Here is a 140,350-nt window from a genome sequence, read left to right on the forward strand (position 1 = left end):
AAGTGAACACTTCCTATGCACTGAATTTTGGGTTGTAGATGGCCACCCAGTTTCTGGTCCTGGAACTTAGCCTGCATCACTTGGAGGAATGGATGCTGGGGCTGGGACTGGTGAGAGGCAGATAGAAAAGTCAACTGATTGCATTTCAGGTGCAAGATTGACTTCTAAATACCAAGAGCTGATTCCCATTTCCTTTCTCCCACTGCTACTCGCCTCCAGTGTGCTTTACCTCCTGCTGCCATGCACATGGTCTACCACAGAAGCGTGGGTTGTATTTTTTTCTAATTTGACTAAGAGCATATTTCCCAATCTAAATCCTTAATGAAGACAAAAGGCCTGTATTGCAGGGCAGGAAGATACTAGCACAAAACATATTATTAGCAGGGAAGATGCATTCTCCTTATGTCCATGTTTTTGAATGACTTAATTGAGGAAGAGAGATATCTTCTGATAATAGCTTTTTGCACAGGGCAACAATGAGGGTGGAACGGTAGAGATGCTGCAATGTCAGCTTTCTTGGAAAGCTTTGTTAAGCCATTATTGAAATGATTGTAACCAGTTCTGTTACAGATCCAGAGTGCTTTGAAACACTAGTCCTTTGCATAGCAATGTCTTAAGGGAGAAAGCAAATGGTGCAGAGGCTCTGCACAGTTAATTTTTGATCAATCTCCCATAAAGTATTTTACAAGATACAGCAGAAGGAAATACTCAAATATTATCTGGATGTTGTTCACATACACTTACTAGGAAGTGGACAAGGCTGCATGTACCTTTTAACGTCATTGCCTCTTCTAATCTAGCCCTTTCTAACAAAACAGCCAAGTATTCTCCTAAAGATTGTAACTTGCCTCATTTCTGTCTTGCCCTCTCTCCTGAAGCTCTCCAGATTGAACTGCCTCATTTCTCCTGCTTACACAGGTGATTCTTAAATTACTTGACCAAAAGGTTTCAGGCAGCTGGAAAAGTGTAAACAGAGTGCCTGCTTTTAAAAAAACAGGGAAGGATGAGGGGAGTAGGGCCTGCAAATTGTGGTCCTTTCAACATAACATAAATTTCTAGAGAAACATAAAAATGAGTAAAATGTTTATAAATGCTTAGAGGAGACAGGAAAACAAATTATGATCTACAGAGATGTATAAAGAACAAATGTGTCAAATCAACGTAATTTCCTGCTAAGATGAAGCCTTACAGAAAGGAAAGAAATACTGGATGTCGTATTTTGCTTTTGACGCTGTTCCACGTGACATTGTGAAGAGTCTCAGAAAACAGTCATGACACGATGGACGTAAAACTAGACGTAAAACCATGTTTGGAGCATTTATCCAAGAGTCACTATCAAAATAAAAGAAGTTATCAAGTATGGCATGTATAGGGCTCTCTTTGGCACTGCCTAGTACTTTCATTTGCAATTTTACTGATGAAATACAGGGGTTGCTTGTTGGCTTTACAGATTAGTTCATACTGAGGGGGGATGCAGTCATGCCGGGGGCTGGGTTAGAGATGAAAATCAGTGAGTGATGCCCTGTCATTCTGCAGCAGACTTTAAAAAAATCCAACAATTTACAGCTTTTATTGGAAGATATGTGTCTTTTTAGTCAGCGTATTAGTTAAGAATTGTGAAAAGTTTAACAAAAATGGCAGGAAAACACATGTGACTCTAAGGATGAAGCATTTCAAGTATTATGTGCTGTCATTTGGTAATAGAACTGTATTTAATGAAATTTTTGTAGAATTATTTCTTCATTTATTATTCAATCATGTCTTTTTATTCCTTTTTTTTTAACATTGGAGCAAGTTCAGTAAACCTTACAAAGTTCCTTACACTGTCCTTAGAGCAGCAAAACTCTGGCTTAAAGTCAATGGAGTTTTTGTCCCAGCAGGGGTGTCTACATGTGGTTGACTGTGATTTGTTCTCTGCAGAATTGCATTTCAGGGCTGTGCGCTAGATTAAGGCAAGGCGTAATAGTTAAAGCTGGACAGGTTGGCATCTATGTATTTGGTATTCATGGCACTTGTCCAGATCTGTGAGCTTGCTCTTTAGATGAATGTTGTCATCAGATAACTATAATGAGGCTGTTCGTACTGTAGTTTTGGAATCAGTGCAGTATAAAAGTCTTCAGTCTGCTGAGAGCTAGAAATTTGGCTGATCTTCAGCTTACAGTGTATAAACACATTCCTCTTCTTTTTTTTTTTCTTTTTATTTTTCCCACTTTTCTTTCTCCTCTCTTCCTTCCCCTCAAGGACATAGACTTTGGCTATATTTTTCATAACTGCGTGAAGCTAGAAATCTTAACGGATGCCTGTGCCGCCGCCGCCGCCACCACCACCTCCTCCTCCACCACCTCCACCACCTTCTGGAGGGCCCCCTCCACCACCACCTCTGGTAAGATTGACTTTTCATCTCTATTAGCAAAAGCTTAGCTATAGTAGCCAGCTCAGAGCTCCCAGAATTTTGTCGTGGATATTCATAGCAAATGTCTGAGGCAGATGCTTGTTTTGCTGGCTTTTGTTCTTCTATTCATTAGACCTGTGGTCTCCAAAGTGGGATGTGTGAGATGATCCATTGGGGTGCAGGAAGAAAATATTAGAACTTTGGTCATACATGCGTATTATTTATAAATAAATACACATATATTGGGGTATATGCTCAAAAATTGTTTTACTGCTAGGGGTGCAGGATCAAAAAGTTTGGAGATCATTGCATTAGAGTGCATGTGCTGAGAATTTAACATTTGTGAATACTTCTCCAGCCACAGGGAACTCATTTTTGTATTGGTAATGTGCAGGTTGTAAGTGTTAATTTCTTCATCCTCTTTCTTACAGCTTCTATTAAGACTCACAGTGTTCAGTGGTAGGTGTTGCTCTTTCTAGCACATGCCGTCCTCCTGGTGATACAGTACAATATGCTTTTATACATGTGCAGGAACAACTACCGCTTGTAACAGATCATTACTCTGCGTGTCATGAAGTAGAACATGTGCCCTGCCAGCATGTTTGCAATAAGAGGAGGATGCTCTGAGTGGAGTTTCAGGGTATTGCATTTTCATACCTTCACAATCAATTATTGTATCTATGGTAAAATGTGTGTAAGTCACTCCTTGTATTCTGCAATCATTTGTTCATAGCCTGTTTCTGCATTGAAATTCTTAGGCTGTTTTTGAAATAGTGAAACCCGGCATGGTTGTGTTAAAGACACAAAATCTCTCCTGACTTTTTTTTTCCCTTATGTTTTTCTGTCACTGCTGTAATTATTTGCAGTGTATGTTAGTCACTGTAGCAAAGCAGTACATGGTACTTCAAGTGTACTTCAAATTATTATTTTATTTTTTTTAAGAACTTTATTTCTCCCTTGCATTCTCTGGCATCTCTGCCTGTTTTGTCCCCATGAAGGTCGGTTAATTTTGTTTGCTGATGTTCTTATATTATCTTCTTCCAGGAGGAGGTTTCCTTGCATGTTTCTCTCTGCTACTTTGTAGGCTGAACCATTTTGTAAAACTCCATGAATTGTGGAGCTGAAGAAGAGGAAGACAAAGACTGCATTAAATCAGCAGTGTTTTATTCCTTTTATCATTCTGTTTTAACTTTGGGCACCATGAGCAGTGTTTTCAATTAACAGCTCTTCTGGGTTGGTACACAACCTATAGTTAGATACTGAAATTAGTAGGCTGAATTTTGTAAGCAACTTAATGCCCGCAGCTGCAATTAAAGTCAACAGAAGCTGCAAGTGTTCTTATCCTAACAAATTTAGCTCAGTAAATATCCAGAGACATTTTTAGACTTCGCTAACATATACCACTTGTAAATGACTTGAGAAAGCTAAGAGTACCTGTAAGGACCAGTATGAACATGTTTGGGGTTTTGTTTCCCCTCCTTTTCTGATGACTAGAACCTCTACTAGGATGGGGTTTTGATGCAAGAAGGCTTATACTGTATTTCCATATTTTAGTTAGATCATTCTATTTCAAATGTGATCTTCTGCACATAAGACATACAGAATTTAGGGTCAGTTTTACCATGGTGATATGATACAAACTGAACGTATTTCTAATTAATGCCTGATATTAAAGCTTTTCTGATTAATGCCTGATATTAAAGCTTTTCTAATTAATGCCTAATATTAAAGCTTTCCATTGACACTGAAAAGAACACATGAACCAACATAAAGAATTAGTAAAATGATGTGACAGAACATTTTTTTTTTTTGTAACAGCAAATGGATTTTTCCCTATCAAAACTGAATCAGAGAGGGCTAACTTTGAGAGGATCTGTAGTCTGCCTGGTGAGTTCAGCAAAAGCGCAGTGTAAGAGTCAGGTCTCCAGTTGGTGCCAAGTTGCAGACTAAAATCTTATAATGGGAAATCCATGAAAACTCACTATAGACCCTATTTTCTTTTACTACAAAGCTATTTTCTAGAACCTGATGTGTCTTTTACAGCTGCTAAACTGCCCAGCTGTTGTTACAGCTGCTAAATCTACAGTTGGAGGATGGAAGAAGAAAAATTCTAACAGGCATGTAGGTTTAAGGAAAACCTTCTAAACAAGTAAGTTTTATTTGGCCAACACCTGGAAACATTCCAAAGTAAACAGCACTGTGATTTTTATTATATTGATATAATTAAACCAGAGTAACATTTACATGTTAGCAATTAAAAGTTAGGTTTTAGTTTTGTTATCGATATGCAGGCAATCCACTAGTTTAACTTAACTGATTTATGTTAAAAGAGAAATGTCTGTGCGTAGGTTAAGGTTTTGCAGATATTGGACTTGTAGATATTCTGTAAGTATTTGTACTGAATTTTGCTCACAGAAGTTGTTGCAAGGCAATACTAAAGTGATTTGGAGATGGTATTTAAGACATGCTAGGAGCCACCTGTGCCCAACAGCTGAAAAGCTACTGGCTGTTAGAGCGTACCTAGAAGAAAACAAAGTGGATTTTTCAGGGGGGAATGGTAGGTTATCTGCAATAGCAGATGTAGGTGGCTGAGTCAAAATGTAAATAGAGCTAATTGGATTAATTGAGCATGGCTTCAAATGCCTGCCTTCTGGGGGTCTAGATAAAGATGAGAGGGATGAGTAGGCAGAATAAAACTGTGCCCCAATATATTTCCTGGCACTGGCTTACAGAATTCAGATCTTTTTCTCTTTCCCTTTTCCCTTCCACCCTAATAAAGGAAACTTAGCAAGGAGGTATTAGGATGTTTGTCGTAAAGCTCTTTTAATTTTATAGGCATATGTGCATCACATAGAGTGTGGTTTTTAATAGGTTTTTGTTGTTGGTGTTTTTTTTTTTTTTGGGGGGGGGGGTGTTTTGGTTTTTTTTAAGATTTCTGCTCCTGAAAAAATCTTTTTATTCCCCCTCTATTTCTTTTGCCTCTTTTGCCATTTAGTTTGGTATATGAGGCATTCTGGTTAGTTTTGGCTGTCATATTTCCAGGAGTAAATACCACCACTGAGAGTGATTAAAAATTTCTCAGCTTAATCTTCCAAGAGAGGATCAAGAGAGAATTTTGTTTTGATAAACCACGTTCACTTTTTACATGCAGTGGAGGCTGCTCACTGCTGTGCAGCCTTTGTCTGTACATTTGAATTCCTAATGTTATGATTGGTTGTAACCTATTAAAATGTTAATATTGAAGGAAGTGTGGATGTGTTGCAGCCCTGTGGGTTGTGCCTTATTCAGAGAAGATATTTGTTTAATGATTCATATGTTTTTGGAGTTTAAGAAAATACTTCTGTTCTCTTTAGAATTGTTATTACTAAAGTCTTAGCATAGAAATTAACCCCAAAAAATAATAATGGATCAAACGATTAAAGCCAGTAAAGTTGCACCAGGAGTTTATTTGCCTTATTGGCATACTGAAAACTAGGAGAGCAGGAGAAGAAAGGAATATGCTTGCTTTGGTGAGAGAAATGTGAAACTTGGAATGATGCTGAATGCTAGACTGGTGTGTAGATTAATCTTAATGATTGATGAATTCTTATTTAGCTAAAAAAGAAAATAAATAGAATTTCTGGTGTAGATAAACATATGTATGTGTTTACCAAGTTTGCTATTCTGACTGTATCTTCTGGTTTTGTAATAAAAGCTCAGAAGAGCAATTCCTTATGGTATAACACTGTGATAAATGCATAATTTACATAGAGGTAGGATTTCCAATGTGAAGGAAAACATCAGCTGGTAGTTTTCCTTGGGGGGGATGTTTTTTTCCCTTCCTTCATGCAGTTGTTGGAGTGCAAACCTTGTTGAGCTGTTTCCTTCAACCTTCCCAAGAAATTCAAAGAGCTACAGTGCATATCTGAAGTTGTGTAGGAGTTGGTTTTGCTCCTGTGACATTTAGCACTACTGTTCTTTGGAAAGAGAAAAAGCAATGCATGTAAAACAGCTTGGCTGAAGATACTGATGATTTATGGTAATTTGATTTGGTCTTACTAAATATAATATGAGAGAATGTGCACATGTAAGTGTGTGTGTGCATGCTTGCTAATTATTTATTGTAAAAATTAAGGTAATTCCTCAAGTTTTCATTCAGACCCCTAGACATGCAAGCCTAACACTGAAAGAATGGAATCATGCATAGTGCCAATTACAAAATATGTAGGAATGTGTTTATTAAAATTTCATGCGAGCTGTGAGTAAGATGATATTTAGAACTTTGTCATGAAGTCCCTAGGTCAGAGACACTAAATCATAATATTGCTGCTAGGTAAAACATACTGGAGCAAGAGAAAGTGCAAGCTTGGTAATCTGGTTGATGACTGGCCATCATACAGGCTGTGCTAAGGGCTGGGCAAGGTGCAGCTGAAATTTTTGAGAATTCTTTGTTCCAGCCAAAGTAAAGGAACTGATTTATAGTGTTTTAATAATGTATCACATCTCACACCAGTCTGCTTTCATAAAGAAGTGAGGGGCAATTATGTAGAAAAAAATGCTGTGTCTTTGTGTGGTTTATTTGACTTAATTTTCAGATAGTGGAAAATGTGGAATTGCATAGCTAGGGCATCTCGAACTGTTGCTGCTTTAGCCTTCTACTCTTGTAGCCAACGAATACAGGAGCTATGAAAGGTGGTGAAGATGTAAAGCAAACATAAATACTGTGTTGGCATTGCTCTGTGTGTTTCATCTGGACTTGAGATCTCTTAGGTCACCACTTCTAACGTATTTAGGTGGTGAGTTCTGTTTTGCGGGTTTCTTCATAATGTTGTGTGTTGTACATGTTGTCTGAATGGAAAGCATTTAATTTTTGTTCTTACTCTTGCTGTTTGTTTTTCATCTGTATAATTTTCCATATGAAAGTATGGAGATTGCAGTGTGTTGCAGAGGTACCAGCTGTAAATGATCAAGCCCAGGTACTAGAAGCAGCCTAGCATTGCCCTGAAAAAATCAGTGCTCCATCTGTAGTGTATGCAGTGTCTACATATTAAATTCCATCTGTCAATTAATATTACACTTGTAGACTTTTAATTAAAAGAGAACTCACAATTATAGCAATACTTGAGTTGGACTTCTCTGCGTGGCTGGTAGGTGACATTGCAAGAAATGTTAGTTTCTCACTATTCTCCTATCTTGGGCTGACCATAATTTTGCATGGATGCTAAAAGGCTTTTCAGAAAAATCAGTAGCTTCTTCACAGGTAACTGGGTAGGAGAAGTGACATAGCATTCTTTGAATAGAGTAAGATTAAATTGTGATATGTGTAGGTTGTCACATGTTGAATATTTTGTTATCACTACTCATAGTAGCCCTTGTCATTCTGGGGACCCTGCTATGGTAGACAGAGAGAATAAACATCAGCTCCCACGGCAGTATTTTCAGGCTTGTGCTGATTGACATTTTCATTGCAATGCCAGGGCCTCAGGTTTTCTTGTTTGTGTAAGAATTTTCACTTCTGTTTTAGTTGATGCAGAGGAAATATTGGGAATTTGAATCCCAAAAATTGAGAAATCAGAAGGTGAAGTTCAAAATAATTTTTTGAAGCCAGTCTCAGGGTATTTTTGGTATCTGACTTGTGATCTTTCTGAACTGCTAGGAAACGATTTTGGAGTAGTTTTGATTTTATACCGCCCCCATTTTGGTGGCTTCTGTTACTGCGTATTTTCTTTTCATGAAGGAACAACTAGAATTTATGTTTAAAATGTGGGTGTCAGTAAGTTAAATACCCACAGAAAAGCTAAATGGCTCAGCAGGTATAAATCATCATATTGATTCTGTTGCATTTTTGCATTCAGGTACAAAAATTTAGCAACCCACACTGGAAAACTTTAAGTACACCCTTGTTAATAAGCCCACTGCTCGTTTGTAGCAGGAGCAATTGAACCTTTAAGTATACAAGATTTACATTGTCTGATGGAGTGGTGCTAACATAAAATGAAGAGGGTTTTATTGGGTGCAGTGGCATTGATTGCTGGTGGTGTTCGAAATGAGCATTGGAATACAGATGTGGAAGAGAATAACTCCTGTTATGCTATTTTTTTTTTTTATCTTTTGTTCCCTGTCATTGTGTCTACTGGTACACTTCAAGCAGGTAGTTGCTAGTGCAGAGCAGGCACCGGGCTCTGCTAACACTGAAAAGCCTCGTTATTTGGGACAAATGCCAGGACTAGGCGGAGGCTAAAATGCCAGGAAGAGATTTGTAACTTTTGCACAGTACTTCCCTTGCTAGAAGTTGAGGAACGAGGCTGATGTAGACACAGTCTATCTAAGTACACAGATTGTTCGATGACCTTTTCAACCCTGCAGGTTCAGAATGCAGAACTTTGTGTGATGGAGGCTGAGATCATGGTTAATCATTATTGTGCTGGGTGTAGGTGGAATCGTGAAACGCTGGTCCTGTCATTTTCTCGAAACAATGACTTCATTAGCTGCCAGGAAGCTGTTTGGCAGGTCCCCTTATGTGGGTTCCCTCAGAAAAAATGTTGGCTGGAGGTGACCCCACGCATGGGAAGCGTTTGAAGCTCAGCTTGCTAGAAGGCTGAGAGATTGCCGTGTTTACCCAGGTAGACCAAGTGCCAAGAATTAATTAGTTTTGTCCTATGCTACACAGCAGAAACACAAGAAGCGGCTCTGATCTTGCGATTGACTGTGCAGGCGGGGTCTTGCACCATGGCAAGGTTTCCCATAATTAAAAAGCTTTAAGTTAGAGGTCGGGCCTCTATTGTGAATAGATGAACAAAACTCACAGATACCAGATCTTGCAAGCTTCTTTATAAACGAACATTTAAAATAAAAAAGTCATGTGCTTTGTTATTGAGCCTTACTGGATTTTTCCTTAAGCTGGAAGGGGGGGATTGTTTTGATTATTTTCTTTTGCATTTGACAGTGCATTAGTGAAACCACACCTGATGCATATTTAAAGTAAATGCAAGAAGAATGACAATGTTTTTCTCTATTGTACTTCTGTTTGTGACTTGCTGCAAACTGGGTTTATTTTATTATTTTAATAAGCTCCTGGTTTTTGTTGCAATTGGCACATTCCCAAGGGAACACTTTAGCTGCCGGTTTGAGAATTCTTTGTAAAAGCAATGCTTTTGCCTGCTGGGCAAACGGCTTCTGCTGCAAATACAAAATTGAGAATTCTTGGCATAATTCTAATCTAGTAATAGTGGATTGATCTTGGGAAAACAAGTTCCTCTGGCGTCTCAGATTTCGTGTTGGGCTACAAATGCGTAGATGACTTTTATAATCCTATGCTACATCAAAGAAGACATACTGGCTAGCTTACTCTGAGATTTCTGGTCATCTTCCATTGTTGCAAAACAACCTCATTCTTTTAATAAAAAATTATGACAATGTAGTTTGTTAGAATGTTCTGGCATCTTATTGTCAATATTTTTTTTTCTGTCAGTTTTGTTTTTGAAAAGGATGCAGTCTTTTAAGAGTTGAATTCATTTAAATACATTAATCCGGATGCTTACAGCGATCTCCTTGTAAAACACTTGCAGTCAGCAGCTTGTGGTTAGGTGGAAGGATGTTATGGAGTAAGTTGCTCGCAAGCAGGTGTCCCCTGTTCTTAGTCCAGTCTTTTTCATCAGCAGTGTTCCCAGAAGGGTGTTTTGTCAGGATGTTGCTCCTTATGGCCCCTAACTCTGTGTCTGTGCCCTTCAAGACTGTTGTGAGCACCAGTCCTGTGCTTGGCTTTCCTTCAAGGGAACAGGAGCTTTATGGCTGGTTGGGGACCTAGTCATCATCTCTCCCTCTGTGCTCTCCTACTTGGAGAGCCTTGCTATGCCATATGGGCGGTGAGAACACTCATCATCCTTCCTCAGATGATTTACCAACTCCAAACAAGCTGTGTTTTCTTCTTGATATTCTTAGCCATCTCTGGCTTGACGCACGTACAGCGTTACACAGCTAGCTTCACCTTTATTGTTCTCTTTCCTAAACAATCCATATTTGTCTACACCAGAATTCCAGTTATTGTTAATATACAAATAATATTTGGCTTTTTTTGTTATATTTCTAGTTGTTTGGCTCTTCCTTGATGCTTTGTATGTCCTTGAATTAAGGTTTAGATGTTTCAGTTGTCTCTCGCTGTTGATGCACAGTTTCTTCGGCCAGACTTGGCCCTGTCACATCACTGACTGCATTGCCTACGCAGCTATTGCTGGTTTTGCCCTGTCTGCTGTTCTAAACGCTGGTTTTAATTGTCCATTGCCATGTTTGTAGACTTTTGCATTTCTTAGTTTAAGTTTGATCTCTGAATCATGCCAGATTGGATGCCAGAGAAGGCCACGACTGGCCCAGGAACTCTTGTTTTCATGAACGTGTGTCTCTGTGGTCAAGCATCCCTTATCTTAGTGCTTTCTGTTCATCTTTCTTTATCTTGCTCCAACATCTTTCCCCTTCCTTAAAAGCCAAACCTGAGGTGTTCCATGCTGCGTTGGTGAAGATCCCTTGCCTCAGCCCACGTCTGTGCAGGTTTGGCTGAGCATAGCAGAGGGTTTGTTAAGAGCTGTCCTCAAACTCTTCTTTTACTAAAATATAGGCTGCATATGCCTTCTCCCAGTATCTGTGCTTGATCTCTACATTGAATCCTATTTTTTTGTCTAGGGGGAAGAATTGGTCATGGGAGAGAGGAAGGGTGATTGGCACCAGATTCACAGAAATAAATGAAATTGTCAGCAAAAGAGAGAGTTCTCTTTCTGCCCATAACAAAATACTGCATGTCAAATTGATTGATTTTTAATTTTGTCAGTGTGTGTCTCACCAAGTAGATAGTTAGGGATAAGCTAAAAGTATTTTGGCTTCTTTTTTGGTTTTGTTTTTTTATCTAGTTCAGATAAACAAATAAATTTTCTACACAGCTGTATTTTCAATACTTCCTATAAAAAGTGACCAGGAAAGAGAATCTACTGTGATGATACAATCCATTACATATTAGGAGTATAAATACTCCATACTGCAAGTTCTCTGAAATGAAAGAGAATGTAGTGCCTTTGGATGGAATTGTGCTTTATTTTATCTTACTTATGGCTCCTACCTATTATAGAGCTGGAATAGTGGAACCTCTTCTCCCAATTAGCTGATGGGTTTATTCTGAAACAAAGGTCCGTGAGTGCCTGGCTACTGGATTGTCCAGATGGCTGGAGGTACATTTTTGCTGCAACTGTCACGTTTATGAAGATCTACGCTACCGTGAAGTATTTTGAAAATTCAGTAAAGAGCATATTTAAAAATCAGAGTAAATATAACCCTTTTGTGGGACAGTGTATGCATCCACTGTGACCTGAACTACCTGCCTGGAGTCCAGAGGATTTCCCCTTTTCTGTGTGCAGGGGTGCTCTTTAAAATCTGAAAGATAATAATTAGTACTTCCCTATAATTAGTACTACTATGAACTTGTTCAAATGCCTGGTGCCTTCTGCATTTACATCATTTCAGTATCTGAGCACGTATCCCTCTTAAATATTTTTAAGTATCATAGGAGCCCAGAGGGTAGGTTGATGTTCCCATCCGTCTTGCAAGATGTAAAGTCATTTTTTGTAAGGTGATGCAAGTATCGCAGCAGTAATGTACCCAGAAATGGACCTCATTGCCATGGATTTCAATCCAGTTTCTTTAAAGAAGTCTCTCTGATCTTAATTTGTTTGATACAACCTAGTTTAGGGTGTTAAGATTGTGATTATTCAGGGCCAAACCTTGCGTGGTCCATATATACAGTGGAAGCAGAGTTGTTCTGCCTAACAAAATGATTCACTTTCACAGAACTCAAAACTGAAAGAAACTGTTACGTACCACTGGCTACCTCCCCACTGCAAGGTGTATTGCATGTCAGCAAGTACCTCTGTGCGGGGCCCAGTGACTTGTGCTTCACAAAAAGCGCTTCTGCCAGAGAGGATCCAGCCATGATCTGAAAACCAAGAAATTGATAATCTGCTGCGGTCCACAGCCCTTTGCTGCAGAATGGTTACTCTGGCTGCTTCTGTACTTGCTGCTTTCTAATTGGAGCTTGTCTGGCTGTGTCTTACATTAATTCACCAAATGTCTGTCTCTGCTGGATTAACAGACCCTGAGTCCTCACCATCATTTCCCTGTAAAGGTTTGTGTGTTGTGCAGGCAGACCACCCCTCAGACAGGCTTCAGGGCCGACAGACCAGACTGAGCTGCTAAAATCTGAACTGTTTCCTCCAGCTTTTTGAATACCATGTTGGCTCTTTCCTGTGCATCTCCAGTGTTTCAACATAATTTTAAAGATCTGGAGACCAGAACTGAACTTGTAATTCCGTTTTTGCTCACATTATTTTTCTGAAAGGAAAAAATATATCAGGGGAGTGTGCTATCCCTCCGTGCCATGGCACTGTGCTAGGAGGTCAGGCACACTTACTTGCTCATGCACACTCACTGCTGGAGCCCACTGACAGGTTCAGGCTTGTGACACTCTGGATGCAGTCTTTCATTTCAGAGGTATGGCCAGAACTTTTCATGGAGTAATTTTCAGTTTTACATTTGTATATTGTGTATTTATTTTTTCCCAGTGGTGGAAGAGTGCTATGTTTTGATTTGTTCTTTTCAAACGGCCTCAAGTTGAAGTGATTTGGATCTCTATGTATAATCATGCCGTCCTCATTATTGATTTCTCTGCCAGTCTAAGCTATCACCTGCAAATTTTGAAATGTTTATTTCCATCATTGATGATTTACACTCTGGAATACCACTTAATTACTGTGATTTAATGATATCTTCCTGTTAGCAGGTACTTTGGAGACCTGTCAGGTAGCCCAAACATTGATCCTATACCTTACTGAATGACATAGCTGAGGGTGTAATTTAGGACACTGAAGACAAAAGTAGTGGAGTTCAGTGAGATGAGTAGATCTCTTATGTTCAGGCAATTTACATGTGTGGTTTGTTCCGTTCTGTTTCCAAGTAGGTATTGAATGTGCCATTCTTTATGTCTGAAAGAGTAGCAGAATAACCTAATGGTTACTATGGTAATGAGAGCCCACCGTTCCCTTACTGATTCATGTAAATAAAGTATGGAATTTAATTTCACTCTGTGTTACCTGAGGCAGCTCTAGCATCTGATAAAACAAATGATCTTCACATTCTTCTCTGCTTCCCTTCTGATTTTCATTGAAAGATTGAGATGTTTCTCTTTTTGTAAATAAATGAGGCTGTGCTGCAGATGGGGAGGTAGAAAGCATTCTTTGTCTCGCAGCTGTTTTTCCTCTGTGACTCAAAATGTATTTGTCTTCCTGTTTAAATGCTTCGATTTCATGTGGTCGGGATTGAAGATTTGACACCCATAAGAGTTCCTGGGTTTGTTTTTCTCTTGATCCACAACTTACACATTCAGTATCTGTTGAGCTATGTATCGCAGGCATAGCATGAGTGTGAATGCCAGGTTAATTTTTTAATCAAAGGAAGGTTCCTTTCTGATGTGTATCAAAAAGCAATATGTTAAAAACACAAATTTGCAAATGCAGGATGCCAGTAGATAAGCGGGTGGGATACTTACCTTGTGAAATGATTCTTGACAAGAATTGTCACCAGCCTTGGGAGTGCAGGCAGCAAACAAGAAATCCGAAGGAGCTCTGACAGCTGTGCAACCAGGCAACACTACACCCCAGACCATCTTGACGTTGTAATGGAAAAAGAGAATCCGTATCAAGCTACTCAGCAGCTAATCAATCACCCGAGTCTGCCAGGCTGGGCATGGAAGATTGTATCTCTTACGTACATGAGGAGAAAGAAGAAGCAGCTGGGGCGTGGGATGGGGTCGTGCTTGAAGTAAGGGCATTTATCGTAAGAGAAAGGCAGCTTGTTACGCTGCGTTACGGGCCTGAAGAATAGTGTTCCTGCTTTTTTATGCTACAAATTGTGAACAAATTAGTATCTTTGCCATGTTAAAGTGATATCAAGTCATGGGTCACTTGGAAAGATAAGTTGCCATAAGTAGGGTATTTTAGCCTAATAGCTATTTGGATATCAAGACTTTATATTCCAATAGCCTACCTGCTCAGAGTAGATCAGGGAGATGAAGTGGACAGCTGGCATAATATACGGACACTTGAACCCAGAAATGAAAACACAGCTGCTGGATCTAATTTTAAACATAGGTCTTGATCAGATCCCTCTAGATCCTGGTTGTCCTGCTACAGTGAAGTCCTTAGTGGGAGTAGAGAGGCGTGAAGTTCAAGATACTGATAAAAAGCTTTTGTGAGAAGGGGAGTCACCCTTGTTCCAGTGATGGTATTTCCATTTTTCACAGTAAGTATTGTCAACTTACAGAAAATGTGTGTGGAAATAGTTTCTGGCTGGTACGTGTTCTAACACTGCTTACACAGGCAGCTTTTCTGGGTTGTCTTAATGGACAGTGGGACTCGCTGTCCTGAAAGCACAAGGGCAGGCAGCGCTGTTTCAAATTAGGAAACCATGTAACAAAGTGGATTTTTTCTAATATGTTTAAATAATATATGGTTAGAGTATCAATCACAAGATTGTAATTCTGAGTTTTTACATCAGGTGTCAGGAATGCAGCTGGCATTAGTGGCAATCTGGAGTGCCATCTAGTGGGGCTCTGCAAATATAAATTGTTTTGGTTTATTTTTTAGCAAGTACAAAAATAACCACAAGTAATATTGTACCAGTATAATTCTTCATTTAGGATTAGCAAGTTAGACATTTTATTAATTCAGCAACTGGTTAAGTATTTTCAAGTTTCTGTTTTGCTTTCAGAATGCTATTACCAAGTTGGGTTTTCTGTTTTAAAGTGAGACAATATTATTCTGTTTTATTGTGACTATGATGCTTTAGCATCAAGGGCTGTGGAAGGGCTGTGGAAGCACTTCTGGTATTTGTTCTCTTTAGGAAGTTAGCTAACCTACGGGAATTTGCAGTAGCTGCGGACACATGCAGCATATTGCTCCTCTGATGTGAAGATTCCTCTCTGTTAGACCACTCTGTTAACCACATAATAGGTTTAGAAATAACAGCTTTGCTCATTTATATATGCTTCAGGAAAGCAAAATGTCCAAACTTTTTGAAGATTTTTATTTTTTTGTAATAACAGGAAACTTGATGAAATAAAAATAAAGAATAAAAATATTTTATTGTTTTATTACAAAACTTTAAACTACAACCTGACTTTACATTTATGGACCTTGATTAGGCTAGAAAAGTTACTAAAATATAATTGTATTCTTCTAAAGACAGTCTACTTAAACTGGTGTAAATCTCCAATACAGAAACAGTCTAAATTAGCTAATGATCACATTCAAATATAAGTGCAATATGCAATTAGCTGTCTTTTTTTCCTAAGGCACAGTGGGTAAAACAGAAGTATGTTTATTCTAAGGTGGCATATAAAATCTTTGTTGTAAAGCATTGTAAATAGAATGAAAAGAGCTAACAAGAGAGGCAGGCAGAGCTGGAGTTGCGGGCCAGAGACCATAAATGGCCAAGCAAGAGGTCACGTTTCATTTAAGCATGTCCCCTAATTTCCTTTCAACAGTATTAGCACAGCTAGTGTTAGATTCATGTTCTATTCAAACTTTCAGGTTTCCTGCCTCCTATACAACTGAATGCTGTTCTTGTTGGTTTAACTCAAAGGCTTTGAATTGACAGGTGCCAAGGGTGGTTTATTTCGGATCTTCTATCCCATGTTTGCTTATGTGTCCTTTATAAGCATGTATTTTTGTTTGTACCTCCCATCTAATGCTCTTATTGTCAACAGGCAAGTTCAGAGGTACCAAAATTGCGAAAGGAAGACCAAAAGGCACGAAATGCACTCTTAGCTGACATCCAGCAGGGAACTCGCCTAAGAAAAGTGACTCAAATCAATGACCGTAGTGCACCACAGCTTGAAAGTAAGTATGTGCTCCTGAGTAAGGTCCCTGGGTGAGCTTTGCTGAAGCCTCGCTTGTGGAGGTCAGCTGGACAGTTTTCAAACTGAAGGGCAGGTTTGAAGGTCGGCAAAGTTCTGTATCTTCATATGGCTTTAGGATGCGGAGAGGGGACGCTTTCTAAACTTGCATCCTGCTCTGAGATCAACAACTACTAACGCTTAATAATAAGTCCATAACTGGCTATCAATCACCTTAACAGGCATTCCTTGTCCAGAAAAACCCCATGAATGATTAAATCCGTGAGTTTCTCAATAAAATAATTGTTTAAGCGGGAATTGTTCGCTCTGGCAAAAGAATTGTTCTTCGCTAGATAAAAAGAACAAAAAATGCCAAAAAATTCTGGAAGCATGAATTTAATGTCATCTAACACAACTTCTTGCTGATGTCATAATTGGTATGAAATTAAAAAGCACCAGAGGGTGCTGTGCTCCAAGATATGGGTGAGAGAGTAATGGCAGTTTACTGTATTAACAGTAACTTTCCTTGCTGAGCCTGCCTAAAGAGGGAAAAGTCTGGTCTTGACTATGTGTGTTGGTGCTAAGTCTTAGCAGTGTGAGGGCAAGGATGAGTGACTTACTGATATATCGTGCGTTTTTTTGTGATTTTTTTTTTTTTAATTTTTTTTTTTAACAGAACCCAAAGGAGCTAACAGAGATGGCGTTAATCCAGCCATTAACAAAGGCGGCTCTCAGCAGCCTCTGGGAGGCTTATTTGCTGGTGGCTTTCCTGTTCTCAGACCAGCAGGCCAGAGGGACATGCCGGGTAAGGGCTTCATTTGAATGAAACAATAGCTGGGGGGAACTGCGATTTGGGACAAAAGTACTTTGGGGTTAGCTTTAGTGATTGATTTTTATTATGAACCCTTAATTCATCTTGTGACCATGGAAGGCTCAATTAATGTGCTTGAAATCATCTAGATATCAGGTGCCTTATTCCTTAAAATGTCAATAATAAGCTATCTCTACACTGGGTAAGAAAGAGATTGAATACATTGTACAGTTTTAATGGGGATTGTTTACATTAGTTTAATGAAAACTTTTAATTGTGCATCGAATAGAGTACTGAAATCTGAGCTTATCAACTTCAGCACAAATGGCAAAGCCGTCACATTTCCTTCCCTCCATTTATGTGTATTTCTATGGTATTGCAGGTTTGTGTGTTACTTTAAAGATTTATATTTAAGATTCCTGTGCTCTGGTTTTTATAACGTACAACTTTGATCCAGCAAGGTAATTTATTGACCTGAAAAATAAGGCACTTGTCACTTCACCAAGACAGGGAGAAAAGGCATGTGTGCGAGCCCTACTGCTGCTTTTGCCTCAAGAAGTGCCAGCATCAATGACCTCAAGCACCGTTAGGCAGCTGGTGCCTGCTCAGGCAGCACACAGCAAAGTAGGCATTTGCAGGGAAAGACAGAACTTGGCTCTACCTGCAGATTTGTTTTTCTCCTGGAAGGCAAGCCCAAGATGTGCAGCACTGCTTGTGACTGGGCTTCCTCACATAGCTTCAGCTGCAGTAGCTACTTTGAGTTGCTCTTAAAACTATGACCATGCCTATAAGACTATATGAATACAGAGATTATTTTTTTTGCATCTTGCTTTGTGAAATCCTTGACCTTTACTCAGGAAAATACATTTTGTAAAGTCAACTGTCTTTGGGCATTTGCTGTTGAAAAGGAAACACTTGCCCCTGTGCCTTCCAGAAAGCCTTTGAGGCCGTACATTTAAGAATTTGGCTTTTATCCATGGGATTGAGATTTATGTAAAGTTTGTGTGAATGTTTTAATCTTAAGCAAGTACTTAACTTCAAGGACGCAAGTTGATGCGTGTCAATCTACAATGCGTGTTCTTTGAGGGCTTTTCACTCAGACTTATGATTCCTCCAAGCGGACCGCTCATCCATGTTCAGTGGGCTGTACTAGGCAGACAAAGCTGATATGAAGGACCCCAGGCCTCTGCAGAAAAGCACCTTCTCCTTAACCTATTTCATTTTGCAGAAACTGAGGAACAGGGAGGGGAACAGGAGGTCGTCAAATAACTAAGCAGAGTCCCTGGTGCCCACTGGAATACATCATCTCCCAAGCCCCGTTACACCAGGGGCAACCTGTTGGATACGAGATATTTTGGTAGCATTAGTTTAATTGCTCAGAGTAACCACTGGGGAGGGGAAGATGAAGAGCTTGCTCTTTGCACTGTTTCGTCTGAGTGGGAACAAAATCTTGATGTGTAACATGCGATGTTTTTCAGCTGGAAGGCCTGGGCAGCTTCCCGGAATCCGAGCAGCGGCTCCCAAGCCCTCCGCCCCAGTGAACAGCAGTGCTGCAAAGGCGAGCAGTAACCCCTCGAATCCCGCCGAAGGCCCACGGGCGGCTGTCCCACCGGAGCCTCCCAGCACCTCCCGAGCCGCAGTCAGCCCCGGGCGGCCCAGCCTGCCCGCCCCCCCTCCACCGCCTCCTGCTTCCAGCAAACCCTCCCTCACTTTCCCTCCTCCTCCCCCTCTCCCCCCTCCAGCCGAGCGCCCCCCCAAGAGCGTGTCCCCCAACGCTGCTCCTCCACCCGCGCTCCCTACTCCTCAAGCTGACAAACCCACTAAGTTTCAAGCAGGTGCTTCACACCCACCCCCTCCTCCTCCTCTTCCCCCTCCCCTGCCCCTCCTGCCCCCCTGCGGGTTTCCCGGCAGGACAACCGATTTGTCTGCTGCTGCTTCCTCTCCATCTGAAGGAAGGGATTGTCCACCTCCCACACCGCCCCCCCCACCTCCTCCTCCACCACCACACATGCACCCCCTGACCTCAAACAGGCTCTCCTTTCCACCCTCCCCAGCCTTCAGCAGTGCTCTCAGCAGTGCTGACGTGCCCCCTCCGCTGCCCCCCAAGTCTCCCCACCTGCTGTCACAGTTCCACAAGCCAAGCAGTATTCAGTCGCTGCCACTTCCTCCCACCCCTGGCCTCCCTCAGCCCGCAGCGGTGGCAGAGACCAGGAAGAAGAGACTTGGCCGAGGCTCAGGTGAGAGTGGCATTGGAAGAAGGGAAGCTTTTTTCTCACTTTGGCTAGTGGGGGAAATTGCACTGGTGGCTGGAGAGCTTGGAGGGGTGGGGATGAAGAGCACACATAGCAGCAGGGTGAGGTCCCTTGCCTGGGAGGAATACCTGTAGGTTGCACGGCGTGTAATAAGCATGCGAAACATCAGGTTTTTCTTAGCGCTGGGCAGGCACACTATATAGTTTAATCTGTGATTCTTGGGAGCAACATGCTGATCAGTGAAAGCAACATCTTAGGACTGCTGAGCTTCATCTTGCTTTTGTGTTGGCACTGGTGTGTCTCGAGCAATGACTGAGCTCAGGAGCGGTCTCCTAACAGTCTCAGGTAGGGCAGCAGAGTCTACGCCACCGTGTCTGCCAGATTTGCAGCTGCTCGAGTGCCAGCCTGCTCGTGACATCCCTCTGCTGCTGTACCTGTGCAGTCTGCAGCAATATTGGCAATGGCTGGGAAACGTTACAAGACAGAATAAAACAGATGGGGCAGCTACAGCCATAGATGAGCAAAGGCAAATACAGATGCAGCCCCCTCCTTTTCAACAAAAAGGAGCAGCCAGTGCCTCCTGTGATCAAGGTGGTAGGGCCAAAGGTTTCTCTGCCTACTTGGGAAGTGGGGATATTAGCCAGTGTTTCCTTGAGCAGATGGTAGAAGGAACTTTTATCAGACTTCTCTGAGACAATGAAGATTAAAAAAATGAGCCTAGATCTGTGTGGGTTTGAGTAATGGAGACAGCTACTTAATAAGGAACCTCTGAAGAAAATGTTCTGTACCCTGTATTTCAGCAACCACATGCCAAGAGAAAGATTACTGGTTCCCTTAGACAGCCTTTCCCATGGCTGTCAAAGTACAGCAGATCAGGTGCTTTGTGATGGTGATTAACGCTGCTCAGGAACTGTCTGATGAACTATTATTTTATCAAGATGCCTGTTTCTCATGGTGGTTCAACTTTCGAGGTTTCCATAAAATTAGACTGCCTTTCTCTTGGTTATCTAGGGGGAGAAGCAGTTTTGAGAGGCTGCTAACTTGGAGTCCTCGGGCTCCCTCCCCCTTACACAATTCCTGCAGTAGGTCTGCCCAGAAGATGTAAACTTTGAAGGCTCTTGCCACTCCTCAGTGAAATGCACCAGAATAACGGCAATTCCACTGCATAGCTGCCAAAGTGTCAGGAAATTATCTTCTTTTAGAGATACCATCTAGTGTGGTTGTTGGTTTGGTTTTTTTTTGTTGTTGTTGTTTGTTTTTTGTTTCTTTTCCTGAAAGAAACTGCTTGTTCTTGTGAAAGTGGAAGGATAGTCTCCCCCTCCAGACTGGGACAAAACCATACTTCAGAATGTCAGACTTTCCCTAGAACTAGAAATAGCAAGCCCTAGCCAACTCCAGCAGTAACTTCAATTTAATACTTAATGCTGTAAATCTACGGTCAGGCTTGACAAACAGCAGCTCTGAAGTACCCTGCAATAGCTGGGTAAGTTTGCCCCAAATACTGCATTCCTTCTATGCTCCCTCCATGTTTGTGCAAAGCTTACTGTCAGGTTTGTTAAGTCATGATGATGACTGCTGCTTCTTTTTAAGGAACAGGTGCTGGGAAGCTAGTCACTCCTCCACAGCCACCAGCAAGATCACCAACAACTGAACTTACAAGCAAGTCTGGAGTCTCAGCCTGGGCTACAGCTTATGACCCCTACCCAGCACTTAAAAATGGAAATATGCACATCATTGGTAATATAATCTAAATTAGATCTCTTAGCCTTAGTTAATGATTTTAGTACAAAAGCCTGTGTGTGTCTCAGACTTCAGAAACTCATTTGAGACTTTCGCATGGCAATAACAGGGTAGTATAACTAAATGCATTAGAAACATTTTTGTACCACTTTATACAACGAGAGAAAATTCAGGCTTTTTCACAAAGGTTTTGAATCATCCAGTAGGCAAGAAAAGCATGCGCTACCTGCAAAATTATTTAAGATTGTGAAAAGTTGCTGTAGTGTTCTTGTATTACTGTTCTTAAAACCAGTTCATGGACATTTAGTAGTTTCAATCCTATAGAGCAAAGACTGCTACGAATTATTTCTGTGGTCTGATGAATTAGCTATTCATTCTTGCTTATAGCTAGATGGCTTGAAAACAACCTGGGAATACGTCTATTACCACAATATCATCAACACAGAAAACTGGAATGGCAGCCAGAAGCTTAACTTCAGTTAGTACCAGGCAGTGTTTGCAATTAAGCCAGGAAACTTGGATGGCTCACAGAAGTACTCATCAAGATTGTTTATGGAGTGAGCCACTATCAATTCCAGGGCAAAATGAATCAGCATTTTTAATTGAAATTACTTGTGGCAATTTTTTATTCTTTTTTTTTAAGTATCTCTCTAACAGTGACTAATGTTTATTTCCCTGAAACTTCCCAGATGACTTTGAATCTAAATTTACTTTCCATTCTGTGGAAGACTTCCCCCCACCTGATGAATTCAAGCCATTTCAGAAAATATATCCCAGCAAGATAGCTAGAGGTAAGTGTGTAAACATGAGAAGGTCTGATTATTATCCAATAGTATTAAACACAAGGTGTGAAAATAAAGAACAGAAACCAGCATTAACGTGAAGAACTGGGCTGCTAGCATAGGCACAGAGAGGAATGGGATTTGTTACAGTGGTAACAGGGACCAAAGATACAATAAAAAGCACTTAATTACTGTAAAGTCTTAGTAGCAAAAAGTAAAATTATGTGGCTTGACATGCAGTATGTATTCTTTACATTGTTGAGTTTGCAGAGCCCTTGAAGTTAAAAACAGTGATGTCACCTAAACAGACTTAGGCAGCTACAGAGTTGTTTTTTCTGTTCATGAACTTGTTAAATCACAAAAGACTTGATCCATGTCTTCTATCATGTGTTTTCATTTAAATCCTATGCATGGTGTTTTACACACCTGAATAACAAAGGGACTTAAACCTGAACCTTGTCAGGAAAGCAATGAATGACTGAACCTTACTCCCCCCCCCCACCCCCTTAACTTACAAACTTGGTTTCGGGTCACTATTGTAGAAGTTCACCTATCCAGCTTTGAAAACTGGTAGTTGAAGGTGCCAAAAGATCTCATGCCCATATTCTGCTTTTTATAAAACCCAGTCTTTTCTGTATTATTAGATCAACTATTTATCTCCCACTTTTCATTAATTTTTTTTTGTTTGTTTCCATGTCAAGGTACTTTGCATGACTTTTCATAGCAGCCTCAGTCAGTCTAAATCGTCTGCTGTATGATCTGATCAAAGACTTTTTACTGAAGGGCTATAGAGCATGAGCTATATATATATATCTCTCTATATATATCTCTATCAGTTCAAGGGTAGGAGATAAATGCAGCATCCCTGCTGTAGAACTGCATCCAAAATACATATCCAAAAAACGTATCTATCTATCTGCTCTGATTAAACCTGTCCTATCTATTTACAGATCCCTCTAAAAATCCTCCATTAAGAACACATGTGAGATGAGAACAGTCTTCTGATGGTCTCTGGATTGGTATTAAAAAAAGTACAACATCAAGATAATACATAAAACAGAAGGGGTCCCATTTACAGCAATAGAGATTATATTTGAATTGCAAGTGCTGCAATGTTAACATTTCTATAAACTGGAAAAGCACTGTAAATGGTATTTTTTTTGAACTGGCCCACATACTACAGGAACATTAGTACATGCTTTTAAATCATTGTATATAGGTGGCTATTTTTTAAGCAAAGCAGCATAAAATTTCAATTCTTTGTAGCGCTGAAACAATTCTCATTCTTATCATGCTGACACATTACCTCAGAATCCTTTTTGCATTACATGCTCGTAGTGAATTTTTCCCCTTCCATAATACTTAAAAATTATTTTGGAAATTCTCCAGTTATTATTCAGATATTTTTTCAATGAACTATCAGGAACTAATGTGCTACCTTTTACTCTCTTTGTATGTTTCTTCACTTCTTATATTCTGCCTATCCTCAGATGGCAGCAGAATGTCACTTCCATGAACAGACAGGCCCACAATCTTTTTCTCATCAAACATGAAGAGGAAAGAGATAACAAGGAGCTGTGGCTGCTGTTGAGCCTACCTCTTATTGATTACAGATCCTTATAGGATAGTGTCTGAAGAAGCCCAGCTGGGTAGGGTGGTCATGGACTTGACAAAGACAACATAACACTTCCAAACTGGAGGAAAAGAAAGTTGTTCTACTGTAAGCAAAAAAAAAAAAAAAAAGTGTGTGTGAATGCACATGCCATGCAGCATGTATGTAAGGGCATGTGTCCTGTCTTTTCTTGCTGGCAAAGTGGTTATTTACCATTTGTGTGACAGACTGTCTTGACCCAGCAATTACGAGGCCTTTGGATGAGAGGTCCAACACCTGCATTTTAAACAGGCAACTAGAGCTGTGGTTGCTCCCTTGAATAGAGATAGTTGTTTGAAAAAAGTAACAACTGAGCAGCAGACAAGACTTGAGCTTCTGCTTTTAATATGCAGCCTTGGGTAAGGTCTTTGGATCACAGATGTTCAGATCTGGTCATAAGATGTCTATTTCCAGCAAGAATTACCCTTATTTTTGTGCATTTCACTGCATTAAGAGGAGTGTTGCCAGCATGTTGAGGGATGTGATCCTTCCCTGCTACTCAGCACTGGTGAAGCCACACCTGGAGTACCACATCCAGTTCTGGGCTCCCCAGTACAGAGGAGACATGGACATACTGGACAGAGTCCAGTGAAAGGCCACAAAGATGATGAAGGGACTGGAGCATCTCTTATGAGGAAAGGCTGAGAGAGCTAGGACTGTTCAGCCTAGATAAGGGAAGGCTCAGAGGGGATCTCATCGATATGTATAAACAACTGAAGGGAGGGTATAAAGATGGAGCCAGGCTCTTTTCAGTGGTAGCTGCTGACAGGACCAGTGGCAGTGGGCACAAACTGAAACACAGGAGGCTCTGTCTGAACATCAGGAGACACTTTTTGACTGTGCGGGTGACTGAGCACTGGCACAGGCTGAATCTGAGCCAGCAGTGTGCCCAGGTGGCCAAGGGCATCCTGGCTTGTATGAGAAATAGTGTGGCCAGCAGGACTAAGGAAGCGATCGTCCCCCTGTACTCAGCATTGGTGAGGCCACACCTCAAATAACAGTCAGTTTTGGGCCCCTCACTACAAGAAAGACACTGAGGTGGTGAAGGGTCTGGAGCACAAGTCCTATGAGGAGCAGCTGAGGGAACTGGGGTTGTTTAGTCTGGAGAGGCTCAGGGGAGACCTTACTGCTCTCTACAGCTGCCTGAAAGGAGGTTGTAGCAAGGGGGGTGTCAGTCTCTTTTCCCAAGTAACAAGTGATAGGATGAGAGAAAACAGCCTCAAGTTGTGCCAGGGGAGGTTTAGATTGGATATTGGGAAAAATTCCTTCACCAAAAGGGTTGTCAAGCATTGGAACAGACTGCCCAGGGAAGTGGTTGATTGACCATCCCTGGAGGTATTTAAAAGATGTGTAGATGTGGCACTTAAGAACATGGTTTAGTGGTGGACTTGGCAGTATTAGGTTTATGGTTGGACCTGATGGTCTTAAAGGTCTTTTTCAATCTAAATGATTCTATGATTCACCAGCTTGAAAAAGGGCATTGCTGTTCCAGGGTGAGCCTGGTGCTAACAGCCAGGCTATTTACAGTTATGGCATTAATTTATATAATTGCCATAAATTCCCCTCAGCTGCAGCTGTAATAACATTGTAGATCACAGGTGAAGATCCTTCCCCATAGCCATGCCTTTGAACAAAACTATTTGTAAAAGACAGGTAACTGCATCTTTACATATCTCTGCTTTTCTCTTAGTTCTTGCAACAGCTCAGTTATGCCGTAACTCCTACTCCCACACGCATGCGTGCTCATGGTGTGGAGATAGTATAAGGGTAAGAAGCTCTTCACCTGTAGGACTCCAAGAAAGCATCATTTGTCTTTTTCTAGCCTATTATGATACCTTGCTGTACATCATGTCAAAAGAAAAAAAATTAGTGATGCTTTGACCAATACTTACAGTCATTATTATAGTTACTTGATAAATATGCATGAATATAGTAATAAGCAGGGGTCAGCATATATGCTGCTTCTCAAACAACTGGAAAAGTTTAATACTGCTTTGAAGAATATTTTGTTATAGTACTATTAAAGGTGACTTATTGTTGGTTCTCATTTGTTCTGGAACTTGTGTACTGCTCTGTAATAAGTACCTTCATAAGGACTTTAAAACTACTTAATGATAGACTACCTGCCAGATGGTATCTAAAGAGGAAAAAATTGCACTCCTGTTTTTATTATGATTTGGGGTATTTTAGAAGCAAAAAACATCTTTCAGGGATTAAATTAGAAAGCCTGTGCATACTTGCAAGTGTTGGTGAAATGTTATTTCCATACATACTAGATTGTTGTACAAGTATTTTTTTTAAATGCACTATACAGCTGAAGCAAAAGCAATGTACTATTAGAAAATTACTACCTGAATCACTGTGCTCAAAACAATTTATTAGTTCTGTCATATAAGCAGTTCCAAATAAGGACATAAAAATTCCCACAAGATAATTGCAAATGTTGGTTTCTTCTTTCTTAAGAAACAGGCAAATAAGATATATTATGTTTTTAGCAGGGACACCCCCCTCTTTCATCTTGCCTCCCTCCCAACTCTCATAGAGATCCGAGTTGTGCAAAAGAGCCGTGTCAAGTGGTACATCCTAATTTCGGCCCTCTGGATAGGGCAATCATTTTATCCCTGTTCTCCCCTTGTTCACAAATATCCAGCTACTTCTATCAGGATGCAAAGTGCTCAGCAAGCAACAGCTTATAGAAGCAGCTTTGAAGTTCAACGTGGTATGTGTTAAGTGTACTCTGATTAGGAGTATTTTCATTCAAAGTACCCTTTCATTCCAAAAGTGGATTTCAATTTGAGGTGTTGCTGCCTTCTAAGGAGCTTTTATTTCCTCAGTACAAAAGTCCATGGTTCTTCACTATCCCCTTCCCTGAACAGCGAAGGATTTTAACTCCATGTGCTAACTTCCACTTATTAAAAACATGGACTTCCTGTCTGTCCCTCCTGTTAAAAAAACCCCAACTATCCTTGTATGACACAGGAAGCAGTGTTTACTGGTTTAATTCTTAAAGTGTTTGCCTATCTCACTTCTACAAGAAGAAAATACATGAAAAGCAGGTCTGTAAGTCTGTTAAGGAAGGGAAACATGCTGCAGAACTGCACTTAATATAAGGAAGCATAGGACAGCCTTTTCTAAGCCTAACCAGTTGGATTGCCACACCCACCAGTATCTCACTGGCACTTAATGGATTCATCAGCCATATACATTCACCACAGAGATTACTAGGAACTGTTCAGCAGTACAAAGGCAGAAAGATAGAGAATAGTCAGGTATTGATCAATGTCCAGCATCTATTCCCTCAAAAAAATTCCAAATTTGTAGCTTGTATATAAATACGACACCTTATTAATTGCATCTTAAGAGCCAAGAGGTTATGTGTAGATGTCTTAGGCATCCAGGCTGGCTATGTGGTTTAGTACGCAGTACTGGAGCAGCAGCCAGGTGCATTACAAACACACAAGCATCCCTAAGTTGGGTGCGGATGAAGGCAAAACGTAACCTGAGGGACCTAATTCTGGTCATTTGTACAGGCATGATGTCAGATGCTGAGTTACTGTATGCCAATATAAGGCCAGTACAGTAAGGTCAAGAACCAGGACTTACCTTCCTGCCCCCTCAAAACTAGGATTTCCACTACCTTCTTTGTATGAATTATCATGAAGAGAAAAATGCAAGTGAGCTTTGCTGCAAGCCTAGTCCTGAGCCATAGAGGAAAAAACAGATTGCCTTTAATGACAATATGGCAGTTATCCTGATGAAGTTAATCTTTGCTTTAATTGGTTGCCCAACATACATTTTTTAACATTCTGTACTAAATTAGCCAGCATGCACACAGTAATTGGACCAGTCAGTGACTTTCTCCTTTCACTATATACATACACAAACAGGAACACCACAAGATTGGACAAAGGAAAGCAATTTGTTAATCAGATACAGCTAGCGAGTAATATTTTTTCCTCTAGAAATGTTTTTCCTGCAAATTCACAAGTGTGAAGACTTTCTTTCAAGGCTTGAAGAACTTTGCAAGTCTTCCAGTGAAAAGGCTAACAATAGCCACTGTAGCTGAAACGAGATAAAATTTGTTTTAAATCCATTCCAAGCAAGAGCAAAATAGAAAAAAAACTGCTTGCAATGTAATGTAGGGGAAAGGGACTTTGGAGACAATTCGAGCAGATGCACTGAGGTTGAAAGGTGGCTTTGGACCTGATTCTGAACACCCTTAGATTGGTGTAAAAGAGAAGGAGGAGGATCAGAATCAGATTCAATATTTCTCATTCACTGATACCTGGTACCAGAAACTCAGTATCCAAAGAATTAAAGTGTTTGCTTACTTTATTTGAAGAACTTTAGTTCTGTGTCAACACAGTCATAGAAAAGATCCACTACTTCAGCAGGATCCAGAACCTCTGTACGAGTAAGGATATCTTCCATTGCTTCTAAGCCTTGTTTTTCAAGGTCTAACATAATCCTCATCAGTTTCTGGCCTTTATCCTAAAGGCATGAAACAACCAAACTCAATTAACCAGCAAACAGCCTCATTAAAGCATTTTAGTGCTCTCTTCTGTTACGGAGATCTTTTCAAGTATTTTGAAAAAAAAGAAAGCCTTTCTAAGTACAAACTACTTCTGTTAATAGTTTTTTGGAACAGCGCTGGACACTTCATGCATTAAGAAAAATAACACAGTACGAGCTGCTAAGTTTAAAAGCAGAGAAGGAAAACGGAGTGAAAGATGGATAGAGGAAAATGGTATAAGGTTTGTACACATGAGAAAGAGGTAAAGCAACTTCTTATGCCTGTATACCTGCTAACAGAACTACATGAGAAGACTTGAAGCCCCGAGGATTGTACAGAACATGGTATGTACACATGTATCCCTCAGATCATCACCTGTAAGATGATGATGTGATCTGAAACCATGTGTAATATAACAGCATTAAGACTCCAGACCTCACAGAAGGCTTTGTGTCTCATTCTGACTCACTGCTCTTCATGTTTCTGGGTAGGAAATTCACTCCCGAAGAAGCTGTCATTTTGTTTTATCCAGATATTATTTAAAGTATCCTATAATTATTTTTTTTTAATGGAGAAGTGCTGCTTGTTTTGCTTGCAGCTTTCAAAATTGAATTCCAGAAGCAAAGACATTTTGAATGAGTGATGGTTCTGCACTTTCCAGGATTTATATCAGCATTTGTGCAGAAAGCAGAGCACCTAAGCTAAGGTTTAGGCTCTCGGGCAGTTTTTACAGCATGAAGCCTGACTAAAACTACATTTCCTTTTCTACAACAAGTTCTATTGTCACACCATGGTCCTTTTTAATAGGGAAGAGTTCACAAGATGCTAACATGCCTCTTTTAGGTCTTCCCTAAATCAGCATCTCGTGTAACACTATGGGAGCCAGCTGTACTTGAGTCAATATTACCACATAGGCCACAGATTTTAAATTAAGCCATTCCAAGGGATTAAAAACCACATCTAGTCAAAACTGCGTTTAAATAACATTTGTATTAGCAAAGGTTACCATGGTTTCCTTAATCACTAATAGATAAATCTGAATGCTGTTACAATCTTAGCAAGACTGACCTACCCAAATACGCACAGAGGAAAACTGCAGAAAAGCAAGTCCTCTGTGGAAGTTCAATATAACTATGTGGGTCTTCCACAAATTGCCTGCAATACCAATACCAGCATGACTGGCATGCCCTGCTGATCTCTCCCTCTGTTTTAGTTCCTTATAACCAGTTATCCAGTTTACTGCTGTAATTGTAATTGCAATTGCAAACAGTTATTTAACTACTTGCACTATGACAGCAAAAGTTGTATCTCAATCAGTTGGAAAAGCTATACAGAATAATCCCCCTTCTGCCTTTACTTATTCCAAAATTTATTCCCGTAAGAAATCTGCAATGCTTTAGGTTTTTACACTGGAAGGTTATCAGCTCTCAGGTACTTGTTGCATGGCATTGGAAAACGTCCTTTCTTCCTGCACGGCATTTTCTGTTAATTCTTACAAAATTAGTAGAAATGCAATAAATTGAGACTTGCAAAAATGTCACGTGCAAATTATTCCTTGAAGAAAAAAACCCTCAAACTATGCAGTTTTTAATCCAGCATATAATTTAAATTACAACATTCCTGCCATCATCCTATCATATAATTCTGATAATTCTGTTGCACTAGCATCCAGTGTTCAATACTATATACACAATGGGGATTGAACAAGCTAATTAGCTTGTCAGTTTGACTTTTCACTTTGTAAAAGTAATGGAGCAGAGCAACACACTCAGGATAACAAAAAAAACCTATGCAGAATAGTTGCCCTTCAGAGGGCGTCATTATTCAAGCTAAACTTGCAAGGATTCTAAGAATATTCAGAAAATGCCTTTTTTTTTTTTTTTTTTGCTGATAGCATGGAGAAATGTTTAGCCAAAACAGGCAGCATCCTTGTTTTTCAGTGAGTGACTCTGAAGTAAATTACGGAGTTAGAAATCTACATTTACTTCTTGAATTCCAGGTCCCACAGCTCTTACCTGATCATTCTCAAGGAGAGATCGGGCCCATTCATGTGCCTTGTACAATTCATGCCTGCGATCAGGTTTCTCCTGGAATCGAGGTATCTTTTTAGCAGGATCATCATTGCCAAAAGAAGGAGACTGTACTTTTGGTACTAATTTTACATCATCAACAAAAATAAAGGGTTTAAATATGGACCTGAAAGAAATGAGAATTACTGCTTGCAGTAATAAGAGATTTTTTTATATGTTATTCAAATGTTTACCAGGCTATTTTAAAACAACAGATACAGAACAGCATAGGTAATTCATCTACACGAGGCACGGACTAGGTTAGAGAGCTGGTACGGGTCACAAGCAAAATAAATCTTTGTGCTTTAAAAGAATTGGGTTTACCAATTACTGTAAAACTTTATTACCCCTTTTTACATATAGGCTTCTTTGGTCTCCTTCATGCCTGTTCCACCACTTCTTTAGAAATGCAGCACTGTATTTTCCTCTCCAAGTTTTTTTTAACAAATTTCAGCATTCAGCCTCACATCAGTTTTTCTCCTCCTCACACTGCCAACTCTCCTCCTCCCAGATTTAATTTCCATTAAAATCACAGAGACACACTTGTGTGGAGCAGGGAAGATTACATACCTTGCTCAACATAAGAGGATTTGGCATATAACCAGCAGCACTTGAAATTTTTATGTCAAGGGCAGGGGGGGAAAAGACATAGCTACCAGTATTGTGACACTTCTCAAACTTGAACACTGAATTTGGATCTATACTCCAGAGAGAGACAGACAACAAAACCCCAGCAATCCAGGATCTTAACTCCTGAGACTCTGAGAGGACGTATTGGTAAGTGCATGGACAAACTGTCTTCCTTCCCTTTAGATACACAACAAAACAGAACCCTGCATTCTGCAGTAAAGAAGCTGCCAGAAGTGCAAGACTTCTGCAAAACATGATTAATAACCACTGCCTGCATACAGTCAGCAGGTTCATTGCTGCAACCCTTTCCATCACTGTCACGAAGCCTTGCTGACTAAGAGTTTATGTGACTCACTAGCTGCACTTAAAATAACACTTTTTAATACATTAGAGTGTAAAATAAAGCAAGAAAGGCCTCTAACCAAGTTTTTTTTAGAGCTAGACTCTCCACCTTTAAAAAGGACAGAAATCTCACCAAAACAATTTGAAGCCTTGCTCCTTTTTACCTCAAAGGATTTGTATCAAGTCAAAGAAAAGTTTTGGTAAGAAAGCTCAAACTTCATACTTCACCCTGAAGGTTTGTGTCGGATAATGGAAGGTGGGTGGAAAGTCCCTTTGGCAGGGATAACTTCTGTAGCCCTTGGTAGAACCTAATGCTTACTACCACTCCTCTAACAGGAATGACGTTCAAGGGCACCATCATCTTCTCCCCATAACCTCTTTACCTCAATGCAAGTGGCAGATCTCCTGAATAACTGCAAGTGGTTTAGTTTAATTTCTGTGAATCCCAGGTGGATTCTGTTTAAAACACAAGATAATTCATTAGTTCTTTGATGATCTGGCCCACGAGTTCCCTTATCTCCTCTGCTTCTTTCAACTAGAAAAGGCATAATTTAAACCCTCCAATAAAAAACGTACTTGGGATACCTGGGAGTTGCAGATGTTTTGCTCTGTTAACATTCTGATGTTATACAAGGCTACCTATAGTACATACACCCTCTTTGCTAGTTAGACACTGCATTTGTTTCAGTTTTGCACCCACCTGTTCAAGAGAAGTGACTAAAATGGTCCACAACCTCATACTCTCAACAAGAACCCACTGGAAAGCAACTACGCCATAGTAGTTGTTCCTGGCTCCTCCCTAAACTGCATTTCCTCTAGAAGCTCTGCATGTAGGCAGAGTTCCAGATCCAGCCTTTTAGCCCAGTGGTGTCCACTTAGAATTGCAGCAAGACACAGCTCAGTAACACAGGACTGTCAGATTGCACACCAACTACTGATTGCACTTCTGGCTAGAACATGCTCTTGAAGCATGTTCCAGTTTGGGTAGCAGGGTTTGTTCAGTATCTTTCAACCCATCATCTGCTCTGCACGCAGGGAACCCCAGTGCTGTGGCTTACCTTGAAGGGTCTGGTGTGCCAGTGAAGTAATGAACACAGGGAAAACTAGGGTCCTGAGGCAGAACAGACACTATGCTAGCTGTAGTAAGGAAAGATTCAGAGTCCACACAGACACCACTACCCTTGTCACGCAGGACATCAATCATAGCTTGTGCAGAAACATCACCTATATGAAGGGGGGAAAAAAATTCCTGAGTGGTCAACAGCTTGGACCCCAGGGAAGTAATTTAGCCTGAATGGGCTTTGGCCTAATATGACCAGTGACACTCGACATGAGCATGTCACAAATCCCAGTTAATAGTTTCTATTTAAACAATGTAAACCCAGAATGAACTTGCCTAGCTAGTAAAAGAGAACAGTAAGAAACATTACTTAGGCAATACAGCTGCTAGATAGGGAGAAATGTCATTAAATGGTATTTTTTCAGGAAGAAGGCCATCATGTCTGTAATATTGCTTTAGCAATCACTGTGAACTGACTACTTACGTAAAACACCCATTTTCCTCTAAGAAGCTACCTCTACCCAAGTTCAGGCAGAATGAGAGCACCCTGATGTCCCACTTCTCATCTATTTCCATTAGCTCTCAGTCAAAAATTTGAAATTTCATATCACATTCACAGGGTCTTACAGCAGCAGACCTAGACACTGAGATTCTTCTCCAAACTACTATCTACAAGAATCCCCTGTTCTCATTCTATTTCCTGCCTGTATCTTATCACAGCTTTCTCCGCACGGCACTTCCATGTTTTCTTGCATTACCCCCTTGGCAGGAAGGGCTTCTTCCCCAGCAACTTCTCAAACCCTGCACTGACTCACCCTTGCATGCACGGGTGCCTCAATCCACCAGGAGACATGGAATGACCCAGCAGTCTGCAGGATTTGCAGCCATAGCCATCTGCCTGTAGGGGCCCTCAGGCTTTTCAGTGCTATAATCCAGGTTTATTAAGACCTTCCATCCATGGTCATTCAGAGTTACTGTATCTGCCTCAGACACAAACCATGCTCCATGCAATTCTATAGGCCTAGCAGGAACTCTGCATTGCAATAAATATTTCACCTCTACACTCCTCTTGACATTTGTCAACATGTGAAAATGCTAACAACGCAGTAAACTCACATCTGTAGTAAAGGGCTTTTTATAAAAAGATAATTTGTACTATTTTTCAAACATGAGAGAGCAGATGTGTCAGCCATGCACTGCTGTGTAATGAGTAAATTTTGGTCTGGAAATACACCCTTCCTTGGACTGAAGGCAATTGGCACATTGTCTGTTCTGGTAACTTTGTTCTGCTGGACAATGAAAAACGGACTTCAGTTTGCAACTGACTAGCATTGCTCTTCCTTAAACTATGATCTTAATTCCTTCCCCAAAAGCCTAAGCAAACCTCCTAAAATGTAGAACCTATTGAGCTCAAAATTTCATACGCAAGGACTTTTTTTTTAAATACTATAGTTTTAGTATTAGGTACGGCCACTATAATTACACCAAAGCACAAATGTAGTGCCACATCAGAACAACAATGAAGAAAGTTATTTTATAATTGCAATACTGTTTTAAAACCTTAAACTTTAGGGGGACATTAAGGGCTTCATCCTAGAATTGTGGCAAGTTTAGGGACAATCTTCAGTTCTGGTCTTCCTTTCCACATGGTTTATATGTAGAGGTATTCTCCTCAGTCACATGTAGTTCTGGACAGAATGCCTGCAAGGAGGCAGTAGTGACTAAAAATCCCGCTGCACACACAGGACGATGGTTCAACACTTACCACCTTGTTTTTCTAGGCTCTCCCTGCCAGAACAGCAGGCTAAATGGTCATCAGCAAGAGAGAACACTTCAGAAAAATTGAAGTCTGAGTCTCCGTTCCACCAGCCTTGACTTCTCACATAACTCCTTAGTTCAGGATGCTCAGCATCAATTTTTGTAGTTAATGAAAGCTGATTGCAAATGCATTTCACCCCCTCTGTACAGAAAGCCACATAGTAAAAGAGAGCGTTAATACAGTTTTTCCGGGAGAAGCTGGAAGAACAATGTCATTTCAGTGAGGAAACAAATTAAACCATTGGTTAGGATGTACATTTGGCATGACTGCCTAACTACACATGCACAGAATCATCAGTCACTGCAGGCTGCACAGCTCAATCCTCTGTGCCCTACTTAGGTATTCACACCGCCTTGTGATTAATAGTGCTATTTAGTCAGAATACCAGTTTCACAATCCGTACCTCATACATTCCGACCATGAAGTAATAGTGGTCTCCAAATGCCAAAGGCACCTGCCTAATCTTTTCTCCAATGGTGTATTCCACTGCCACAACAAGGCTTGACGTCTGACTTGATTTCAAAATCTATTTCAGCAAAGCTGCATTTAGTTTAATGAATCTTCTTTGCCCCTCAAAACTGAAATTTAATTTGGAAAAACCTTTTTAAAAGCTTACCAATTGCTTTAAGCTTCCCAGATGAAAAACAATTTTATTGAAGCAGTAAGACAGGTTTAAATTAAACTTCATTTTTTATGTTAAATTTTAACATGGCATGAAGTAAAAAGTGTAAGTAACCTTCAAAGAATAGTACAGGGTTTTTTAATTTGCTTTTCTCAAAAATACCGCAGTGCTTATATCCACGTATCTACAGCATGACTAACAGTGGCTGCTGCAGATACTCCTCAGAGAGAATAAAGCAAATGCATTGGAAGCCAGGGGAAGAGCTGATAAAGTAAATCTGTAATCTAAAATAAAACCAGATTCTAGAATTGGGCATAAGCTTTTTCTTAGAAGAAACCAAAGCAGTATTTGTGAAAGTTATTAATACTGCCTTCCACAAAAGTAAGCTTGCTTTTGTAATGCCTTGCGCATGCAATTTGAATGAGTAGCAGCTTATACTAGGAAGTTCTATACATCAGTCTGCAAAAAAAGTCACTGTCATTCAGTTCTGACTTATACTAGGTCACTGACAGTTTGTTCTTATTCACACTTTCAAACAGCACACCTTTCAGGGAATTTTCTTGACTTGAGTGATAGGAATATTTGTGTTCGTATCAAGCTAGGCAAGCCACTCCTTAAGAGCTCTTTAAGTATTACATTTAGTAACTCCTGTAAAACAGTATTTCATGGTTTTGATCCCCCTCAAAAAATGGAAATTTATCAAGCAAATCAATTTTTCCACTCAGACTGAAGAACAATAATAGGAAGGATTTTGAAGAGTTTATCCTTAAAATACTGTCAAAGATTCACTATAAGCTTTACAGACTGCAGCAGTAATATTAGAAACTCTGAGGACAGAGGAAAAAACATGCCTTCACACTGGGGAATGACACATTTTCCCTGTTTTAGCAGCATTTGTGCATTCATTTGAAAGCTTAAAAGGCACACTTATGGTTGCAAAAAAGAACCCACTGAACAAAGTATGAAATACAGAGTTCTTACATAGCCAGAAGCCTTTCCTCCTGGCAGCCTTGACAGGCTGCAGTAGGTGGAAACTACACTATCTGCAGCTCACAGGGACCTCCTGAAGAGAAATGTGCTGGTAAAAATCAGAACAAAGCTGCAGTATCATTTCAAAAAGCTACAAGCAGCAGATGAAGGCAACAGTTTATTTGCTGGGAAGGAGGACATGAAGGTTATGTATTGCTGATGCAGGTAAAAGGCTAAGTAAAAAACACTGTTCTTCAAGTATCAGCCAGGTAGGTCAACAGAAGAAAGCAGGCTGTCACTACATAATCCTAGGAACCTCAGGAGCCAGCTGCTTTCCAGAATTTGGATTTTATCAGGACAGCATTATCGATCTTCCCTGCTTTATGTTTGGTATCTCTTTGTACTAGAAGACTTCCTCCATCTTGTAGGTATCCTTAAAATGCAAGCTTTGCTTGGGCAAACACCATCCCTGCTAAGGTAAGCTGATTCATATTTGATGGCATGAACTGACAATAAGCCATCACACAACATTACACAGCCTGTTGTTATTTCTTTGCTTTGATATTTTCAACAAAGTTAAACCTCCTTCCTCCCCATATCTGCTATCTCCTACCTTTCAGTGAAGAGGAAATGAAAAGAGAATTGAATGCATCTGTCATAGCTAAAAGCATGGATGATAAAAATCCTCTTAAATTATCTGGATTTTTAATTCATTCAAATGTGAGTAAGTTTTAAAATGCCCTAATATTACAAAAATAAAAATCCCTTCAAAACTAAAAACAACAACTGAGAATAAATTAAATATATGCCTTAGACAATCACATTATATTAAGGCAGCACATATTTGCCAACAAAGTTTTAAGTAAGTTCAGCCACTAACTAGAAGTTAGTTTGGCAGCTCTGGCTTCACACATACAGAAAAAGAAACCATCTACAAGTTTAAAGAGCAGAAAAGTATTGTTTTGCAATATCAGATAAGAAACGGGGATATGAGGGGACTACATCTATTGCAGTAAAGTAACCAGCAGCAGCCTCTTCCATTTACCACCTAACACAAGCCCTTCTCTCAAAGCTATCAATGTTTATCCTTCCATCTTAGTATTTTAGATTTGTAGGTAACAATTTGGGCATGAACTCCACTGAAAAGACACTTGACACATTCCAAACGGTAAATAAATCTGGGAAAATACAACACTTAACAAAGATAAACATTTAAGCATGATGATTATTACATAGCTTATGTACACAGGCAACAATCTCCAGCTTCACAGAAAATGCTGAATTACATCAGCCAATGCAAATCAACATTTTAAAAAAGTAAGAGTAGTACAAATATAGAAGAAGGTTAAAATCAATGATTTAATCAAACACTTGCATAAACTAGTCACTTGTTTAAACTCAGTGACTTTAAGACCAATTCTTCCAAGACAATTCTTTACAGCTATTTATAATAAGAGAGGTTTGCTGTGAGTGATAAACTGACCTGTGATTTTTTCTGCTGCCCAGTACTTTCCAGAAGTCTCCAGTATCCAGGCTTCATTTCTATCCACAATCAAAAATGCACTTTGGAAAGTATGGCATGAGCTCCCATCTTCATAATAATTTCCACCTTGTCCATGCTCTTCCAACAGAGCAACTATTACATCCAATGCTTCTTTAGCTGTTGCACCTCTTTCTAGGCCAAGTCTACAAGAAAAGGGTAAAACAAGAGATTCAGACAGACATGTACCAGTGAGGTCTCCACAAGTTATTAATTTTGAACATCAGCACTTGATCTAGTTTTAAAATACTGAAGTGTCAGATATGCCTAGTGTAAGAATTCTTGCTTTAGTGAGTTACTAGAATTACAGGGTAAGATATTAAATTATTTATTTTATTTCAAGTCTTTATTTTCTACACAGGTTCTTTATTCTAAAGGCTACCATAGCTGGTTTTTATTTTTTTTTTTAAAAAGAGTCCAATTACCAACTAATGGCCTCAACCGGACTGTAAACACGCAATGCTCTATTTATCCCCCCATCAGGCAGAATAAATTTGAAGGACAATTTGCAAATGCCTTTTAAAGTTACAGCTGTATGCAAGTTTACTTTTCTGTACAGAAGAGTGGGAAATTGCAAATTAATGTTACCAGAGATCAAAAAAGGGAAGAAGTATACAGTACTTCAATCTCTCTACAACCTCTCTTTCCCAATGCTCCAACATTTAATTGGCTATGGAAGCTAGATGTATGTTATCCTTTGATACATATTGTACACTGTAGACAGAAGCATTTGTGCACAGTCATACTTCAGTGTTCCTGCAGAGGCTTAACGTTTAACAATTAAACACCAGGTACAGCTTTTGTCTGCACTAAGAGTAACCATATGTCTAAAAACATGATTTTAAAAGAAAGTTTGAGCAAAGCAAGGGTATTTTAGGGAAAAGTAAACTGAGGCACAGGAATAGGATTTACAAAGCTATGGGGAATGACTGCATCCTACCTTGAATAAATGGGATGAAATAATCCCTTGAGATAATTTACAGCCCTAACCAAATCAACAACAAAAGCAGCAACCAGAAGAGTCCAAATCACACCTGCAAACGATTCCACTGGTTCCAAAACGCAATTACTGGTAATGATGAAATGCAGTATTTCAAACAACAGCATACCCACACCTCCATCCTTTGGGAGAGCTACTTGGATCAGTCCAAAATTTCTCTCTGTTGGTTATGTCACCTTAATATATCCCTCTGTGTTTATCTTTCTCTAATAGTTCTATGGACAAAGCCATTTTGACTGATGGATAGTTCCAAGAAATTCACCTTTTTAAATTTAAGTACTTTACTAGCTCTTTCCATTTCCCTGGAAAACACCTGACAAGAAAACACTATTCTGTTTCTTTCCTAAAAACTACAGTATACAAATCAGGTCCTGATAATTTGAATACAAATTTGTTGATCTAAATACTTTTCAACCTGATCTCTGCACTGGGCCTGCTTTGTTAAATAGTTGGCCACTATTAGCCTTGGTTTAGGTTGAATTATCGAAAGCAGTGTTTTTGTCTCTCTCAGCAGCATCTATTTATCACTTAGTGACACAGAAAAGCCAACTTGAATTTTAGATCCTAACTTACAGTGACAATTTGTCCCCCATCATCTTCTTACTTTGCATTTATAGTCTTTCCCTCTCGTCTTGTTTTTCTTAATAGCTGAAACTTGTTTTGCATTGTTGTCTCCATTTTTAGTCCCTATGCATTTATGTTATTCCTTCATCATTTTCATCACTGGTACAATCACTTTTTCAGAGCAATACAGAGATGCCAGTCTTAGCACATACCATAGACATCATCTAAAAGCCAGTCCAAAAGCATGTCTTACTTATTCCCTAAGAACCACTCCCAGAGCTGTTACTGCTACATGTAAATGAATGGGCTGGCTACTACCTTGAGACCATATAGTCTCTAGATTCAGTGATTATCCACTCCCTTCTCCCCAGTTTATGACCATTAGGTTATGATTAGATCAAAACCTGCCAAGAGACACAACATTACACTAAAACTTCTAAGATTGTCTCCCTGAAATTCTTCTCCTGAGATGGATACAGTCCAGTTTTCTCTGTCAAAACTACTGCAGAGATTCAGGCTGAAGAAATATCTTCTAGATCATTGCTTTGCAAATGTCTCCAATATTACATTTACTTCCATTTAACAAAGGCCTAGGCTCTGCTTTTGTTTGGATGCTCCTATCAGTCAGTCACAAGAGGCAGCAAAAACCAAAGAAAACAACCACACAGCTCATCTCCTCAAAACTGTAAGTCTTGCCAGTTATCTTGGCATCAACGTCCTGGGCAACTGCAGCATAACCCTCCCACTAACACATTTCAGAGTTCCCTTCAAGGAAAGCTGGAAAAAAGTTTTAAGTAATTTCACCCCCAGATGAGAGCTTGAGTCATTTAGTACAATCCACTGCCTCAGTACCTCCAATATGCTATCACAGCATATTATAACCCTGTCAAAACAACATTATCTTAAGCTTTTCAACTTCACATATCAGTTACAGATGCAGACTTTCCAAATGAAGTAACTAACATACACGATGATGACATTCTACTTTATTCAGTTTTGATGTCTCCAAGGAAATAAATTAGTAAACAAATTAATAACCATTTTAAAGAGCATTCGTGACTCCCTTGTATCTCTGTGTGCCTCTGAAAAAGTGATTGCACCAGCGATGAAAAGAATGAAAAAATAATACAAACACATAGGGATTAAAAATTAAGACAACAATGCAAAAATAAGGGTGTATTTTACAGGTTTGTTCATACATACCTTTTGTATGATAATGTTGTCCTGTTCTAACTGCATCAGCATAAGCAAAACACTACACCATCTTTTATATGAATGTACTCCCCTAAGTAAACAGGTGCTTTATAGAGGCAACTGTGTCTCAAAAAAGGGAAAAAAAAAAAACCAAACCAAAACCCACCAAAAACCCTGCAGCCATACTGGAAGAATATCTGAAGAAAATCCTGATAAGCTAACCAATGCAGCAATACTTGTGCAGCTTTCAAAGACCAGCCTTTGAATAAAACCCTAGAACAGAAAAGAAGCACTTCTTAGGAATTTGTGCTGGAACCTGTTTTCTCTCAATTCTTCTGCCTGTTGCAACTAGGTTCATGCTCTACATTTAGATAAACTGGGATGGAGTCAAGCCTGCGTGGAGTAGGACCAACTTCTATCCCTCAAGCCAATCACACAAACTTTATTCATTTCTTAAGAATCATTCGTATGTTCTGACATGCTGTGATACACTATCTGTACCAATCTGTAGATATTTGTCTTAATCCTCAGATACAGCAGTATACTAGGTAACACGCTGTTTTCAGTCATTAAGCCAGCAGTCAATTACTAAACAAGCTAAGAACTTTGTGAAATACACCTTTACTGATGTCCATCGTGGTCTTTATTGAAACAAATGCTTTGTCTATGAGGTTGCAGGATGAATTTTCAACTTGCTATTTCAACAACAAAACATGCTGACTTCAGAATTATACTACCCTGCTGAAAGACACCTCTGGCCTGTTTAATGCCATGTGTTCTCACAACACCCACCTATAGCCTTTGCCCATGTTGGCATTTTAAACCCTAACTGAAAAGTGACAATTCCAGATGAGTTCAAAGAGAGAGGAAGTCTCCTCTACAGAAAAAGAATAATCACTTTAAGAGAACATAGAAGTAAACTCTTTGGGGAGCCTGAGCATTCAAGGAAAACTTAATTCTACCACCTGGATGACATTCCTGGGTTGACAACTCTTACACCTGCTCTGAAGAACATGTTTGGAGTACAAAGCTTTTAGTTTCTTTTGCAAGCAGCTAGTCATACATACACACACAGAATGTCAGTCTTCATCCTTCAGCTAAGATCTGACACAGATGCAGAAGTCCAACACATACATAGGTGTGAGAAAAGTTTGGCCAGCAGAGACGTGCATTTCTTAATTAGGTTTAAAACTCCTCAGTTTATTTTTATTCCAATAAATCCTGAGCGATAGAATCCGTTTGTTCTGCAGATGGGTAAAAAGAGGCAGAGCTGGTGCCAGCTGCTTCATTGCAGCCTATGTGATTGATTTTGTACTTGATGGCTCTCTATACTATGAGGTGATCCAAAACAGACAAGCTTAATGCAACTGGCCAAGTCTTCAGAGTAAGAGAAAGAATCACTTTGGCTGGAACAAGAGGCAGATGGTAGTCTGCAACACATCTCTAGTTCTCCTTGCCTGAAGCACTCTCTACCTTCGAGCTATGGACAGCTTCTTCTGCAGGTAAGAAGAGAGGGTGGGTAATATCTACAGGTGATGACCACTGGTAGTTTATGACCAGTTTCTCCTTATTTTGATATCTCCTGATTTGCCAGTGTGGGTAAATCAGTATTTTGAGACTGCAATAACTGTGACCAAAATAAGCAGAACTCTGCATCTAAACCAATGGTTTGTTGAAGTTTCAAAGGAAGGTAGTAGGAGGGAAAAAATAAAGGTGGAGCTTGGAAAGTTACCTGATACCTCCCTCTTCTTGACAAAAGCTTGTCCTACCTTTTCTTAAAAGAGCTCTCCCAGTCTGTTCAGTCTCCCTTAATACAAGGCTGGATATGAGGAAAAAATTCCTTACTGAGAGAGTGGTGAAGCATAGGAACAGGCTGCCCAGGGAGGTGGTGGAGTCACCATCACTGGAGGTGTTCAAGAAACGTGTGGACCTGGCATTGTGGGACATGGTTTAGTGGGCGTGGAGGCATTGGGTTGATGGTTGGACTTGATGATCTTACAGGTCTTTTCCAACCTTAATGATTCTGTGATTTCTGTGATTTCTGTGATTAAACTCACGCATCCTCCTAGGTACAGCTTCTCCACAGATTCCTTCAGTAATACAGAGTTTAGAGAAAATACCAGAGAGAAACATAACCCCAATTCCCTCATGATTTTCTCACTGGTGAGATTCTATAGATCTCTGATCATATTTCCCATTTCCACTGCATTCTCTCCAACTGGCTTATATTCCTCTTGATTTATGGTAGCTGGAACCAGATACTGTAGTTCTGCAGAGACATCCTTATAGTCGAAGAACATTTATAATTACAGTTTCAGGCAGCTATACACCTAACAACAATTTCTTCTAAACTCATGCTTCCCAGCTTGCTTACGAGACCACCTTTTTAAGGTTTTAATGCCCTCTTAAAAGTCAAGGTATCTACCTCCTATCCTCTATCCATAAAATTTGTTAAGTCATTACAGGAGTAAAGTAGAATAGTTTCACAGGATTTTTCTTGACTAACAGCCATTATTGCACATAGAATTGTTTAGGTTGGAAACGACCTTTAAGATCATTAAATCCAACTGAAAACCTAACACTGCTAAGTCCACCACTAAACCATGTGCCTAAGCACACGTCTCAAAAACCTCCAGGGATGGTGACTCAACCACCTACCTGGGCAGCCTGTTTCAAAGTCTGACAAACCTTGCAGTGAAGAAATTTTTCTTAATAGTCAATCTAAACCTCCCCTGACGCAACTTGTGGCCATTTACTCTCGTCCTATCACTTGTCACTTGGGAGAAGAGACTAGCACCCACCTCTCTACAACCTCCTTTCAGGTTCTATGATTCTGTATCCCTACAGGTATTTGTTACAAGGCTGCTAACTCTGACCAGCATTCACAACAACGTAAACTGGGCCTAAAACATACTAGAACTGTTGATGTCCCGTATTACAAGTTTGACATTAACTCAATTAATTTCAAATACATCTTCACTTTAGAAAATCTTCTGAAGAACTTTAAAGCCTATCTATAAAACTATTATGCAAGTTATTCTAAAAGTATTTCACTGATTATGATGAGTGAAAGTATTTCCCATCAAAGTTTCATTCAAGGTTTTTCCAAACTTTTAAAATTTCCCCGTATCAAGACACTCCTCCATCCTTTTGGGAGCTAATATCAACACAAGATATCAGTACCAGAAGGAAAAAACCCATGATACTCCTTATGCAAATGAAATTCTCACTATAAAAATTTCATTTCTGAACAGGCTACAAAACCAGTGCTCATCTGTACTACACTGCATATTTTGAGTATGCATATATATATACACACACACCTTAAGTATGTGAACAGTAGCTAACTTGCAAACTATCCTGCTGAGCCATGACCAGATAGAGGTCCAGTGGATGAGATAGGAAGAACTAAAGGCCACACAAGGCTTCAAATCTACAGTGGCTTTAACAACCTTTTACAGGCTTATCTGCAGAGTTGCAATGGCCAATGAACCACGTGCTTCAGCTTCCTCCCTCTCAGCTCCCAACCCCCGTCTTCTATCCTAACCCTCACACACTCTTCAAGGTAAACCTTTAATCCCACATCACTGAACCGTATTCAGGGGAATGGAGAGATCTATCATCTATCACCTGTTACATTTATCATCTCCTTTATAATTAAGTGGGTTTTTTCCCCTTCAGGATCTGAAGTTAAGCTGGTCTATAACCACAACTCTTAAATTCTCTTAAGTATATATCCACAACATTTAACCTTTTCCAGTCATCCAGAACCTCTCCCATCTTTCACTAGTTCTCAAGAAAAATGAGAATTTGCCTGAAATTGGTTCAGCCCACTCATTAAGTATCCTACGGCAAATTTCAGCAGGACCACTGGGTCTGACATTGATTCGCTTAAAGATGCAGTTGTTGTCCTGTTCCATCTTTAAAAAAAATTGACTCCATTTGCTCCCTTTCTCTTTGTAGTAAGTTTGCACCATTTTCTCTTGTTCTTTCACTTTCAGCTTTCTTCCCCCACCCAACTCTCCTTTAAATTCTCTTCATTACAAGATCAGCATGCAGGTTGAGACTTAGAGTGCAGCACAAGCCTTTTAGGCAGACAGCCTTCAATGAACAGACTTACAGGAGTTTGTTTGCCAGCATTTAATTAAGGGTAATGGTTTGCATGGGAATGCATGGGCTGAAGTGAGGCATAGTAGTTTGTTCATGCCTACAGCTGGCTATAAGCCCAGGATAAGCTTTTTAGGTCAGAATAGGCTGGTGTAAAGTGGAGGAGAATGACAGGCACACCAGCAATCTGATGTTACAAATTAGTCTGCAGTTCATTACTAACAATGTAATCATACCATGTCAGAGTAGCCCCTGCTAGACTGCAGGGTAGGTAGACAAGATAGGTTTAGTGAACCCACATTAGGCTGGTACATACTTGGTAGCCAAATTCAGATTCCAAGTGTTTTAAGTGTTAACTCAGTTGTGTCAGGAGCTCTGCCTAGACAGGTCTCCTGCTTATATTGTTTTTAAATCTCCTAATGCCAACACCACAAAGCTGTTAGCCAGTACCATCATCATCTGAACCTTTGGTGTTTAAAAGGCTGGTCACAGCTCAGCAAGTCACCCACCTGACAAGATCCATTCCAAGCAAGGCTTCAGATTCAGAAGCTGGTTCTCTGGTCACGACAGCTTCATTAGCTACACAGACTCCATGCTCGTTAGCTCCCATTTCTGCCCCCCAAAGCCAGGAGGGCCTGCTCAGCACAATAGCATGAGTCTTCGGCACCTGCTCAATCTCAATATATGTGCACTGCAGAGAGAGCAGGAAGAGAAAAATCAAAACATTTGCAAGCATTTTATTTAATGCTGTGACCAAAGTAATAGAAGACTTCAATGTATAGACAGGACACACGTCATTAAAAAAAAGTCCACATCCTGAGTATGAGCAGGAAATTTTTTTTAAACAACATTTAACTGTCATGTTTGAACCTTTACATCTTTATATTGCAAAAGCCTGGGAAAATACATCTCATTTGATGGTTGCAGGCTTCAAAGAATCAAGCAGAACCCAAGTGCTAGAATCAGTGGAAAGCAGCAGCAGACAGACTGTACTGTTAGAGTAAAGAAACACAGATCATGTTTGTACATAATAATAATATCAAACCATTCTACCATCTCACCTAAGCACAATCTCCAGTACTTTATATTAAAGTACATAGTGTAACAATGGTAACTGGACAAAGTACATTAGAAGGCTTCCCCCTCTCCCTTGCTACCCACCCTGCAGCTGCCCCTGGGATTGAGACTGCTGGTAGAAAGGGAAAAAAAAAAAAAAATCAAGACTTGAAAAGATTCAGTGGAATGCCTTGATAAACAGTCACAGGAAATAAACCACAGGCATTGTTTCTCCTTAAAACTGATGTTTCTGCTATTTTTAAATGGTCTACTGTAATCAGAGGTCTGTGGATGTATTCCGACAAGTCAAAAATACAAAGGAAGGCTGCAGAGAAGTCATTTAAACTGCAAGGAAGAAAGAAATCGTTCATTATCTTTCAAATGTATTTACTTTTCTCTTGCTCTAGGACTTAAAAACAAGCACTGTTTTCCCAGACAGCATGAAAGAGAAGCTTGATCCATCATTAGATTATTGGCTTGTACAAGCCAAAGGAATGGGCTTTACATTTTACTGTTGAGGTCACATAAAGTTCTTCAAGGACCAAACTCCACAGAATTTTCTTTTGAGGAAACTGAAGCTGACTGTGGTATTTATGAGACAGCTCAGTGTTTAGCATTCCTGTTGTAACATCCTCCTTGCAGGAAGTAATCTGCAACATTTTTCTGGAGGAGTATTTGGTCAGACATATCAAAGTGAGCAGGATGAGCAGAATGGACTTGTGGACTGAAAGCTGTCTGCCATGAAAATAAATGCTGCGTCTACATTAAAACTTAAAGCCAAAGGAATCAGTCTAAGACTATCAACAGTGAGAAGATTTTTTTTTTTTTCTAACCTGTCTTTTCCCCCTCTAAGGATTACACAGCATGATCATCTTCAGCCTCCAGTCTTGAGCAATGATTTTTTACAATAATGGTTAGTCTAGCATACAATTAAAATGTATAACAGACCATCTTTGATCAGATACAGCATTTTTAGAATCCTTCGCTCTGACCATGCAAGAAGGACACAAGAAATGAGCTTGCCACTTTCATTAGGCTGTGCGAACAGATCAAACTGTCGTCTTTCTATAAAACCAGGCAAATTATAGGTGAAATAAGAGGATGATTTCTCACAGAGGACACAGGATTAAAAAAAAAAAAAAGGGGAGGGAACTCTTCCATTCTAAGGAATTAAAAATAGGAGTAGGGACATGCTTAATTTTCATTTTTGGCTTAGGCAATAAGACACCAACAGGGACTTATCTGCTGTATTTGTTGGAGAAAATCCCTAATATTTGACCAAGCTGTTTGACCAAATTGCATATGTAGTAATACACTATGATTTTGTAGAGGCAGATTCCTCATCTACTGAGATGCAACAGCATCTGGCACTGGCCAGGAGCTATGATTCACCTAATAAAAACACCTTATAAAGCTCACCCTTTGTTTCATTTTCTAACCAAGCCATGCTGGAGCAGCTATTTCTTATCAAGACTTCCTCTTCTCCATTTGAGCTGTCAGCAAGCAAATCTCATTTTTGATATTCTGTGCAAACTTTTTTCAGAGCTTTAGGTCAGTGCTGTTTGGATTAGCACTTAACGCATGTATGTGAGTGAACAGAGAGTAACTATTTTCTGGATGTGCAAAGGAGGACACAGAGCTGCAGCAGCAGGAAAAGGGGTTGGGCCAAGCACCTTCCCATGTTACATGTGAAGACATGACAGCTATCAGGAGACAGGTCTGCAGCCAGGGAGACACCACCCATGCACAGCACAAGTCTTGGCTCCCTACATCTCACAGGTGGTCAGCTAGTTGGAGCCATCTTGCAGAGCCATCCAGGTCATGAACCTTCTCAACTCCACAGCAGAAAGCAAAAAACTAGACGCAGTGCGGAGGAGACTTCAGTGCTCCATAAACCCCCACTTGCATAGAATTCTCTGGCTGAATAGCCCTATTACACAAGCTTGCTTACACTGAGGCTTTGATTTTCTACAAGGAAAAATTATAAAAACACTCTGAAAAATGTTAGGCTAGAAAAATGCTGAATGCCCTTTCTCTCCAAAACATATTCTGGCTATCCTTGCTACCAAACACTTATTACTTGGCGCCTCATTCCAAAACCAAGCATTTCCAAAGCTGCTATTCTTTATAAAGATTTTATTGTCAATGGTAGCAGTTGAGAAAGGGGAAAGAGGAAATTGTTTGCTCCTGTTTGAAGGATCCAGAGTATCCTGAAAAAAAACTGGTTTTGCTTTGTACTTATGTAATCAGAGGCCAGAAAACATCCAGAGGCCTCTCTATGCTCTCTTTCATTTAGAAACGCATTTCAGTCTCTAACGAAGGCAATTGGCTGAGCGCAATGGAGAGCTAGTGAGACAGCAAACCAACAGAATACAGCTGTCACCTTCTATATTGCTTCTTCACGTCCCCCAGCCCAACAAAAAGCTAACATGGACCATATTTTCATGTTGTTATTTTCAGCTTACATAAAATAAATCATGTACATAGACAATATTCAAGCCTTATTTATATAAATTGCCTTCGAAGACCTAAATAACAGAAAACCATTCCAATCTGATAGTAGATGACACTGCCTTGAAAAACTACCATTGACTTGATTCTTATTCAACAATCCTTTTTCATGGTTATTGACAATGATGAAAAATCCTTGATGAGATTTTGCCTTCCCATTAGAATTATTTACTCTAATAAGAAGAAAAATAGGCACTCAATAGGACTGATGTATTAAGGCAGGCGTTTGGTTCATATTTGTTAATAACAGGTATGAGCTTCTCAAAAAACTAGGGTCCAGATATGACAATAGCTTATTAATTTTAAACTTAAACCCCTCACTCTTCATAACTCCACCACCCCATCCCCCCTTAAAAGAACATCAGAAAACTCTTTTCCAGATAAAAGAGTATCTTCATGCAGGAAACGGAGAAACTGGGCTGTCCACCTGTATACAAGACATGTCAGTCGTAAAGGTAGGTCAACTAAAGCCAGTTGCTAGATTTGCAGCGCAGCAAACCATTGCTACTTATTCCACAGAAAACAGAACATATGCTTATAACAGCTCAGACACAGAAGGAAATGGTGGTGGAAAGACAACACTACCAACCAAAAAACCTCAATGGCCACTAGATCTCTAAAAACGGGAGCTCAGATAATGACAAGATTTCAAAAGCAAGCACAAACCACAACCTCCCTGTCCCCTCTCCCACACCCCACTGATCTGGCAAATCCCTCAGCACAACAGCATAGCAGCCTGTTCTACCGCGAGCTGTGCCAAACTAGGCAATGACAAATCAAATAGACATAAGGTACTGCTGTGATTCTGGTTGCTACCAATCCTGTCTTTAAAATTCCTGAAGCATCCAGCCTCAGCATTTCCTAACACTAACATTTTTCTTTGAGTAGGAATGCTATAAACAGAAGAATACTGATACATTTGGTGGCAACGGCTGTGAGTGGTGTCAGGCTCCACTGATTTGCTAGAACTCCAGCCCTGAAAGCAGTGTAACTGGCATCATGCCCTGTGACAGTAAATTCCCATCGGAAAATATAAAAGTAAAGAACAGAGACTTCGCATACAAAAGATGCAGCCAACAACTTTAAAGATAATTGAGCAGGCTGGAAACTAATGATGTTTCTTTTATTTCACTTACGGTATCAAGAAAAGAATCTTAGCAAGGCAGTTCTGAGTATAGCACAAGGCACAAATGTACCTCCCAACCTAGCTAGGGCATGCAGATATGTTGGAGGTATTCCAAAAACAGACATGACAGTCATAAGCACAAGAGATTTCTTTCATTAATGAAAAGAAACTATTGTGCAGCTTCTACTGTATGTAGGCTGCAGAAGCCTGATTCCTAGCACTGTCAGTCAGGTCATTATGAAATATCAATGAAATCACATCGGCTTTGGCCCTGGATAACAAAGGCAATAGTCAGGGAATGCTTTAGAAAGAAATGATCTTTGAAGGAAGACCATAAGATTCTAGATTACAGAAGAGATTCCCCCATACCACCCCCTCATCAGATCCAGGCTCTAACATGGCATTAACTCTTTGCTTAACTGCTTCAAGCACTGCTGTACGATAGCACATATTTGCAGTAACTCGAGAAGCTGCACCATGGCTGCTTTTAACCCCTTCCAAAAGAGGGATGGCAAAAATGTGATGAGGCAGTCTCGCAGCCTGCTGCCTCCACAGCCATCAAGATACTGAGACGGCCTGGTTGGGACTGTCTAGAGAGGCAATTCCACAGGTGACATGGGCTACCTGGGCCCTCCCATAAGCACTGCTTGCTTATGCACTAAGCAGCACTAAGTATACAGTGGAAGACACTTGGAGGACTTTACAACACCCATTAAGCACTCCCATGACATCCTCTACTAGCAGCAAAACTGTTGTGCCACAGTGGAGAGGACAGCCGTACGCCAGGATAAATCTAGCCTGGGTACATCTCAAGTAGTCAGCCCTAGTTCTAGTGGTCACATAGTCAAACCAGAATGGTGAACAAGTCTCTCCAGCAGCAGGACGAATCTCAGGTAACTAGCTTTCAAAAACACACGCTACACTAGTACTCGTATCCTCAATGTTGTAGCCAGATATAAACAACAGCAGCATTTACTAAGTGTACAAATACAGAACAAAACCAATATCTGCCTCTTACTTCATATTAAGAACAGTTTTTCCTTTTTTATGAAGGCCCTAGTACACTTTACATAAGCTTCTGTATTTGCGTATTGTTCCTAGCCTTTTCTATTCATTGCAACCAATAACTGTAAAATTTGAACCTGTATGCCTCTGATCTCTAGCAGTGTCATTTATCTTGAAGACTAAGGATGACAGATTTTATTCTAGAAAAGAATTAGAGAAGCTAGAAAAAGCCGAACAGTTCCCCTGTCAAAAAGCAGAACTACACACCCTCTGACCTGCTCTAACCTACTCTATCAAGCCACCAAGGAGCCTCAGGTATGTGAGCCACATTATGGAAATGGTCTCAACAAAATTAAATATAAAAATCCTTAAACAAATAAAATACCACAAAATGCAGCAAGGCATCCAAGGCTGAGAACACTCTCTGGAGACACTATATGTCAGAGTTGATTTAGCAGACAAGAATTCACCTCTTGTTTTTTAAGTTACATATCCAGTAGTCTCCTGGGTGATGAGCAAAAGTAAAACTGAAATAGGGATGAAGTTTATTAATTTAATTTTTTAAAACTGGTAAGAAACAGTTTTCAAAGAAACCACAAAAAGCCCATCACAGAGATATCCTTGGAACTCTCAGATATCCAAGGACTGATTTCTTTGCTTGGCCACTTTGAAACACCTGCTCACACATCTGTTTTGCCACAAGTAAACAGATTGGGTCAAGACAGGATAGTTGGCATTTTTTTGCCGCACACAATTCCAGCACTCTCCCTCCCCTTCCTCTCTATTCCAATTAAAAAAAAAAAAACATTAAAAAGATGAAGAAAAAAACAGTTCAAACTAACCAGTTTTGCTTTGGTAGCAGAAAGGAGCAAAGAAGCAGCACTCCTACAGTAAAAACAGAGGCTTTGAGAGGGCAGAAACATCCAAGACATTATGGCTTCTACCTCTGAACTGCTGCTGGCTCATGCATTGTGTTACAAAGCGAAGTCAAACACATTACTTTAAAGGTCAGTAGCCTGCAATGGAGCAGAACAGAGAAAAAGCTCACATTAGCCAAGTAACAGACTCTGCTGAAGGCAGCAATCACTTTCTGTCTTTTATTAGTTGCTGTTGGCCTGCATAGTGCCTCTCCTCTATGTCTGTGCGAAGTCTAAAGGTTAGCTTAAACAAGGCGGCTTGAGCTAAGCTGTCTGACTGCATGTGCCATGAGATAGGCTTATTACACAGCCAGTTATCGGGTCTCAGCTGAGAGGCAAGAAAAAGCAGCTTCCTAAACTATCTCTGAACTGTAAGCCCTTAAACTACAACCTTTTTTTATCTACATGAAGTAAATGAAGTTTCATCATAGGCACAAACAGCGCTGTGTTTCATCAAGATTTCATGCTAGTCAACACTTACCTATGGAGGTATCATAGTAGGGGTGCCCAAGTCCAAGTTCACAGCTGCAGTAACATGACTGTAAGCATGGCACTGTCAGTCTAATCTGGAGGCTTCCCAAAGAGCAAATTCTCAGCAGATTCAGCTGCTGCTTGGCTTCTCTTATCAGATTCTGAATATTCTACCCCCAGATATAATGCAGATAACCCAAACAGCTGGCATAAGAGGGAATCAAAGTATACCAGAACTGAACTGTGGCACTGGCAGGATGCCTGGTGATTACATTACAAATACCAGAATTAAGATACCTCCAGATAACACAAAGCCAACTTTAATACAGTCAAAGTCTACTTTCCAAGCTTTATCTTGCAACACCAGACAGAAACTCCTCAGTTAGCTTCAGATGAGTTTCTATGTCTGCAGTGCTCAGAGGAACGCACAGCAAAAATATCTTACTGCTCCTCTGAAAACTCAGGGCAAGGGGAGGTAGGATGGTATCCTTAAAAAAAAAAAGTACACAAAAAAAACTACTAAGGCATAACTGTGCCATGAAGTTTTAGAGAACGCAAAATTCCTCCTACGCCACAGAGGGCTGGCTTTAAGGCTAGAAGAGTGTTTAATACCAACATTAAGACGTTCACCCAAGACTTCTTCAGAAGAAAGAAAACCACTGCAAGCAGCAGGTTACTAGAGAACACAAGAAATCCAGTCAGTAAAATCTACCTTAAAAATAAGACAGAGGGGCTTGCATCTTAAAACTCATACAACATGAATTCTCACTAACACATGAAAAATTCTTAAAATCCACATCTGGGGAAAAAAGAACACACTTAGTTTTAGTAGCGAAATTCATAAAAGGACCCTATTTATGCTTAAGGGAGCAATATTTCACCTGCACACACAAGTTTACTGGACTGACCACTACAACAAGGAAGAGTGCTGATCAGCATCTGCCACTGCAGAATTACAATGCAAAACAAAACCAAACTTTTGAGAAAGTTGTCACACAGAGAAGAGACCTTCATGAAAAGCCCCATTGTTCAGGGTCTTGGGAACCTGCTGACACGGAGGGAAGGAATTATGTTGATGAGTTAGCTGCAGGGTTACTTGTCTGGCAGACTGAGCCACAAAGATCAAGCTCAAAATGACTTGCAGTATTCACTGAATTCCCTTGTTTAAGGCCTTGCCACAAACTAGCTGATAGCTATGTAGCATAGCCTGCCTGATTCCTGTACGGCAATAATCTAGCTGAACTACTGTGCCATTTTTGTTTACATTGTACATTATCACATCTGCAAATGTGAGCAGCACAGAACACAAATAGGATACAGACTTCCTGAGAGAGTCTTATAAAACAACCCATGTTGTTAAGTGTGTTGAAAACCACCTCTTAACAGAAGTTCACATGTGAGTGACAGTCACGGAGAAGTAATCAAAATTTGATACACGTTGGATTACATTACCTACAAAGAATAGAATATAATGAAAAGCAAGTCTACCACCATTGCCCAGTGAAGGTAAAGGATCATGTATCTAACGTCAGAAAACAATGCAAATGTACAACATGGAATGGAGAGAAAAGCTGTTCATTTGGGAAAAAAAAAAAAGAAACATACTAGGATGATTGAAAGGGAAAATTTAGTCAGAGGCATATAGGATTACTAACTTAGGAAAACAGTAGCATGAAATTGGTCAACATTTTTCCATTTGCAAAATATCATACATTCCATTTTCTCAGACCCATTTCAGTTAGTTTTATAAAATGCAAGGGAAGGAAAGCTGTAGCAAAAAAACCCTCACCCAATGATAACTGAAGTGTTGGCAGTTTTTACGAGTTTTAAAGAACAAAGTAATAATTCTGAATATGTCAAAGGCTACATCTAGAAGCTCTGACATTCCTCTCCTCTCCCCCTATTAGCTAATTACGTCTGACAACTTAGTAAGTTTGCTTAAAAGGTGGATATAGTGTTGTATGCCTGCTACTTAAAAAAACATGAAGCAGCTGAATTCAAGCCCTTCCTTAAAGCTTTTCTTAAATTTTAGAGGTACCACTAACAGTACACAAGGAATGAACAGCCTTTGCACAAGCTCTGACTATAGGTAAGTATGCATTTGTCATAAAACAAGAGTAGTCTTAGACACATCCCTACAACAGGATAAATACATACATTTCAGCTAATTAGCAAAAACTGAAGTCCTTACTTCTGTTCTGCTATCACAAAGAGTTAGCATGTTTGAAATTGCAATCTACTTATTCACTAGTGTATTTAAATTCATAAAACAGCAAAATCTAGAAGCAAATCTAGCAGCCTAAAACTTGGACTGTAGAGCTTTTGTTGATTCAGTCAATCTTTCACAATTCCTACAGCAAAGGGGATTATTATGATACATTTTTAAAGGCCTTTGAAGTGGCCAGTTTTAAAAGAAAATAAAAAAAAGAAAGGGTTATTTCTAAAGAGAATTATTCTACAACATCGGTATTTGCTAGACTTGTTTGAATGAACACACTCTCTCTCACTCTCTCTGAAGGTGGGGGAAAAAAAAAATCTTGAACTTCAAAAAAACCCTAACAACTAAATCTATGCTTAGGTCTGTCCAAAGGAGAGCAGTTAAAGGATTGCACAAAGCTACCAGACAACCTTTAGACCCAATGAAACAATTAAAATTAGTATCTTGTTTTTAACCAGCTCACTCTACTCAAAATACCCATGAGTTTAAAAAAAAAAAAAAAAAAAAAGACATTAACAATACTTAGTGCTGAGAGCAACTGGAGATGTTTTTATTCTGTGCTGGGAGGAAACAGAAGGAATTTTGGTAAACATCTGGAGCCTGTATGTTTCTGTACACCACTGTACTTGCAAACCTGAGGCTAGCTAATGAAGAAATATGCAGTAGCATAGACTAGCAGAGGCCAAAGTACCCATCTAATTAGGGCGCAAGCCCCTCCTTTAAAAACAAAGGTATTAGCACTCCAGTCCCTTGTCTAAGAGCACATCTTCACCACAGTGCAACAAACTTTACCTCCATTTAGAAAAAAAAAAAAAAAATCAACATTTAAGGGGAAAGCTTGCAGATACTGGTTAGCAGAGTAAGTCTACAAACTGCAGTGTGCTAGGGAAAGGGATTGTGCTCCCCGCTTCCAAAAGGACTGGCAGAAGAGTCCAGTTTATGACTGAATTCTATAAAAGGCATTAAACTGGTTAATCATGGAGTAGGAAAGGGATCATAATAGATTATATATGGTTTAATTATACCCTTCAGCAAATTATGACAATCTCATCAAAGAGTAAGATATGGTGCAAAGAGACCAAAAGAATCAAGTACTCTAACATTAAGCTTTCACAAAGTATTCTCCTTTAAGGATACAAACACTCCAGAGCAGCTTTTGGAAGTTGTTCTTCCACAATAACAGAACTTTTTTTCATTTCCAGTTCTATGAAGAGATGCTTTAAAAAAACTCCTCTGAAGTTTTCTTCTTGTCTTATTATCACACTTGTGTTCTGTATACTAGCACAGGTCTACAACAGTGCTACCAATAAAGCACTGCAATCAACAGCAGTTAGTGCTTTTGGACAGGGGAGGGGATTTCTTTATATCCAAGATTAAACCATTTAATAATGCATGAGTTGTACCAGATCTTGGTAGCAACAGGAATTAAGAGAACTTTAACTGTTAGAAAGAACAGCACAAAATCCTCTGAAATTTGGAAGCTGTCCCACTTGAAAGACAGAATTAAAACTGGCACTGGCCTTAGGATCTCTTCTGGGGAAGCAACAATTATATCCATAAAGGACCTGTAGAGATGAAAGACAGCAGCCTGGTGCAGAACACCTAGTGTCCTCAGCCTTCTGCACAGCCACAGGGGCAGGAGCAAGCTGAATGCAGGGAACCTCTCAGCTCCTGCTTTCCCAGTGCTAGCCAGAGCAAGAACCTGTGGACTCTAAAAGCTCCTGACAGTGCAGATCAGGCTGTGTGTCCTCTGCTAAAACAGCTACCCCCACCAATCCTTGTCTTTCCTTCTGCTGCCTCAGTCTCTTCATTCCACCTTCACTGCACACTTGCCCCTCTTCCTGTCCTGTTTCATTTGTCCCCTTGCTTCACCCTTCCACATCTGCTTATCCTTTCATTTCTCCTGTCATTGAAGTGAGGCTGCAGTAACAGACTATAATTAAAATTAATTCTAGCACGGTCCCTTTCAACGTGCATCTATGGCATCAGCGTCCAGCTTCAGGACTGCACATCCAGCCTGGTTTCAGAGAGAAGCCACAGCACTGAAAACTGACCATGATGCAGATGCCTCAGCTGCAGAACATGTCATCAAAGCCAATTGTATGTACAGGAGTTAGGTTTGGCTTACAAAGCCTATGCTCTTGTTTTACTCCTCTCACGTTCCCTTATTAGAGCACAAGTTCTTTGAGGCAGAGATTTCTGGCTACCTGTTTTGCAACATGCCTAGCGTAGTCACGCCCCATTACAACTGTCAAAACAACAACCATGAATGAAAACAATTCATATGGCAAGTGACAAACTTTGAAAATTTGCTTCTAGTTCCAGTTAGCCAGGATATTTTTCCCTTAAAAGGAAAAGGCAAGCAACAGGCTACACAGTGCAGGAATCTGAGATGTGAACAGTTCAGCCTGTCTGCTGGACTAAGTACAGATCATGGATTTTTCCTCAATTAAACAAAAAAGTTCCATTCTGAGTTTTACTTTCCGGACTTTCAAAAATCTTGTCTCCTCTCTACTCGAGAGAGGTTTAAGTGAAGGGAACAAGGACTCCACAATCTGACAAGAAAACAAGACAGCATTCACTACTTCCAATAATTGTCACTTCTCACAGTCTGAATGTACCAATTCACCCTTACCTCAACTTTGCTTCCCGGATCGTGAGCTGTGGCAGCAAAGTAGACCACCTCCTGTACTTCATCTCTAGGCCGTGCAGAGTTCTTTCCAAACACCACCAGCCCATCTTTAGAACATGGGGGAAAGGCTACAAAACAGTAACTTGGGGGAGCTGCAGCCATCCTAGAAAGGAAGGAAGGTGTAAACAAACAGAAGCAGTGTTTGCTGAACTCGTAATTGCATGCATTAGAGAATCATTCAGTCTACCACTATTTGTTGTAGCTAAGAGACAATGCATTCCCTCTATCTGTCAGCTGATTGTGCAATGGTAATGGAAGAACAGGTCAGCTCAGAGGAAGCTTATCTGGACTTAAAAAGAATTATAGTCATTTTCAGACATTTTTCACCGAAGCTTTGTGAGGGCATAAAGAGGAGGAACAAAGGCTAGATGACTGTACCTTAATGAGTCTACTTAGTTCCCACAGAAAGAAAAAAAGAGATTCTGCATCAGAGCTGTTTGGGAACATACGACCTAGATGTATTCTGCTGACTCAGATAAGTGCAGAGACAGAGAATAATTTTAAATAATTTACTATCTCTGCTCCCATGCAGTTCAAAATTTTAAAAAAGGAAAGAGAAAACATGTTTGAGGGATTCCTGAAGGAAGACAATGGTGTAACTAGAAACAGAACAAAGATATAGCACAATTATATCACAAAACTGACCATCAATTCATCTACTCAGATCAGAGAGAGACTGAAGCACTAATTGCACTTTATTTCCTCTGTGGTTTGTCTGCATTGTTGCTCTTGCCTAAAATTAATTGATTGCAGTTTATTTGTTTACGCAGGCTAATGTGAATAGTCTTTAAAATGCTTATAGGATAGCACAAACATTTTAAGATTTTAAGTGTTTGCAATGACAATATATTAATAAAAAATGTAAACTGTTTCAGGACTATAATACTACTGTAGCTGGTCTTGTGTACATTGCCATATCTGACATTTTTTCCACCATTCAGGGAAACTTCTGGCACATACACCTACAAAAGAAAAAGGTGGGGTGTTTATTGCTTGTTAAAATGGCACTCAACACAGATGTCTGAGATTTCTTCATAGATCTTAACATTGCATCAGAAATTCCAGCCCCAAAATGAACAAATACGTTCCTCTTCTCCCTCCACAATATGCTGAACAAGTAAAAATACCTGCACACATTTGGACTCCTTAGAAACAACCAATACAATCAAAAGATTCCCCTTCAAAGCTACTAATCTTTCTGAAAGACAACACCGGGAGTTGAGGGGGGTGTGCAAAGCTGGTTTTGATCATTAACTTAGACATCTTTCAAACCATTCAAATTTGACTTTTTATTTTTTTAAAGCAGTACCATTTGAGCACACACTTCTCACAGAATAGGCTTCCAATATTAAACCAAAGAAAGAATGCCTTTTGGATAAAGACTATAATCCATAAAGCGGTAAGTTTGTGAAGAAAACACTTAAGAGTTTGCCCATAGACTATGAACAGGTCACAGTGATGCTCAACCCTGCAAAAAAACTTCAAGAGAAGATGTGTTAAAGGTGTACTCTACCAACACAATGTGGGGTGATGAATTGTCTAGGGAACTCACACAACATTTTAATTTAGTTACGATTATATACAAGAATATTCAGTCAGTTGAGTTGAAAATGCATTAGGAAACAAACCGATCCCTTTTTACAAGCAGAGTTTTGACTAGCAGGAAGGGACAAGCTACTATAAGCTGGAATGACTTCAGCTGATAAAATATATCTGGCAGAGGACACCTACCTGCAGACTGGCATATTGCGCCAGTCTCAGTAAATTGTTGGTTCTAGATGAGTGTCTTGCAGACAGACATGAAGACAAAGCCCCACTTTAATGGCCCCTCATCACTCACAAGTCATCAGAGCATTTGTGACTAAACAGAAATGCAACATGTAGAGCGTTGCCCAAGCTTCATCACTAATGAAACCATTTAGTATTTTGTTATGAATTATTCTGAGTATGTACATTTATTTTGCTGTGTTGGTGACGTCAACGTAACTGCTTTCCAGCACCCTAAGAGTTCACATCTACCTTCAGGTAAGTCATTTAGTGCTCTAAATTTGTCTTCTGATGCCTTGCCAGACCAGCCAAAATCTTTAATAACTTTCAGGCTTACTGTGGATCTCAGTATTCAAAAGAAGTATTTTCTTTATTCTAAACACAAACTAAGTGGATTTATTTGAAATACATGGGGCAGCAGAAGAAATTAGACATCCAACAGCCTAGAAAGAAAGGTTAAAGTGATACACAGTACTAATTTTTATTACATTAACTTCTTCAACTTACATACCAAACATATTGCTAGGTAGGCTTAAAAAGATGGGAAGGCATGCTTCAGGACTGTGTTACTGAATGAATTGGAATGTATGCGAGGCAGACTTTTACATACCTACAGACTGAGGAGGCAGGGAAAAGAATTAAAAACCTGTAGGTATCCAATATTCTACAGACTCCTGAAGTCCTCCTTGGAATAAAGCAGGCTCATTTGTATTTGTGAGGTTTTTCATTTTTTCCTTTAAATATACCAGCAGTTACTGAACCAAAAACAAATTGACATTTTGGTAACACTTTTTAAGTATGAAAGTACGAGTAAGTTATTCTATAACTAGAGCTCACTTCAACACACACTGTATTTCATACAAGGGAGTACATAACAGTTAAACACTGCAAGCTGAATGTTATAACCTTGTACTACAAACATAATTGCTCTAAGAGTTGGCACAGGGATCTTAAATTATGTTTCTAGAGAAGGAAGCTAGCTAGCAGTCAACTACAGTTTAAATCTACTCAGTTTGCTCAGTAGCAGTCTTTCCTAGAACCTCATTTGGTTCATTTTAAACATGGCAAGGATGGCAGTTTCTCAGATACACCCACAACCTGTGTTTATTCAGAACACTACTGAACTTCATCTTCCTCCATCATGTAACTAAAGTAGACTGTTAGCAGCTACCTATCTAAGCAGGACATTTCTACTTGCCTACTTCATTTTCCTTTCTTCTTAGTTCAACTTCAGGTTGTCCTCATTCTCATTTTCATGTATTTGCCACCTCTTTGCCCTTTCACAAGATACCATCCTGACTCAATACCAAACAAGCATCTTTCAGCTTCAGGAGGAACAGAATACTCCTCCTTCACAGTACCTCTAGTAAATCCGGCTAACTTACAAAACCACCTACTGTTAATCCCTACTCTTTTTTCACAGATCATCTGCTCCTCCAACGAAAGGCAATCCTCAAAACCTTAGAAAACACCAGGAATGACTGCAAATACATCTCAAAGAACACCTTGTTGCACATTCACAGCCATAGTTCTTTACCACAGAGCATGTTAGCATACAGGAGTGATTTTCTCAACAAATCATACCTCAGACCTACATTTTAGTGCAGAGAGAGGTAAGCCTACACTCCATGTCAACAGGCCCTAGATTTGATTGCAGACCATTATACTCATGGATAGGCCACTGAAAGTTAAGAGAAACAGGGACCATACAGTCTATTACAGGCTATATCCAAAACCATTCTGCATATGAAAGTGCTAGAAATAGACAAAGAGTTGTACATTATGCTATGCCACTACATAATAACTGCTGCAGTTTCAGGTAGTTAACAGGTATCACACTTGGGTGACCTAGAATCACGGTGGGCACAAAGGCTGGAAAACCGGTTCTGAGTGACAGTCACAAAGTAATATACTCCACTTGCTATCTTTTTATTTGATAAAAGTGTACTACACAATATTGCACGTGGTCATATTTTTTCCAGAGTCTCCTGGTCACTATGGCACTTCGCTTAGTTTGTGTTCAGACACTATGAAGAAGCTTTATTTAACAAGTTCCTTTATTAAGGTCTTCTCTCATTGTGATAAATCTCATTTAGAGACTGCCAAGTCAAATTAACTCTATAAAAAAAATCACCATTACTGTCAATAGTAAAACAGATGAGCTCCTAAGTATTTTGATGCGGAAAGAAAGGAGTAACATCTACTGGGCGATGTCTGGCTCCAAACATCACAATGTGAAACAACAGGTACTACAATTATCAGGGCTTTGTAAACACATCTGAACATCACTACACTCCTGAAATAGGGTGAACATGGAAGTGCTGTTGCCTAGGACCACCTCAAGAAAACCAACCCATAGATCTTGATAGACATAAAATACTAATCTGCAGGTTGAAAATATCAAGATCTGGAACATTTCACTCTAGAGTATTTTCCATTTCACAGTATGAGGATCTTACAAATGCTAACATGTATTAAGAAGGGTCACAAATTCTAACCAGAACAACTTGCACTGTTAGTGTTAAAATTTGTCCGCAATCAGACTTTTAGAGTGGTCAATGAGGAATAAAATCATTATTCTTTAAGTCTGTACATTAAGGTTGTGACATAATCTAACAGAAGATTCATTTAGATGTCATTTTTCACCTACAAAAAAGGAACAGACAAATAATGCTGTTATAGCAACAGGCACGCAGGACAGATTGCTGCATCCCATCCTCTCCTCGTGAACACGACTGTCAGAAACTGAAGCCACGCTCCTAGGAGAACAGGGATGGGCATAAATTATTCAGTGTGTTTTGGAGCCTTGCCCCCGACCCAAGAAAACTGAAATAGCTGTGTACCCACAACAAAGCACTCCTAGCTTAACAAGTCAGAGTCCAAACAGGAGAAAAGAAGATTTTCATACTAACTTGGCTCAAGACTTTTTTTGGGTTTTTTTCCAGAATAACACTGTGTACTGCTTCTCTGAAAGCTGGTATTTGGTACAGAAATAATCTTTTATAAAGTTCAAGAATTTGACTGCTACAATAAAATTACTTCTCAGAAAAATAACTTTATCCTCCCGTATCAAATAGATGTCAACTCTTTTCAAGCCAACTAATTTTCCTTGTTTGCCAAAATACCCTGAAGACATTAAGCACAATGTAATTACCTTTTACAAAGTTACAAATTATGTGAAAACTGGCTTGCCAACAGTAGCTTTCATAGTTGCTATGTGTAATTTATTAAAAAAAAATACCAAAAATAAAAATTCAATATTATGAACTATTAGTTTTTGAAGCTCTTCTAATAACTTATTCTTCAAGTAATTCCAAAGCTTATTTCTAAAACACTAAAACTGCTTTTGCCAACAGCAAGTTTTTTTCTGTCTTTTCTTCCAATTGGAAAACAAAACAATAGGCTTATAATGAAAGTGCAGCACTCACTAGCATGCAGTGGGCAATAAAAAGGATTATTGTGAGAAAACAGGGTCAAAAAAGGGTCTGTCTTGAAATTTAACTCATGTTTATTGAGCTGAACCAATATTTGCACTTCATACTTTTTTAATTGCTTCTAACTTAATGCCCTGCAACTTTATCTCAAGAAAAGCTAAAGATGCCCCTGAAGTCACATATAAAAACCCTTTGGTTTTAATACAAGTTAAGTTAGCTGGGGTTTCTGAAATGTTAAGATTTATTGTTAATGTCAATTAAGATTTACACCAAATGAAAAAATTTTGAAGTAGCTATTCCTATGTGTAGAGCTACTCCTTTCCTGACAAGGCACCATTTAGGACATATTAAGCGATGCACATGTACAAACAGCTCTGCCCTTAATATGCTATGCAAAATTTTTGTTTTGTACACCAATACAGCCTCTTGCCTAAAAATTTAATAATACCGAGTCACCATCATGTAGAGCAATACCAGACCAGTAAAAGATATTACATGGGAAGTCAGCTACTGCCATTACAGCTCCTCTTCACAAGAAATCAAAACAACGCTCAAGTGGCTATTAAGAAAGAAAAGTTCAGTGCAACCAAGCAGTCAGCACTGACAACAGAAAAGCATTCACCTCATGTTACTATAAGTAGAAATTAACTGTAAAATTTGCCTTGTATGATTTGACTCACAAGCTGGCAAAACTTCAGCTTGATCAAGCCAAACCTCCACCTAGGAGCATAACTGCTGCATTCACTACTCAGCATAGTTACGCTAGCAATTCTTCCAGCATGGATGGAACCACGAACACACTTTGCTTTCATTCAGCTTAGTGAGGTTGCACAGATACATCACAAAAACTCATCTTTCAAACATTTTCTAAGTTTGTCCTCAAGAGTTCTGTTGGCATAACTGTCGAGCTTTCTGAAGCACAGATATAACCAATGTGTTGTACAAAGTCTAAACCTTTCCTAACCCCCAGTTTTTCAAGCACGCCTATGATTGTCCAAGATAACCCGTTGTTAATGCTGGTGATAATCAACATCATGTTTTCAAGATAGTGCGGGTGTCCCCAAAAACAAGGGTGGAAGGGTTAACACTGGGGTTTCATCTCAGAGCTCCATCACAGTTTGGTCAGACCACCAGTTTTACTGATCATATAGCCTAATTTTTCCACCCTCACTTCTATAGTTTCTTCAAATTAAAGCTGGTCTGGAACAGGTGTTTTAGGTACCAGAAATACAGAGGCTGCTAAACTCCTTGCTAATAAGTTCTGAGTGCATTCTGGTGATGACAGCATTTTCTTTAACATTTATATTCCAAAAGAGATTTGAGCTGCTTTTAAAGTCCAGAGAGCACATTAAACCTTTTATGAAGACATACAATTTGTTTCTGTTTATTAAACGATGACCTTTCGTCACTATTTTTTTGACTTTTAAAAAACAGAGACCCAGCTGTGCTAATACTTCTGAAATATTTCAGTAATGTTTGAAGATGTCAGTAACTCTGTTTTCATTGCTACCGGAAAGGGTAAGTGACCTAACCTGCAAGAAACATTTACAATGAAAAACTGAGAGGCAGCATCTGAACAAGGGTCCTCAGATCTGGATCAAGGCTGTCTCATTAGGAATATATCAAATGGGCCGCAGATTATTTATTCTCAACTCTTCCATATTTTCAACGGGTGGCAGGAGAAAGGTCAGTTACAACTGTGAAAACTTTGTTCCGGGTTTAGTTGTTGGTTTTGAACCTCTATTTTAACCTTCAAATTAAGATGTTTCCTGTGCCTGAGACAAGCTTGTATTTCTACTTGCAAATCAAGCTTAGTGTCTTATGGACATAGAGACATGTGATCTCTGCATCCTGCAGAAAAGCAATGTTTCCAAAAACAGAAATGAAAAGCAAAATTCATTCAGCTGCAGGCACAGAACAAAGACAGCAAACTGAAAGGCACAATAATAATATTGTTCCCATCTTAGGAAACACTGCAAGGTTATTTTTTTAACTGACAATTTGGACAGTTTTAATGCATGACTTATCAGGAGAGAGGAAGGTTGCATTTATTAAGAAATTAGAAAGCAGAGACTGTTCCTGAATATAAAGCAGATATCATGCCAGATCTGTGTGTCCCTATCGTTTGGGCATTTCATTATTAGACCTTAGCCAAACTGTTTGACTCTTTCCTTACCACCAATGGACAACACCACCAATTTACCACTTTAAGGTGCCATACTCAGCTTTGACTGTCTCTGTCCCTCAAAGTTGTGTCTGAGAAGATATCTAAAAGAAGTTATCAGCAGCTGAAACTTAACAAGCCATGCTCAACTCTTCTCTTTTTTTTTTGTACATTAACTTCCCATTAATCTCTCAAGACTTTGCTCAAAATGAGCAACACCTCAAACTTCTAGTCAGAGATTTGGGATGGCCATTTTCCAGTAAGTTCACTTTTATTTTTGAATTACAAGAAGTAGCAATTCCCTACACAGGCATAAAATCAAGATGCATTTCAAAGCTTTCCTAAATGACACCCTTCGGTCATTTAACTGAGCAAATGCATAATAGGCCTGGAAAGAATTGAAAATATTTCTCTTGCTGTATGTGGGAAAATTTGCAATATTCCTGGCAACAGCTGCCAGATTTCTTAAGACTGTCTAACAAATTAGATAGTGGCCATGAAATGAGCATGGTAAAGCTCTTCAGTATTTAAAGTCCTAACAAAGAGTAAGATTTCAGCTGTTACAAAAGTTTACAGTCCCTTGACCAACCAGTTCTATTTTAATTGCCTAATACACCCTCATTCAACCTTTCAAAGTAGGTATCTTTCAAAAGAAGAGAGGATCTTATTTTTTGCCTCAAGTAATCTGAATTATGTTAATGAAAACGTAGTTCTATTTAAAAATAAATCAGGGTCAGTCATCCAGAAGACAACAGATTTCAGTCTCATTTCCATCACAGGCTGTGCATACAGGCAAAATTCATTATTTATACAGACTTTTCATGAGTGGATGTCAAGGCACTTAATTAAGTCTCCAAACAGTCACAGAACTCTGTTCCTTTTGCAGCTGCTATTACAGCCTGCAGTCTAAGGTCATATTTGTAACACCCTCCATTTGGTAGAGAGGCACCTGTTTTCCTACTTTTGTCACTGGGTCAGAGACCCTTGTTAGGAGCTGCTGGCATCTAAAGCATCTTTGTACTACACACAACTTCGTGATGAGAAATTGCTAACTGCTGCATAATACTTTGCCATGTAGCTTTCCCTCTCTGTAGAGCCAGCACAATCCAGTTTTGCAGTTCAGTTAGGTCCTGATCACTGCACAGGAGAGACTGTCCACCTCCACACACAACTGGCTAATGCACACTGACCGGCAGTCATTTCAAATTAGCAATGTTGTTATGTTAACAAGGGGTAAAATAAAAAGCATCAGAGTACCTTGTCGAAGTCTCAGTTTAGTTTAAAATATAACCTAAAACAACAGCAAGTGTTGCGATACTAGCAAAATAATTTGTAAATGTTAAGATGTAAAGCAACACATTGTGGCAGAAATCAGCCATTTGGGTCCCTTACAGAGAGGCAGGTATAGACAGCAATTTCTCAATCTGCTGAATTTACAGAAGGCGGCCAATAGACTAGAGGGACAATGTCCAGCTTCACAACTCTTCAGGTCCATAATAAATAAAGAAATTCTTACCGGAAGCTTCTAGCATAAACTAGCACACTTTCCCACATGCAAGCTGCATAAAGCATCCACAGTTGATGACTTTTGAATGGGAGGGTGGAGAGCCAAATTCAGTACCCTTTACCAAAAATACCAAACTCATCAAGAGTAAACAAGTGGAGCTTAAGCCATATCCTACTTTACCAAGAAAAAAGTTACAAATGTCTTCCAAAAAAGGAAGTTACCATAAAAATCTCAAACTCTAAGCATCAGAAATACCTTCTGGGGAGGACAAAACCTACTCTCATCAATAAAGGATTTCCATACACCATATTTGCCTCAGTATAACACCTGTCATTTTAGACTGCCTGTGTAAGCGCTGCGATCCAAACTGCTTGCAAAAGTTCATAGCACTATAAATGGTTTAAGTTAACTTCAGTCTTGATTCGTCTCAAATCAGTGGAAGTCCTGTGTTCACAGAGATCAACCTCGTAAATATATATGACTGAGGGTTTGTTTTGAGGTTTCTTTTTGTTTGGCTGGAGGGTCTGGGGTGCAAGTTATGAACAAACCAGCATGCTTAGAGATGCTTTAAAACCGTAATTCTAAAACAGCTTTTAGACCAACAGCTGAAACAGTAATAATCCATAACCAAATGAGTCAGTCACTCCACTTCCCACAAGTTCATGTATTTGTTATCTTCTAAACCACTGAGTAAATTTAGCATACACAGATAGTTTGCATCACAGAATTTACAAAGTACTGCAGCACAACCACTTCTCTGAGGTTATTAGTTTCATATCTTACAGGTATGGATGGCTTTACTCAGTTCTAAGAACATTTTTCATAGGGGTAGATTTTTATATATATGTGTACTTGTAGGATCAGGGCCCTAACAAAGCTGTCTTCTGCTTGAGATGCTGGTTTAATATGTTTTTTTCCCCTTTAATTATCAGTACTGGAGAAAATGTCTTTCTTTTAAAGCAGGTTAACCATAGCCTCTAGTAGCACATATAAAGATCTCATCAGGTTTGTAGACTCTTGCAGGAAGGTATGTCTGCTCATCAGCCTGCTCAAGTGAACGAAACCATCACATACCTCCCTGAGTGAAACAGTATGCTTAGAAATGCACATGATGGCATCTAGATTTCAAGGTGACTATATGAAAAAGCACCTTCAAAGAAAAGAAGGGGGGACACAACCCAAGCCGGGGCCTTAAAGAGCAAAAGGGAAAGCAGCAGCTAGTAGAGAGGGCAGCCAGGGAAGACAGCGACCGGAGAGCCTTGTCCCCAGCCAGAAGGCAAGGGACAGCCGGGGACAGCGTTTGCCGATGCCAGCCCCAAACACCAAGTCCTCCCCCCGCCGCGGGACCCCCATCCGCCCCACCGGTGCCCAGCCCCCGCCGGGCCCGCCGCCCCCGCGGGCCGGGGGAGGCCTCCGGGGCAGCCATGTTACGCGGTGCCCGCAGCCCCCACCCAGGGCAGTGCGGTGCCTCCCGCCGCCGCGGGAGCAGGTGCGCGGAGGCGCCGAGGGACATCACCGCCGGGGGACGGCGCCCACACCGACTGCGGGAAACCGTCTCTGCGCCATCCTCCCCCGCCGTCCCCGGCGGCCCTCTCCATCCCCCTCCCCCCCCCGCCACCGCCGCCCGGTGCTGACGGGGCGAGCCCCGCCGGGCAGGTCGCTGCCCGCAGGCCCCGCACGCTCCCCTCCGACGAGCGGTACGGCACCGGCCCGACCCGGCCCGGCCCCGCCGTTCGGCGGCGGAAGGGGAGATGCCGCCTTGCCCTGCCCTGCCCTGCCCTGCCCTGCCGCGCCCTGCCCCGCAGCGTTACCGTCACCGTTACCGTACCTCAGCACGCCTAACGCTCCGCTCCGCTCCGCTCCACTCCACTCCGCTCAGCCTGGCAGCGAAGGCGGCCCCTACCGGTAGGAGCAGGCGCGGCGCGCGGCCCCCTCCCCGCTGCGCGCGCAGCCGCCGCCGAACCGCTCCATGCAGCCAGGCCCTGCCGTGGTGCGGCCCGGCCCCGCGTGGGTCAGCGGCGCTCGGCCGGCCCAGCGCGCCCCCCTCCGGCATCGCCTGGACGGGGGTTGCCCCACGGTCGCCGCGGGGCTCGGGGAACGCCCGTTTCTGGCGTTTCACCGGGGAGCTGGCCGGCTTCCCTGTTGGCACCGGCCCTTCCCCCAGAGCCGTTCCTGCCCGTGCCGGGGTCTTCCCTACGCCCCCCTCCGCGAGAGAGCGCGCCGGTCCTGGCTGCTGGCGGCCGCCTGCTACCGTCAGGGCCAGAGGTGGTGGCCGCCGGTGGCTGGTGTGGGTGGGGGTACCCTCAAACGCCACACCAAAGTGCGAGGACATGAAAATCGTGCCAAGAAGAGAAGAGGCGCCCGCGTTTCGCCTTCGTCGGTGGAGGGCGGTGCACACGTCCTCCCCCAGCCTGTCTCTGGGACCGAGAGGGGCACAAATGCTGCCTTCATGTTAGGTCTTGGATGAGAAGGGGCTCGTTTATTCAGTTTCAGCCGTGTAATTCGATGGGTAACTTGTGTTCCTCTGTCTCATGCACAGGATAAGTCTAGAAAGTAAAACAGGTAATTTAAAATGTGGCTGCTACCTCATTAACCAGTCAAACTGCTGGATAAGGCGTCCACCAAACTTCGCAAAGCTGAGGGGATGACTTCACGATTCAGGACTTCTCCGCTGCCTGTGTGTGAAGCGACACGGTGGGCTCCAGCCCCTCCAGCGGCTGAACCCCTGGGGACCTCTGAGCTCTTTGGGTGCAACAGCACCAGCACCAGCAGGCCCAGAGCAAGATGGCACTGACCGTCCCTCTGAGTCCCCGTGCAGAGCACAGCATGCCTCGGCAGTGGCATGTGGAGCGGGTGGCTTGCTCTGTTTGCCAAACCTGCCCAAATGGGGCTGTGCCGTGTGCTCCGTCCTCGGCACGCAACCTGTGCCTCTGTACAGAGGTGAAAGTAGTTTCACTGCTAGGTGTAATCATGCAGGTCCCTGGCTACCTGATTAAACTGCTGTGGTTTAGAAAGACATGGTTTGCTGGTGTGAGGCAGCACCTTTACATTTCTATCTCTGTCTTCAAGGAGAGGAACCTTGCTGCACATGCCACCGATGCCTGCTTCAGACCAGACTAGTGTGGAGAAGAGACTGCCAAGCGTGTTTGATGGGAGGATGGGAAGGTTAAAAGGAAGCAGGAGAGGAGGTCAGAAAGGCAAGGATGAGCCAGTATACAGAACAGCATTAAAAACCAGAGGGTTTCAGCGTAAGAGCAGGAAGAAGCAAGTATGTTAGGTTGGTGCAGCAGCGTGGAACCTGGGGAAGGCACAGAAAATAGAGAAATCTTTAAAAGAGCTTTGTGCCTAAGTGCAAGAGATTTATTCTCAGCTATTGCCTCATTTCACAGGTTTTAATGCTTTTGCCAGCAGAACTAATTACCTGAAAGTACCCTGTCAGCATGTCCTCCATAGTGCTGCACAACTTGGTGGTCAGAGTTGGGTTTGTCAGGATATTTGCTTTTCTTACTATTTCTCATCAGGAGCCTAACTCATTAGCATGGACCAAGCCAGCCTAACATGTCTGCAGAATCAATTGCCACAAAAAGCACAGGACTGATAGTCACTCCAAATTTCTGTTATACTACACGTCATGCACTCCTACAAGGTAGGAATCAAGAGACTTAAATATTTATCACACTGCTTATTAGATCAGTAGCTCTAGTTTAGTAATCTGGCAAAAGAAGAACAAAAAGCCAGACTGAATTTGCATATAGGACCCTACATGAAAAGAAAATTTAGAAGGAAAAATCCTGGAACCATATATGGCAAGAAGAATTTCCTCTCATCACCTCAAGTAGCAGAAGGATCCATGGGTCTGCGTGTGTGTGTGTGCGCGCGCGTGTGTGTGTGCGCACGTGTGTGTTCAGAAATTATGGATAAGCTTTGGACACTGTTGCTGTCAAATGTAATTGCAGACCAGAAGTTGCAGCTTCATTATATAACCAAAAGAGAAAATAATTTGCTGTTCCCAGTCAAAGTCTCAGTGAATGTGAAATATTGTTGCATCTGCACCTTTTGTGGGTACATCAGTAACCTGAATAGGGACTAATTTAGAAGTCTTCACTTAGGCTCAATGCTTTTGGTTAAAAAGCAGGGCTGATCATTAGCAACATGCAGCCCTTCATACTCTAAGATCGTCCATTACATATTTTAAGCAAGACCTTTGTTTTCCTCTGCTGTCAGTTTGCTGTCATCAGAATTACAGTTCAATGTGTTTTGCAATAGAAAAAAGGCTGGATATCTCCTGCTTAAAATATCTAGCTGAAAGGTGATTTGAATCACTGAAAAGCTGAGCAGTTTATACCAATTTAATTGTAACATCTTCAATTGAACATAACAACCGAAATTCCTTGCTCTGGAGTTAACATCAAGGATGAACTGCGTCATAGGCAGTTTGCTTCTTAGAATCAGAAAGATAGCTGATGAAAAGAGCAGGTGCCATTTAAAAGAGGGGTTAAATTATATCCTGTAACACACCACTTACATTGCCCATATTATGCTCACTTAGATGAGAAAGTCTATTCTCTAATTACACTGGAGATGATTATGGCTGAGTATAATCTACCTAAGAATTATTAGACTGTCTACAGAATGATTACATACTGGCGACACAGAAATCTTTGATGCTTCCTTTCTGTGCAAGCTGTCATGAACTGTGTAAAGCAGCAAGGATGAGTGGTTAGAGCATGGTCCTGAGAATCAAGAGAGCCTGGGGTGTATGTCGTTCTGCCATAAGCTTGCTACTTAGCTTTGGATAAATCTTGTAACCTCACAGCAATTAAATTACCTCATACATGAAATGGGGAGAGCATTTACTCACAGCTGCATCTGTGAAATCTTTGAATGGACATTGCTGCATTGCTGCATAAACAGAAAATACAGTATTTAGGAGAAAGCCACAATGCTTATCTATTGATTATTTGCTCTTTGTCTTTAATAACATAACAGCAGAATTTAAGGATATTAAAAAAAAAAATGTTTTTTCTCCTGTAAAAGATGAGTTTCCAGTGGGATGCAACATCAAAGAAGGATAGCGGGAAGGACACATCTTTGGAAAAGAGAATTTCAAAGAACCTTTGTTCTATGTTTTATCTGTGAAAGGAAGAGACCAAAAGGCAAACATAGCAACATATAGCTTACGTTACAGTTTATTTTTGTTCTTCTTTAAACACCTCCTTAGTTGGAGATCAAAGCCTATTCGGCAGAACTAGTACCCAAAAATCTTCAAGACACTGCAGCACTGATCTTTGAGTTATCATTTCCACAATACTTTCCTCTGCAAATTCAAGACAGCAGCCGTGCAGGCATATAACTGATGGAACTGGTTTTCTCAGCAAACAGTGTTTAGTAGGAGAGAAGTTGGCTTAATGCAGATGGTAAAAAAGACCATTTAAATGTTGAAATTATATAAAAAAATGTACTGTGATAGATTTTGGTGAAAGGGTAGTTCAGCCAAGAAAGCCCTTTTGTTGGTATTCATTTTCATTATTTCAAGCCACTGTCTTAGTCTTGTTCTCTCTGGTGGAGCACTGATTTGGAGTACCTAAAAATCAGATGAACTGGGGTTGTACAGAATAAATGTCAGAATTCTAAGCCTATACCCATAAAGGCATCCCACTCAACTTAAATGATTCTCCTTACAGTGAGTTACAGGAACAAAAAAGCTTCTTATGTACAGAACAGTTAGTAACATTGAAAAACCCTGCGAGACCCTAAGAGGGTGGCAGGTGCAAATTCTGATGTGAAGTAAAGATGTCATCTGCTGGGCTCAGTGAATGTTCAAAATGAAAAAGATAGGAGAAATCCTGGCTGCAGCCCCTTTATCCAATTACACCATTGAAGATTAATCTATGGAAATGGCTGCAGCTGTACAAAAGATTAATTGTAGGCACAATGGCAGGCTTAGATGCTGAGCTCTTACTCACGCACCACAGAAGGTGATTCATTTCTCCATTGCACAAGTGATGTAACAGAACACAGCTGCTTAGCCTGTGTCACAGGGACAGAAGACAGCATGCTACAAGGACTCTGGGCATGCTGCAGTTACCCTCAGTGTCTAGAAACCTGTTAGGCACAGCACTGAACCACACAACTAAGCTGCTCCATTGCCCATTCAAGGTTGCCTTTTTCTGGAGTAATGGTTGGATTTATCAAAAAAGCACCAGTCTGTTGCTTTGTTTTCATAAATTTTGTAATTTTACTTGTTTTAATTTACAGTAACCTGTGACAGCATACTTGTTTTCATGACTCTAAAAGGTATCCAAGATGCATTTATTACTATTGCTTATAAAGGCTGTGAGCCTGGAGCTTTTTTAGTGTGTTAGAACAGTACCTGTAACAATGAGGCAAAATACTTGACAAATAGCTTAAGACTCATAATAATAGTCAAGGCAGGTGGAAGAAGGAAATCTGTCATCCTGAGAAGATAAGCCATTAATGACAACAAAGAAGCAGAAAATACAGACACAACAGCATTACTTTCTAATGCAATGATCCTGTTTAATCTTCATGTATGCTTTCATTGTTATGATGCTGCCTGTACAGAAATGCTTGTAGCAGACCAATGAATTGGAAAAGGCATCTCACCTCCCTCTGCAAGAAATGCGCTATAGTAACTCTGTGCTATGTAGTTACCCTTATTAAAATTATATTAAAATTCAAGCATAGAGTTTTTCTCAGCTTAGCATCATTCATAAAACTTCCACAGCTTGAACAGAAATCTGTAATATGAAAACAGTTCTGGTGTTACGCAGGTGATACAGGAGTTCATTAAAATGACTGCACACCTGAAGCAGCTTTATATTTTATATTAGCGTGTCATGCCTGAATAATCAATGTGTAAATTGCTGCAAATTAAATCACAGCACTTAGAGAAAAGATCAGACAGTAATACAAGGGACAGAAAATGCCACTACGTGATTTATCAGCCATCTGGTGCAGTGCAAATAAGACTCATTCAGGGGAGGTTACAGTCTTCTGATTAGTTACCACAGCAACAGGTTTGCTGAGTATGCTTAAAAAGTTATGCATGTGTCAGCGATCTTTTTTCTCCTCCCATACACATCATACACTGGGGGCTGTGAGCAGTGGCATGCCCGTCCTAGGCTATGTATGGTTTTGCTGCAGCTTTTTCCATTATTCTGCTTTTCAGGAGACTTAAAACTTGGTCAGTCTTTTTTTTTTTTTTAAGGAGTCCTGACTCCAAAAAACCCCCTGGATGATTAAGTAATTTTCCTTATTCATGGAAGTGGTAGATAGCTGCAGGTGGGAGGAGACCTCTGATAACAGAAATACTTCAAACTAAAAGAAAACCAAGAAGTCCTTTTGGCTCCTGTACTTCCCAAAGAATGGGAACAATATTTTTAAAAATATCCACAACTGAGTATCTCTTTCTCATAAAAGAGCCCACATTTACAAAAATGGCCTTGTCCACAATGTACAACTGGAAAATAGTAGTTAATAGGAGATGGGAAAAATAACAAAGCTCAAACTGTATTGTACGTTTCATGCTGATTGCGTGTTATTCCTTGTGTACATATTTTAATAAATGTCAACAATAAATTACCCAGGAGTTTTTAAACTGCCTTATATTGGCAGTGGCTATCAGCCAAGAAAAACTGGATGGTACGGAGAGCTGTTTCCCTGCCTATTATTTTGTTCAGCTTGGAGGAGAGAAAGCTGAGGGGTAACCTCATCGCAGCCTACAACTTCCTGACGGGGAGGGTGGGGGGAGAGGTGCTGATCTCCTCTCTGGTGACCAGGGATGGGACACAAGAAAAGAGAATGAAGCTGCCTCAGGGGAAGTTTAGATAGGACATTAGGAAAAGATTCTTCACTGAGAGGATGGCTGGTCACTGGAACCGGCTCCCCAGGAAAGCAGTCACAGCCCCAAGCCTGTCAGAGTTCAAGAAGCATCTGGACGATGCTCTTAGTCATATGGTTTAGTTTTGGGTAGTCCTTTGAGGAGCAGGGTGTTGGACTTGATGATCCTTTATGGGTCCCTTCAAACTTGAGATATTCTATGATTCGATGAGTCTATTTTCTCTGCTATTTCCCCCCAGTGCAAGGGCCCCTGGTGTTTTCTCCAAGCCTGCCCTTGGCTTTACCCCCAGGCAGTGGTGTGACAGCATGAGCCTAGCTGGTGCCGCTCCAGTCTGTCCAGAGACACCGACACATGCCTGTGTTGCCTTCCCACAGCTGCTTGCTCAAGAAGCAAGGTGTGAAGGTTCAAAGCCAGCAGGGGAGTGGCAGAGCTTCTTAACTGGTGTCCTAGGGTCTACCTCACCAGCCTGCCTTCACACAGCCCCACCACTGGGTGAATGACTGGTTGTGGCTGTTTCAAAGGGTGCCATGGTGAGCTGGACTTGGCTCAGGTTAGCAATAACAGGATATGGTACCAAATGAATAGGAGCGTTGGCCATTTCAGCTGTGTACATGCTCCCATTGCAATTTGTGCTCATTTGTCAGCTGCAAGATGAGCACCGTATGTCTGGGAGCTTTGCTTCAGACCGAGTTTTGCAGAGGCAGAGCGTTGAACTAGTTTAGAGTGCAAGTCTACATTGAGATGTCCATGTGACCATGTTAAGCTCAGGTTTTAACCCAACTAATAATAATTAAAATAGCAATAAGGACATGATGGCACATAAGGGCTGAAATACTGGATGCAAATGTAAATTCTTGCCTTCTGTTAAAAAGAAGAGAGGTAAGACTGGCGATGTTCCTAAGTATTGTGGTCAGCATCGGTAAGAGTAAAATCCAGCAGGACATAATTTTCTTTAAGCTACAACTAGTCCGTTAGCTGTAGCCATACAGATTCCATACCCAGAGATAGGCACAGGGTCACCGAGAACATTTTGCATTGTATTTATAGAGTGAAAGCTTGTTCTCTAAAGACCTATCTCAGCGGATTAGAGAGACCAGTTAAGCTGGGCTGTTTACTCCCAGAGAGACAGCAGGCCAAGCACGCAAAAGAAATAGGTATTACCTAGTTCACTATTCCAGGAAAGAGGCAGGAGAGGAAACATCAGCTGCTTTAAAGAAATTTCAATGGCAATAAAATGTAAGAGGACAGGATTGATTTAATGCTTTCAGTCTGAATCCCAGATGAGGAATCAATTATCCTGTGTCATTTAATCTCCTTAAGCAGGTCATGACACAAACTAGAAATTAGAAGAATTGCATCTAATATGAAGAGCAGCTCTTAATGGTAGTTAGCATCAGCCTCAGATTTTTTAGAGGAAAACATAACTGGGATTTGGGGAGCTCTGAAGAGTTGGCTACACTAGATTTCCGCAGTCAGTTCCTAATATTTTAAAAGTGGGTTTCTTCATTGTTTACCTACTGCAGATGCAGAGCAGTTACAAGCAAAAAAAACCCAACCTAAACCAAAAAAAGCCCTATCCCTCTGGACAAACTCCAGCCTTCCACCAGGAACATGGCCTTCAGAAACCTTGCACAAAATTACGTACCTGACATGTTTCAAACCGTCCTCTATCTTCATGGCAAATTCTTCAGCTAAACCAAGCTCCTACTTTTTTTACATCATTCAAGATAACAGAAATACCCCACGGCTCCTAACTGGGTGCAGCCCCTAGCTAAACCAGTCCGCTTTTGGAACAGAACCTCCTAGAAGGAAGAAATGTGGTGCAGGAGGCAGCATCTGAATCCCTTCCAGGCTGGGAAAGCTGATAATGAAGGTTCTTGTCCCTGTAACAGATCTATAGCTTCCTACTGAGCTTTTCAATTACATTTCTTGTGTGAAACTGTTGACATAATCAAGCACAAGCATGAAAACTGAAGCAGGATAGCTAAAGAAAGATCCTTATTTTGTCAGAGAGTTGTTTTTCCTATGTACTGGGAGAAAACTAGGCCACACAATGTAAGCATTATGATTAACTTTCAAGAGAGGCTAAAATTATCCAGGATTATACAAGTATAAGCAGGGGTTTTTTTTGTTTTATTTCCTGTTACGAAAACCAATTCAGTGTTGAAGATATATGAAGGGGTTTGGAGTGGTGGGGTTTGGGTTTTTTGTGGGTTTTTTTTTGCAAAAGCTCTATGATGAGGCTGATACATTTTTAAGAAGCAGTCAAACACAACATACCTATTCTGAATATTCATTAATGGACATTGGAAGTGTGAAATTAAACTTTGCCGTAAGAATGAAAATCCATAGAAACTGGCTGAAGCAGTGATTTCTAGTTCAAGTCAGATCAGGAACCAGCCTTATAATTTGCAGTACCTACATCAGTGGCTGCCAATGTTCTTTCTGCCAACTAAGCAGATGCCAAAGGATCTAGGAAACAAAGTCTTTTGCATTTCTCACATCACTCTGCATACTTCCACTCTCTCTTACCACATTTCCCCTAGCTTTGCTCCTTTTCTCGGAATGTGCCAAAGCAGCGAGCTCTCCCCATCCTGCTGATACTCACCTGCCATCTGAACTGAGATGTCTGGATCAAGGGATGCACATCCTTATACCTAACAGCAGAAATTATGAGGTGTGGGGAGCACGTATGACAAAGACAATTGTAATTTAAAGGCTGACCTGTACCACCTATTTTGACACCGAGGTACTCGGGAAGCATGCTATGGATCATTTTAGTTCTAGATGTCATGAAGAAACAACTATGGAAGCAATTTGTTCGGTATGTACTTAACACTGCACTTTTATGACTGTCACCTATAATCCTCACCAAAACACCTCTATACAGGGGATGTTGCTGGCAGCACAAGGACAGAAGGTACTGAAAAGCAAAGTTTTAAGACCAAATAAAGTGATTGCTTCATTTTAACCACTGTTTGCCTTGTCAGTTGATCTCAAAGAAGAAAGCTTTAAAAAACATTTCAGACTATAAGCACTATTTCTGAAGCTTTGCCAAAAGCTTTCTTGTGTCACTGCATTGCATATCAAGAATTTTCAAATGAAAAGAGCTCTGAAGGCTGCTTCTGTACCTATGGAAAGCAGCAGCTCCCACTGTAATTGCTAGGTAGTGGCTCTGAATGACAGGCTGCTGTTCTAAAAACTATCTATATAACCACAGAACAAGAAATGCGTGAAGACGGCTATAAGCTGCAGGAGGAACAATCTGGTGCATGCTCACAACACTGTTTTGAGCCCTTTCCACTTTTTCAAGTGCTGCATTTTACAGACAAGCAGTGAGGGTTTGTTTCTTCAGGGGAAATACACCTTCCTCTTCACACATAAGCCAGCCAAAATGTTGTTGAGTGCCACTGAAGTTCCAATATTCCTTCTCCCTGCGGAGAGCAGGCAGTTGCCTGCCTCTGCTCTCCTGCAGGTAGCTAGCTAGCTCCTGCTGGCACTGCAGAAGTATGCCCTGTGGATGAACAAGCAGATGCAATTGAGGTCAAAACAGGCAGTGTTATTTCTACCTAAGAAATCCCTTCATCTTCACAGAAGGACTTCAACAATAGCAAACGGTAATAAAGTCGAAGTGGCTTCTCAAATCTGCTGCTGATTCTGCACTTTTGAAATTTTTTTTTCAGTTCAATTTCAGAAATTTACCACAGCTACCAAGAAAAGCACTAAGAACAAAAAACATCCGCTTATCTGGCATAAACCTACACACACCACCAAATAAAGCATCTTGGTCCTGCAGCTTTAATACTGTGCTGGCATTAACAAATTAACTACAGGACATGTTCACTGAAAGTTATTTTTATGAAATGCTTTGAAAATCCAAGTAGAAGACAATGCATATGTACATTTCATGGCATTCACTGACTCCAAACTCCTATTCAATATAAAGGAAACAACAGTTGGTCCTTACTGAAGGCATACACTGGCACCCCATTACTTAAGCTTAACTTTTTATATATTTGGTCAGTAATCAGGGCCAAGTTTTATTTCATGCTTTCATTCCCCAGCTGGATTTTCAGAGAACGTGCTGAACACTGCAAACAATCATCTAAAACCCTGATAGACCCTATCCAAGTCTCAGTTCTGCTCTTCCCAGCAGCACAGACGGTTATTTCCCTTTGGTTGGTTGAGCCTGTTCCCACATCCTAGGCAAGATTGCCTTGAGGGTCAACTTCATATCCTATTAGCCCTCCTCGGCCTAGGCTAAGCTAATTGCCTAGGATCCCTATGTAGTCAACGGAGAAAGACAGGAAACTATTTGATAAGGCATCTACCCCAATACAACATGAATATAAATGCGATGAGTTGCCCCCAAGTGCCTAGTGCTCTGGTGACTCTAGGGGAAACCAAGACACCCAGCACAGAACATGCAAGAAACCTTGGGAGAGCTGAAGTCAGGCAAGCTTAATTTTCATAAGCAATGAGAAAAATATCAATATGCAAAATCATGACCAGTAATAAGAGCTAAATAGGTAATGATTATTCATTATTTCCTCACAGTACAAGAATCAGGACAGTCAACAAGCCTAAAACCAAAGGGAAATATTTTCCTACACTATTCTACTGTGAAACTCACTGCCACAGAACATTATGGAAACAAAAGTATAAATGGGTTCAAGAAAACTAGAGGGCATCATTGAGGAAAAAGACCTAAAAGTTACTGAAAACAAAACGTGGCCACAAAATATCAGAAGAAAAAAAAGCCCAAACCCTGCCACTGCATACCTTCACTTACACATTTTTTTTTCCCCCAAAACAGTTGCTATTCACAGCAATCTGTAATGTCCATATGCAGCTGAACTCTGTTTAATAAAGTAGTCTTCTAATACTTACTTGCAACACTAGGTGGCAGGGAAAACATCTAGTTCTTCTACAGCATTGAGAACCTTGAATGTAGAGTCCCACTTGGCAATAGGTAAGGATTAGTACAATGTAGCAATGTTGATTTCATAAACGTGGATTTGCTTTGTGTTCCTACATGCCTTGAGCAACACTTTTCAAGTTAAATACTGTGTTCAGAGACCCCTGTTCTCAGTGCTAGAATACAGGCTAATTCCTTCCCTGAGATACCTTGCCCTCTCATTTAAGAGCCCAGGGACAATTGCTGTTTCGTCCACTCCAGAAACAGTGCAAACAAGAGAGCTGAAATCCTCATGGTCTCCACCTCTGTAAAGACACAGCACTGTAACATTTACCTCATGCCTCTATTTTTCTAAAAAAGTCACTTTATTTAAAATTCACATCACTTGTGTGCTACCTGTGAAAATACTGCAAAGGAACAATGATGAATGAAGTTCTGCAACTCGGGCAGTAACAAAGCAGGCAGGCCATTGCAAATTCTTCTTCAGGCCATACTGATCTTCCTGTCAGGTTCTCTTTCCCATCTGCAAATAGGAAAAACTTTAGACTTGTAATATTTCACTCAAGATCTCCGTCAAAACTTGAGAGGAGAAAGGTATACTCCTTCTTCATGAATGCAAGCTCCAAGTTTCAAAACAAACATGTGTACATGTAAAGGACACCACCTCTGCACTGCAGCATAACTTGCTGTTTTCCAAATTAGAGACATTTCCTAGAACATTGCTGACATTAAAAGTGAAAGCCTGACATTTAACTCCTACTTTGTTCACGTAATTTAACGAAAAATGTAGACAGTTATTAGCATGGTTGGTAACACTCTCCCTTTAGAAGAGTAAAATCAGCATAGTCATTTTTTTCATTCAGCTTTGTATCAGTTTCTCAGCTGTATAAAGAGATGCTGATGCCTTCCAGCACATCTTTTAAAAGTCTGCAGGAAAAAAGCAAGGTCAGCACACTGCTTTTCAAGCAGTGACACACAAGAAGGAAGGTCAAGTAATTAAGCCACAGACTAGAAGTTATACATAAAGGAGTCGCTGAAAGTGATCCTAACACACAAACAAAATCACAGAAAGGCACTGAACTGGATTTTGATTTTCACAATGTTTGATAACTGGAAAGTTGGTTTCATTTCTGAAAAATAAGTTAATACAAAATTAAAAAACACTGATGTACAAGTCTTTGCTGCATAAAAGGAGATACATTTTCATACTTTAAAATAGTTTAAAACATTTGTACATATTGAACGGAAATTCTCTTTTATATAAACAAGGAGTTTTTCTTAGCCAACAGTAGCTCTCAACCCCAAAACACAGAATTAAGAAGACAAGAGAACCAGACAGTCTATAAGTCACTGCCATTTGTGTCAAAAAAAATTATGCCACCCTTTTCTACAGCTCATCATGCTTGTACGTAAATTCCCTTGCAGATATAAATCCATCACTGTCTTCATCTTCTTTATCAAATATGTCTTCAACCAAAGCATCATGCTGAGTGTCATTTACCACTGCTCCATGCTTTTCAAATTCTTTCTTCAAGTAAATTTTCACCTATTAGACAAAAGGTGATGAAAGTTAATGTTTTTAGGCTTATGAAAGAATTGATTACTGTAGCATAAGAGAGAACCACTGTGTTCAGGATGGTAGTATTAGACAATAGATACCTTCCTTCCTGTGCCACTGCCAGAATAATACTTGTCTGAATGATTCTGCAGCCCCATTCAGTGATGAAAGATTCTTTAGTAATATAAGAGACAGTAAAACTAGCAAATCAGTTGCCATACCTTTATGGCATCTGACTGAAAAGTGAACCAGGAAAACCTGTCATCTGATGTCTATAAAGTGAAGTATAAATAACTAGGCAGAAGTTACTAGCTACCAATTGGTCAGAGACCAAAACAGCTCTTTCACATTTTAGCATTTTGACAAACGAGCAGATGTAAACAGCCACCAAGATATACAGAAATTTGTCCACAATCTCAGCATTTGCTGCTGTAATGGGAACTACATTAATGAAGATTTATTTCTAGAAATTTCTAAACTTCGAGAGACAACTAGGTTTGAGGTACCTTTTAAACAGACTACTAGAACAGTTATTTACACTAAGCTAGTTACTAATGGTAAGCAGTGTTTTGGACAACATCAGGTGGTTTTTACTGAGTTTAAGGTTTAACTACTGAGATCCCAAGTGTTCTAAATTGCAAAGCCTTCTACCAGAACATCAATACCAACATACTCACCTGTTAAACAGATACCACTTATTTAACTTTTTTTATCCACTTTATGGAAGAGTGGACTGTTACCAACAAAATAATGGGTCATGGGTCTATTTTATTCATTTCACATTCTGGTCTTTGTTATGGTCATTGCTTATGTTCCTAATACATAAACATTGAACAAACTGACACTGTCTGAGGGACAATACGAAAGATTAGTCTTTTGAGTCTAGCAAACTGTATCAGCTCTGAATCAAATGGAAATCAGTGGTTTATCTTAACTTCTCATGGATGACTTCTGCACATTAGAAAAGCAGAAGACCGAAAATAAGAGGAGACAGAAGGTGAGTAATGCTGAATACATGTCTTTCAGACAGTGAATGCTATGAAACAGGACTGCTCTATAGCAGAAGAATTTCAAATTCCAGTTTATTAGTAAATCAGCAACTAGCTCCAAAAAGCCTTAAAGTCCAGTTTTATTTCTAAGTTGTTTTACTTCATCCAAGTCTCCTCTTTAATTCCAAGCCCAGCTGGGTGCCAAGGCTTAGTGTCGTGCAGCATAGATGTGCATCCTTGGCTTAGTTTTACCGAAAAAAATTTATCGTTAAAGTGTAAGAAAGTATGTGAGCTGAAGCCATGCAAGAAAGGCAAAGCACAGACAGAAGCTTAATTGCTGAGCCAGGAATAGTGGTTCAAGAGCATTCAGCAGGAAAGGTACTAACACGAAAAGGCAAAGGCAAAAAAAGCAGAGAGCTGGAAAGCAGCAACACTGAAGGTCACCTCCAGACAAGAACAGAGACTGACCCTTCCCCATGTAACTAATGACCACCTGGCCAGCAATAACTTTTTAGGTGTCTTACCATTCATGATGAGCATATCAGTTCAGTAGTTACACTAACAACTCATTAGTCCTAGTTACCCATACTGCGCATCACCCAATAAACAACTGCCTTAAACACTCTTAAATAGCTCGCAGAGTTGCTCTGTGCACAGTAGCAGCTACAAATCTAACCTGTGTTTAGATACTTCCCTAACAGGATCAAGTTAATCTTATCTTTCCCTTTCTACTATCCCATCCTGTTAGGTTTGCTCACAAGAAGGGTAACCCACTCACCTCTTGTTTGGACAGTTTCCAGTCATCGTTAAGATCCATCTCTTGGAATGACTCATGAGACCTTGGTCCATTCCTAATTTCTAGAAGGTCAATGTTGAAAATCAGTGTGCTCTCAGGTGGAATTTTTCCTGCCCAAAACGGTAAACATGGAGAAAAGTTAAAAACAACTACATATTCAGTGCCATACAAAAGCCATATGTGCCAGAGCAATGTTCTGGTAATCCTACTACTTTCAAAGCATCCTGCAATTTGAACTAACAAGTATCTGTAACAGTGATAACTGTAACTATTTCAGAATGTAGCCTGGACCCTGAGCAGCCCTTACAGCACATATGCAACTTTAGATGCAATTAGTTTTGTTGGAGACTAGTATGTGTTGATGTGAGCTCCTATTCAGCAGTCATCATCACAGGTTTATGAAACAACATTCTTGAATCTTTTTTTCATGGCCAGAGCCAGCTGAGGTGCAAGTGGAAAACAGCGAAGGAGACTGTACAGCCAGCCAGCCAGGTGGCCTCTACTGCAACATACAGTCAAGACCCATAGACAGAGTAGCAAGAAGGGAAAGTTCAGTCCTCCCAATACACCATAACCCCACCAGTCTCCAAATTCCTCTCCACTGCCAATTGACACCTTGTACCTGCTATTCTGCCACTGGAAAAATTCTTCTTGCAGAGAAAGACAAAAGGGCAGCAAAGCTATCAGTATCCCATAGCTGTCTCTGGACTGCCCCATAAAGCACTGAGCTATTTCCAAACACACAGCAGAAACTAAGTATATAAACCTGCTCAAAAGACATGTGTTGGCATCATGCCGTTTCTGGTGCAGGTGAACAGACTGATAATTTCCTAACAGTGCCAAAGACACCCCCCCTCCCCCAACAGATTTCCGTTTATCAGGCATTGGGTCTGAAGCTGCAAAGACCTTTTAGCACACCACTTTGCTATATATAAGAGGTTGAATAGGAACAAATATATTTCTATATTGGATGGCAGCACCCCAAAAAAAATATTCCTGTGCCTTGAGAAGATAGGGGAAAAAAACTAAGCCACATCTACTATTTTGGAGCGATGGTGTTAAATATACCCTGAGCTGCAGCAACGAACAGGCTTGTAGACTTCTGGAATGAATAAATGCACAGAAACTTCTGGAAATACAGGGCACAGTGGCCTGCTTAGAGTTTGGAACACAGGTAATTTTTCTGCATGTTACAGAAAAAGACATGTGACTCATCATTCAAGTCAGACAGCAAGCAAGGCACCAGGTGGGAGGCTACTGAAATTATGTGCATTCAGAGGAAAGCATGAAGAATATGGAATAATTCTGTCTCCAAGGGTATAATTTGAAAATAGCAACATAATTATGTTCAAACACTTCGAAGTTTTCCTAAAGCAAGTAGTTTCTTACAGCAGCTAGCAGTATTTACTTGTTCAACCTTGCACTAAACACAGAGGTGAGACTGGCAAGTCTTTGAAGAACAACTGTAGCGCTTTGCATATTAATCAAGGCAATTAGGGCTGTGATGACTACATGAGCATTGCAACACTAAATATCTTTTTGTGGAAAAATTTACAGTTGTGCCCTGCATACAGTCAACTAACTGACAAGTCTCCTGTTCTCTATTGGAAACATGATTACTTCTAATTCTCTTGAACCCCAGACCATGGCTTCTAGAAAAAGATGTTTTTAAAAAGAGACTTTCAAGAAAGGAGGGTACGGAGTACTACTTAGCCTATGTTCAGTCCTACTTGCCAGAAGATGCAGACATGCAAACACTCCTCATTCCTAAAACAGCCTCAGATTAATGGGCGAGGACAGTAGCAGGAAGGATTATATGTTCCAGGAGGTTTATCCTTTCTGCTTTGAAACCTTGCGTTACTTTAGGTCATTTGTGATAACTGTTGTCATGACAAAATATTATAATTGCTCCAAAAAAGTAACTAACTAAAACAAACCCCATAAAGCAAAAAAGTAACCTTTGTGCATCTTTCAAACTGTCACTCATTTAACTGCAAATTGCAGATCTGGCCCTCCCATTACAACAGGAATCTTGAATGTTTGAAAGGAAAACACCCAAACACCATCAGTAGTAGACAGGTTAAGAAAACACTACAAACAATGCTTTTATCTGTCTGTACATCATGCAGTGCATTTTCAGTAGATGCCAGCCTGACTGCCCATGTACCTGCATATCTTACTGTGGGTAATGGGGACCACTGCCCAAACTGAAAATAGCTAAAAGAGGGAAAGAATTAAAGTGTCCCTATATGGAGAAATAAATGGTGACTTTTCACTGTATCAGCTAAGAACTGGTTGGGCAGCAGTACAGGGAGTTTCCTTGGGTTCCAGGAGAAACCTGCAAACAAGAACAAGGCTTGCACATGCACATTCATGAAGTATTACCACAAACACAGATGCAACAGCCAAAAAGCCAACTGTTACCTAAGCAGCCACTTCCAGCTTGACTGTAAAAAAGAAGAAAAAAAAGGGGAAAAAAGCAGAACACTGTCAAGCATAGCACTAACAGAAAAGACACTCAGAGCATACAGCACAGCAGCTACCATCAATTCCTATTTTTTTCCTCCATTCACTAATTAACCACTTAATGGTTATTTCTGCAGAAAACAAATTTGTGAGAAAGAACACCTGACTCCACCAATTTTTCTTATTTAATGGAATCAGCCTGGAAAACTTGAAAGCTTGCTAACCTCTTAGGCCAAAAAGAACAGTAAAATACAAAGATTAAAAACAATTAAAGAAAGGGAAGGACTTCAGGTGTTTTACCTTTCCCTTCTTTTCCATAAGCAAGGGCCGGTGGAATAGTTAGCTTCCGCTTCTCTCCCACACACATGTCCTTCAAACCTTTGTCCCAGCCTTTGATAGCTTCCCTTATGCCGAGTGTAAACCACATAGGTTGACCATTGTTATGCTTGTGACTGGAAAAGAACCGAATAAAACACTTAGTCTTTAGACAGCAAGTTCCGTAAAAGGCAAGGAGAGCAGATGGAAGATGCTCACAGCATAGATATATAATTAAAAAACCCCAAACGTACCACTATTTGGCACCTTGGCATTTCTTAAATGAAAGACCTAGACTTTTCAAGGCTTTAAAACTTTGCCTTGCACAGCAAGGTTTCTTAAGAAGTGGAAAGAAACAAAACAACATCTAAGTGGTGTGTTTATGACAACATTGAGCAGCCTGGATCCCCACCTTCACTTTCCTGATGATGTATTTTCACTTTGAAACTGATCAGACTAGAAAGGCATTTCTACTTTAAAAAAAAAAAAATCTACATTCAAGGCCATGCATATTCTTTGGTAAATTGCAAACCAAAAACCAGTTTGGTCATGATTACAATATACCTTATAACATGCTTAGAAGAATCAGCCACATCTCTTCCGAAAAAGCCATTAGGAAAATAAACAACTACACAACAGAGAGTCTAGAAAAACAGAAACAAATGCATGCAAAACATTTAAGTTTAAAATAGGCGGACAAGCCCCTATTCCAGTTTAGCCAGGTGGTACACCAGGACTACTTTCACTCTACTGACAGACACAGAATTTTAAAAGCTTTATTTACTAGTCATGCAGAAAAGGTGCTTAAACAAGAAAACGGAGCACTTACAGAAGTTAGTCAGCAGCAAAAACTAGTGTCACTAGAACTTCTTTTAGAGAGGCAGGTTAACTACAAGAGAAAATTAGTGAGATTTCAGTTTAAATCGTCTGCAAGAGCATAAACATGCAAAACATTTTTTTTTAAAATATGTTGCACGAAAGTAGACTTCAGACATGGCCTCCAGATACTCGAACATTTTGCTGCCTCCCACTATTAACACTTCGCTGATGTTTTACAGGAAGGGCAACATTAGCAAGTCGTTGCAGGCTCTTAGCAGACTCCCTCAAGGTCTGGCTCTTCCTCCTACTAGCATTACTGTGGCTCTGGTATGTTGATTTGTCTGGTCCGGGGCAGGTTAAAAATATGTCGTTTCAGTAATGAAAAGGTGTCATTGTGCTGCCAGTAGTGGAAGGATAGATATATAAAAAACCTTCTTTTTAAAATTAGAGGCAGACTTCTCCCCTAGAAGTTTGCTTTAGAAAACACACAGAAATTCGTGCATAGCAGAAGACTTATCAAACCCCTGAGATCATATACCAAAACCCGTGTCTGAGTTGCAGAAGAAATGCCTAACATCCCCATCTTTTAACAAATGCCACGTGGCTCTACTTTCTAGAGACTAACCAGAAAACAAAAGCTAAATAAGATTTATTTTATAGCCTCAATCTGGCAAAGGGAAAGGAGATAAGCTTTACTGTTGGTGTTCATCTTAAACAGCATTATGAGTCTGTGCTTCCTAAACTGTCGAAGTATAAAAGCAAACCAAACTTTCTGAAACAGGTGGCGGCAGAAAGCGTCCCACAGACAAGTTCGTGCAGCGTTATTTAAGCTATTTTAACTGAAAAACAAATAAAATCTAGGGCACACTATGAACATCCATGCATTGCTTTTGTTTCCTTGCACACAGGTAAAAGCAAGTTTTGAGTATTTTGGGAGGGAGGGGTAATCGTAAAAATGAAATAAAAAGCCACCCGCCCTCAACAAAACACTCCTCACAGAGCTATTTCGCAGATGGATTGTGGGCCACTGTGAGGGGTCCAGATTCAGGAAAGCACTGCCAGAAGAGATCACCTACATTAAACCAGAGATGCACGATGTGTTTTTTTCCCCCGTGCGAGCTCACCCAGCAGCCCGCTCGAAGGCGAGCCGCCCAGAGCGAGCTACTTACGTGGAGTGAAACATGGAGCCATCCCTCTCCAAGTAGCCCTCGTAGTGAACCAGCATCATGTCCCCCCACTTGGTCCTCCTGTGGCAGAGAAACGGCTTCTGCAGCACCTCCACCTTCACGTCAGCCGCAGGGATCAGCGCTGCGGCCGCGCAGCCCAGCGCCGCGCCCAGCAGGGCGGCCCGCAGCGCCGCCGCCATCGCCGCCCCACAGCCAGGGCCCCGCCGTGCCCGCCTCACCACCGCCGGGCCGCCATCCCGCAGCCCGTCCCCTACGAGCCCAGCGGCGCGGCGCGGCTCCCCGCAGCAGCAGCCAGGGCAGAACCCAGTGCACAACTCCTCTCGCCCGCCCAGCAGACGTGGCAACGGCCCTCACAGCTGGCAGCCCCCGGCTTCCGACCGTCCGAGGCCGGAGGCGCGCCCTTTGATTGGCTCACCTCAGAGCGAGACCAGAAGAAGCAGCCGCACATGGGGGCAGGCCGCTGTCCGTCGCTGAGCCTGTCCAATCGGCAGCAGAGTTCCGTGGGAGGGGCGCTGAGTGAAGGGGGTGGGCGGGCCTCGGCGCTCCGGGAAGGGAACGTTAGCGAGCGGGGCAGCCCCGCGCAGCGCTCACACAATAGAGCCGGCTGCTGCCGGCCGCCGATTGGGCGGCGGTCTCACCTAAGGCGCATTTCGATTGGCTGCCGAAGGCCACCTGCTTTGGGCGGTCTGCGCCCGCCCCTCCTCCTTTCGCCTGTCGGTCACGTGGGTTGCGATTCCTAGAACTGTTTACGCTTCCGTAGTGCTGCGGGGCTGTTTTCTGGCTGCGTGGCAGTGGCGCGTTCTGCGCTAGGAGCGTGGCGGCGGGGGGCAGGCTCGGCAGTGGGGGCCGGGCCGGGCCGGGCCGGGCAGGGCGGGCGGCGCCCGGCTATGGCCCTGGGTGCCGGCGGCGCGGCGGGGCGCGGGGGGCGGCGGCGGCGGCGGGCGGCGTAACTCCGCCGGGGGGCGGCCGCGCTGCATGGGGGCGAGGGCCGGCCGCCATGGAGGGGGTGCTGTACAAGTGGACCAACTACCTGAGTGGTGAGTTGCTGCCAGTCCTCAGCCTCTGCACGGGGCGGGCTTCCCTAGCGGCATGGGTGCCCTCATCTTCTTTTATATATGTATATGTATTTATTCATGTATATATACGAATATTTGCTGAGTCTGGATCAGCGCTGCCTCCTGACCTCACCGTGCACCATAGCTTTCCAGCTGTGCTGCCACATAGTCACTGTCCAGAACTGGAGGAGGCATTTAACCCACTTGAGGCTGCCACTGCTCGTCTGGGGCGTCCCTTGCCCTCGCTGGGGTTGTGGGTTGGGGTTTGGGGTTATTTTGGGTGCCTTAGGTCATACTTGCCAGCAAACTTCCCTGTTCTGTACACCCACGTGAAACTTTTATTGCTTTTAGTGAGTTGCTTCAGGGAGTTGGGGGAATCCCAGACCCGTGAGGAAAAGGTGTTGGCATCAAATCACACTTGGGGGATTTGGATGAAAACGCATGCAAATAAAGGAAAAAAAGGGGCTGTCCTGGTAACGCTAGGCCCAGATTTGAAGTTTTGGGGTGTTCCCATGCCATGGGATGCTTCACTTCTGTAGCAGACTGGAAGCAGCCGTGCATGGCCAGGGTTTGCTCAGTGGAGGTTAAAGATGGTGGGGTCAGAAACGCTGCAGAGGTGGGGAGGGTCCAGTGCCACCCGTGTTCCTGTGGGATGTCCACCGCTGGACACGTTGGAGTCGGGGGTGGCTTGTAATCTGGGGTACGTGGATGGGGTCTTGCTTGGTGAAAACCCCTCTGTGGTTTGTTGAAACAGTTTGGCAACTTGATGGTCAGAGAAAACAAAACCCACGACCTTGACGTTGCCAGGTGCAAGTTTTGCTTGGGAGCGTAGGCAAGAGGGTGGCCTCCCTGCTTGATTATTTTTCAGAGAGGCTGGAACAGCTGCACCTCTCTGGTTAGTTGGGAAAGTGTAGGAAATCAAAATTAAACAAAGAAAAAGCTGAAGTGCAAGTGATGAATTCATGTGGCAGGGGAATGGGGGGGGAGTTGTGCATGAGGCTGGATTTATTGGTGTGCTGGAAGACTGTTGTGGCTTTTCTCCTTTAGGCAATAGGTGTTCTGAGAGGGCAATCAAAAATTGTCAGGTCTCAGTGAATAGGGGGTTTTTTGGGATGGATTTATTTTATTATATTTTTATTATTTGTGAATGGTTTTGAATTATGGAGTGTGTGGCAGTAGGAGCGGCCATGCTTGGCTTTTTCGTTTGGATTGCAGAACTCAGGCAGTGTTATTAGTCCTTTCACATTAAGAAAAACATCCATGATTCAGTTGATCTAAAGCTTTATGTGTTTGTTTTTCTTTGCATTGCTTAGATGCTGAGGCATATTTGGAACCCTGGTGCTTGCTTTTGTGCTGTGAGATCTGGGGAGTTGGTGTCTGTGGGAACCAGTGTGTGTGTAGATGACTGGCTGGCGTTTGGCATTGTATTGTTTGTGCCTGAGTGTGGATGTGGTAGGATCAGCCGGACTTGCCTTCTGTTTTGATAGTAAGATGAAGACTAAGAACCAAAAATATTCCAGTTCCATCAAAATTAATTTTTTTTTTGCTAGCCACATTGATATGCACTTTCAACCAAATGACCCTTCATGAAGAAGGATGACACTTTGCAAACCTCAATCCAAGTGAATGCAGACTGAAGGAATCTCTTTTCCTTGGATGCGTCAGATTTGCCCCAGCTGAAAACTAGATGAGTTTTTGTTCTCAGCCGAAAGAAAATCAGTGATGAAGGATTGAAGCATCTTTCTGATTTCTTTGCTGAAACTTGACTCTGCTAGTAAATGTGGTGGTCAAGGTCACTCCATGCCTTTTCTTAGGTTATAGAAGGCCTGTCTGGTGTGTGTTTGAGAACAGTAAATTTGCTGTTCTGCAAGCTAACTATGCTTACATGTGCTTTCTTTTGGCATAAAATTAAGATTGCCTGCCCTGAAGCCATTAAGTTATAAATTTATGCAATGATGCAAAAAAACCATTGTGCTGGAATGTGGCGTTTATCGTAGCAATAGCAAAGAGCTGAGGAGTGAGAGGCAGGAAAGCCTCCTTTTAGGGATTAAGGGAAGCAAGAAGGTTCAAGAGGTCATCCAGAACAGTATTTCTGCCAGTATTCTGCCCCCAATATGCTTTTCCTCTTGTTCAAGGTTAACTAATGTGGTGCTGCATAATATAAATGATGTACGCAAAAAGTAGGGAAAATGTGTGTCATCTCTGTACGTCAGTGTATGCCTGTGTTACTAACACAGTGCTGATGTAAACATAACAGAGCAAGTATCTTATGCCATTTCCTCCTCGTAATGAGGACTACACCTTTGTTTCAGACAATCAGAGAGGAGATAAGACATTCACCAAAGAATAAGTTTAAAACTGTAGAAAAGGAGAACTGCTTTCCCTTCTTGCTGTGAGAGAGGAGCTGATGGAGTTTGTTAGTAATTGAGTCTTTTCTGGGAATTTTGGTTTTATAAGTTCTTCTACCATCGCCATCATGAGAGGTCAAGTCCTCATCAACCTATTTCCCCCCAGCTTTTGGGCAGGGAGCTAGATCCTTGTTGTAAATTGCATAGTTACTGACATCAGTAACATTTCAGAAGTAGGAAACAAGCTTGGCTTTCCATGGGCAAAGGGCAAAGAAAGCACAGCATGATTGCCAGCAACTGAAAGACAGATTAGCTTGCCTTGCTGCTCAAACAAGTTATCTTGTTTTATAATAAATGCACTTGTTTGCTTTATATAGATTAGGATAAATTGAATTAGTGTTACTTGGTTTCTGCCTGGAGATAGGGTTTTTCCTCTGGTGTTGATTCTGTGCTCGCATTGTGATTTCTATATGCAGCAGTTCCAGTGCTGCCTTTGAAATCTCTGAATTGAGAGAACTGAGATTTTAGAGTTTTTCTCTCCCCTAATGCAATGGCCACCAGTTAGTGATTTCTCAGTGTGATATTCTTGTTTAAGTTCAAGTGAAGTTTGCCAGCTTTGGATCAGATATGCATGCACACAGGTCTAGCCTATGAAAATCCACTTGGGATCTTGTGTTTGCACTAAGCGTCTCCTGAGATTGCTCTTGTATATGTTTACCCCACTAAATTGGTTAAAACCTTAAGGGAACAAGGAACTTTGCAAGCAGAATTATTGCTGACGTATGAAGTGTGATAGCACATTTTCACTTGGGCAAATATATGATGCCTCTGCAAACTTCAAATTATTAGTCCTCAAAACCCAGAGCGGGGTGACTTAAATCATGCAGGTGTGTAAGTTGGCCTCAGCTGAGCCTACAGTCAAAGCGTGTAACTTGATTTTAAAAAATTCCTAGGTTTCATCCTTTGCCAAAACTCTCTTTCTAATGTTAGCATTGTTTGTTAAAGGTTGTGGAGGCTAGGGATGGGCTTACAGCATGGATAAAGGGAATATAACTGTTATTTCAGTACTGCTTATTGTAGTAAGCAGTTGGGGTAACAAAAGCGTCACCCTATACCTTCCCTATAGCTCCTCTGTCTGTTGTGTTGCCGCTGCCTGTGGTCCTGGCTGAGCGTAAAGCATCTGGCATGGGCAGCATCACAGCCGAATCCTGGCTGCAGTGTTGTAGCAGGACTGATCTCAAACCGGGGGATGCTGCTTGTGGGATAGAGAAAGGAGAGAGCGGAGGTGAACTGCACTTGAAAGCTGCTCTTTGCTGTTTGGAAACTGTCTCCCACAGGACTGTCCAACTGAACTCAAGCTGCAATTCACACTCTGTTAAGCATATCTTCCAATTAATAAAAGAAATTTCTTTAGTCTTTGGAGATTACCTTGTAAAAATAATCTGCAATTTTGATTTCTCACCAGGCTTATAGAATGAGTAAACTATTGCTTACTCACAGGGAAACAGAGCGTGGAGTTGGGGAATATCTTCCTTCAATGTTGTGTGTAAAAGCTCGGCACTTACAGTTGATTTTTCTGCTGAAATTCAGTTCAGTTCAGATCTTCAGTGTAAGGCATGCCTTACCTGGGATTACTGGCCACAGGCAGGATTGCTGCTGTGCCTGGAAAAGGTATTATGTATCAGCTCTTGGCTTGGGGATCAAAGACAGCTTTGTCATTAGAAAGAAAAATGCTGACTGCCTCCACTGACTTGCTTAGTATTTGCTGTTTGCTCCGTGAAATGGCTTTGATCGCTTTTCTTCACAAAGCTAAACTTTTCCTGGTATTTAAATATTCACTCCCTTAATTGTGCTGAGTAACTCTAACCCTAATTCATCTTCCTCGAGGCATGACACCCTCGCATTCATGCCATCACTAGTGACGCTGCATCATACCACATACCATAGTTCACTCTCCCCACCTTCCTGTCTGTAATCATCCACTCTCATTTTATTGTTGTGCTCTGAATTCTTTTCAATTTATCCAGAGATGCCAAGGCCCAGCACCCAGCAGTAAATTACAGCTTTCACATAAAACTTTAAATTACTCTTGTCGCTAACGATTCAGAATTCCTTAACAAACTTGGGGGGAGAGCTCAAGAAAATGTGAAAGAGCATTAGTTTTTATAGCTTGAATCCAGATGCACATGATACTGCTTAAAGTGAGTCTTTGGTTTTGGGAGTTTAATTTAAGAAGTCTGACCTTTTAGGATGGGAGACATGTACACTTCCAGTTGATATCAAGCTCTGGAAATAAGGTCCTCTGTTTCAAGAGATGGAGGAAGTAATTGAAAACTTAGATAAACATTTGGTTCTAAAAAGCTTTTGTTTATAATTTTTTCCCTTCTTTTTAACCTCTGGGTATAGTCCAAGTTCTGATTGTAAAAAGTTAGAAGTCTGGCTTTTGTGGAGGTGAACGTAGACAGCTGAGGTTTCTGTTGCCTTCAGGTCAATGGCCTGCCCAGTATTACTGACTGTAGCTGCTCTCAGAGACCAGGTGTCGGTTTAGATGGATGACCAAGTCTCACCCAGTTCTGGCTACACTTTTCACCCAGGGTGCTGCAGGGACTAGTTAGTTCATTCTCTTTGGATTTTGCATGATTATGTTTGTGTGGTTTGACTGTCTTTCTCACGTCTCTCTTCCCTTGCCTCCTGTTTTTCTTCATGCAGCAATCTTGCTTTTGTCATTCCTTTTTAGAATTGAGTAATGTGCTCACAGCAGCAAAGTTTGATGAGGCTGCAGGAATGGAAATCGGTGTCCCCACTCTCCTCTGTAGGTGTTAAGAGCAATGCTGCAGAGCCTACATGGTGCAGCATTCCCTGCCAGGTATGCTGCAGTACCGGTGCCTCTGCATTCAGTCCGTCTGCACTGAAATAAATAAGACGTCAGAGGGAACGACTGGGTAGGACAGAAGTAAAAGGTGTGGCAGAATGATGGTGAAGAGATATCACCATGTGGTATCTGTATGTGTTTACATAAATTCATTGCGTTTGCTCAGTCTGGTCTGATAACCACCCCAGGGGTCAGAGAGAGGAGCTGCTAGTTTGCTGGGACTGGGAAGTATAAACAGAGGAGGGAAACTCCCAGGAGCTTTGAATGACTTGAATTAGTGTGTCTGAGAAGTGGCCTGGATTACTGAACTTTTGCCTCCATCACTCGCCACGATCCCCTCTCTGCCCTTCATCCTTTCACTGTGTCCCCTTCAAAAATGCCTGACTGCTGGTACGTTGTGCTCTCTGTGCCTTGGCTGGTCACGGGCATAAAGTCGTTTGCAAACAAACCCAGTTGTCCTGTGACAGCAGGATGCTTTTTCAATGCTGCTAGCGTTACCCTAACAGTTGCGATTGAAATGAGGGTGGATTTTATGGGACCTCTGCAAGGAAAATAATTTGGGAGAGGGTCACTGTGTTAAAGGCAGTTCCAGCTGTTGCTTGCTTCACTTGAACCTCTAGTGTCCCTCAAACAAGTGCTTTAAAAAGTGATAACATTGTTGAAGTGCTGAATCTGTTAACTTCATTACCTTTAGGGGCTTTTGGTATCGATTCCTGCTGTTAATATGCACATAATCAGAATAAAATTGCAATATGGGCATTCCTAGAAGCTGCTCTCTAGGTGAGAGGGTAATAGCTCAGAGGAGAGGCATGAATTGTCACACAATCTTGTCTGCCTTTCTGTTGTCCCTCATGGATGCAGGCTGGTTTTTTTATCCTGTCAAATTGTTTTGCTACAGAATTAAGGGTGGAAAATGTGTTCCAGTGCCTGGGGTTGCCCTTCTCAAAATACTGGATAGCCTTAAGAGGCTGTACGGAAAAAGCAGGCAGCAGTTTTGGGTGCAAATTGCTCATGTCAAGATAACTGTTTAACTGTTTTACTTCTGTTCATTGTATGGGAAAAAAGGGGGAAAGTTTCACGTTTGGTCTGTGTAAGATACTCTTTTGCTTAAATGCTTTTCCTGACTAGAAACCTGGTGGTGACTGACAGCATGAAACACGTGGCCATGTGAACTGAACTTAGTCATGCAATCAGTTGTTAAGAACAGGATTGTAAGATTTAGTGTGGGTGCCCAATAGTTGCAATTGCAAGCACTCTGGGATCTTGAAAATGGGTGTTTCATCAATTTGTGACATGGAGGTTTCCATAGTCTTAATTCCGCAGGGAAATCCTCGTCCATCAGACGTTAGTGCACTGAGACCAGCAATGGTCCTTCTGGGCCAGTATGAAACAAAGGTTTGTGTTGTATAGGTGAGGAGAGGCAGGGAGCTCAGCGCAGAAGTCAGGTTTTTTTTCAGCACGGTCCATGGCAGCTCAGCAGTCTTCTTTCTAAGCTGGAAGTAAGATCTTTTGACTCAGCCCTGTGTTTTGGCTGTTAGATGCATCCTCTAACCGGAAAATATGACTTTCCTCATGACTGGAAGGCAGGTGTTTTGCAGTCGCAGTTGCAGAAGGGGAAGGTGCTATCTTCTGGCCAACAGCTGGTACGTGAACAACCAGGAGCAGGCTGGGTTTTAGCAAAGGTGTGAACCTGATGGCATTCATAGATTTACATCAGCACTGGCAACTGGGGAAGGACATATATTGGATTTTTCCTTGTCTTTTGCAAGACACCAGCACTGTCTTGGTCCTATTTGAGCTGAGTTTTTAGCAGCTCTCGTCCAGCTGTCAGTCGTTGACACAGCCGCTGGGCAGAAGCTGTGGTTCTTCTGCCCTTGGGCACTGGGAGATAAAGCTGTAGGTGGTGGTACGGTGAACACATGGCACAGCTTACTTTGCTCAGGGTGGGGTGAAAAGACAGATATTGCTTGTTCTTGCTGTGAGATGTCTCTGACTATCAGAGCAGCCACTCTGGGACTGTCTTGCGACCCTGCACAGAAAAGCAGGGATCTGCCCCAGATCTGCCACCTGCAGCTAAGTCTTGGGTCTTGCCCATGATATTAGCAGTAGGGATGTGATGAAGGCTTTAATTCCTCCTATTAGGTGGATGTTGCCGTAACGTGGAAATTTCAGAATTATCTCCTAGCCACACTTAAAATCTGAATTAAGGTCAAAGAAGTCTAAGGACTATCTATTGCATAAGGACTATCTACTGCATAAAGACTTATGTTAAAGCTCAAGAAATTAATAAGCATAAAGTATTACGTAATTCTAGTGGAAAGCAAGCAATAATAAAAACCTGGGTGCCTGGCCTTTGTGCCTTTTAGAAATGCAGCTGGAAGTGGCATCTCTTAATTGCAGCTTGTTTTCCAGGTCATCAGTTTTACTTCTTGAGTATGTAATTCTCCCAGATGGTTTGGCTTTGTGGATGTCTGACATGATCTACATGTCTTCAAATGTTTTTTTTTTTTTCTTCAGGCTTGGCACTTTGGAACGAACGCTGTCTGGAGTCTCAGTTGTGTAACATTAAAGTTTGAATTATGTCCAAATTTCAACTGTGTTATCAAGAAATGTCAAGTTTGCTCAGTGATAGCTGCATACAGACTTCCTGAAGTGTAATGGTGGAAGTAGGCAGATCTTTCAGGCTGTGGAAACTTCTGGAGAAATACTGAATCCTTAGCAGGCACAGACTGCTTAAATATCTATTTCTGTAGTAGACAATATCAGATCTTCCAGGTACTGCAGGTACTAACTTTAAGTTTCACACAGGAGTGCAATATGCAAGACCTTAACCATGTCTCTGAAGTTGTCTGGAAACTCTTCACTTTCTTCTATGGATGAGACCTTAAGCTGCTAGTCACTTTTATTGTGCTTTGCATTTTATTGTCTCCTTTTTTTGTATTTATCTTTCCCCAGCAAGGTCAATTTTTACTGTTAATGACTCTGTGCCTCTAAAATGAGCTGTGGAAGTATGAGCTATATTTTGTCCTGCCTGTGTAACACCGGTATAAAAGGGCTTAGTGAATTCTTCAAAGTTGTGTTAGTGCTGGCACGAGTAAGACCTCAAAAGGTTCGGCTTTAACTTTCTTCTATATCAGGTGAAGTCTGAATGCTTAGTTCCAAAAATTGCACTATTTCTAGGACAGTTTATGGGGAGAGAATAAAACTGAATAAACCCAAGACTTGTGTTCATGGAAGTGTCTAAGTGTCTTTCTGCTGCTTTGTTTTTTGTTCTGGTTTTTTTTTCCTCTGCTCTTTGCTTGTCTGCAAATGTGAAGCTTCTGTAATTGAAGATTGTATCCCTGTTGCACTGCCCATGATTTGTCAGCCACATGCTATTTTTAGCTGGTTGTTTAGGATAACCTTCCCATGGCTGCTGACTCAGTTTCAGTGAGTACCAGGTGGTTAGTGCATCTTCTGACAGAACCTTGCTGTGAATTTTTTTTTTAAATTGGTTTCCTTTTACAAAAATGTTTTTTTATTAGTGTAACAATTCTGTTCTGAAAATATATGCTGTCCTAGTTAACAATTGCCTATCATAGTCTTTTTAATACATATCTAATAAAGAAGAGTTAGGTTCTGCAAAGGAAGACAGATAATTGCTGCTTCCCCCTCAAAAAAAAAAAAAAGACCCAGAACCAAAAAACCCAACCAAACAAAAACCTCAACAAAATACATTGGTTAAAAATACGTTATGAGTCAGTCTCCAAAGTGGTGGAGGCAAAGTGCTTTGTATGTTGGCTAATTGATTGCACAGTCTTTGATTGATGGAATGCAATTTGGTTGAGCATCATCTGCAATTGTAAGCTGTAGGACCATGGCTGAAATGATTCATGTGCAGCAGCAGGATCTCCAGACTGAATTAGAGGCTTGTATTGACTGTGGCTCTGTGCATTATTTAAAGGATTGGTTCTGTGCCATTGAGTGTCTGAAGCAATTAACTGCTTCTCTCTGCTGAACAATCACCCCCTTTTTTGCGAGTTCCTCCATATCAATAGTGACTTTTAGGATAGTTTCTTTATTTTGGTGGCAAGACAAATAAAAATCAGTCTTGCTGTTTTCTTTTTTTTAATTCTCATTCTTGTGATATTTTCCCTTCATATAAAATAAAGAAGTATTGAGAATACTTTGGCATTTAAAATGTTTTTATATTCTTCTAGGAAATAATGGAAGAGCTCTGGAAGAGTGTGAAAAAGGTTTTAAGTTTAATTTGTTTTCCAGGCACCCCGAAAGTTCAGTAACCTGTAGACCAGGTTGGCCCAGATGCCATGGTATTGCTTGTTTGAAAAAACAACCAAACAAAAAACCCCAAACCATACTCTTACTGTTAGCCTGCGCTTTTAGGGCGTTCTAACCTTAACCTGAATTGCACTTGGCTTCAGCAGTAGCCTAAGAAATCAGTCCCTAGCTGGTAAGGAGCAGTCATTCCTCCCAACGTGATGTTGGTCCAAGCCCAGCCTGGGCTCCTGCAGTGCCATGTTGGTTGGCAGAGCCCTGGTGCAGGGGACAGCAGAAGTGAGGCCCCTCTGCAAAAATGCCTGGGAGCCTCGTGGCCTGCATGGTCTTGTCGAAGTATTTTTCCTAGACATAGTTTGCCAGCACAGCGTGGGCAGCTTTGGTATCTCTCTCCCTCGTTCCTGTCTGGGTAAGCTTGTTGCAGCTCAGTAATGAAAGCTGCTTTCCTTCAGTAATGTTGCTGCCTCATTTCTTCTTAAGTTAATGAGCTTGTAGTTTTTAATTAGACGTAAATGACGTCTGTCATGTCTTGTTTGTTTGTATCTTTTCAAACTGCTGTAGTACTTCCAAAAGAAGAAAACAAAAGTGGTAATTTACTTCTGAACTTGGGCAGCAGGGTGGGCAAAAGTGGTACTCAGAACTATTGGTTTTGGTCTAGCCTGGTGTTTTGGTTGTTCTCTGGGAAGGTATCCAGAAGTGCAAGTTATTAATTCAAGATTACTTTTTATGTGAGCAGCACAAGAGTTTCAAGAGCTATTGAGAACTGCTTCGTTGAAAGATGGTGTTCAGAAGTCAACACATCCGCCTCTGTCCCCTCCTTCCCTTGATTTTTAGGAGTTTCTTGCCCGTTGCTTTTCAAGACAGTTTGGCTAGCCCTTCCCACAAGACACATAAGGCAAGGCAGCTGGGGTGGCTTTTGGAAAGAGTGAAGAGGTGCGTTGAGGAGTGATGGAAGGAATTGAGGGGTGGTGGACTGAAAAGGTGGTTTTGGAAGAGAAGAGTGAGTCAGTGACACTGTGTTAGCAGAACTACTGAAAATGACATATGGCATCTCAGGACCATACTGCTGTGGTCCAGCTGCCTGCGGAAAGGACATGTAGCTGCCAGCAAGCAGGGGTTGTCAACATCCAGGCCTGTCCACAAATCTTACCACTTTAAAGGGTTTAATTTTCCTGGCTTGACTGAGAATGTTTGGGGCCTTATTTCCAGCAAGTCCTGAATGAGGGAGGTAGTAGAATTGCAGGGAGAGAAGTGACTGAGAAATGCAGCTTTCTTTTTCAGGCTGGCAGCCTCGCTGGTTTCTCCTTTGTGGTGGCATCCTGTCCTATTATGACTCTCAGGAAGATGCTTGGAAGGGTTGTAAGGGAAGCATCCAAATGGCCGTGTGTGAAATTCAAGGTAACTAAGATACAGTAACACTCAGCTGAACAAAGTTTGTCCAGTAATATTGCATTCAAGATGAGATTTCAGGTCACAAGAGCTATTTGGTGGCTTGATTTGTTTGGTATGTATTTGTAGTAACTCAGTAACTTGATCTGTATGCCAGTTTTTATTCTATAGTATTTTGAAAATGTTAAGAGAGCAATATAATGGGTATTCTACATGTAGGTGGGTCACTCTTTTTCATGAGCTGTGGTGGAACATTACATAGCTTCAAATGACTCTTCATAAGCACAAAGCTGAAGCTAGAAATATGAATAATAAACTTCAGTACTAGGTCTGCTCACTCATATTGGATTACATGCCACATCTTTGAGGTTCAGTTATGGGCTGGAAACCTGAAAGAGAGGCTTGCCAGAAGAGGATGCCCTTTCCATGAAGACTCCCAGATGATACCGTACTGATCACAAAACTGCCTTTTATAGCCTTTTGTCCCATAGCTGTACACATGTGTGCCCTGTCTATTCCCTAACTCAGAATAGAAGTCATAAAATGGCAACAGGGGACGTTTGGGGCTGTAGAGTCCTCCTTTTTCATTGCTGTTTGATCTGCCACCTAACATATCTGCTGGTATACTCAGATGGGCTGGGAAGAGCTGAGGGACTGGTCTGAAATCTGTGTTGCTTCCAGTTCATCCTGCAGATAACACACGAATGGACCTGATCATCCCAGGGGAACAATACTTCTATCTGAAAGCAAGAAATGCAGTTGAAAGGCAAAAGTGGCTGGTTGCGCTAGGAACTGCCAAAGCCTGTCTGACCGACAGCAGGACACAGAAGGAAAAAGGCAAGAACACCCTTTTGCTGGCACATACTGTTTACTTTTTATTTCTCCATCATTACACACAAAGATGACAAAATCCATACCTGAACTCTGTGTCCAACCTGTGCTTCTTTGGTGCCACTAAAAGCCAAGCCATGTGGGAACTCTAGCTAGAAATCTCAAGTCTTAACTCGCAGTGCAGGGATTTGAAAACTTTTGGCTTTTCCTTAAAAAATACTATGTAGAAATAATTTGAAAATTGTGGGCTGATGGGTTCTGTAAGTACAAGGAGTGAGTAGCTCCTGGCTGTGGGTCACTGGGATGCAGACTGTGCATGAAGGTAAGACCCCCACCCTGTGCAACTGTCTTAGAATGATGACCCAGCCTCTCATACCAGTGGCTCTTGACCTTTGGAATTCCTCAGACCCTTTTCTTCCATATTCTGACTGCGTTGTCTTGTGTACTTCAAGAATCCCTTAGCAATTAAAGTAAAAGTTTGTAATTGATTTTAACTGTGCCTACTAGTATTTGGAAATTGAAGTGTGGTCATGGTCAGGCTATGAAAATTAAGTCACTTACCTCTTTGCTTTTACCAACAATCTCATTTTCACCCCAGTGAAAACCTCTCTTGCTCACAAGCATGGTGTTATTCATGAATCAGTGTAAGACCTCATGCCTTAACCTTGTGTAACCTCAGCACAATGACTATGCAGAAGATGGGAAAACAGCAAATTACTGTTACTATATCAGTGATCTGAGCAAATGCATGGGGGCGGGCACTTCCTTTCCCTGATGTGAGGAATCGCTTCTTGTCATAGCCTTATGTGCATCTTCATCAGGCTTTGCATCTACCAGTTCAAACTGAGTCAGAACTAAGCAGAAGATGCTACTGTAGGGCCCTAAACAAAGTGAGGATCTGATGCGCAGTGCCTAGAAACAGAACAAAGTTATATCTATAAACTGACCTACAGTAGCACAGGGTGAAAAGCTACTGATGTGTTTGCAGAACTAAACCATGTTAGTCTTACTAACCAACAAACTAATTTATTTTGTAATTCTGGGACTCTAATGTCAAAAAAATACTTCTGAAAAATCTCAGATTGACTGTTACTCCTATCTGGATTAGTCTGCTCAGTTCTGCACTCTCCAGTACAATAAGCATATGGACATACTGGAGTGAGTCCAGCAAAGGGCCACTAAGATGATTAAGGAAATAGCTGATGGGAGAGCATAAAAAAGATGGAGCCAGACTCTTCTCAGTGAATGAACAAGAGGAAATGGGCATATATTTAAATACAAGCAACTCCATTGAGACATAAGTAAAAATCTTTATATTTTGAGGATGAGGGAGCACTGAAACAGGCTGCACAGAGAGGTTGTGGAGTCTCCATCTTTGGCAATGTTCAAAACCTGACTAGACATGTCCCTGAGCCATGTGCTGTGGCTGACCCTGCTTTGAACAGGGGAATAGGACTAGCTGGTCTCCAGAAGTCCTTTCCAACCTCAACCACTCTATGATTCAAGGATATATATTAAATTAATCCCTTTGGGTTGGACAGGATGCATCTTTTCCCTGCAGTGTTTCCTACCCAGAACTCTGGTCTTTTAAGTCACTGTAATTGTTTCTACCTCAGACTACTTAGTGAAAATAAAAAATATGATATGTAGGGGTTTTGCCCTATTTTAAAGCCCCATTAAGGTCAAGTGTTGTGTATTTGTTTTTTCTTTGTGTCCTAAGTCTAGGAACATACTATTTCTGTCTATGATTGCAAATAGTGAAAGTATTTTCCCTGTCAGGAGCATAATTTATGGCCAATCCAGCTGATCTTTTTGAGTTGATAGAAAATGTTTTGAAATAAGGAATTATTGATTGAATAATTGGATATATTGGATAATACTATTACAGCAACTTTCCGAAATCAAGATGGATAATACAAATTTAACTCTTCTTTTGTTTCACTTTTAGAGTTCACTGAAAACACAGAAGCCTTGAAGACTAAAATGTCTGAACTTAGACTGTACTGTAACCTCCTTGTTCAGCAAGTGCATAAAACGAAGGAAGCCAGCATTTCTGGTATATCAGAACCAGAGGTACAGCTCTATTTTTGGTGTAGACCACGTCTGTAAAGTCTTGAACATTGTGAACTCTTCTGGTTAGCTAATGTAGTATTCACTCACGGTTACTTAATATTGCACTCTCTTTCTGCAGAGAACCTGTGGGAAATAATGTATCCACACAACAGTTCTTGTTTAAATGGAGTAGTACTGTATTGTTGCAAATAACTTTCCCTGTGTTGGGGTAGCAAGTAGTGAGATGAGATATGACATCTGTGATCTATATAATAACATCTGTGTAGGTGATCATGTGTATATAGTGGATCAAAAAAGCAAAAGATTTTTTATAAAAAGGTATCTTGCAAGAAGCGCACATTTGTCTGCCCCTGAGTCATTAATAACCTGCTCAGCAAAACACTTCTTAACCAAAACCCTTAAAAGGTCAAGAGACAATGCAGAGTACAAAAAAGCAAAGTTGCTAGAAAGAACTGCCTGATTAGCCTTACTTAAGTTAAAGTTTCAAACCTAGCAAATCTTCCTGACCAAAGAAGCCTCATTTAAGAGGGGTCTCCTAATGACAGTGATCAGCCCCTTGCTTTGAGAGAGAAACATGTGAAGAGGGATGCACATCACTTGCTAGAGAAGCTGGTGTGGAGTTCCAGGATGCCTCCCACTGGAGAGAGGAGTCCTCAGGTGCAGGACAAGCAGTCAAAACACCTGAAGGTTAATCATTTGTATGTCCAAACCATCTCTGTAAAGATACCTGATAAACTGTTTATGGTGAATTAACAGATAGTGCAGAAGCATGATGTAGTGTATAAATGACTAAAGGGCACTGTTAGAACTTGCAACTCACAGGTGTTGACAACAAACAACGTGGTGATTATGCAGCTAATAGTTCATGCTTCTGGGGGAAAACTCGCTTTCCCTGATCTTACTAGTATTTAACTGGAAAGATTTATTGCTAAAAGCATTTCAGCACCAATAACTGCACTTTGCAGAGATTAAGAGTATTGTGGCAATGTGATATTTCATTCTGCCTGTTTTTTAATTGCATTAATATTTTGTTCATGGGATTTTTGAAAGTACTACCTGCAGATCATTCTGTATGTTTACTTTTCATTTCTCCTGTCAGTGGTGTCTTCTGGAATGCCATTGTTGAATACTTCAAGGCTTAGTATTTAATACACTTCTAACACCAGAGAAAAGTAACTAAGAGGCATTGCTTTTAAAACGCCAGCATACTGAGCTTGTTGTAGTGAGAGGCTGACAAGCATGGTAATGCTGTGAGGGGGCATAGCCCCAGTAATATGTGATGCCAGTTCTCTGAGCAGCTGACACATTGCATTTTAATGCACGTTAAACAGAAATCATGACTGTAGCAGTTGGGGGCTTTGTAGACATTAGTTGCTCCAAATTGATCTTCTGTGGTGAACCCATTTCTTCCAATTGGTTTCTTCCCACAGAGCGAGATAGATATGGGAACTCTGTTAAAATCAACCTGTGACACCTTCCTGAAGACTCTTGAAGAATGTATGCAGATTGCAAATACTGCCTTCACTTCTGAGTTATTGCATCAGACCCCGCCTGGATCCCCACATTTAGCGGTTCTCAGAACGAACAAGGTAATGGCCAGTATCCTCTTCTCTCAGCCTTGGCATGGGTGCTAAGGCACCCTTTTGTAAAGTAGCGTTTGTAGAAGCAGGGAATGCATTTTTACCCATATTATAGCTAGTAGTCCTCCACTGGACATACTCTGCTATTTCTTGTGGTTTGCAAGTGAGGTAGGGCCATCTTTTACTAAGCAGTGACCAGTCTCTTAACTTTTAATGATAGTTGGAAGTTATTAAGCCTTAAGTTTTAGGGCCTGCTCCAGCTGCAGACAGTGGTGTTTCAAAATAACTTGGCTGTATGGTAAGTTGGTCCGTTGTGGGAGCTCACAGCAATTATTACTCTTCTAAGCTACTGCAGCATTGGATCTGTGGTAATAAGTAATAACAGGAGCTGCTAAGCTTATCTTTTTAATGAAAGGGCACTTTCTTGAATCCTGGATCCACAACTACATACGCGAAACTGGAGCATCTCTGGCAAACAGCAGACTAAGGTGTACGTAGGAAGGTAGATGCATCACTGCATCTGGGAAGTGAGATTACTTCACCATACCTGGTATCTGGTCTCATGTTTCTTCTGTTTTTTCATAATTTTTTCTTAAGTAAAGAAAATATGATTGCAAAGAAAACTCGCTGCCATGTTTCTTTTCCACATGCTGTATGGTGTCTCACTTGGCACTTACTAGCTAGCTTCTGAAAGAAGTCTCCTGGTTTTCCTTTTTTTTTTTTTCTTTTTAATATTTTAATGGTGTAATAATGTAGCATGTTTTTCGCCTTTGTATACTGCCCCCAGGTCAGAGAATTAGTGAGCGTATGCTTAGCTTTTCAGCTTTTTTGCTGACTCCAACTTGTGTTTAATAAAATGTGAAGTTTGAGAAGCATGATACAGTTGTCTTGCTTTAAAGAAGATTATCCCTCCCCACTTGTCTTACAGATAAAGCACTCTGTCTTGTCCAGTCACACCTCAACGGAAAGGTATAATAAAAGTCTTTACTGTCAATCTTTTTCTAATCTGTTTTTGGTAGTGTCTGTTCTTTCCATATTTTTACTCTCATATTACTAGTACTGGATGGAGGCAGAATTGTATTGCTCTGAACTGCGTACTTGGAAGCAGACACAACAAAAGGGAGCTGGCTCACCCCACTTCATGTCTCTTCTTTATCAGCCCTTTCCCTTTTATTTTTCTCAGCCATCCACTTGGTGACTTACTGGTCAGTCACCAGCCAGCTCTCTCCCACTTCAGTGCTCTTTCCTGCATCTTAGGTTCCACTCCATAAGTTCATAAAATCGTTGATGGAGAGCAGGCTATGATTTGTGGAGTAGATGGCAAGGGTATATATTTTAAAGTACTAATGAGGGGATATTCTTTTAGCTACAATACCTGTCTGTGTTTTTCTTTTTTGTAATTAACCGTGTTTTTTTGATTATGTCTCTTTTTAATAAAGGTCATTGTAAATATATTCAAACTCTGTAAACTGAGATTGAATCGTTAATCCTACTTGCTGCAAAGGGCTGCCTTGTTCCTTTTATTATTTTAGACAAATTCTTTTGCTCAGAGCAGCCTGTGACAGCCTATAATTTCTGTCAACTATTTTTCTGTTACTGTTATTTGTGTGTTTTCACAGAAAGAAGCTTACCAAGCAATGTTTTATATACTAACCATTATTCTTTCCCTTTCTTTAGGCAGATGGAATTGAATCCCTGTGAAAATGGCTCTGTAAAAGCAGAAATCAACCATCAAGAGCAAACCCTTATTAAAAGTCTGGAATGTTTAAACCTGGAAACAAATGAGGGGAGCAGCGATGTTTCTGTTGAAGATCACATAGCAGAGGATTTGACAGGTAAATATATGCACCGTCTTTTATCCAGGATTGTTACTCTTTAAGTGTAAATGGAGGGAGGTCTAGGCTGCTGGTGAGAGTGCTGATACCTTGCTTCTCAGGAGAGGGAATGTCAGAGTATTTTAGTCTGATATCTGCCCATTGTCAAGTCTTCCCAGCATAGCTCCTGCTCTTGTTCATAGCTAACTTGTGACTGAATGGGGAAGGAAATGAAAAATTCTTTTTTGGACAAGTGGAGGCTCCTCTAGATGCTGATTGACATGCGTAACAATACAGCCTGGCAGAGCTTCAGCTGTTCTTGCACTGTGGTCAGACATGTTATTCCCAGAGGCCTTCCGCTGTGAACGCTGGCATCTCTGCTAGTATGTAGGGATACACTGTCAGAAGCGGGGCATCAAAGCTTTGTTTGCCTGTCTTGGAGGGGTTGACCTTGTAGCTGCTCTTGATTGCTCTGACAAATCTTTATGGAAAATTACAATTTTTTTCTGCAACTAAGACTATACTAGAAAGCACCTTACTTCTTCCATTACCTTAGCAATAGCATGAAACTTAGATTTGTGCATGACTTCAGGAAAACACTGTTGAACTAATTCAGTTTAAAATTCCATCCACATAGCTGTATTGTTAAGGGCTGCTGAATTTAATTTGAGTAAGTCTAAACAAGTAACATATGATTTCTGCTTGTCCTATTGAACGGACTGTATTATTCTCAAACAGTAGCTTTCTCTGCCTGGCCATTATTCCAAAACATACATATGCAGTTAGTGAATCAGCTGAAGTTTTTAAGTGCAAGTTAATGAACATGGTGATTTTTTTTCTTACATGGGTTCTCTTTGGAGTTTTTCCCATTTCTGTAACTGGTGTCGTGTAATGTGGGAAGTCTCTGCAGAATAACATGCATGTGTCACCATTTAGTGTAATACCTCAAGAATACAGTGCTAAAAGAAGGAGATGAAAATAATTCAAGTCAGGTTGTTGGTATCATTTAGCTACTGAGGTTGTTCCTGTGCAAAAAAGAGAAAAGCCTACCCCCTCTTGGATACAAACATCTGAGTTGCAGAGTTTTGCTGGCAGTACAGAGTAGACCAGGATGTGCAGTGCCATCCATCTGACCTAGCCAGCCTGGGGCTCCGTCTCGGTGCTGGCTGTGTTTGTGTGCTCCCTGTGAGGCCAGGAGCTCTGCCTTGTCTCAGATACTCTTCCCTCCCTCTCCCTTCTATTAAGAGCAGTCCATCTTTAAAAACACTCAAGCATTTAAGTCCCGTAAGAAATTTCTATTGGTCATTTAGTGCTTACAGTGTTTGAGTTTGAAGTTTCAGAGGACCCCAGGCTTTATGCATGGCACTCCTGTGGCGTCACTGTGGACACGGGCTGTTTCTCTACTCACCAGCCCATGTGTCTTGGTGAAGGACAGATCAGTGACATCCCTCAAACTCTAGTTCCTCAGCAGAGTCACTTTTCTTGCGAGTAAGGCATGGTCAGTGACGGCTGAGGCCATTTATTTCTGCCCTGAGGAGCATGGCTCAAATCTTGTTGCTGTTACTGGGTGCGAGTGATTCTTTTTCCACCCAGCACTAGGCTTATTTAGTGGTTCTGCAAGTAATAGGGAAAGCTGCAAGTTTGTTTTCAGGCTTTGCTCAGAGGAAGATAGTTCCTTGTAGTTGGATCCCTTCAGCCAGAAGCTCAGTTCCACTTCAGGTCTATAAATCCTCACTGGCCTTTGAAAGTATTCCTCTCCTGGAGAGACATGTTCCCTGAGAAATTTTGGGTGTTACTGTGACAGTGTGGCAGCAAGATATGCTGTGGCCATGGCCTGTTCACTGCAGATGCTGTGAATATATCACTTTTGCTTCTTGACTTGTTCTCTGCACTTCTCCATGAGGTCAGGTCTTACCATGCATGGAATGTGACCTTTCTTTGGGTGTCTAAGACTTTGTCTTCTTTCGGAGGTGCTTGTGTAGTGCTCTGTTTATTTGAAACAAATGCACTTGACCCCAGAGAAGAAATAAAACAGACCACAGCGGGGAAGAGGCAACTGGATCTTTTTCTGGGAAACTTTAAAAATACTCGTACAAATCAGGGAGAACATAGCAGCCTTTGATATAACAGCAGTACCCATCTAAGCAGCCAGTTTACTTATTTATCAGAAGGAGCGAACAAGTCACTATTATTCTTTTGCTTTTGAAAATGCACTGTGCCACTTTATCAGCACTGGGGATGTTACAGCATGTGAGAAGTAATCTTTCTTTCAAGGAGATGAGTCTGCTCCCTGCTGCACCCAATCACTTCTTCAACGCTCTTCTCTCATATTGCTGTCCTTGCTGAGGACGTGTGAGCCACCTCCATTGGAGCCTGGTGCTTGGTCTGTCTGATTAAAAGAAATGGGGAGGGAACTGGCTGAAATGTGGTCTGAGCACCCGACAGCAGGGGAATTGTGGCGAGAGTCATGGTGTTGGCAGGGAAAGCTTTTAAACTTGTATGATCTGGATATCCAAGTGCCTTCCTTCTTGCCATGTCTTAAGGAACAGGAATAACAATATGGGTGTGTGGCTGTTTTCTTTTTCTATTTTTGTTTTTCTTCTGTTTCCTATAAATGTAAGGCATTAAAGAAGATGGAGAGAACAAGCTGCAAGCTGTAGAAAGCTTTGGTGCCCACAAGTTACTGCAGTCGGAAATGAATTCTTTAAGTGGATTGACTCTGTGTGAGGAAGACAGAAATGAAAATGATTCTCCTACCTTCTTCAGTGTCATGAGCAATAGGTAGTACATGTTACAGATGTAAATTATGAGGATTATTGAAACTTTAAGCCCTTAATTGACTCATCTTTAAGTCTGTTCTGTCTGTAAAGCTGTATTTGCTGAGATTATTTAACAAGACTGCGTACAGCACAGTAATTGAAGATATCCTGTGTAGAATTGGCTGTAAAGAGTGGAGTGGGAGGCTTTTTCCTTGGTGGTAATTACAGGCCTTGCTTGCACACTACCAAATGTGTATTTTCTGTAGTCATTTACTTCAGCCTCGTGAACCAAAAGCCATGTTGGTGGTTCCATGTCTAAATTTTACCTCTGTGCAAGTGAAGTGGGCATGAAATGTAATTTTGTCTTCAGAAATTGCACAAAAGGAGTTGTTAAGATAACAATCTTTTTCTGCTTGTCCTGGGTACCAGGTTCAGTGATACTGAACTTCGGGAAGAGGAGGGCATACCAACAGAAGAGTTTCTGGAGTCATGTTATGCAATTGTGCCCGTTCTGGGTAAGCAGCTCTTTCTCTTCATGCCGTGGGTGCATGTAACTCCTTTTGACTGCTGCTGGCTGTGAGAAAAGGTGGAGCAGTTGGTTTGGAGAATTCGTTTCTTTGGTAAAGTGATATAGAAATAGTTCCTATCAGCAGAATCAATTTGACTGGTACCAGGAGATGTTTCCTACTCTTTTGCTTTGTAGAGGCTCCACTTTTGTTTAGATGGAACTCATAATATAAGCTGCCTGGAAACCTGTGGGTATATCTAGAACAGCAATTTCTTGCCCTCAAAAGAACAGTGTGGAATGCCTTGCATGTCTAATACTGCAGACAGCACACCATCAGCTGTACTTGCTATTGCTGCTATTTGATTTTTCCAAAGACTTCTGTCTCCAGCTAGTGCAGCCCCCCACCTGCTTGGCCCCTGAATCTAATAGTAGATGTGAGGACCCTGTAAGCATGCACCTTTTTGAAGACATCCAAATTGTAGGTTGGTGTATTTTAACACTTGTACCAACTGGGGTGGGTTGGTTCTACACCAAAGAAAGACTTCTGTTTATGTCATTCATTTAGTATTCTCCTACCATTTAGAAGGATTGTTAAGAGAGTAAATGAAATTAATTGTTACTAAGACCTGAGGACTGGAAAAAGGCACAATTTTAAAATATGGCCTTCTTTTTTTTTTCTAGACAAGCTGGGACCAACTGTTTTTGCTCCTGTTAAAATGGATTTTGTAGGTAACATCAAGGTAACAGATTATTTCTAACACTGATTTTTTTAAATTTTTTTTTTAAACAAAATTTCTATTTTAGGTACTAAAGCTTAAGAATCTTTGTTGTGGGAGTCAATACTTGAAGGCTATTTAATATTTGATAATGTTACTGTCTGTCAGATCAGAATGCTGAAATGCCCCTAATTCTTTTCTTACAGTACATGCTGTGTTTAATATATCCAGCTGTTGAGCACAAACTTATACTTTATTGACTGCCAAGTAAAACATCTGTTACACCTAATGAATATGACACTGACTCTGAGCTGAATAGGTTGTAAGTCATGATGCGGTGGTAGCAGTATTGACTTTAGACTGTAAAACAAACCGGGGGGTGGGGGGGGAACCCTTTCCTCAGACAAGTAGGAGCAAATTAGTGCATTAAGAAGGAGCTTCACAGCAGGTTGGGGCAGACCCTGCAGCTTCGGTTCTCATTCTGACAGTCCTTCCAGCTCCAAGTCTGAAAAGACTTGAAGTGCTACTTGCGAGACAAGATATATTCATAGTAAGACTTTTCAAAGCTTTTCTTTCAAGGAAAAAAAGCAAAGCAAAACATATCTCCTGAGTGTATGATAAGGCATACATTGTATGCATGCATTCAGATTTGTTTGGTGCAAAGTAAGGCAGATATGCACTTATCTTGCTGAAGGTAGCCACTGAAACATTGAAAATAGCACGAGGGAAGAATGCTATTTAAAAAAAAAAAATATTTATTGTCAAGTGATAGGCAGCTGCTCCTTTAATGTAGAAGACGACTCTGTTTAACTGCCTCATGTATTTTCCCTTCTATTTTTGTGAGGAGTTGTGTGTAACAAACTTTGGAATAAAATAAAAAGCTTAAGCATGCCGATGACTGCTAGGTATAATTGAGAATTTGCAGCTTAGCAGTTGTCAGAAGGTAATCTTGCTTGTACTTGAAGCTTGGGGCAAATGGGACTTTGCTCTGAGAGCAGATTGAGTTACCTCCTTTCCACTGGTATGAAGGATGCCATATGAACCTAAAGCATTTTGTCAGACAGAAGTGGCAGGTTCCACGTAAATCTTTGACTGAGATGCTTTTTTTTGGTTGTGTTAGCCACATGGCTAGTCAGATGTGTCTGGGGTTGTGCCCTGGGAAGGGGTGCCCAGTGTGGCAGGCCAGCTGTGCCGTGGTGAGTGTGTGATGTGGTTGGGGATCTGTGGTATCCCTTTGCAGGGAAGAGTCCTGGTAAATAGGTGGTATTTATAGGACAGGCGACCGTTTGATCTTAAAAGCCTAAAGCTTTGCCTGTTGTTTTTTCTCCAGAAAATAAACCAGAAATTTATAACCAACAAAGAAGAGTTTGATACCCTTCAGAAGATAGTGCTCCATGAAGTGAATGCCGGCGTAGCACAGGTTAGAAACTCTGCTACAGAGGCTCTCCTGTGGCTGAAAAGGTAATGGCCTTGTATCTACTTACACTATGAACTGCTAAGGTGGAATAAGGGCCTTTCACCAGTGCAAGCTTATGTACATGGAGCAAACTGGTTACTTCCCACAGGCTCCATCAATCCAAACTGGCTAGGTTCAAGATTAATGTGTTGTCTGTGGTTGTATCACTGCAACTTTGCCAAAAGGCCTGAAAAAGCAATCACAGGCAACCTTTTTTCCCATAAAAGTGAAGTTACAGTGAGTGACTGATCCTGCTGGGCCAAAACATCAGGCAGGTGATTTCAGCCTGCAGCAGAAATGTTTTAGCAAAGTGTTTTCCCTTGGGCTTGGAGAAAGGCTGGAGGAGGTGGCGGCTGCATTTTTTTTAATTCAGATTGAAAATGGCACCTTAATTCTGAGTTTTATTACACTTCTGAGTTGTATTGCAACTTTGGGGGCTTTGTTATATTTTGGGTTACTTTGTTATAAACATGGTTTCTTTTTATTTCGTGGGTTCATCCTGACAGAGGCTTAAAGTTCTTGAAAGGGTTTTTGACAGAAGTGAAGAATGGGGAGAAGAATATCCAAACAGCTCTGAGTAAGTGCCAGTTGCACTTTATTCTTCATGTGCTTCTGAACTTACATACTTGGCTATTTTCCTTCTTGTTTATGTTATGTTTTCTTTTCTTCAGTGACTAACGATGCAAGTAATCTCCAAGACATAACTTTTTTGAAAATTACGGTTTTTGAAAATGGCTGTCTTCAGGCAGATTACTAGATAACTGGTCAATGTTGATTTAATAGCAGATAAAGATTCCTTTAATTGTCCTACTTTTGGCAGGGGAGACAGTTATATTTTAAGGAAAAAAGTGCTTTGTCTCATTCCATTTTTCTCTACTGGTTTGCAGTGAGAGCGCTCCCAAATTTATAGTTGCTGTTGTGTTATTTTTTTAGTTCCTTGTGAGATTGGCCATCTCTCTTTGAAATCACCTCTTTGCCAGTATGGCTGTGAATTGCCTGTATCAGTTAGAAGGGAGGTTTTTTCCAAGTACACAATTTCTGACACTTACCAAGTCAGGCTAGTGCCCACAGCAAGTATAAAACAAAATACAAACCCCTCTTAGACTTCACTTGGTTATTCCTGAGTAAGACCGTCTCTGTATGCATGCAGTCTAATGTTCTGATAATTCTTTAAAACAGCTTTAGAACAGCTTTTTTTTAAAGCTTTTTTTTTTTTAACTTCTTTTTAAACAGCTAGGCAGTCATCCTACAGGATTAGTAAAAAGAACTACTACACCTAAGTATGTAAGCAGCTCTTGGAAGTGGGACTGTAAATACACTGCTACCAGATGTGGATGTTAAACACCACAGAAAGTCAAGGCACTTATTTGACCTGCTGAATCTAAAGGCTTCAGCACTGAATTACTTCTTGAATTGCTCTGTGTCCATAGCAGAGCCATGCTGCTGTTTTTTTCTCACTTCTTCCTTCCCTTTCTTGCCCTGAAAATCTCTTCCATATCAGTATCACCAGTGCAGCTTTGGTTTACTGTTACAGTTTCTTATTTAGCAGTTACTGTGCTATTTGAATCTCAAGTAAAGATGGGGTATATGTTCTCTTTCTACAACCTCAAATATCAAGCTAATGAAATTAAAATAAAAAACGGAATATCCACCAGTTCTTATGATCTTCTGAGGATCAAACAGCTTTCTAAAGGGATTTGTCTTTACTTGGCACTTAAATCTAAGCAAACTTTTCAACTTCTGGTGTTTTTAATGTCCCCTATATTTGCTGATAAGGCAGAAATTAGACTTGTCAGTCCTGTTTGCTACACAATACTCCTTTTCTCCTTATTTCATTGCTCTTATTACTGTATGCTTTTCTCATAGATTCTCACTCCTACTGTAAATATAGAAAAGCTGCATTCCCCAGTCATTAGATGGATAGATGAGGAGTACTTCATATTACAGCAAAACTTGTGGCTGTGTTTACTGACTTTTTACACTGTTCCAACAATAACTGTCTGCAGTCTTTTGAGCAAATAATCCTAAAGCAGCAAAATGTAGACGTTCTCATACTTCAAGGTGAACAGCTCAGGGAAAGTATAATACAATGTCAGATACTTAAAAATTCAACTGAAGGATAAGGATATGAAATGATGGCAGTGACAAACTAAGACTGGGAAAATACAGCTCAGAGATGTTTGACTTTGTATATAATAAACTTTGTATATCAAATTTGAGCTATCTAGGAACATAACAAGGGACTTCATCAAAGGCTACACTCAGGGGTACTGACAATAGAGAACCTGAGGATTATTTTAATAAGGGCCTGGTGCTTTCTGTTCCAATGACTGTCGAAACTTGACCCTCAGATGTAAAGAGAGAGTTCTTGGTTAATGCCTGAGCTAATCACCTTGATTGAGACTGGCTAACCATCAGGTTGCAGGATTGTTTCACCCCATATGTTATTTTCTCAGGCTTGCACTGAACCGAGAACTAGAAAGTAGACAGTGTTAGTCGTGAAGCACGGTTAGTCAAATAAAAATTACATTTGCCTTCCTGTCTGTTAGAACACTTACTTGCCGTGGATGAGTTGAAGGAGATTTGACAGCAGAACTGAGACCCCAATGCAGAAATCCCCAATCTGTCATCTCCTTTCAGTCATAACTTTGGTGGTCAAAAACAGCCTTTATTTGCATCCAGTGGCAAGAATGTATCCTTAAGTAGTCGTTTCTAAGCTCTAAGTTCTTTTTGTGATGCAAACTCAAAACTGCCATATGTCTGTCTCTTGATTTTTTTTTTTTTATTTTTTTTTTTCTTTTCCCTTTTCCTTTCTTTAAGACAATGCTTACGGAAAGACATTACGGCAGCACCATGGTTGGGTTGTCCGCGGGGTCTTTGCGGTAAGTATTTATGTTGGTTGCTCATAGAGCTGGGGGTCTTGTTAATGTGATCTTCTGTTATGTGTATTTAATAAACCATGTTAAAATTATAAGCATTAACATGAATAGATTCCCTTGTCAGACCTTATTTTCCAGCTGAAGATTGTGGCTATCACTATGTTCAGTATGGGGCTTTCAGGGTGGAACCTGCTTTCTGGAGCCAAAACAGACAGATCACACTTGCATGCGCATTTTTTTCATTATGCGTTTTTTCAGCACAGTCTTGCAGGGCTGTTAAATGAAGAAATGAGGGTTTGAGGTTGCATATTTGAGGATTGATCTGTCTTTGGATGTGAGCATTCTAGAAGGGTTCGTGCAGAATGTGTTAGGGATTGGAAGTATAATATATTGGCTAGAGGAAATGGTTTGGTTTTGTTCAGTCTGGCAGCTCCCCCTCGTGTCTGTAACTGGAAATTATCACTGAAATTGTAAAAGAAAAAAGAAGAGCCTCATCCAGGCAATCATGACAGAGACTCTGACTGGGAGAAACAGAAATGTTGGGGAAAACTTTCTAAAGAGCGTTTTGAGAATGGGACTTCAGTGTTGAAGTATGTGACGCTGGGTTGGGTGGGAGCTCCCCTAACAAACTGTAATTTATTTGGGGTTTGTATTTAATTCAATTCCTAAAAATCAGACGTCTCTGAAGATGTCTTAAACTGGGGATCTACACAGAGATAATAATAATAAAAATATACATATATTAGCCTCCCTGTCCATTAAAAATCTTAACATATGCATGTACACATAAATACATTAAAGCTATGCAATCTAAGTGCAAAGAGGGATGTCTTAGAAGTTTTTTGTGGCCTTAGTTCGGTTTCTTTTCCTGTTCTGTTTTGCAAATCTAAAAGCTTTGGTTCCTCTCCCAGTTAGCTTTAAGGGCAGCTCCAACATACGAAGACTTTGTGGCAGCTCTGTCTGTAGAGGAGTGTGATCCTCAGGAAGAAACATTTTACAAAAGAATGCAGAGGGACCTCAACATTTACTTACCAGCCATGGAAAAGCAGCTAAATATCTTGGACACTCTCTATGAAGTACATGGTTTGGAGTCAGATGAGGTGGTATGACTACAGCAAGACCGTGTCTTAAAACTTCAGGGACTGTGTCTGTTAACAAAGATTTCTTTCTTTTGGGATGTTTTTGGACATCATTTCTGTTCGTTGTATCTTTTCAGATTGGAAGGGTGTTGTGAGTGCTTTTGAGGAAGGCAATGTATGATTTTTATTTTCTTGTTAACACTTGTTTTGTGTTTAAATGCAGAGGTACTGTTTCTCTTTGGGTCAGAACTATGTCTGTGATGAATGTTTTTGACTGTTTCTCTCCTGCCTGTGCACCCTTTCTTCTCTTCTCCTCGTAAAAGTAACAGAGCAGAATTTGGCCTTTGCTCCCGTACCTTAGGAGAGAGCTGCATGTGCAGCAGAGCGGTCAGGATGTCAAGATGGAGCCCAGGCAGGTGCTGCAGGCTCTGACTCTCCCATGCCCTGTGCCCACTCCCTGCAACAGCGTAGGAGGACAGAGGTAGCGAGAGTTACTGTTACTTTGGTAGCAGAAGAGAAGGTCAGTTAAATACCACCTTATAAGGTATGTGGTGTGTTTGTTCCTTAATCTGGGTTGAAGCTTTTTAATGCAGCACCTCCCCAAATATTACAGAGATCTTCACCACAAGCATATGTGGTTAGTGGTCTGAGCTTCCCCACAAACGAGCCTTTGAAACAGGAGGTCATCTTCTCTGACCAGCTCCCAGTATGTGCCACATTCTCCCTGTCAGCTCCTGCCAGTGGGCCACAAGAAATTTGCTGGCACAGACTGGCAGAGCCCAGCTAATTGCAACAGTGCTTTACGCAAGCAATTGAAGATCATGTCCATCATCCTGGTTTATTAAGGTTTTGGTGTGTTTTTCTATTTTGGGTTTAGGGTTTTCTTAAATCAAATTCACACAAAAATGTAGTATTTGCTTTTAAATTGAGTACAGCTAGTGATTTAAAAAGCAGATTTTATTAAAATCCTTCCTAGGCTGCCATTATGGGCAGAGGCTTCGTGAAAGTGGACATGAAATGAGTAAAGCGTAGGAGAAGCTCGAATTTGTCACGGACCCATTACACATTGGGCCAGTTACAAACCTGAAAATCTGAAATTATGTAGAAAGTAAGATTGGCCCTTTTTCCCATTTTGCTGATAGAGATAAAAATGTGCTCCTTAACACTGCTGCTATTAAAAATAATGAAGAAGTCCTTTTAGCTAGTGATATGGTCAAGGACAAAATTCCTAGTTGTGCTGATGACTAGAAGGCTGTCTGAATTATTGATTGCCCATTCAAGGCATAAACGGGTCTCTCAGTGGTGACCAAGGGCTTCAGATGGCTTTGTGCAAAGAGTTGAGTTTAACTCATGTGCAGGAGGAGAGAAGACCGTGCTAATGAGGTACTTAGAATTAGTAAATCTTCATAAATACAGGAGAAGTTTCAGTGCCGCCATACTTACAGGAGAAGTAGTGGCTTTTGCTAGGCTAAAACCCATGTTGTCAGTAAAATGAATGTATTGCAGGCCTGCTGCCCTGCATTGCTCTGTGACGGGAGCCTCTCTGCATACTGAATACTTGATCCTTTCTAAAGAGCCTAGCATTGTGAGCTTTAAGAAAAGCATATGATGCTTGAAGAAGAGACCAAACATCACACTTGGTGTATAAAGCAAGATACCAGAACTGTAACTAGGTATTTAAACAGTGTGTCTTTCTTGTTTCTGTCATCTTCTGAGTTGTGCTTATCTGTAGTTCCTACATACACCAAGAGGAATCAGAAGGATGTGGGGGTTTTAGCTTTTTGGGTTTTCTTAATTTAAGTAGTATATATTTACGTTTGAATACAAAGTCAAAACTTTTGACCAAAGCTCCAGTCAATTATTTTACTACTTCAGTGCTAAAAATGAAGCACTGGGATTCGGCTGTCATCATCTTCTAAGCATGAATGCAAAGAAACCACCCCTGCAGCAGAACAACCAACTCTCCACCCTGCGTAGTTTCCTCAGGGGTTTTGGCTATTATGTAGGGAACTTTGCTGTAATAGTTCTTAGCTGAATGCTCTGGGAAGGTAATGATGACCACACTTCCACAAAATATCAGCTGAGGTATGGGGAGAGCAGGAAGAGATCCTTCTTCTCTAGAAATTAACTGTGAGATCATGATGAAAATCGGCTTCCCTTTTTGCTCTAAGCTTTTCCAGTAGCAGGAAAACATATTCAGCACTTAAAGTCTTGGAGGTATTTTTGGGTTTTCTGTTTGTTTGGTTTGGTTTCGTTTTGTTTTTTTAACTACCAGGAGAACTACTGGTTTGTTAGTAGTGCATCAGACCCAACGTTTGATGCAAAAAGTAAGGAGGCTTTATTTTGTAAGCAGAGAACTTAACAGCTTCATTGGGCCATTAGCTTCAGCAATTACTGACTTCTGCCATTCTTTCCTCTAACAAATAGAGAGTGGTCCACATTGCATATCCTCTAATCAGTGTGGCATCCTGCCTCAGAGCAGGCTTTTTGCCTCAGAGCAGGCTTTCTTGTCTTGTTGTTCTTTGCAAAGTCAGTCTTTCTGAGAATGTTCTTAGGAGACCATGGCTTCAGGAGACCCCTGTGTGCTTGTTGTTAAATTGGGGACTTGTAGAGAAGGAATTAAACAAGGTCTCCTTGCCTTCAAAACTTGTACTTCACCATGCACTGCTCTTACAGGGCATTGAGCACTTCTAAGACTAAAAAATGCTGTCTTTCCAGTCAAGCCACAACTGAGAAAGAAACCTGTGCAGCATGTTGCAGAGCTGAACTCCAAATTATACCTCGAAGGATGCAATAGACCAGATGACCAAGTGGAAGCAAATACACTGCTAGACAATTCACTTTTTTCTTTTCTTGTGATGTCAGTTTGGCAAGCAGAGAGGACTGCTTTTGATTTAATAATCGTAGAGAACAAGCAACTAACTTTTGGCCTTCAAATTTAGAATTGGAGAGAAGGTTAGTGTTTTCTGTTTGATTTGTTTCGTTCGTTTATTGGTTAGTGTTGTTTTGGTTTTTTTAATGGCTGACATTTATGAACAACTGACCTGCATACTGATAGAGGTCCACATGACTCTCAGATAACAGCACCCTTGCTCTGTATACTTTACACGAACTGCTTTGGTTTCTTAAACTGCACTAGTCTGAAGTTTTGCATCCCTTTCCTTTAGAAATGCTTTTGGCTGTTTCCTTCCATGTCTAACAGTTGCATATTCTCAGGGATTTTACTTAGCCATGGCAAAATAAGAGTAATCACAGCCTTACCCTAGGGGAGTAAGGCTGCTTTTTGTGAAATTAGTATAGCTGAGCATAGAACTCTGGTACAGCATATGACACTGACATTGTCTATCCAGTGTGCATCCTTGCTGAGACATGGTAAATCCCAAAGCAATCTGATAGAAGTGCTATCTAGTACTGAATAATGGCTGTCAGCATATTTGAATAGAGATCATACACACATCTTTGTAATATAGTGCCGTTGGCATTAGAGCAGAGCTCTCAAATAATTTCAGTCGAGTTCTGCTTAGCAATGGGAGGCTTTTATTTATTTTATTTATTTTGCTATTTGTTATTTTTTTACAAACAAACTATGTTCTGGAGCCCCCTCTGCTATTTTAAGACACCATATTCTGTTGCATATTGAAGTTCTGTGACATTAAAACTGTAAAATATGAACTGGATACTCAAGTGCTTTAGTGTAAACTTAAGGAGTCATTGAAACATCCTATCTTGACACTGTTGTAATGTGGGTCTCCCTTTAACAGATGCACTTAAAGTTAAGGGCTGTATACCTTCACTTACAAATTTTTTGTAAAGCATCATCAGGATTTAGATTACAGCTATTTGCTTTAAAAATATTCCATAGTTTGAAAAGTGTCACTTGGTTGGCTGGACATATAAAAGGTATGCCCAAAATGTATTCCAGTTGTTCACAGCGTGCTTTGGCAAAAGGCTGTGGACCATTGTAGAAAACAGTGTTGCATATGTCCATATGCTGGACCTTCTAACCCTTTCTTTTCATCATCAATTCAGCTTTTGTGAAAAGCTTTAGGGAACCCTGAAATGCCTTTTAGACACCAGAAGAGATCATCAGCACGTTCTTATCTGGCTCTTTCCCTCATCCCCCACCTGGTGACTACCCCTTCCTTTCCTTCCATTCCTCAACTTCGTTGCTGCCAGAGCTGTTGCTGTCAAGTTGAAGCATCTCTCCATAAGGATGCAAAGCAGGAAGTTTTGTAAGTGATAAAAATGTAAACTTGGAAAATCAGACCTGAATTCTTTGTCAGGCAACCAAACCTACAGTCAGATGGAAAATGTGCTGCTTTTCTCCAAAGTTTCTCCCTGGTTTGATATATTTTGCCAGGAAAACCACACCACCTTGAACTTTTCATTTCACCAATGAAATTTAAATTGGGACACTTCAGACTTCGCGGTTCTACCTCTTATGAGTGAAGGCACAGGGATTATTTTTTTTTAATTGACTTATTTCCGTTCTCCTGCCTGCCTGCATAGTACAGATAACAAAACAAAAAGAAAGGTGGGACGGGAATAACTGAATTCATGCCTCTCTGCTAATGTGTGTAGCCACTTGGTGAACAAACCCTGCAAACTACTGCATGCTCTAAGCAATATAAAATCACCCTCATGCAGAAGGGGTATCACAGCGCACTTAATGGCTCTGAGCAAGCCCGGGCAGTAGCTGATCCTGCTCACAGTTCACACAAGTATTTAATCACTTGCTTTGAAGTTATAACGTAGGCATATGCTTCACTTAAACACACACTCACCCTCCCATTGGCATGCACTTCTTCAAAATGTGGCCTTTGACTATAATTTTTAATACCCCTTTCTTGATATATGGTTTCTCCCCCCAAGTACTCCAGATGTGCTAAAGGTTTTTTTTTTAATATATTAAACTTCCTTGTTTTCCTATCCTGATTTTTGCTTAACACTAAGTTTGTTTACTTTATTTTGCATTGCAGCATTCAGGGGGCCCAAAACTATTCTTTAATTCCTTTATTTAAAGCCATCTTAAAAGTTTGAGATTTATGTCTACTTGAAACTAAACAAGAAAATTGCATTCCAGAATATGGTGACTAAACTGAAAACCAAAGCAGCTTGCTTTTCTGGTTTTCTTTCCTATTTTCTTTCTTTTTTTCAAGCCAATTTTGAGCATACATTTTATCAACGTCAAGCTGAGCTTACTGCAAGCCTTACTTGTACATACTAAAATATATTACGTACATTTAAAGATGAAGAGAAGGTATATTGCCTCACACTTTAAATTTACTTAATTCTAAGGGCTTATTCATGCCCCCAGAATCACCTCTTCCAGTGTAAGCATTGCACAAATTGTGCTGTCGTAAGCAGTTCAGTCTCAAAATACTTTGGAGTTTCCAGTCTGCATCATCTCTGAAATCATACAGCATCTGTCTCTTTTCTTTTGGACCATTGTTAAGACTTTTGTCAGACTTTTGTAATATTTCATTATAATAAACTTATTTTAAATAAGCATGTTTTAAAATCTCACTTTCTCCTTGCATGGGTTTTGTTTCTTTTATTACAATAGAGAGCCTAAAGTGCTCTTCAGGACTGCATCTGTTCTAGGTACTGTGTGAACAGTTGAAAACAGTATGTTTCTGGTTCATAGAAACTACCTGTATGTATCTTTGTATGAAGAATGTTAACACCCATGGAGCCTGTTTTGAATACAAGAATAAAAGCTGTGTCTGGCATATGGTTTTGGGTCCTTGGCCAGTGTAAATATGTGAAGGCTGTAGTTACAAAAGCCAGCCTGGCAGTGTGAGAGGAATTTGTGTTTTAAAATTGCATGTATTATGTCCTCCTTTTGCCTGGACTTGAATCTTTTCTAGAGAAGTTTCTGAAGTCTTTGAAATCCCTGTGTGGTCATCTTGAGATGCAGATCAAGAATAGTGCTCCTTACTTAATGTGTGTAACATCTCCCTTTTTCCCCCCCTTTTTTTTCTCTATTTCCATACAAACGCAGCGCGGACGTGAGAGCAGATCTATGATACCCAGTTGTTGCTCTCTAGCAAGGGCAAGTCCCTCTGTTAAATGGCAACATCCAGGCGGAGTTCTGTGAAGTGGCGGAGTCATTTTCTCAGCTGGGGAAGAGCAGATGAGACTGAGCCCCTGCCTGTGCCTAACCAGCCCTGTGGCAGCGGGGAGGATGCATGTATCCTGCTGCAGCAAAGCAGCACTGCTCAGCTAGAGCTCGCTGTCTCCTGTGGGATACAGGAGACTCCAAACCCTTCTAATTCCGGTGGGCCTCAGAGCATCAGCTCTGCAAAGGCATGGAGCAGCATTTGCTTCAGCAAGGGCTGAGCTCTGGCAGGAGCCCCAAACCCAGCATCCCTCTGTCTCAACTGCTGGGGCTGAGCTGGTGGATAGCTGGCAACTTGATGAGGGACTAATAGTTTAGAAGGCCTCCCAGGGCAGAGGGCATGTCCCTTTTTCACCGCCTTAGTGTCTTATTCATCTTCTCTCCTTCCTGAGGAAATGAGCAGGTTATCAGTCATGAGACCCTGGCAGTTCCAGCTTTGTGTGGTGCAGCTAAGTAACAACAGTTGTGTCACTCGTGTTTTTAGAGGTCCCCCTAAGACACTGTCCTGGGGCTGTTCTGTGGGCATGTGGAAATAACTTGGCACATGGGTGAGCCTGAGTGCCACTGGCATGAGCTGTCGGTAGCAGCCATGGCGGTGGCTCTCCTGAAGTGTCAGCTGTGCCACAACGAATCACTGAGCCCAGTTCACTGTATTACCTGTCAGCTCCTCCGAAGCCATGCTGTTGAATGTCGCAGTTAGATGGGGCTGCTGCTGGGGCAGAGCCCTATCCTATGCAGGGTCAGCACTTCTGGTGTTGGTGTCTATACTGTGTTATGCTGTACTAGACAGCTGTAGCTCTTCACACCGGAAGAAAGAGGGTGTACACAGAGAGAGACATTAAAAGGAAAAGCAGCACGTGGTGGCTGTGGCAAGGTCTGCAGCAGTGCGGAGGGTCTGTCTGCCAGTGTGAGTCGTTGGAGTTGTGTCCGTAACATGCTCTGCTCTCTTAAATAGCTGACCACAGGCCAGCAGCACTGCACAGACGTACACTAATAGAAAGCCTATGCACAAAAAGAATTTTCCAGGCAAGCGTCTCCTCACCACAGCTTCCACCGGTTAAAAAAAGCAAATCTGTTGTCTTTACAGGATCCCAGATGAACTGCAGAAAGAGCCCCAGCTAAAGCTTTGACAGCGTTTGTGATGTTAGTAAAGGTCATAGACTGTGATAGTGGCTGCTAAATTCCTGTCCCCACCCTGTCTCTACAGGAATCTAAATCCATGGTTCAAAATAAAAAATGGTGTGCTGAACCTGTAGGGTTCATAGGAAGACACAGGTGCTGCTGTTAAAATGGGAAGCTGAAAGAGAACACATTAAAGATTCAGCAATGAGTAAAATTGAACTTGATGATCTTACAGGTCTTTTCCAACCTTAGTGATTCTGTGAAAATATCCATAAATATGTTTTTTTTAGGGTTCCTCTATATGGAAAAAGACTATGTTTTCTGAATTTAAGGGGGAAGGGCAGTGCAAGCTCACAGCACCAAAGCTTTGGCCAATACAACCAGGCAGAGCGGAACCCTTACTAGGTTGCTTGCTTTTTAGCCCAGCTGGAAACCCTGCTACATTGAGGGCAGCGTGGGGCTGGCATGCAGTTTTACTGCCCTATGGGAAATACAAAGCTATTGAAATGCAGAATATGGGACCATAATTCAGTGCTACAGCCTGGAGGGAGCACAGGTTTTGAACACCAGTTTAATGTGTTTGCACAAAGCTGTTCCCTGAATTGGAGCCAAGAGGAGAAAAGTTTTCTTTATCATTTGGGGACTGGTAGAGTAAGTGTCAAGCACAAGTATTAGGACTGAGAAAAGGAAGCACAGGAGATGCTGCAGTACACGAGACACTTCCAAACATTGGTGCAACCAAGCAACATGTCTGTCTGTCCATCTGGAATATTTCTTCCAAGATGTTGCCATGTATTTTTTCCTAATACTTCAATACATTGACCCAAATATATTTCTTAATCAACAGATATTTATTCCTCTCCTTCTGTGTCTAACACAGATTTTAGATTTGTTTGTGGTGTGTTATCATTAAAAAAACACATCAGCCTTAGAAAGTTTCCAGCTTCCCTTCCCTACCCCCTGAGGGGATGGTTCCCAGAGAAGCTGCAGTGACGGCAGTGCGTGCTAACCCCTGACTTTGGGGATTAGCAAAAAAAGGCTTTTCCAAGTTTTGTGTTACTGCATTCCTCTAACCTTCACCTTTTACCAGTCTGTGGTACTTTGCTGGTGTTCCAGCTTGCAAGGTCCGGTAAAATCTTTCGCTGCTTACCCACCACTTTAGCAAGGCATCACCATTAGTGCAGGAGTTTCACCTGCAGCAGGAGGAGCTGAAATTGGTGATACTTGTGTCCTTCCAGAGCTGTCAATCAAGGAGTTGCTGACATACTGCTTCCCTCTCAGGGCCCGCAATGGGTCCTGGTGCCAACCAGCAGCATTTGGCTGCTTTCAAAGTGCGTACCTCACTGCTTTCAGCAAGATGCACTGGTTTGTGGCCTGTGCAAAGTCCTGCAGCGATGCTGAAGAGAGAACAGGTCACTGTTTTCTCAAAGTCAAACAGATCTGAGACCTAAAAGCGGATTTTGCATCAATTTGTGTTTATGCCAGCGCTCCTGCTCCAGCTATGGCTTTCCGCCAAATTAATTTCCAATCAATTTAGCATCTGTTTGCAGTGTTGGTATCGCCAGCTCATCTATAGTCTTCAGACACCAGACGTGCCTCACATAGTTTCCTATAGGTCAGTTTTCCACTTGCTTTCTTGCTTAGCAGCTGGTACCCAACCTCCTTCCTGCAGGCGAGAGGAAGCCGTGAGCCGTGCAGCCTCTGCAGCCTGTGCTGCGTCCCCATCGCTCACCTATCCCGCTTTCTCCCTCTTGTGATACTTGAGCCGTGGACTCAGGTATTTGACATTCGCTGAGCCCTACGTACCATGTCATGTGCATCGGGTGGCAGCCAGCTTTCCCAAAACAGCAAAACAAGAAGTTTTGCTCCACTGGCAGGACGCACTTGCATCTGCGGTGCCCCACTGCAGATGCCTCTGTGAAACCTGCACCGCTCCAAACACTGTGGCAGCTGGGAGAGCTTTCTTGCCAAAAACACAGTGGGAGACCTTTGTCAAGAGCAAGAGGCGCACTCTCCCATACAGAGCTTCATTCTGCTGCCCCTGGCCCTTGTGTTGAGGCACTGCCAGCCCTGCCTCAGCAGATGCGCCAGCCAAGCACAGGGACTTTCTTGCAGGCGCTTGTCTCTAAGGAGTTGTCCCCTTACTGGGGACATGCTGAACGTCCCAGGTATTGGATCCTGCCAAGACATTTCACAATTTATTTTCTTCAATCTGGCTTATTATTATTCCCCTTCCCCCCCAGGCTTTTAAGGATTTGTATTCTCTCACCTTTAATTTACAGCACACTGTCTGTGTATAAATAGTCACTGCTACTTTTACCTGCCTCACACTTCATCCGTCACCTTGAGCAGGCTGCTCTCCCCAGGGGCTTGAACCAGCGCCTGGGTGGAAGCTGAGGAAAACCCCAAATTATTTCAAAGGATTTGGACATGCTTCTTGTCAGCCAGCCCAAAGGTTTCTTCATGTGGCACTTTGTTTTCTTTTATCGGTCCTTTACTTGTGTGGAGAGTTCATACATCCAGGCTACGCTCCTTCTGAAACAGAACTCTCTTCTGTTGAAGTTCTTCCTCCTTGGATAAAATAATTACATATTAATTTACATTTTCTTAAGCCTATGTCATCAGGCAACATGAACAGCCTGGGAGTATGTAGCTGTTATCAGTACAAGGAGAGGATTAATCTGTCCACATTCATAGTTTTTTTTCCCACAGACTATCTCAAGTGGAACTCTGCTTTCAGCTATTGATAAAGACGCTTAAAAACATACAAAAGCAGGATATTCCTGCACAAATATAACTTTTCAAAAACAACTATTTGTTATTACCCTTTTTATTAAAAAAGAAAGCAGCAAAGAAATAATCAGCCCTTTGCTGAGGGAGTCCTGCCTTAAAGGACTTTTCTTGTGGGCTTCAAAGTTTGGTGAAACCAAGAGAGGGTCTGGAAAACTGCCTTGGTTTATATCCCTAAATAAACATCAGACAGACCTGACCATCCCCACAAATCAGAGCTGTCAGGTGTGTGTCCTTCAGCCTCAGATAACTTTCAGCTGAGCCATAGGTGGTGAGTGCATGGAGGGGAATTCCTTCCACTCCCAAATGCTGATGCAATGCATCTGCCATTGATGCCATAGAAATTAAGAAGTCTTCAATCTTCACATATGGACACGCTCAGCAAAACAGACCACCTCGCCATGAAACCTGGGCATGGGTGTTTGCAGGCAAGGAAAAACCCGAGCCACCCGGCATCGCCTGCAGCCGTGCTGCATGGCACTAGGCAAACCCCACTGCTGAGACATCGCTAATGGCCTTTTGGGTGGTTTTGCATTTCAAGGGAAGCTTTGCCTCTCTCCACCCTGCATCTGGACTCCTGCCGTTCTCGGGGCTGCAAAATACAGGGGCAGTACAGCTAAAGAGAGCGTGGGTTTCCCCTTACAGATGGCCTGTCTAACAGATACTTGACTGCTGACTGCAGGAGTAATCACATTATTTGTATGCCCTTAGGGCTCAGTTCTTCCTTGACTATACCCAGTACAAACTCTAGTATGTCAACCTATTTGCCCCAAGGGTCAGTCACAGCAGTTCAATCCTCCCTGCCATGTGGTTACTCCCTGGCAAAACTACAAGACATTATTGCTCATCAAATAAAGGGATAGCGTGGAGCAGAGAACAAGTATTTAACATCTTTAGATTAGCGTAATAGCTCAGTCTCAGACAGCTTAAGGCAGAGCCTGCTGACCCCAGGCAGCAAGAGTTACAGCTCCCCGGCTTTATTTAGAAGCTGTAATCCTGCAGCATTTCACACCAGATGTTGTCTTGCTCAAAAAGTCCTGGCACAGAGCAAGCCTCTCTGCCCTTCGCTGCACCCACCAAGACCAGTGAGATTACCAGCTTCACCCCGCTGGCCCCATGCTTCTGTTTGGGGGTTACTGCTGGGTTTGACAACTAATCTCTGGTCAAATGAGAGCGAAACAGTAACTCGTCACTATGACCACCAGATGGTTTATGATGGTTTATCTGAGCGCACTGGAGCATCACAGCTTAAATCTGGCTTTTTATTGTACTTTACGACCAGCCTCCCTGTTGGTTTTGGCCCATAATACACTCATTTCAACAGGAGACTTCTGGACAGTTCAGTTGCCTGAACTGTTCTCTGTTTCTTACCTCTAGTCAGTCATCCTCCCCTTTAAATCTGGTAACAACGCAAAACCTAAGCAGTCCTCAATATTATCTTGTTCGGCACATCCCATCCTCAGAGCAGTAGTGCCAGGTAGGTAAGATGACAAACACAATGGAAATGTATGAAAGAAATTATATTGCTATAAAGTGTCAGGTTTGCCAGGTTCCCCTATATGTTTGTCCATCAAATAACCTCCGAGAGGAAGGCATGGGAAGCACCAAACATAACCTGCCCCAAACATCTGACTGGCTCAGCACAGCCTCCCTCAGCTCCTGCATGGTGACTTTCACAGGGGAACATGGCTGATGGAAATGAGAAGAGCACAGAGCGATGGGGGCTCTTCTCTTCCAAACAAAATTCATCACTTAAAAGTTTCTGGGGCCCTGTGATGGGGTTGGGGAACAGTGTGGGGTCCCCAAGCTGTTCCCTCCTTGCTCCACATAATTGGAGACGCTCTGGTTAAGAGGGCAAAGAAAAATAAGTCTTACATGCCTGTATTTCCACATCTGAAGTCAGGGCTCGGTAGTGGTTCAGTGGGAAATTCTATCGGGTTTCTCTTCCTCCTGGGAAGGTGACAGTGAATAACTGTCAATCCCCCCGCTCACCCCTTGCAGGGGATGCTGAGGACCCTGACAGGTCTCTGTCTCCTCTCCAAGATGAATCCTGAAAGCTTCCTCCCATGCCTGGCACAAGGGTCAAACACACACATCTTGCCACAGGCTTGAATTTAACGCTGATGTCAGTTCGTTCACTTATTAAACGGTGACACTTTAGACTGGCTGAGAGAGAGTAATCAGTTGCCGAGTTTCTAAATATACTAAACGTGCTGCTGTGTGAGGAGGTTAATGTTACCTCCTCTTCCTCCTGGCTGATCTGTCATGCCGTCACCTCAGATTCCTGCTCTGTTGAGGCTTCTGCGTTCATGTTGTTGCACACCAGCCAGGCAGGCTCCCGGCTGCACCTGCAAACAGCTCGGGGAGTGCTTTGTCCTTCCCTGTGTCCTGCAGGAGATGCCACTGGTAGCGTTGGCCCTGGGGTCAGCCTGGCAGATGGCTTTTCCTGAAAAGCATGAGATGGTCTGAATCACGTGTGGCACGAGGCCCCTTCCCGCCCTGAGCACGATGGCCAGAGAGGCTCCGGCTCCCCGCAGTGCCCTGCAGCACCGCTTGGCTTTGATGGCTTCAGCTCCATGGTTCTCCGTCCCCCTCCTTTCCCAAAGAAAATGCTGAGCAGCTCCCCGTGCAGGGAGGGCTACTTGTTCAGTAGTGGGTGGGAAGGCTGCAGCGAAATACGGCTGTTTCTAAACCCTGGTGTCTCTCACATGAGAAGATTGTGCATCCAAACCGGACCCTCCATCAGATGCACAGGAAACTGCCAGAGCGGATTAAAAGCCCTGAAAGGCCAGGGCTATAACTCAGTGCTTTTTAAGCTCCAAGATTTTGTTGGGGGCAGAGAGAAGGAAGTAGCCACTGATGTAATTTCCAGCAGGAATACACTCCTCTGATACAAGTTGGCCTGGCTGCCCTTTCTAATGCAGCCTTTCCTCGACTTGGCTAGTTCAGGGCCATCCCCCTTAAATGCCCCACGAATTACCGATGCAATGAAAGCATGTGCCCAGGCTTTGCTCTGGCCCCTTCAGTCCTGGAGTGACACCAGCCTTCAGCACAGAGGACCCCAGTTTGCAGCAAAGAGCGGGTTGCCGGGGGCCTGTAACTGAATGCATTCATACAGCAGGGTTTTGTCACTGACCATGTTCAATAAAGACACAAAATGGCTCATTTGCATAGGCTTTGTTCCTTTTTTCTCTTTGATTGGGATTTGGCAGCACTCAGACAGTCTACAAGTTGCACGGTCCATTACCAGATCAATAAGCATCAGTTACTCTGAACTGGATTCCTGATCCCAATTTTACATTCACTATTATTTGCTTCAGTTTGTCTTTCTATCTGCACCTTACCAGACCTATAGCAGACTTCAGTAGCCCATTGCCTGTAGCAGAGTTCAATAGCCCATTACTCCGTGCTTGCCATGCAAGAGAATGGTTTCCAGGGAAGGGACACCTTAGGGTATCAGAACTTGAAAGTCTATCACAAAGTGCTCTCTGTTGCCTCACCTTTTTGAATTAAAACATGATTTTTCCAACAACTCTTCAAAGATCTTCTTGTGGCATTGCCTTGCCTGCATGATACACTTGAGCGTCATCAAAGAATCACAGCACAGCACTGGTTTACTTCTCTTGCGTTTATTTTGTTCTTCTTTTTTTAATACATGCCCTGATTGTATGTGGCAGCTGAGTGCCAAAGCTATTGAATTGTCCCCAAAAGCAGATAACTGGGGACTTATTACTGTTGTTGTTACAAATCTGTAATAGAGAAACTCATCTACACAATGTATGTAGGTGAGCAGGCACTTCTTTATTGCAGCACTGGGCGCACAGGGGATCACTCCACGTAGTGTGCGTGCCTAGTTACTCCGCTGCAAAAGTTATATACAATCAAAGTAGACATATTCATCATACTTCCAAGAAACAATTAACATAGTCATACGGTTTCCAAGAACTCATTAATTTATGTAAATGTTCATAACGCATGCACCTTCAGGTACACTGGTGGTCATCCAAGGTCCTCTTGATTATTTAAAATCAGAGTATTTGCAACAGTTCCCCCCTTTGAAAGTTTTGAAAATCATTTCACAGAATCACAGAATCAGTACGGTTGGAAAAGACCTGTAAGATCATCGAGTCCAACCTGGAAAAAAAAAAAAAACCAACAAAACAAACACAAAACCCACGCCACACAACAACAACAAGCCACAACCCACCCAACACCACACAGCACCATGTCCATCAAGCTACATCCCCCAATGCCACATCCACATTTTTTCAAAATCTTTCATTTTATACTGCTAATTGCTATGTCAATTACAATTACTGTTATAATCAGTTAAGCAGATTATGTGCATCAAGTATAAATGTCAAATGAGCTGATCGATTTATCATCCTCCAATTTATGACATATAGTATTACTGATAAAACAAAACTGATCAAAATCAATATCAGGAGAACAATGATGGGGTGACATAGCTTATTTAGGATGCCTGTAGCAGTAGGCGACCATCTGAAAAGAGTGTCCCACCATTTATGTTCTGCATCCTTTTCCACCCTTTCTAAAACTTGGTGTATTTCTTCCACATTGTGATGAAAAGTTATTAAAGTTCTTTGTCTGTTTTCCCTGACCTTTTTCAAAATTTTGATTAAATCCTGGTGTTGTAGCATTTGTTTTACTAAAGTGAGATTCATTCCAATGGGTACAGGCAGCAGTTCTTGAATCAGTGTATAATTAGATTGCAAGAGCTGGTAAGATGTGACTGGAGCTAAATAAGAAAAATCACATCCTGTGATTTCAGTAAAACTACAAACACAAAAATTTCAGTGGTTCCTAGTATCTGTAACTACATCATCTATGGATACAAAATCACAAGCTGTTTTCAAACATACATAGCCCTTACCAATATATACAAGCACTGTTTCAGGGTTTTCATCAGGGCGAGTCTCAAAATGACAAACATTTGGTTCAGTATCTAAAGAGATATCCTGACCCCTGATTGTATTCCCTTCACAGATGAACCCTTGTTCTCGTACAATACAAGATTCCAAATCCAGTTTGCCATTTCTGTCCCACCTTTTGGGCCCATACTGTATGCTCAAATGGATAGAGTATAGTTCCATTGTGATTCAATCCTAATGCAATAACAGGGCAAATTGAATACATTGAAGCATTGTGTATAGTTAATACAAAAGCTGTGGCTGTACTTGTGACGGGGTCATAAGTAAAGTTTACTAAATTCCACCAGGACTGGAGTTTTCTCTCAAAGTCAGTGGCACTGTCCCAAATTATTTTCCGAATCTCAGTGGGGAAAGTGCCTTCTTCACCCTCTCTTATGATTGAAGCGGCTACTGATTGCACCCACAGTTGAGCCTGGATACAACTGAGAGCTAAAGATAGATTATCTTGGACCACACCAAGTGCATCTACAATCAAATCATGGTCTTCCACATTCACCTTTTCCCATTTTGGTAATATATTTGACAACGGCCACTGGTTAGTTCCTAAAGCCCATAGGGAAGATTGCAAAGGCCATTGCAATTTAGCCAATTCACTAGTTGTAATAGCCAATTTGTTCATCAATATTTCTGAATCAATACTATTTAGAACTCCCAATCCTGTCCCTAAAACACCCGTCAGGTCTCCCTGCATTCGTTTCTTGGAAGTAATTTGCTTCCGTAGCCAAGTCGTCCATCCCTCATAAGAAGTTTTTGGAAAAGGTGAACAAGCTGGCTGATTTGCTGAAATATTATTTTGCATCAGCAGCTCAACTCGTTTAAGGGACCACGCCGGATTGAATAACATTTGTTGTTGACCTGTATTTCTAATTACATACGGTCCAATTTAAAAAATCTTTGGGCTAAATACAACAATTGGTTGGGTGGTAGGTATTACAACCTCTATTTTAAATTCACCCCAGTGTTTTGTGTCGTTTTTACCACACATGACCTTATGGGAATACTGTACAGCGCTCAAATTTAGCCAGCAATCTTGGTTTTGATTTCTGCATGACAAAATAGGACCATGTGGTCCAGTTCCATAACTATTTGTGGGTTCAACAAGGGACCCAGTAATCAATCTACATCATATTGTAATGTCATCTCCCTGTCTGACCGTCACCGTAAAAGAGGGCAAAACTTCATTTTTATCAGTCAGTGTATAAAGGGTATCTAAGCCATGGTGTGTGACTACTGCAACAAGCATCACTGGAGGCTTAGTTATGGCATTTATTTTGAATTTGAATGTTAGACCTGATAGGCCTGACTGGTTTGCCAGATTAATTTGCCAATTACACACCACATAGGCAGACTTGATCAAGGTGAAGTTATGCCAACAATCACCTTGCTCGCTTTCACAGATTTTGGTGATTTCAACATTGTTAGTACTCGGATCTAAAATGGTGTAGTTGTTGACATATTTTTGGTGGCAACACACCATCAAAGAATCTTGCTTGGTACATCTCCATTCTATAGTGGGACAGAGTGCTGCTGTGATGTTGGGATAATTAGAGATTGATAAATTTGTGTCCAAAAGATTTCCAGAAACTGTAATCGAGGAGGCCTTTTCATAAAGAAACCCTTCAATTTTTCTGCATCCTACTTGAATCTTTTCTCCAATTGTTCCAGTCAGGGTTCTAATCCGATCTTTTCTGTCCCAATCCCATTCAGACAGATGGTACACTTTACTGTCATGCATTACTACAGTAGCTAAGCTTGGGAGACGGTCTTTGGGATAGTGTCCAAGAGAGCTCGTGTATCTGACGGTAGCTTCAGACCAAGGCCATGCAGCATACCTTTGGTCACCGGTTAGTAGTAAGATGCAGAAAAATATTATCAATCCAATTGTTAGTCTAATTAAACTGTTGTTCATTTTGAAATTTAAGCCTCCAAATTATTATCACAATCAATCTAGAGAGGACACCTAATAAGAACTCCAGAATAGTAAGTCTACCACAATTATTTTCCCAAGTACAGTGTATCAGATTTAAATGTTTTTGTAAAATCTTAATTTCAAAGGTCCAACTCTGTCAGACTTCCATGTTTCTGGAGGAGCCTTTTTTACTCTGGTATAATGGATCCAGGCATCTGATTCTGCAGTCTTGATTGCAGTGAAGGTTGTCAAAAGTACTTGAAAGGGTCCTTTCCACCATTCTTGTAAAGGTTCAGAAGTCTATGTTTTTATAAGGACATAGACTCCAGGTTGAAAATCATGCACTGGATTTTCTAAAGATAAAGGTCTATTCCAAATAATCACATTTCGAAGTGCAATCAAAGTCTTTCCTAAAGAAAGCAAATAGTTATATACATCTTGTTTCCCTTTTAGATTCATATCTAGGTTCGGTTCTGCTCATTCATATGGTTTCCCATACAACAACTCATAAGGGCTTACTGACGTTCCAACTCTTGGTTGGACTCGTATTCGCAGAAGAGGTAATGGAAGTACCTGAGGCCACTTTAAATTTGTCTCCTGACATATTTTGCTAATTTGCCTTTTTAATGTCTGATTCATTCTTTCTACTTTTCCACTCGATTGAGGCCTCCAAGGGGTATGTAAATTCCAGGTAATTCCCAGAATGTTACTAATATTTTGTACTATTTCTGCAACAAAATGTGGGCCTCTATCAGAAGATATTCCAATAGGTACTCCAAATCTCGGAATTATTTCTTGTAACAACCATTTAATGACTTCCTTTGCTTGATTGGTCCGACAAGGAAAAGCTTCAGGCCATCCTGTAAAAGTATCAACCCCCACCAGAATATATCGATACCCTTTCTGTCTGGGTAATTCTGAAAAATCAATTTGCCAATAATCTCCAGGTTCCACTCCCGATTTTAAGGTTCCCATCGGAACTTTTCTCTTTACCACTGGATTGTTTCGCAAACAAATCTCACATTCGGCAGAAATCATTTTAGCTATTTCTAACATTCTTATAAACACCACATATCTCCTTAAAAAGGTGACTAATGCTTATGGACCCCAGTGGCACTCTTTATGCTTTGTTTGTAATATTTCTCTCATCAGAAGTGGAGCAGTTACCACCTGTCCCTGAACTGTGACCCACCATCCTGCTAGATTCTTTTTTGCCTCTAATAACTTCTCTAGTTTTTCATCTTCCTTTGAATACTTAGGTTTCTCTTTCGGTAATGTAATGTTCTTTGTAGGAATTAATGCCATTTGTAAGGCATTTCTTTTTGCTATTCCCTTAGCTGTTCTATCAGCTAATCTATTCCCTATAGCTTCTTTCATATTTCCTGATTGATGTGTTTTACAGTGCATGATTGCCACTTTGGTCGGTTTCTGGACTGCTTGTAACAATTTCAGTATTTCTTCTTTGTATTTGATGTTTGCCCCTTGAGAGGATAATAGTCCTCTTTCTTTCCATAATACTCCATGGACATGTACCACACCAAAGGCGTACTTAGAGTCAGTCCAAATATTTACTTTCTTTCCTTCGCTCAGTTCTAACGCCTTTGTCAAGGCTATCAGCTCTGCCTTTTGCGCTGAAGTATTACTGGGCAAAGCATTAGCCTCTATGACTGATGTCTCAGCTGTTACCACATATCCAGGGTAGCGAACTCCATTTTCCACAAAGCTGCTACCATCTGTGTACAGTTCCTCGTCAGGATCCTCCAATGGTGTATCTTTCAAGACTTCTCGACTGGAATATGCCTGTTCGACAGTAGCTAAACAGTCATGTTCCAGTTGTCCTTCTTCCTGTATAGAAAACCGCACGGTTAACTAGGTTAGTTGTTTTTAGTATCACATCGTCTTGCTCTGTCAATATTACTTGATACTTCATCATCCTGCTGGGAGAAAGCCAGTGACCCCCGTTTTGTTCCAAAACAGTTACCACCTGTGGTATGTGGTATGTGTGGTACCTACACCACTATTGTCCGTCTCAGAGTTAATTTTCAGGCTTCTTGTATGAGCAGTACCGTAGCAGCGACTGCCTGAAGACAGGTAGGCCATCCTTTACTTACAGTGTCCAGTTGTTTGGAAAAATACCCCACTGGTCTCTTCCAGCTTCCCACCCGTTGGGTCAGTACTCCCAGTGCCAGATGCTGCCTTTCATGAACAAACAACTGGAAATCTTTAGTTAAATCCGGAAGTCCCAAAGCAGGAGCAGTCATCAGGGCCTGTTTCAAATCTTCCAAGGCCCTTCGTTGTTCTGGGCCCCATTCAAAGGGAGGTGTCCCTTTCTGGGCCTCACACAGTGGTTAGCTATTAGACCATAGTTCATGATCCGTAGCCTGTACCATCCAGTCATTCCCAAAAAGGCCCTCGGTTCATGAACATTTTTCAGTTCTGGTATACTACAAATGGCTTCTTCATGGTCTGTTCCCAACTGTTGTTGCCCCTTTGAAATTTCAAAGCCCAAGTATATTACAACTTGACTTGCTACCTGAGCCTTGTTTCTGGATACTGTGTACCCATTAAGTCCCAGAAAGTTTAAAAGGTCTATCGTTACCTTTATGCAAGTTGCTCTTTCCTTGGTGGCGATCAATATATCATCCACGTATTGCAAAAGTAGATGATCAGGCAACTCTGGATTACTTTGTTCCACATCTCGAGCTCTTTTGCCAGTTGATTGCCGAAGATGGTCGGGCTATTCTTAAATCCTTGTGGTAGTCTTGTCCATGTTAATTGTGTTCTTCGTCTTGTTTGGGGATTCTCCCACTCAAAGGCAAACAGTTTTCTACTCTCCTTTTCCAGAGGTATGCAAAAGAAAGCATCTGTTAAATCAAGCACTGTAAACCACTGATGGCTTTCCCTTAAAGTTGTTAAAGGGTATATGGATTCACAACTACAGGATGAATGTCTTTTACTATCTGATTTATTGCCCTTAAATCCTGAACTAACCTGTATTCACCTGAAGGCTTCCTAACCGGTAAGGTTGGAGTATTATATTCAGATTCACACTCTTCCAGAATTCCACATTCCAAAAATTTATCAATTAATTTCTTTATTCCTTGTCTAGCTTCTGATTTTATTGGATATTGTTTTATTCTTACCGGTTTCACATGTTCCTTTAATTCAACCTTTACAGGCTGGGCTACCTTCAATCTTCTAGGTATTTCTGTGTTCCAGACCATAGGTATCACAGCCTCATCTACCTCTTGTGGTATTTCTTTTATTTTTATTTTTTCTTGTATCATTAATATATCTCCTGTCTCTGATTCAGGTATTTTTAAATAAATGTCCCCTTTTTCAAAAATTATTTGTGCGTTTAGTTAGAAAGTAAATCTCGTCCCAACAAGTGCATCGGACATTCTGGCATATATAAAAATTCATGTGTAATTACCTTATTTCCAAATTTCAGACTAAGGGGTTTTAGGAATGGCCTTTCTTCTTGTTTCCCGGTCGCTCCAATTACATTTGCAGTTTTATTTCCCAGTTTCCCTTTGCAGGTGTTCAAAACAGAATACGTTGCCCTGGTATCTACTAAAAATTCAACTGCAGAGCCTCCCAGCTTAATTGCAACCAGAGGCTCAGCTGGGTTCCCCTCCGGTCCCCTTCATTCATCCACCATTCTCGCAGCCTCCTGCTGATTTGTTTTCAATTTCAGGCAATCTCTTTTCCAATGCCCCTCTTCCTGACAGTATGCACACTGATTTATCCCCAATGACATATTAAATCTTTTTTCCCCAAAGTTCCTAAAACCTCCTCTTCCCCTGGCTTGTCCTTTTCCTCTGCCTCTTACCAAATTTCCCGTTAAAACAGCGAGCAGCCTGTTTTCCCTGACTTTCCTTTCTTTCTCCTTTTTCTGTTCTTCTTTCTCCCGATTATTATAGACTCTCCATGCCACTTTGAGCATCTTATTCAGAACCCTCGAATCTTCCCCCTCCAATTTCTGAAGTTTCTTTCTTACATCCAGGGCTGATTGCCCCATAAAGATAGAAGCCAATTGAACAGCCTCTTCTGGTTTTTCAGCGTCCAGATTAGTGTATTTCCTGGCAGTAGTTTTTAATCTTTCCAGGAATAATGAGGGGGATTCATTTTTATCTTGTCTTACTTCATATAATTTTGACCAATTCATAGCTTTTGGCAGTGCATGCTTAACTCCATACAGTATCCATCCTTGGTAACGAGTCAATTTCTGCCTGTGATCCACAACATTCGGATCCCATTGAGGATTCCCCAAAGGGAAATTCTGTTCTATAGTTCCAGTAAGTATACCACTTACACTTGCTGCCTCTGCCTGAGTTTTTGCCATCTTTAACACCATCTGTTTCTCAGTGCTATCTAATAAGTTATCCAATACCACTTGCAAATCATTCCAATTGGGATCCTGAGTCCTAATAATTGTTTCCACAACTGTAGCTACCCTTTCCGGATCTTCTCTGCACACTCCTGCTGCCTATTTCCATGCCATTAAATCAACAACAGAAAACAGAACTTTCACATGTAGCGGCCCATGTTGTCCTGCCCCTTGTTGCAAAGGAGCTAATAATTGTGTCTGCTGCCTGGTTCACCGCGATACCAGTGTATGAACCACAACTTCAGATGGCCCCTCCATAACTTCCTTAATTCTGCTACTGCTACCCGGTTCTACCCTTTCTTCTAAATCAATATCCCCCTCTTGTGCCCGACGCGGGGAGGGATTTCGTCTGGGTGACGGTGGAGCTATCTCTAACTCTAGCTCCATTTCGTCCTCCTTAGGGGTTGCACACTTTATACACCTTCTTCCAATATCACAAGCTAAACAACATCTTTTATATTTCTTCTTTTCAGCAGCTAAAGCCATCACTAAATTATCTCGACTTACCAACTTACACTCCTTCTGCCAATCAGTTCGCTGCATTAAATAAAAGAAGAAATCTACATAAGGTACTTCTTTCCATTTTCCTTCCCTTCTACAAAACAACATTAACTGCAAAATAGTATTATAATTCAAAGTCCCATTCATTGGTCATTTTTCCTGGTCCTCTAAAACATATAAAGGCCACCAGTGATTACAATATTCAACCATTTGACTTTTATGCAAATCATCGTGCAGCTTATTCCAATGTGCTAACAAACACCCCAAAGGTGACGTTTCTGGTATTTTCTCATAAATAGTTAAATTCCCCACACTCTTAATCTTAAACAGTTTTGTTAGCGCCATTCTATACATATATTTTTGTGTATATATATCCAAATAACAAATACAAGAAATATCAAACAAATGCAAATATTCAAATGCTAACACCAAATACCAAATAGGTATAGAATACCAAATAACAAACCAATGCAAATGACAATTGTCTCAAATACACAAAGTCCAACCCAGCAATTGCTTTCACTTATGACTTACGGGCAGACGCCTAGGCTTCCACTACACAAACGGGTACTCTACAAGCCCCAACCCTGCGAAGCTTTCGCCGCGACTTATGGGCACGCTATCCAAATGTTGCAAATGCAAAAAAAAAAATTCCAAAATTCCAAAAGATTCCAAGATTCCAAAAAGATGTGCCTTACCTTTAATTTCTGCAGGGAACGTTGCGAGAAGCTTTTATGGGTCGAGGAAGATGGTCCTCCTCCGAGAATCCCTCTGTGCCGGCTGGAGCCTGATCCACGCTCGATCCCTTCCAGTCTCACTCGCAAGGTCCCATCTGGGTCGCCAAAACTGTTAAAAATCTGTAATAGAGAAACTTATCTACACAATGTATGTAGGTGAGCAGGCACTTCTTTATTGCAGCGCTGGGCGCACAGGGGATCACTCCACGTAGTGTGCGTGCCTAGTTACTCCGCTACAAAAGTTATATACAATCAAAGTAGACATATTCATCATACTTCCAAGAAACAATTAACATAGTCATACGGTTTCCAAGAACTCATTAATTTATGTAAATGTTCATAACGCATGCACCTTCAGGTACACTGGTGGTCGTCCAAGGTCCTCTGGTGGTCGTCCGTAGTCTTCCTCATTGTGTTCGCTAGCTGAACCCAATCGTTCAAGCTTAGTTGCAAAATTCCATTCCCCTTTAATCTTGGAACCTCCAGAAGAATTTCTCGGTTTACTAACCAGGCCTACAACTTACCATTCTCTTGACAAGCAAATCCTACCTATTCACAACGCTACATTGTTCAACAGTTAGTTTATAATTAAATCACAGATAAATCATACCTAGTTACCATGACACAAAATACATGATTTAATTTTTCATTAACCGCTCTCTTGATTATACAATTCTATCAATAGCCATACTTAAAATAATCGATGGTTATTTCTATTAATATCTATTGATTGGCATTCTTGATATTCAAATCAAGATGGGAAGGGTAAGGGGATTTCCCAGCAGCATCACTGGTGCATATCAGGTCACATTGTTACGGGACTCAAACAAAACTTCTCTATTCGATTCTTCATTGTTCCATCTCGAATACGGAACAGTGACTACCTGGTGAGGTTCCTATGGTTATTGTTACAATCCTAACGTATACATTTGTATTTTATTATTTTATTTATTAATCAAACTTAACCTTTCTATATGATCAAATCTTGATTATTTAAAATCAGAGTATTTGCAACATTGTTACTCATAAACAGCTAGTGCTCAAGGACAGTACCTGTTCTGGGGGACTCCCAGTTAAAGGATAACCACCAATCCCCTCTCCACTTTCCAAGTCAGTGGGACTGAAATGGGAATTGCACCATGCAATTTTTAGAGACATTGAGGTTGGCTTCTCTAAGAATCTATCCTTTAAGAAGGCAAGAACCATGGCCAAGGGGCTTCGCTGTGAAGTTAACTGGTCTGAAACATGTGGAAGATGTTAGAAAAAGGATGGCATGAGAGGCTGAAAAAGAAGCTGATGAAATCCAGTGCCTGCAGAGCAGCGAGGTCATTGCAGGTTTTTGGAGGGGCTACAAAGGATATAAGCTTTGGTGCCATTGAAGGAAACCATGAGAACAACGAAAGGAGGAGATGAGCTGTATGGCCAGATTTATGGGCAAGGACAGGGCTGGCAGCTACTGTTTTGAATGTTTTGAAGCGAAGAGAGGAATGACATAGGTATTTGGGAAGCCAGAGAGGTGAGTGTCACAGAAGCTGAGCTGTTAGAAAGGACAGGCAGAAAATAAACCGCCAGAAATACTCATTCATCCTCTGGTCGTCAATACACTTCCATTTCCCAGAAAGTACTGCCTTTCTCTGGGATGCCCCAAGCCTTAGGAGGATGGACTTGCCAGCTGCCACTGCAAGGCAGGAGCCTCTTGCCAAAGCCTGGGCACTGGCTGCTGGGAGTGACCGAAACCTAGGTGCCAACACCGCTGTTCCCATTGTCCATCAGCACCCAACGTTGTTGCTTTCTGGTTTGCAGCCATCGGCTCAGCCTCTGGCTGGAGTTACAAACCAGCCGGTACGTTACGAGGTAGCAGGAGGAGATAATCCCCCAAACCGCAGCCTAAAGCCTTATTAAAAGTAGTCCGTGTGACACCGATTACAACCAGAAATCAATGAAAGCAGAGTGGTTCTGCACATGGCGCGTTGCATGGGTCAGTTTGGGGCTGAGGCAGTGGCAAGACTGGATGCGGGGATGCACAGTTGCATCCCAGGCTGTGCACACTGGTGCACCTGCACAGAGCTGGGTCCAGCTGCAAGAGGGGAGAGGCAGCAGGCGTGGAAGAGGAGGCACTGTTTTTTTTCCCTCCCCAGCATCTTAAACTAGGTAATGATATTTAAAAACTGTGGTGTTAAACCCAAAATTAAATAAGTGGAAGTAAGGACATAGCAGAACTAAGGTAACATCATTTATTGACATGAGCTGCTAATACACGCTGTAGGTAACTACATATATTTAATTATATATTAAGTGCAAGCTGGATTTTTAGTATACATTTAATACAGTGCATGGCATAAGCTCATACTGGTTTTCTATTTGTCTAGAGTTGTGTACTAATCGTTAGAAAACTCTCCCACAAGCATCTGCTGCTACAAAAGGCCAAGGAACTGAAATACCCCAATTAACTTTTGAACCAGTCTTGGCACAATGTGTTAAGAAACTCAGAGAAGGAGGAAAGATAATTCACAGCAGACCAGGCACCATCCAGCTGAAGAATCAATCCCCAATTAAAGGTAAAGCAGGTATGTCAGAAATAAGGAGGAAGGATTTCTTTTGCGGCCTTTTAAATCATATATACTTAACACCTTCCCAGATGTCTTTCTCATGCTTTATCATCTGAGGGGAACAAGACAGTAACAGTAGTAAGAAACTTGTTTCATGTCTTTTTTTTATTCTCCTTATATCTTACATTGCTTTCTTTCTGTTAAGATGCTGAATTGTTTGTTCTGTATTAATAAAGTCCATTTAAAATCCATGCTTTGTGAATGTTTTCTGAACAGACTGATATGCCCCTTCCTGAACATCTGCAGCACAGTACAATTTTACCTACGTGATCATATCTCCTGTTTACATTTCCTACCCTCCGTGCGCTTGGCTTTGCAACTTCAATGTCCTTTGGAGGTAGGAGCCTTTAAAAATTATGCAACTTAAAACTGAAGGGGAAAGGCCACTGTGATTACCCAATTTCTCAAAGAATCCAGCCTTTTGGGGAGTAGAGATGAACTCCTAGGAGAAAGTGGGGAGTTCAGCTGAAGTGTCCCCAAGCCCAGGATGGTATCACCAGCAGGTGCTGCCAGAGGTTCAACCGGAGGCTTGGCCAGCAGGACATGCTGCTGGGAGCATGGCCATCCTTGGGATCCTCCCACTGGGATATGTGCTCCCGCGTGGTACGACACTGCTGGAACCCACTGCTTGCACAGGCACAGGAAATTAAAAGCAGCTGTGCTAGTGCCCAGATTTCCAGAGCTTATGGCAAGTTCCTTGTCCCAGTGGTTCTGTGACCTTTTATTAAGACCTCTGTTTTTTTAAAAAAAAAGCAACAAGACGAAAACTTCTGAACTATTGAACTGGGCTACAAATGCTGGTGGCTTGGCTTCAGAGCAACATAAATAGCCCAGGTAAGTGATAGCCACAAACACTACACTAATTTTGGTTGGTTTTTTTTTTAGTTTGTGATTGCCAGTATCCCTTTGGACATGCAGAGTTAAATTCTTGGATACAGGTCGTAAAAGTTGTATGCACTTCCTGATTGCTTTAATGCATTGTCATTATAACACAACATCCACCTTTATCCACTTTTATTTAACCTTTACAGAAACACCAGTGTAAGTGCAGCTGTTGCAGTGCTGTCACTGGTACAGGTAACTCACGCATTTCAGTTGTGAAACTCGCACATTTATTGTGAAGCAGAAAAGAGTGGCTTGTATGAAAAAAACACCTTGATTTGAGGCTTTTACTCCTGAATTCTGCACAACCTTTGTTTCATTTTCTTCTGTTATAGACTCTTTTTCACATAACATTTAATATGCTTCCCATGTGAAATTTGCTCTTTAATGCTTGCTAATAAATAAGTATATAATTACCCTGACTCCTATCAGAGCTAATATAGTTGAACAAACCTTCTGAGAAACAAAAATACCTGTATATTATACAGCATGAATGAGCATCCATAAACACCCATCTCCAGGATCTGATTTACAGCGATACAAAAGCAAGAACATACACTGGAGGACTACTTCAGACACGATGGCGGAAACAGCGAGCGGGAGAGAGGGGGAGAGAAGACAGGGTATGACCAGTAATTGAATGATGATGGTTGGGTGGACAAGGGATGAAAACTAAACGACCTTCCAGTGCAGAAACCAGAGCGAAGGCAATGTGTACGTGGTCGTGCTGTGGTTTCAGGCAGGTAACTGACGCTGTCCCAGCCCCTTCGGGGTCACCCAGAGCCCAGCCAGCTCGACAGAGGTGAAAAATACAGAAATACGTTCCTTCTTTATCTTCCCTCCTTGTCTGATTTTCTCCTGGGAGAGAGCTCCTTGGCAATTTCATGGTTTATTTGTCCAGTTTGGCCTTTGTGGTCTGCAGTTTCAGGCCTCCTGTGACTGCTTGCATTTCCGTGC

At 41.2% G+C, this 140,350-nt stretch overlaps 5 protein-coding genes across 5 annotated transcripts; 2 read left to right on the forward strand and 3 right to left on the reverse strand.

Annotated features, from left to right (window-relative positions):
• Positions 1-1,479: 1,479 nt before the first annotated feature.
• WIPF3 (WAS/WASL interacting protein family member 3) lies at positions 1,480-22,877 on the forward strand. Its single transcript, XM_059818838.1, has 8 exons — positions 1,480-1,510; positions 2,361-2,383; positions 16,173-16,305; positions 16,978-17,106; positions 18,591-19,349; positions 20,955-21,101; positions 21,794-21,895; positions 22,837-22,877. Exons 1-8 carry the CDS (start codon positions 1,480-1,482, stop codon positions 22,875-22,877), a joined length of 1,365 nt encoding a protein of 454 aa, XP_059674821.1.
• Positions 22,878-27,560: 4,683 nt separating this feature from the next.
• SCRN1 (secernin 1) lies at positions 27,561-66,684 on the reverse strand. Its single transcript, XM_059818581.1, has 9 exons — positions 66,663-66,684; positions 55,906-56,065; positions 44,476-44,657; positions 37,045-37,247; positions 33,917-34,111; positions 32,150-32,315; positions 30,066-30,246; positions 27,869-28,028; positions 27,561-27,599 (listed from the first exon to the last, which is right to left on the reverse strand). The coding sequence occupies exons 2-8, from the start codon at positions 56,062-56,064 to the stop codon at positions 27,870-27,872; spliced, it is 1,245 nt and encodes a 414-aa protein (XP_059674564.1). The 5' UTR covers position 56,065; positions 66,663-66,684; the 3' UTR covers positions 27,561-27,599; position 27,869.
• Positions 66,685-77,981: 11,297 nt separating this feature from the next.
• On the reverse strand, positions 77,982-85,925 carry FKBP14 (FKBP prolyl isomerase 14). Its single transcript, XM_009822111.2, has 4 exons — positions 85,729-85,925; positions 83,726-83,877; positions 80,942-81,069; positions 77,982-79,162 (listed from the first exon to the last, which is right to left on the reverse strand). The coding sequence occupies exons 1-4, from the start codon at positions 85,923-85,925 to the stop codon at positions 79,004-79,006; spliced, it is 636 nt and encodes a 211-aa protein (XP_009820413.2). The 3' UTR covers positions 77,982-79,003.
• A 9,952-nt stretch (positions 85,926-95,877) lies between these two features.
• PLEKHA8 (pleckstrin homology domain containing A8) lies at positions 95,878-113,582 on the forward strand. The gene is made up of 14 exons (XM_059818839.1): positions 95,878-95,932; positions 97,578-97,694; positions 98,367-98,522; positions 100,465-100,589; positions 102,020-102,178; positions 103,098-103,138; positions 103,847-104,004; positions 106,605-106,764; positions 107,172-107,257; positions 107,932-107,990; positions 109,297-109,427; positions 109,929-109,999; positions 112,243-112,304; positions 113,213-113,582. Exons 1-14 carry the CDS (start codon positions 95,878-95,880, stop codon positions 113,408-113,410), a joined length of 1,578 nt encoding a protein of 525 aa, XP_059674822.1. The 3' UTR covers positions 113,411-113,582.
• A 9,552-nt stretch (positions 113,583-123,134) lies between these two features.
• Positions 123,135-135,051, reverse strand: LOC132317217 (uncharacterized). Its single transcript, XM_059818843.1, is given in 6 exon segments — positions 123,135-123,194; positions 131,808-132,119; positions 132,874-133,011; positions 133,610-133,638; positions 133,641-134,763; positions 134,887-135,051. Coding segments are annotated over 6 exon segments (1,827 nt in total).
• Positions 135,052-140,350: the final 5,299 nt, after the last annotated feature.

The sequence above is a fragment of the Gavia stellata genome, chromosome 6 (genome assembly GCF_030936135.1).
Source record: "Gavia stellata isolate bGavSte3 chromosome 6, bGavSte3.hap2, whole genome shotgun sequence".
Classification (NCBI taxonomy): Eukaryota; Metazoa; Chordata; class Aves; order Gaviiformes; family Gaviidae; genus Gavia; species Gavia stellata.

Excerpts from the sequence above, each read along its gene's own strand:
- FKBP14 (XM_009822111.2), bottom strand. The coding sequence starts at position 85,925 with ATGGCGGCGGCGCTGCGGGCCGCCCTGCTGGGCGCGGCGCTGGGCTGC. Across the intron at positions 83,878-85,728 it reads GGCTCCATGTTTCACTCCAC|TCACAAGCATAACAATGGTC; the intron begins GTAAGTAGCTCG and ends GTTCTTTTCCAG. Across the intron at positions 81,070-83,725 it reads TTATGGAAAAGAAGGGAAAG|GAAAAATTCCACCTGAGAGC; the intron begins GTAAAACACCTG and ends CGTTTTGGGCAG.
- WIPF3 (XM_059818838.1), top strand. The coding sequence starts at position 1,480 with ATGCCGGGGGCTGGGTTAGAGATGAAAATCA. Across the intron at positions 16,306-16,977 it reads TAGTGCACCACAGCTTGAAA|AACCCAAAGGAGCTAACAGA; the intron begins GTAAGTATGTGC and ends TTTTTTTAACAG. Across the intron at positions 21,102-21,793 it reads TGGAAATATGCACATCATTG|ATGACTTTGAATCTAAATTT; the intron begins GTAATATAATCT and ends GAAACTTCCCAG.
- SCRN1 (XM_059818581.1), bottom strand. The coding sequence starts at position 56,064 with ATGGCTGCAGCTCCCCCAAGTTACTGTTTTGTAGCCTTTCCCCCATGT. Across the intron at positions 37,248-44,475 it reads CTTGGAATGGATCTTGTCAG|ACTTGGCCTAGAAAGAGGTG; the intron begins GTGGGTGACTTG and ends CTTTTCTTGTAG. Across the intron at positions 34,112-37,044 it reads GGCAGCAGAAAAAATCACAG|AGGGGGTGAAATGCATTTGC; the intron begins GTCAGTTTATCA and ends CTTTCTGTACAG.
- PLEKHA8 (XM_059818839.1), top strand. The coding sequence starts at position 95,878 with ATGGCTGAAATGATTCATGTGCAGCAGCAGGATCTCCAGACTGAATTA. Across the intron at positions 106,765-107,171 it reads TTCAGTGTCATGAGCAATAG|GTTCAGTGATACTGAACTTC; the intron begins GTAGTACATGTT and ends CCTGGGTACCAG. Across the intron at positions 107,991-109,296 it reads ATTTTGTAGGTAACATCAAG|AAAATAAACCAGAAATTTAT; the intron begins GTAACAGATTAT and ends TTTTTTCTCCAG.